The following is a 118,865-nucleotide window of genomic DNA, read 5'->3' as shown; positions in this document are numbered from 1 at the left end:
TTATCACACAAGACACCTATAACCGATCTCCACGACTACGTACGACTTATTTTTAAACGATCTTCCGAAATCTCTTTCCCTCTTAAGTTTTTCAAATCACCAATTTGTGAACCTTTTCTATGCTCTATTAAATGAAAATATCCATCACCTTTTATTATATAATTAGGGAATACCTACGAATTACAAAACAAAAAAAAATATTTAAAATTTTTAAATTTGGCTTCATTTCAATTAATTTAAATTCCTTCAACATTAAAAACAAAAAATCTCATTCAATTTAATTCAAAACTTAAATTCCATAAAAATTTGTTATCTGAATAAATCTATATACAAATAATAATCGATCTCATGCTATGTAAAATTTTCTATATTCTATAATTTTGAGATTTCTATATTAATTTTAGTTCAAATATACAATGTACATAACGTAAACCCATACGTATACATGATTTATAATTTATGTATATTGTATATTCGTGATTTTTCAAAAAAATTCTAAAGGGTATTATATTTATTTATGTTGAAATATTGAAATTTTACTAGTATTATTAAATCTAAAATTAACTTTAATATTCATGAAATTCTTTTTCCGCATATACGTTACACAGTAGTAGTATACTTAATGCCTCCCTTGTTTCTATTATACAATTTTGAATTGAAATGAAGAATAATACAAAAAAATAACATTTAATTATTAATGGAAATGAATTCAAAATATATAAACGTGATCAGAGTACATAAATTGTAATCAAATTGACTAACTAAGTCAATTCAATTATATAGATTTTTGTAAACCTACATTTATAGATTATGTACCTACACATGTATACACAAAACACACAATGTTATATTTTTGTAATGTAGCATTGAAAGAGTTATTCACTTAATATACAAAACAAAAATTAATTTTAAAAATATTAAAATTATATAATAATTAAAATTTGTATAACCATAAACAAAAGTAATAAAACCAATTAAATTAAAAACTAATTATAAATTTTTATGACAATATCAAAATTATTGTAAAACAATTCACAATATAAAAAATTTATATTTATATTAAAACTATATACATACAGTAAAACATTTATATTATTGCATTATTCGACTATAATTGTATAATGTCAATTTATTTTAAAATTATTTAACATTAATGAGTGATGATTTTGTCCTTGAACTCTTTTTTTTTTTATATAATTATTTCAATTGTATAGAGTTTAATTATTAATAAAAAAAAATGTTATAATTAGAACATCATTATAAAATTATATAACTATTTTCAACTCTATAAACGATTAAATAAATGAATATTATTGGTTATTAATATTTAATGGTGGATTTAAAAGAATTTTGTTGGAGGGGGGGACCAGTTCTCCGGTTACAATATAATTTGTTAATTATTAACGCAAATTTGCTTATTACCAAGTTATGAGCATAAATAAGTATATGTGAAATATAGCATTTCAAATAGATATAAACATCCAAATTCATTTCATCAAAACCATATTTTTCGCATAACTCCTTTAACAAGAATGAATCCGACTTCACTATTAAAGCTCTCAATATTTCCTTCAATACGTTTTTTTGATTTACAATTCGAAGTAGTTATTTTCGTATATCATGAAAGCGCTTTTATCTCAAATATAATATTATCGTCTGCCTTAGTATCCTAAAAATAAAAATGTTTAAAGATTAATAAAACTATTTTAAATGAAAGCAACTGATTTTCCAAAAAAAAAATTTAATATTAACTTTGCAAATATTTATAAAAAGTAATTGTTTTTTCATGTTAAAGCTTCAATTTTTTTTTAATAACCTTAAACTGTCGACTGTTTTTATTGTCAATTTGTTCCTTTCCATTGACAGCACTTTTCCCTTAGTTGTAAGTTGACGTGAAGTTACAAATTTATACATGATTTTTTTTTAATATTATTTACCTTCGATATGTCCTTCGTTTATGGTATGTACATATACACGTGCTTGTGTAAATGCATTAATAAATATTTCATCTCAATAATGTAGAACGTTGACATATTTAAACATACAAACAATTTAAGCTTAAATATTTTTTTACTGAAAAAATTTAGAAGGGAAAAAACAAATTGCAGCCTAATTCCCGAAAAATAAAATTTCTATTATTTTTTTTTCTTTATTTTTTTTATTATTCACTGGTTATTATTATTTCCACGATGAATTTTAAAATATATTTAAAAAAAGACAAAATAAAAGTAAGCCAGTAATGCAAAAATTGGTAAATACAGTAAAAAATCTACTTCATAAATGTTGACTGCCAATGCACTTGTCAAATATTTATTTCTCTTCCTTTTTTTATTCGCTATCCTTCTCTCCTTCTCTCTCTCTGTCTCTCTATTTTAATTCTTTTAAAATGAATTTCTTCTTAATGCCTTTTACCTACTAACTGTTCAAATAATCATCTACCGTGTACAATAAATCACAACAGAACACATTTTTACTTTTAAAACTTTACTATTACTTACCTACCAAAACTTTTATAATATTTTCCTTTCTCTTTTGCACTATGTAGTTACGACAGTATATGAGAACATAAAACACATTATAACTTCTATAAAAATTTTGGTGACTTAACCATTTTTTAAACAGAAAGTCTATTATATTGTGTAGGTATTAAAAAAAAATTCTATATATACATACAATATAGATTAAATAAAATAAAAATAAAATTTTATATTTATAGTTGGCAATATTATACCACAGAATCTCGTATATAATAGAACCTAGACAAAAATGAAAATAAGAAAAATTACAATAAAAAAAATTATTAAAGTTTTTCATCATTTTTTGTACAAAAATGGAGCCAACATTAGAGAAATAGAGAAAAACACAAAAAAAATTATGCATAGACGCGCACTTTAACAACAACAAATTATAAATATGTATAGAGTTTCAATTCCCTCGATTGTACATACACCTATATGAATACATTGCGGAATTTTAGACTATTTATGTACCCACATATACGTATACATCCACACATTACTGATAAAATTTATGTACTATGCGATAAAAAAATTGCAATTTATACTTGAAAAATTCCATAAACTTTGATAATTCGTTTGAAATACTCGTATCACCCTCATATCGGAAAAAGTAGTCAGTATAATAAAGGCACTATACAAAGGAAATGAAACAAGAAATGGTGGTGAACCAATCAAGATAAACACCTGAGTAAAACGATGTTGTTTACCTTTCCCAATGCTCTTTAATAATGTTCTAAATGAAATAATGAAAGAAGTCACGCGCACATCCAAGAGTTTGAGATGGCCAGGAAGATCTAGATTAAGCGGATGACATTGCCCAGCTTTCCCATACATCAGCCCTGCATAAAAGATCAGGACTCCGGATAAACACACATAAGACTCTGCCATCAGAATAAATAACCGAAGCACAAACCAATTCAAGATAAATGATCCTTATATAGAGGAAGTAACAAAATTCAATTACCTCGATAGTATGATTAGTACACAGGGGAGTACAGAGGAAAATATCTTGAATCAGGCTGGCTATAGCATCATTTGGAAGAATGTAGGGTGCGTAGAGGTCGTCTGGAGGTAAATAAATTCTTCAGAAAAATATGTGGGATCTTTTTTTCGAACTAAGAAGAGTCTTCAGTGTAGAACTGTGAGAGCAGGCTGATGATTAAGTTTATTACTTGTTAAAATTAGGGACAAGAGCACACCCCATCTATATTGTATGTTGAATATCATGCACTCAAACATAATCTGATCGGAACTCTTCACGCTCCTAGGCTTAGTAAACACCATTACATAGCCGATCTGCTAATCATTTATAGAAATCTATTTAGGCGCTTATAAAGGATTAATGAAACAAGTCTGCTTTAAAGGTAACTCAAATATCTAGTTAAATGTCTTATGGTGTATTGGGACCGTTTTCATGTTACCCCCTTTAATTTCCATTATACTTACTTTATTTTGATGTTAAAAAAAAAAAAACAAAAAAAAAATAAAGTAAGATTTAACTGCCATTCTTTTTTGACTAACTTTTTATAATCATCTTTACTGTAAAATGGAACACATGTTGGAAATTAACAAAAAAACAACACAAAAAACCACGACAAAAATTAATTTTTTTTCCATCTTTCGTAATTAACAGTTTTCGTTTTTAGAAACAATTTTTGTTTAAAAGTGATTATTTAAATTGCATAACGAAACCAAAATTATTTAAAACTTTGAAAATACAAAATAAAGAAAAAAAACTGTAGATATTTTGGTAATAACAAGTGCGTGGTTTAGATGTGCTTAATTAGAATTTAATTTTTCTCTTTCGATATCCTTGCATATTACTATGACAAAACATTCTTGTAAGCCCTCTTGAAATTTATATAAGCAAGCAATAAATTTCAATTGTTTTAAACGCTATTGGACATAAATTCACAACAAAATAAATTTCATTTTACTTAAAATTAGAATGAATGCAAATATTATCCTGGCCTCGTCAAAAGTAGAAAAAATTTTTCTCCATTAAAATTTCCATTAAATGAAATTGAGCTGTAGATAGGACATCTATATTTTGAGATACTTTCAGCAATTTATGGAAAAATGGCGGTATTTATGAGACTTCAGATTATGTACCTTCTATATGAGCATACGACTTGTAGTATGTTTTCTAGCAAGATTGTAAAGAACAGCGACGAAAGCGGACAACCCTGTTTGACTCCTGATTGGGTGGTGAATGGTTCGCTTAGTTTCCTTTGTGTTACTCCAAGTTCGGCTTCTTCGTAGAACATTTGAATCATGCGGGCTATTTTGTCTGGGCTTCCGTTTTCAAGTATTTTTCATATGCATCGCGCTTAACGGGGTCGAAAGCCTTTACTTTTAGTCGATGAAGAGCATGTATTGTTCTATACTCTATTGGCTGTTCGACTATTATTTGAAATGTGTTCGCTTGCTAACACAACTCCGACGAGGGCGAAATTCAGCCTATTCTTCACGCATTGTATCTTGTAATTTTTCCCTTAGACAATTCTGGATAATTACTGTTGCCAAGACCTTGTATGTTATATTAAGTAAAGTGATACCTCTCAAATTATTTAAATGAATCAAACTTCCGTTTTTTGGTATTTTGATGATTAGGCCTCTTTTCCAAGACTGCGCAACCCCTTCTTTACTTCAAGTCAAAAAATCATTCAGAAAATCAATAGATTAGAAAAGTGTAAAATACAAACAATTCCTTTCTTTTTCCCATTTTTTTCACTCTTAAAAATTAAAATCTACTCATTTTATTCATCATTTATGCTCTTATTCACAACTCAATTACCACTATATACCATAAACATAAGTTTATTCAGAAAGTTTAATGCCATACCTAACACAATACATTTCACACATTCGCACACATTTTTGTATACGCAAATATTATGTGTGTGTGTGTTTGCATATGTGTTTTTTTTTATTTATTGATGTAAATGAATATTGATGCTCTTTTTGATGCTCTATTTTTATCATTTTCATCATCATCACACTTATATGGAGCTCCTTCAACTTTCAACAATCAAAATTCATTTATAAAAATTATACTCACTTTGTTTTTTTTTGCTGTTTTTTTCATATTTTTTGTTTGCCACTTTTCAATTTTATATATAAAAGGATATGAGGACCACTTTATGACAAACTCAGTTAGTCCTTTTTTTTGTTTTCCTTTTCTCTTCTCAATCCCTTTAGTATTTTGCATTATTATTTTGTGCTATAATGGTCTAAATTTTATTTATTTATATGTATTTTTTGCTGAACAAAATGAAAACAGAAACAACTCTTTAATTCCATAAGGGTTCCTTTAAATAAAACAAAAAAAGAAAAATGACAATCAAAAATTTATCTTCTATTCTATAGTGCGCATACATGGTGGAGCTTTAACATAATAACCATACTACTCATTTAATAGATCATTGGATATGTTAGGACTGCAAGCACACATATTCAAATGGCATATTCAAATTATTCAGTTTTTTTCGTTGCTTTGGTCTTAAGAATTCTTAATAAAGGACATAGTTTGAAAATTTATGTTAAGAACAAGATGAGAAAAAGTAAAAAAATTATAAACTATGAATTTTATTGAGCATAAACTGAGGAGTATGGGGCTGAATAACCTACCAGAGTTTTCGGAAATAAAGTGATTAGAAATGGAAACTGATTGAACGAAAAACTCTTTAAAACAATTTAAATTTGATGGTAATTCCAAATTAATTTCGAGTACTTTATAAAAGGACTTCTAGTGCACTTTTTAATTTCTACGAGTAGCACAATTGGTTCTATAAAATTAAAATATATATTTATCATCCTTGAATTTTAAATTGAAATATGTTAAAAAGTTCTCAAAGTATATCATAATTTCAACATAAAAATAATTTTTACTCGATCCTCCTCCCTTCGCTTCACCATAAGACGTACACACATATTATCGGGAAATTTAACGGGAATCACCATAGTTAAATTATGAAAAATTTCTTTCATCACACACAATATTCACTAATTTTCAAAATAACAAGCATAAAATATAAAGTGAAGGAATTCTTCTCCATGTATAATTTTTTATATAATCTCAGATATTTTCAAGAAAAAATCACAAAATACAAAAGCAGCACATTCTTGTGATGTACTTAAAACACGAGTTATCACGTTTCCTTGAGATCAAAGTAAAAAAAAAGAGCATTAAAAGAGAAAATTTTTTACGTTTCTATGAGAAATTTAAATTGAAACTTCAGAGTCGTTATATGAAATGAGAGTTCATTACACGAGAATATGAGAATTTAAATCGAGAATTTGAGAATTTAAAAAAAAATCATTGTTAAAAAAATTTACAGATTCATTGGTATTATTCTATTTTTAAATTTAAAAGGCGCGTGTTGCGACCTGTTTGTTTAAAAAAAATTTATTTGAAGGTGAAAAATTTTACCTTTTTACTTTTTATTTATTAAATTTAAAGTAATTATCTTTTAAGGCTATTTCATTGCAAGCACATCTTTAGTAAGTTGAACACTTTAAATATAGTTTACGGTAAAAAATGGCGATAAATACTCACATGTGGCTTTCCAAATTATATACATATATATACATGGACAGCATATATTCTAATGCATATTAAACAACCTCGAAGCACTTTCTAAAACGTCTGTAAATAAATAACAAATTATTGCTTAGAACGCTAATATTTTTGTAAATAGAAAGTATGCATTGGAGGTACATATTTCTGGAAACAAAAAATATTGATGTATGTATGTCTTTTGTCGATGATGTATGATGATGTATGTATGGCAATTCATTCGAGTAAATATTCGAGAGGAGTGTGCAGATTTAATATAAAGAGAGATACTTTTAGAGATCTCCTATGTTCTGGTGGAAATCGATTCTATGTAGGAGGTGACTATAATGTCAAACATGTGGATTGGGGTTCTACAATAATCCCAACCAGGTGTAGAGAATTAAGAAAAGCTATTCTGAAACTGGGATACGGCTATCATTCTACTGGTAATTCAACTTATTGGCCATCAGATATACACAAAAACCTCGAATCTTATTGACTTTTTATATTCAAATATTAAATTTTCGGTATAATGCATAGAATTGCCCCAACAATGAATCTATAAGTTATTTATTTTCATATTTTCATAAAATATTTAAATATATTTTTTTTCAGATCTATACCAATTAGCAATTCATCTTGCTTATTTTCACCAAAATTATTTCATCAAAAAAAAAAATTTGAAAGTATAAATTTTTAATTTAAATATAACGATGCGTCGTTTTGTCAGTATAAATGTATGTAAATAAAAATGATTTTCATAAATCAAATTTTTCATCATCTTTTTAATTATAAAGTGCATTGTGAACATCAAAAATGCATAATTCCTTGCATAATTTTCGTTTATCTTTGCATCCTTTTTTGAAAGTGTAAAAAGTTTTAAAGAGTTCCTGTGTTTTTTTCTTTTTTCGTTTATCCTTCTTCCTTGTTCTTTCTATTTTTTATTTCGCTTACTAATAAATAAGGAAGAAAATTTTTTGTTAATAAAACTGAATTTCGCTCTTTTTTTGTAAAGTTTTCTCTTTTTTTCTATTTATTTAGTTTAATTTATATTAATTTTTTAGCTTCTATGTGTGCTCACGCACTCACTACTCTTTTTAATCTTTTATTTTATTATTAACTTAATTTTTTTTAATGCTTTATATACAAAGTGTATACGAATGATGAATTTTAATGCAAGTAGATATTATTAAATAACCTATAGTGGTTTGTATATGTGTATGTATGATAATGCAATATTATCCTTTTAACACTTTATAATATTTTTATAAGTAATATGGGACTAGAATATTGTAAATGGTTTACCACAAATCACTTGCATAATAATGAGTTTATTGTTTTGTGAAATAAAGGATGATTGGTTGAAGTGGCAAAAGCGCATCTCAACTGTAGTCGACATTCTAATTAGTACTGTAATATTTTGTTATCGTATTTAATACTGCAGAAATTTTCTAATATCAATGAGAGAATATTTGAATAATCTCATTCAGAGAGTATTTCACTTCGAAAATATTTGTTGAAAATTTGACATTTTTCTGAAATTGTTAAAATTTTTTAATTTATTCGAGAAAAAAATTCCCTTTTATTCGGAATCGAAAATTTATTTCCGCTAGTATATATTTCGTTCGCTATTAATGTTTTCCGATATTTATTTCCGATATCATTGAATCGAAATTCTTTTGGTTCCTAGTTTCTTTGCACGGCTTACCTGATGTAAAGGTTCCTTTCGCCTTGTTATAACTGGTCTCCTCGTTATCCTATGAAAAAAATCGTTACAATCATTGCATTTAATTTTATATACACCGCATTACGCATGTATTTTCAATTTATCTGAACTTAACAATGAGCTCCTTAGTTAATATTTATTGGTTATTTCAGATATCCGAATATTATGTTTTTTTAATCTGCTTACTTATCAAATTCGAAGATAAGCCAAAGATGCCCATGTTGTTCCTTGATATTCTGTTCAATTTTTCGTTTTTATTGCTAGTGAATTTATTATTAAGTGACTTCAATCAAATAACTATTCACGACTGTTGTTTCTGGTAGTTTTCTTCTGCATTTAAATCATGTGTTTTCATCGGTGTAATTAGCATTCTGTGGATCATAGAGTTAAACGCTGCCATCTTCTGCTTTATTAAATGGTGCGAATCTTTGGAATGCATTTTGTGTAGTTGTTTTCTTCCTGAAGAAAATTTTAATCCTATTTTGTCCGATTTTCTTTTCGCGAGTGTTTTATTTGTCTCTTTTTTTACTACTTATACTAACATTTGGTATTTATATTAGTGCATCGATCATGCATTCTTAAACTGACACATTTTTTATGAATTTGTTCTCTACAATGGCAGCACTCCTTTTATTATAAATTAATTTCGAAATTCAAATAAAACATTAATTTTTATTTTCAAATTTAAAAACTGGCCAAGAATATTCAATTATAAATTATTATTTTTTTTTTATTTCAACATAATAACAAATTGAATAACCTTTAAATAAATTTTTCCAACTAATATTTTTTAATATACTTTTTCTTTTTAATTTTACAAATCCATTTCAAAATGCCTGATTACGAAAGCAATTATAAAATTAAGGATTATTCAACTATTATAGAACAACGCATTTTTATTTTTTCTTTTTTTTTTGTATTTTATAATTGGTTTCCACCGTATTTGGTTTATACTGTATTTCATTTTCGACTCTATTTATTTCAAATAAAGTTCATTCTTTTTCAATAATTATACAAATTCTTTCTACCTTGAAAGTATACATACATTTTTTAATCTATATATAAATATGTATACTATATTGTAAGTAAACAAGTGTTCTTCCATTTAATTTACTTCTATGATAAAAAACTATTCATGTATAACAAGAATCAATTAAAAGATTTTAGACAAATGTTTTTTTATTAGTATATATGCGATCTGAGAAAATTTATGCGTATTGCACTTAAAAAAAGATTTTCAATGAAATTACCTAATATAAAAGGGAATGTGTTGTAAGGTCCAAAAACATGTTTTTAATAATAATCGAGAATTGATTTCTACTCTTCAGCTGACTCATCAAATATTTTAAGGATGCCAATATAATATCAAATTAAAATATCAATTTTTTTTATAAATTGAAAATGTTACCAAAATTTTACAATAATCGCAGCCTAAACTGGCTATTTAACATAAAAAAATATAGAGGGAGGCAAAAATTTATCACAAATTATTCACTCGCTTATGTTCTTCGAATCGAACCAAAATTGAATGTCAGATTTCGTATAACGAAATGTCACATTTAATTTCTTCACTTTTATACAGATTTTTAACACTCTTAATCCACGAGTATACTTATAATAATTCATTGTATACTATGCACATACAAAAGTTTTAACATAGTCGTTTTGACCGAAAAAAGAATCAGACTTTTCTTATTGATTCAATTTGGTGCTAAAAACTATGACTCTGGAATATTTAATTAGTTTTTATTTTGTATTTTATTCTATGTTGGAAGGTGACTAAAATCAATGCCGGTCATATACTTCATATACATATACAAATTTATATTTACCTAAAATATTATATGTATATATGCACATGTTCACAATTCAATATTATTAACGAATTTATTCACATTCAAATCAAAATACCAATACAGCATACTTAGATATAATTGTAGATCTATGTTAAGGTAAAGGCAAATATCTAAAGAAGAAGATATCAAAATGAATTTATTTTTTTAATTTTTTAAATCAAATTATCGATGCAATTCATGTACAACATTGAATTTAATAAAACAAAAAGAGTAAAAAATGTTTGAATGTAATATGAGTGCAGAGAATTCTTTTGACACTGACAGAAAATATATGAAAACTACGTTTATATAAAAAAAAGTCTGTAAAATAGCTTAGCTCATGTATTGACAATAAGCTTAATCGAAAGCAAATAAAGTTATTCTGATTTCCTAAACACGCTGTAATGGCAGAAGAACATGACTTCAAAAATGCTATAATACTTTTTTAATACAAAAGTTAAATCAGCGTATGAACCTTATAGCCCCTGACTTGTATAGTAATATAATGTTACTGGAGTTTTGAAGTCATGAAGAGTGTCATTTAGAATCACTTCAATTTTAATATAAAAAAAAGCGATTTTTTCAGTGTAAAACTACAATACATTCAATGCATTTTGTATAACACAAATTGGAATCTCTTTTTTTGGAAAGCGCTTATAAATCCTCGTTTTATCTATAAAAGTAATATTAGCACCCGCATATTAATTGTATTTTGATTCCTATATTAATACACAAATAATATTGAAAAAGATTACTTTTAATAGAGTTATATGATGTGAGTTTAACAAAAAAAAAATAACAATACCAATTAAATTTTATTATAAAGCAATTGACGTTGAAACCCTTTTTTACAGCTTGTGACGCATTCAGTTGTATTTACTAAGCCAAACGAGACTATAAAGATTGTCCAAATTTGCATAACTTTATTACATATATGTCAAATTTTTATTTTCAAATTACATAACTTAAGATGTCAATACTTTCAACGTCAATATCTCGAATAAGTAATAATAATGACACATTAACTGCGAAACAGAAAACCATAGTTACTTATTCTTAATTGCAAAAATTAACGAAAATTTAGAAATTGAAATTTTTGGAAAATTTTCCATGTACCAAGGTACATTCTTGGCATCTGTGAAGGAAAATATATTGGAAAATAAAAATTTCAATTAAAATGATCATTACTAGAATAGTGTTCCGTGATTTTTACTAGTGGAAACATGTGTTATTATAAACAAAAATGAAGTGATTAGAGTTTTGGAACATGGTTTCATTTTCATTCGCATATGTATGTGGTTGATAATGACTACCCACAAGAAGTTCTTAACGTAAATAAAATATTCATTTTATTCACCTGGTTATTTTTATTTTACATATTATTTTAGTTGTGTCAAAAAAAAGAATATAACAACAAAAAAAAAACGAAGTGAGTATTTTTTATTTTTAAATTGAAAAATGAATTAATTTTAATTGAAAATTTTTCATTTTTAGTCGAAAGCGAAATTTCTGATCGTGAATACAAAAATAAAATAAGAACTATGCAAAAAAAAAATAAAATAGTAAAATAACTTTAATTGACAGTTAAATACAATTAAAATTGAATAACACAACCTCTAAAAAAATAAAACGAGGGAAAAAAACCCAGAGGAATAACAGGAAAATAAAACTGTGTGTTTGTGTTATTATTTTAGCTGTTCTTGTTATTTAATCCCGTTTTTTTTTACATTATCCTTATATCCTTTTACCTATAATAATATTTTATAATATTTTTTATTTTTGAAAATAAGGCAATAAAGTAACTTTTAATTTTTTAATTTAAATTTATAAAAAAAATAAAATAAAATATAAGTAAAAATAACGGTAAAAAAAGTATACAACATTTACCACGCACAGAACGTTCTGAACACGAAAAGTGGAAACACAAATAACCAAAAAATTAAAAGTGGCATCGATTATATTGAAATTTATTTCATTTTATTATAAAATTAGTGTAAAATGTTAACCACAAAATTTCAAACACTTTACATTGGATTGGTATTTTTTGTGGTAAGAATGTAAAAAAATAACAATTTTATTTTTTACTTTTATTTTGTTTACTTAACTTAAAACACTCACTACAAAAAAAAACAGAAAAAGCAGGGATTTTTTCGGAAAATCGTATACTATAACTAATTTTAAAAACATTAAGGCGAAGAAGTTATTGTTGATTTTTGTAAAAAATTAAAATTTATAATTACAATTCTTAGTAACTTTTTACAATAACAATAAAAGTTACAGTTGAGAGTGTGGACGCACTTCCAAAAAGTACTTTTTAATTTTAAAATTACAATTTCATAATTTATTTCAAGGTAGTAATGACATTTCATAAGACAGTCCAAGCACAACATTATGCCAAAAAAAAATCCAATTTAGCATACGCCATACACAAACATACTTGAAAAAGTAAGAGCCAAAAATTGCTTTTATTTATCAATTAAAAATTATAATTTTGTGCACTTTGAAAATTTACGTTCTAAAGATGACCTTGCTAATTTAACAAGAATTTTATTTAACATTTACCATTAAATATTTTTCTTTTAAAATTTTTATTAAATTTGATTTACATATAATAAATTTCAAGTTCAAATTGATAATTCACAATATAATGTTTTTATAAAATATGTTTAGCTTCTACTAAAATTATCAATTTCAAATTCATTGCCAACAACATCTGAAACAAAAACAAGAACAACAACGAAAGAATCATCATCATCACCAACTACATCATCAGAAGAATCAAATATTATTAGCTTTTTAAATCAACCAGGTCATGGTAAAACTCATTTAAGTACAAATGATAATAAAAATCAAGATGAAAATGATGAAGATGATAATTTATTTATAAAACCATTAGATGATATTCTTGGTTTAAATTTCGATTTATTTGATACATGGGCTAAAAATTCTAATAATAATTCAAAAGGATCATCATCATCACCATCAGATAATAATAATAATACAGATTCATTTAATATATCAAGTACAACCACTTTTATACCAACAGATAATAATAACAATAATAGTTATAATAATAATCATAATAATAATGAAAATACAAGTACAGAATATAGTTTATTTCCTCGTCGTCCTTTACAACGTTTTCATAATACATTACATAGAATATTTTCAAGTATTTCAAATCGTATTTCATCAAATGGAATTGAACAGAGAGATTATGATGACAGAATACTGCAACATCAACGGGAGCAGTATAAGAAACAGCAAGAACAGAAACTACAAAAACATCGACAACATTTTAATCAAACAAACAATAACAGCAACAGTTCAGAAAAAATAAATACAACTAATATTTTTGAGATAGTAGATGACAAAAATAGTGCAAATAATTTAAGTGACAATAATAATGGCAATAGTAAAGAAAAATCTCAATTTGAAAATGTAGTAAAATCTACTTCATCATTAAATTTCAGCGGAAAAAATCATAATTATAGATCATTACGTTTAATTGATGATAGTACATCAAAAGAATCATCAACAGCAACAACAACAACATTAAGTAATAATTTATTTATGAGATCATCATCAAACAGTCAAACAAATTATGATCAAAATACAATAATAGATCCAAATCATATTATTGTATCGATGAAAAATATAACTATTGATGCTAATAATTTATATACAAGTGAATCAACATTATCCGATGATGATTTATTTAATTTAGATGAAAATAATGATAATATGAATAATATACATAAAAATAATAATAATAGTAATAATTTATTTATAACAACGACAGGATTTAGAAATAAAACAAGAGCATTTATAACATTCATTTTTACACCATTATCAAATCTATGGTCGATTGCACAACGAAATTTACCAATATGGCCATTAAATGTTATAAGAAATAATAATGATAATAATAATATGATGGAAGATGAGACATTTACAATAACTTCAAATCAAAATAATATTGAAGATAAGGATCCAAGCAATAAAAATGGTAAGAATTTCAATCGCTTAACCATACACACACTTAACATACACACGAGAATAAAATAAGAAATATAAAATATGACTTTTTACACTATAATACAAGTATGTGGCGCTTATCAAAATGCATATGTGCACATTAAAATTTTAGGTACGTTATATAAAATAAATTCAATTTTAAATTCCATTCCAAATATGTATGTGCGCTATATGTATAGCTTAAACTGTAATAGTCAATGTCTTACCTTTTATCTTAAACTCTATTGCGTTAGAAAAATATATATGTATGTACATATGTGTGCAGTTGACTGCCTTTTCTAATAGATTTTCTTTCTAAAGATGATTCTAAAGATGATATTGGTTAATCGTATTAAGACGATATAATTTTCAAGACGCTACTCTTTTCTCTCAAGAACCTTGCCCGTCTGAAAGCGTTGAACATATTTTTTTTTTTGATGTTACTTCATTCCATTGCATAGTTTTGAGAGTCATAAAATGACATTTTAAAAAACCTCTGTACTAATTTTGGCTTTTTCCTTTCCTAATGTTATAATTATAGGATTTAGTTAACTGATTTAAACTCAAGTTCATTGGTTGTGCGGCGATCTAATATTTTTATATTTTTATATAAAATTGACATAAATTTTACAGGAAATATTCCGTTTATTGTCAGAGCACATGTATGAAGTTTTCTCTGTCGATTTTTAAACGCTACAAATTGTTTCATTGAATTTTCATTGAATCTCCCCAGTGACTGAAAATATTTTAAATTTCAACATCTTATAATACATTTCGAAATTATTTCGAAATTCTTATATTTTATATCTTAAGCTGCAATTCTTTTTAACATTTTTAGAAGAAACAAATCTACGTTATTTTCTTGTGAAAACATTTTATGCTTAAGGTGAGAACAAAACTGGTATGAAATAAGTAAAATTTACAATTTGTTTTTTTTCTCTCTCTCTCTCTCTCTCTCTTTCTTCCTCTCTTTCCCACCTTCTCTTAGGTTATGTTGTTTTGATAAAAGGATACGAAAAATGTTACAATTTTTAAAATTAAATAATCAATACGTGATCCAATTGTATTTTTTTATCGAAAATAAATAATAAAAACACAAACACAAATAAAAAAAATAAAAAGAGATTTAATTTAAAAAAATATTTTTAATAAAACCAAATAACATAGATGAGAAATTTCAATTAAAGAAATCTTTTAATTCAAATTCAAAATTAAAAACAATAAAAAAAGAGAACAAAATCAAAGTGGAAAAGGGACGACTACTTATATGTTTATTATGTAGGTCAGATAAAAAGAAAAAATAAATTTATTTTTAATTCAATAATGAAAACCAAACACTTTCCACATACACTCACACAATATCTTCCGCCTTGTCCTGCGATTATCATTTTCTTAACACTTGCTTTAATTTTTTTTTTTTATTTTTGTTTTTCAAAAATTTTTATTGAATATCGTGACATCTGTCCCAATTTTCACTATCCTTAATACTCAATACATACAAAGAATCTTATTTAAAATTAATATCATAAAATTAATATCGAAAAGTGTCGTCCTTCAACCATTTTGCGGATTAACACATATCAGATTGAGATTGTTTTTTTTTTTGAATTGAATTTCATTTAATACTGTGGGTGTTCATATTAGTCTAGATCTACTTATAAATTCAAAATTTTTTTTGGTTTTGATAATTTTTTCAAAAATTTTTAATTCAAATATTTTAAATGTAAAATTAAAATTTGTTTACACAAATTTAAATTGAAAAATTTAAAAGCAGCATTTTCACTACGGTAGATGGTACTTGAAGTAGTAGTTTAATTTGATATGTGTGGTATAAAATATCCAAATAGGTATATTGACAAACAATCGAAAATCGAATGGAGTGACGTTTATATATATTTTTAATTTGACATGCTAATAAATTTTTTTTCAATTAATCTACATTTTTATATTTTAGATACCGGCGTTGAAACAACAAATAACCGAAATAACAGCACTCTATTGCAAATAGATCTTTTTAAAAATAATCATTTACAAAATATATCACAGACATTTCTTAATAATTTTCGTCCTGGTGGTAGTATACCATCTGTATTATCAAGAATAAGACAGAGTGTATCGTTACCATTTTATCAAAATCCAAATAATTCAATTAAAAATGTTTACCGACGAATTAATGAAAGAATGCCATTTCGAAAAGAATTTCGCAAATATGTAACACCAGCAGATGATTTAATTGTCAATGAAAGTTTTGAATCAACTACTTCAACTTCATTAGGTAATCAAAATCATCGAATAAAAGATTTAATGCAAAAACAGCGGTTGATTGATCAAAGTTCAAAAGAAGAACAAAACGGTTTAGAGAATAAAACTAACAAAACTCAAAATATGAATTATAATGGTCACCGTAACAGGAATAATGATGATGATGACGATGATGATGATGATGATAGAAATATTGTTATACTTAATTCAAAAGAAGATGATGATGAAATTCAACATAAGCCACCGGTATCAGCATCACCACGTGTTTATTCAGAAAATTTAGGAATTTATATTTTAGAAATATTTGGTACAATTATTGGTTTAACTTGGGGTGCTCTAAGTACAATACAGAATTTATTTACAAAAAGTAGTTGATTAAAAAAATTATTAAGATATTTTTTAAATAAACATATGCAATTATTATTAAAAGTTTTCAATTTCAATATCTAAGTATTTGAAACTAATTAATTGGTTAAACAAGAATTATTAAATTATTTGGTTAATAATCTCTCTAGTCTAAAACAGGACAAATACCAAGTTTTATTTGCAAATGGTGCTAAATTAATTTTAAAGAAATTGATGTAATAAGCTAATTTAATTAGAAAATCATTTTTTTTTACTTCCTCAAAAAGATAAGATAGCCAAATGTCTTGAATTACGGGAGCTGCGAATATGTAAGACTTGTAGGCCGAGTTCTGATTCTAGCCCACATTTTGAGAAATCAGACTACAATTCCAATGTATTTGTGGAGTATAGATATCCTCGCTTATTTATACCTGTTTCCGTGGTGTTGCCATTATTGTTTCAGGTGTGTTAAAAGAACAAACTAGAAAATTTATTTTTGGTCATTTATCAAACCATCTGATATCTTTTGCTTTTAATTTTGCAAGGAGATTGTGGTATAAACTTGGTATTAACTTAATATATTGTTATACTTAATTTATAAAATCTGCATAGTTTTTATTATTCCCGTTACTAGATAAATATTAAATTTAATTCAAATCTAACTGATTTTTGTATTCGTCATGGATATCCTATGTTATAATAGATTTTAAACTAAAATTTCTTGCAATGGCAGCCCTTAATTAAGATTCAAGCTGTCAAATTCTTAAAATGACATAACCTTAAAATAAGCAAGCAGTGTTTGTTTGTTGTGGATTTTAATGGAGATTTTTTTAAGATTTGATTTAGTTTAAAATAGGCCAACATTCAAGTTAATAATGAATTTGCCTCCGGTAACAAGTCGTGCATTTATAGCGATGCAAAATCTAAATATATCTGAGTTGGCTGCTATAAACGATGAAAGAGAAATTAGACCATTTTTACCATCACTTGTTCGAATGAGCCTCCTCTCACCGCTCGACACAACACAATCATCAATGGAATCGCGTAAACAAATTCTGGCTTTATTAGTTGGAATAGAAGTTGTTAATAATATCGTAGCACTTTTACAAGTTAATTATCACGAATTAGAAGTTGATGTTAAAAAGGAGCAGCAATTAAGACAGAAAATTGGTACTGGTCAACCGCAAGATAGTGCACAGTTTCATGGTTTGCAAAACGGAATTGCACTAGGATTTGAACGAGCAGATGTAACAAGAAAAGTTCGTGTCGTCTTATCCGAATTATTTTATATTCAAACTTTAGTTAATGAAATGAACGCTTTGAATGGAAACAATTTGAACAGTGGAACTGGTAGTTCACAATCTCGTCAAAATGAAAACTTGATAAAACAGTCAGAATTGTTTGATAATGAAATATATTTAGAAGAAATAACTGATATAATTTGTATAGCCTTAGCTGAATTGCCGTCATTATTGAATGTGCAGGAATTAGTAGAAACATTACTTTATGTTAATAATGGACCATCAATTATATGTTGGGTAGTTGCTAATGTTCCCGATAGCTATAAAGATGTTGTTTATTCTTTGGTATCAACCGCTGATGAAGATACACCTGACGGAAAATTAAAATTATCCGTATTGTATGCTCTTAGCGAAATTAATCCCGGGCAAGCATTAGCTACAAGATCATTGTGTGTAGATCTGATGAAAATGCCCTCATTAATGATAAAATTAAGTTTAAAAGATTCACAAGATTTGGTAATTTTACTACATCTCTAATATAAACATTTTTTAATGAATTATTTTTATTCTAGATTGCTTTTACTTCTGGTCTGCTATTAGGTAATGATCAAAATGTGCGTTCATGGTTTGCACTTTTTATACGAACCAACCAAAAACGTAAAGGGGATGCACTTCAACAATTTCGTGAAGAATTACTTAAACAATTGCAAAGTCTTGTACAACAATCCCATAACTCTAAAATTCCCGAACAATCGACAGTACAAGCTGTAGCAATATTAAGACTTTATTGTGCACTAAAAGGAATAGCGGGAATCAAGTAAGTTTTTGTCAATTTTTTTTCAATTTTCATTGTTATAAAAAGTTTACAAAAATTTAAAAAATTACTTAAGATAATTTGTAATTTGTACAATAACATTTAAATTAAAAATTTAGAATTTATTAGAAATTTTTGTTGCCATTTTTCTTATCGTCGTCACTGATATAAGAGGAATCTTCTTCTTTTGTTGTAGTCATGGGAAAATCAAACATAACTTTTTTACGTGGTGTAGGAATTGGCATTTTAGACGCAGATTCAAGAGTTACAGATGTTTTATTCAATTTTTGCATAGGTGAGCTTAGGATTTTTTCCAATTTTGATTTGAATTCGTCTCTATTTTGCATAGAGCTTGAAGTTTCTTGCTTTTCAATTTTTTCTGCATTATTGGAAATTGATTTTGGTGATGACGAGCTCTCAGTTTCCGATTCACTAGTAACTACATTCAATTTACCAGAAGGAGTATTCTCCGAAATTGCTAAGTTCGATTGTTTTTTCGATTTTGTTATTTTTACCTTTAACGTTTTTTCTTGGTTGGCAGTTTTTGACTGAACCATTTTATCAACAATTGATTTTAAATGATTTCTTGTTGCGGTAAATTTTGGAAATAGTCGTTTTTGAGTTTTTCTAATATTTGCAAGATTTTTATCAATTTGAACCATTGATGATGTTGCTATTGATTTTGCGTTAGGGGAAACACCAATAGATCTTAGACGAGTTTCCTGCATTTTTCTTACAATTTTGGGAATATTATGTGTAGGTTGTTTTAAATTTAGTGCAGGTACAACTATAGTTGGGCTTTCCTTCAATTTTGCTGGTTCAGTTTTCAATGAACTTTCGCTTCCTACTCTAGTAGTAACGTTATTATTTTTTGATGGTAATTTTAAAGCGTCAACGCTTCTTGTTCTATATACGCGATTCGTTTTATCATCTATTCCTTTATCGTCGTACGAAGTTGAATCGGAACCTTCTGTTTCACTACCATCTGATGTAGATTCAGAAGAACGACTTGATACACTTGAAATCGTGTCTTCTTCTTTGGAAATAAATTTTGTTTTGGCGATTATTGGTTTTTGAACTTTTTGTCCTACCTTAACTATTTCTGGCTGGCTTTTTGAAGTACTGGGTTCATTTTTTGCAATACTTCTTTCTGTTTCACTCCTGTTAGTTAATCGTTGAGCAATTTCTTTACTTTTATTAATGATATCCTTTAAATCAGTCGCAGGGTCTTTTTTTTCTATAGTACTTACTTTATCTACATTAGCTTTTAAAGAATTTAGTTTGTCTAAGTAAGTCTGATCGAATTTCTCTGCTAACTGATGTAATTGTCTTTTATTTTCGTTTTGAATTTTTTCCATTGCATCATTTAAGAAAGTTTTTAATTCATCTAAATTAATCTCTGGATTTAATGAAGTTTGCGAAGACGACATTTTATCTGAAAATTTGTTTAAAATTTCTAAGTTATGCTGCTGTTTTTCTTCAATAGCTTCAGTAACACTTTGTAATTTATTCTCAAATTCCAATAATGTAGCTTCCCTAAAGAATATTGAAAGAAAAATTCGATTTCAAATTTAACTGAATTCTTAAACTACTTACCGAAGTTTCAAATCGTCATCTCTGAACTTTTCAATTTGATTGATTTTTTCATTAATTTTTTTGAATATTTCCAAAATTTGATTCTTTTCCATGGTATCAATGTCATCTTTTTCTTTATCTTCAACCAAATTACTTTGGATCCCAATATTTTTAACTGATATTACCTCATTCTGGGTAGCAACTGTTATTTTAGTAGCAATTTTCTCTTTATCCTCTGCGGCTGGTGATGATTGTACAATTCTTGGTGTTCCTTTGATTTCTTCGATTTGCTTAGTGATTTCAAATGTTTGATTTCGAATTATTTTTTCAGCATCATTCAAACGTTCTTTTAAATGTTTTATTTCCAATTCTAATTTAATAGTGCTAATCAATTGTTTATCGTTTTGTTTTTCTGCTCGTTTTTCCGTAGAATTTGCACTGGAACGTTGTAGCTCATTAGAATGTTTTCTCAAAATATGAACGTTAAGCATTTCGTTACTGACAAAATTTTTAGTGCACATAGAACATGGAAATATGACTTCACTTATATTTCTTAATTTTTGAAGTTCTTTATGTAACTGTAGAACGTCATCTGCATGTTCTTGTTCCAACTTTCTGAAACGCATATTCTCTGATTGTAAATCTCTTACTGTACTTCTCATCGATGTAACAGTTTCATCAAGAAAACGCTTACAAAAAATTAAATATTGTATTGCTAATTGTGATAATAAAAAATATTTAGCTACACCACTCTCAAGCACATTACTGTTTAATAGTGGACATAAAGGTACTTCAGCCAAATGAATTATTACGCTATCTAGTTTTTCAATATTTTGGTTTTGGAGAATTTTTTCAACGTCTATTCCACCTATTTGCCTCCAATCTATGTTTCCATCATTATATTGATGAAATTTAAAGCCCGAGTCTCTAGCAATTTTAGGGTAATCAAAATTCCAATCATCATCTGACATTTCTTCTTTATTTCTAGTTTTAATTTATAAGAAATTTTACTGTTAATATTGCAATATTTGTAATGAACTTCTTTTACCATACGAAATTTAAAACGTCAACAAGAAATTTTTGTGTTGTGCATTGAATTTTTGTTTCCACGGAAACGAAAATTTGATTAATGCAGAAAAATTCAACAAGTGGTTTTCTTTTCCTTAAAAATAAAAAACGCATGCGCCTCAGATTATTTCCTTCCGATTATAATTAAAAAAAATAAACGTTGTAAGTGCATAACTAGTACAAAAGTTATTAAAGTTTTCAATTTCTGTTAAAGATTTACAGATGAAGAATTGCATTTGATCATGCAATTGATTGCTACAAAACCTGCACCTACTCCAGCTGGAATTCGTTTTGTTTCACTTGGGCTCTGTATGTTAATTGCCTGTCCATCATTAATACTTAATTCACAGTTAGAATCAAAAGCAATAGAATGGATGCAATGGTTAGTAAAAGAGGAAGCATATTTCGAAAGTAAATCTGGTGTTTCAGCGTCATTTGGTGAAATGCTACTTTTAATGGCAATTCACTTTCATAGTAATCAAATATCTGCCATTGCAGAATTAGTATGCTCAACACTTGTTATGAAAATCCCAATAAGACAAAATAATACAACCAGAATGAAACAAATATTTACACAGGATTTATTTACTGAACAAACTGTTGCAGCTCATGCTGTAAAAGTTCCTGTAACATTAAACTTAAATGCAAATATCCCAGGTTATTTACCTGTACACTGTATACACCAGTTATTAAAATCACGAGCATTTTCAAAACATAAAGTTACAATTAAATCATGGATTTTAAAACAAATAACAAATTGCACAATACCATTGCATCCAGTGATGCCGGCTTTGATAGAGGTGTATGTGAATTCGTTGATTATGCCACATTCACAAAATACAACATTACCAAGTGTTGGCAATCCTGCAGGAGTAGCTGCTGCCGCAGCCGCTGCAGCGGCTGCTGCTGCTACTTCTGGAACGACAAAAACAAGTAATGCTGAACACCTACACAAACCATTATCAGAAAATGAAATTCTAAGAGTTTTCCGGAATTCAGTTGTCGGAATACATTTAGATTCAAGAAAGCGTATATATTCAATTGATTCATTGCATGATTCGAGTATGACTGACGTCGCTTTAGCTGCAACAAGTATTGACATAAAAAATGAACCAGGAAACGCGCAAACAACAGGGAATGTCGGAACACCTCATGAGCATAGTGAAAATACGGGAACTGAAACCATATCTAGTATCACATCACAATTGCTAATATTATATTACTTAGTTTTATATGAAGATGTTAGATTGGCTAACATGCCAAACATTATTATGAATGGTAGAAAAGTAAAGGCATATTCGACGGAATTTTTATCAGGTTTTAAATTGATTTTTTTAATAATTCAAAAATCTTAAATATTTTTTTTTTATTTTTTAGAGTTACCTATTAAATATTTACTTCAACAAGCTCAAAAGCATCAACACGAATATGCAGGTCTATTTCATCCTCTGTTACGACTTCTGATTACACATTTTCCTCATTTAAGTTTAGTCGATGATTGGATCGAAGAAGATAGTGTATTAATTTCTTTAGCAAATGTATCCAAATTTTCTAAGATACACGAACAGCAATTAGCGGAAGCATTTGATGAAATGCATCTATGTCCTTCAAAAATTATTAAATTATTACGATTAATGTTGAGAAAACCACCAACAGATATTTGGGGATTAGCCCAAACATTTGTGGCAAATATTAAAAAAGTTTTAGAAATTCAAGTACCACGTTTGATACAAGAACTTTATAGAAGGGTGTGGATGCGTCTAAATACAGTATTACCCCGCCGCTTATGGACGATGACCATAAATGCTTTGATGCCTGCCGACGCAATTTTTTCCAAGTTTTCTTTGACCCATGAAAATTTATTACTTGATCCGTTACACATTCTAAGATGTGATGAACGCGTATTCCGCTGTCCAGATGCTCTTATAATTGTATTACGTATTTTACAAGCAAGTTTGGCAGCTTCAAAAAGTCAATTAACACGTCATACGCAAGATAAACCGATTTTAGATAAAAACGGTCAATTACAAAATGAAATTGAACGTGACGAATTAAAAACGGCATTAGTGGCATGTCAAGAAAGTGCTGCAGTCCAAATTTTATTAGAAGCTTGTTTAGAAAGCGATGATGATAAAATGAGACCGGGACGCGAGTGGGCATTGAGAGAAATTCGCGGCATTGTGTGCTCATATATTCATCAAGTATTTATTTCTGAACCATCACTTGCTAAATTAGTACATTTTCAAACATATCCAAGACAACTTTTAAGTACTACAGTACGTGGAATACCATCAATGCATATTTGTTTAGATTTTTTAATAGAAATTTTAGCAACACCAGAAATGGAAAAACAAATTTTTATAATAGATTTGACTTCACATTTATCATTACAATATGCATTACCAAAAAGTTTAGGTATTGCTAAATTTTGTATAAATACCCTTTCAACATTATTAGGTTTATTAACATCAGATGCTAGAATTGAAATGTTTCGTACAACATTACCGTGTATAATTAGATTTGCTGAGGCTTTTCCATTAATTTTGGACGATTGTGTTACATTTTTAGTACAGCTTGGTCGTATAGCTCATTCACAAGCAACACTTCATGTTGATGCAATTACAGCTCCAGTTGTTTCACTTCAGCCTGGCTCTAAAGTAAGAACGAAAGCAACTAGAATTTTATATGCATCAAATTTATTAGAGGAAGTAAGAGAAACTTTTTCAAAAATGGTAGAAGAAGCAGTTTTAAAACCGAAAATTTATTAAATTTTTTTTTTTAATTTTTATTTTAAATAAAATTAATGTAATAAAAATTAACAAAAAAAAAAATTATATATTTTTTAAGGAAATTTGTAAATCTACTTGTATATTATAAATGTAGTTAGGATTAATGAGTTTGTAATTAAAGAAAAAGACAACTTTAAAATATAATTCTTAGTTTTTATTATGGATATATTAAAAATATATGAAAAAAGGTGCAATAATTATTTTGAAATGCATTATACTGAATATTAATGCAAAAATTTAGGAAGTTAAAATTAATTATGCTCTGTTGAATAAAGATTACCACAATCTTTAAAAGTTAGTGGCCTGCTAAGGGAACTCGCAACATCACTGATTACCAAAGTTATTTTGGAAAATATAGAATACTTTTTTTTTTTATAAAAGGATCACTAAATTTAAATATATAAAAATTAAGTACATTAATAATTTATAAAACCTATATGGTGGCTTCTGGCCAGGAAATCTAGTAAATGTTGGAGTTTAGTATTATATATTGCGAGTCGAATAGATTTCTTTTATTCATTCAAATATTCGATAGTAATATTTGAGACTCAATAAAACTTAAAATAAGTTATACAAAATTTAGAAAAAAAAATATTACTTTTAATCTTTTTTATTAACTTTTCTTTCATTTTTTTATTTTTGTTTTTCATATATATATATAACCATGTATTTTGTCTAATACAATATATTTTGTTTTTATTCCTTTTTTTTTTGTTTTGTATTGAATTATTAAAATTTTACTTTTTGTCTTGATTTAATTATGAAATATTTTTCGTTTATTTTTTCTTTATTTTAATTATTACATAATTATTATTCAAATTCTTTATTTTTTTATATTTAAACTTAATTACAAATCAACAATAACTAAAGTGGCATTTCTTTTATTTTTCATTTTACAAATTATATTTTATATAATATTTTTGTTTTTGTTCATTTTCCGATTACATACACATATTATGTTTCAAATGTTGGTTTTTTTGTTTTATTTAATTCATTTATTTTTATTATTATTTTATATAAATATATTATTCACATTAATTTAAATAATTATTATAGCTAACAACTACTGACTTTAATTGATTTATTTTTTTATTTATTTTTTATTTGCTTTATATAATTTTATTTTTTCAGAAAGCGACAATTAAAATTTTACAAATATTTTATCATTTTTGGTATTATTTTTTTCTTTTTCTAAATAATTATCAAATTTAATTTTTTTTTTTTTTTGTAAAAAGTTTTCTTTTCTATTTCATCAGCTCTCTTTGTTTTCTTGTTTTATTTAAACATTTTGCTTATTATAAATTATTTTATTAATTTTTGTTTTTCATTTTAAAACATTTCAAAATGTTTTGTGTATGTTTATTGTATTAAAGTAAATTTTGTTTTAATTCCTTCTGTTTTGTTGTTTAATTTTGCTACTGCTATTGATTTTTTTTCATAATTAATTATTCAATTTGATTAATTATTAATGATACTTAAAAAAAAAATTTTTTTTGCTTTACTTCAATTTATTTATAGAAAAATACAATGCTCCCAAAATAGAAAAATTGTGGATTTTATACTAATTTTTTTTCGATTTTAATGTTTTTTTTTTATTATTTTCCTGTTTTTTATTTATTAAACCTTTAATGCCTCTTAAATTATAAAATTGGATGGCTTTATTAAAAAATAATTTTTTATTTTTTACATTGTTTTTTTTTTTGGAGAAAATTAATCTTTTTAATATTAATTTCCTTTTATATTTGAATAATTTTTAATATATTTTATTCATTAAGAAACTACTACATTTATTTAAAAAAAAGCGTTAATTAAACAATAAATTTTATTTGATTCGTAATTCTTAGTCAATATTTTAATAACGAATAAAATCTATTTTTAAAACAATAATAAATTTGACTTAGAATTACAAAAAAAAATTATAGCTATTTTTGAATAATTAAATAACTTTTTCTTTATATTTTAATCGAATTCATTATTAAATAATCTGTACTTTCAAGTTATAAAGAAAATTTATAAATTAAAAATGACCAACAAACAAGAACTGAATTCAATAGAAAAGCAGGAGGGGGGGGGGGGGGTTGGGGATTGGAGATAGCAAAAAATTTCTTAATTTTTTTTGTTTAGCACAATTTCTCACTTTGTTATCACATAAATTACATAAGTAAATATTATATGGTAATATACTAATGATAATGAATCACATCATTAGTTTATAAAGAAAAAACGAGAATGTTATTGTATAATATAAAATTTTCAATTTTTTACAGTATGAACGAAAGCGGCAACTCTGAAATTAAATGTCAAATATTCTTACTGAAAGTACACTTAAGAAAACAAAAATTAATAATGCGTAATATTTTATAATAATGAATTTTTATCTGCAATGCATTCCAAAATAAAAGTGGCACGAAGTTTTTCTCAAGTGGTACGAAGTTTTCCAATAAGAAAACCTAACAATCATCTAACATTAAGAATGTACCAATAGCAACAGTTTATTATTGAATCAAGGATGACGACTACAAAAACAAAAAACCAGTGTAAATCGAAAATTTCAGTGCTAAATATTATTCCAATTTTATACTTATGCGAATATTAAAGAATAATTAATCAGAATGCAATTGGAACTCGAATTTTTCTGAATCAAAATTATGGTAATTATTATTTTATAAATTATTTAAATTAAAAAAAAAATACTTAATCTAAAACAATTCTATGATTTTATTTACAAAACTTTAATGTAAAATGAAAAAAAAAATTATATTGCAAAATGATTTACTCTGAATATAGTTATTTTTTTTTAAATCTTACAAAAATATTCAATAATTAAAATTGAGTAGTTAAAAAATTATGAAATTTTATCCAAAATTTACACAAGCATTTCAAATTCAAAATACAAATGTACATTTTTGAAATGTTTTTTTAAATGATTTCCGCCACAATTTTTTTAAAAAACTATTGAGAAATTCAAATATTAGTAAAATTAATGTTGGTTTCAAAAAATTTTCGGATATTAAAATTTACATATGCATCTGTAATTACAAATATAACTATTATAACTAGTAATTTTAATTTCAGTTTTTATACAAAAAAAAAACATATTTTACAACAAAATATACAATACAAACAAAAACAGAAAATTTTATTAATTAATTCGCAGATTTCAAATCTTTTGGAAAGCGAAATTATTATTTTTTTTTTGTTTTTTAAATTTTATTTTTTTCTTTTGATTTATATGTAAATATTTTAGGAAGAAATAATTTAATAGTAGCCTACAATGATTTTATAATTTAATTTTAATAATTAAGGAATTTAAATCAGCATTTTTATTAATTTTGAATTATTCTTATTTTTCTTTTTATTATTTTATGTAGTTATAATGTAGTTTATTTTCATATTTCACAGTTTTTGCCTTTTATATATTTTGGTATTCATAAAAAAAAAATACAACATATTTAATTAATTCTTAAAAAAAATTGAACTGTTCTTTTTCTAGTTCTTGACAAAAAAAAAATTTTAACAAAAAAATTTACACTTTTTTTTTAATTTATTTTCAAAATTATAAAAATTAAAAAAAAAATTATATAATAACTATAGTAGTTTACATATTTTATTAATAATTAATTTGAAGCAACGAAAAAAAAAAATCAAAAATTTAAGAAACAAAAAGACTTATTCAAAATTTTTAGTTTTTTTCTTTTTTATACAATGTTTTCTTAAAACAGATCTGGACAATCTGACCAGTCATGTTTCATTTTCCTTTCCCAATATGTTCCCTTAAATACATGTATAAGATTATCGGTACCTTCTTCTTTTTCTTTTTTAAACCAAACTGGTTCATAAGGAGGATATGGTCGACCTTGTGCTGCGGCTGCTTCTGCTTCAGCCTCTCTTGCTCTTCTTTTCGCTCGTTGCTTTTCTTCTAACCTAAAAAAACAACATAAATTAAACAAAATCAAAAACAGAAAAATAGCAAAAAAATCTTGAACAATATCGCAAAAAATAGCAATAAATTTTTAGATTACTTTACCTTACTTTCTCCGTATTACTTTCATCCCATCTACCATCTTCCATAAGTCTTTGATCAGGTCTTAATCTAGAATCCGTTGGAGCAACATTTTCTTCGGGTTCATTTAATTGGCTGGCCAAAACCGTAAAATTATAATATCTGTACGAAAAAAAAGAAAAAAACAAATTAATTTCAAATTATTTAAAAATCAACAACAAAAAAAAAAAGAGACTTCTCATTATCTTACTTATCACTTTCTGGATCAGGTAATTTCCTTGTCCAAATTGTTTTATAATTTCCTGTTTTATAAACTGGATTATCTTGAGTTCCTGATGTTGATATGACTGGAGCTATTTCAATTTTATTATCCCATGCACCATTAATAACCCATTTAACTTCACCGGAACTATTCATAACAACACCTTTGACACGCCTTTGAGTATCTCTAGTAAAATATGAATATGGTATATATTTAAGATGGCATTGTATTCCTCTTGAATTGTTATTCCCAATAATTTCCATATCACCAGTATGATCTACCCATAATTTACCAACAATAATATTATGAACAGTTGTTGTAACCTTAAAAATATAAAATTATATTATAATTAATAATGAAAAAAACAAAAATTAATTTAAATATACCTTTCGCCATGTATAACGATTACCACTAGCTGAAAATTCAACATGAGCATTTCCTAATGGAACAATTTGTAAATATTTTCCACGAAATTTACTAGTCATTGTAAATTCTTGCCAACATGTCCAACCTCTACCCTCACAATGTATTGCTGCCATCGGTGGATGATGTGATACTTGTTCTGATATATACCTCCAACCATGATCATCAGTGCGATCGCATTCATATGTTTCACCTAATAATGGATTAAATGGTTTTCCTGTGCGATTTGCTGTCGTTGAATAACTTGAAATTGTAAATGCTGCTACATATGCTAATTGTTCACATGGATCTGTGCATTTTGCTGCTATATCAAGTAAATCAGAATATTCATAATCTTCCGCTAATCTAAAATAAATAAATTTTAAAATTTCATATAAATATTAATATAAATTAATTTTAAATCGAAAAATTAATTATATACCTTTGTAACATTGATAAAGGTTCGTTGAAATTAACTGGCATTGGAATTTTCGATAATTCTTTACCAATACAATTTTTCATTATTGACCATAAATTTAATGGATAGTTTGGTTTATCAGGTACACGTGTTCGACGTATTCTAGCCGGTCTTATTGATTGAATACTATTATGACCAAATGTTCCCGACGGTAAATTATTAACCCGATCTAAAACGTCTTTACTATTCGACATATCTTCCTCTCGTGATACAACTAATACCTAAAATAAATTTCATGTAAAACAAAATTAATTATAATAGCAATTTTATGGTTATTAAAAAAATTAAGTTAAAGTTAATTATTGGTTAATATTTCTGTAAACCCCCAAACTTAAAAAATTTTTTTAATTATTCGTTAATTAAAAATAATTTAAAAAATTAAAAGAAAAAGGAAATTAATGTTTAAAGTACTCAAAATTTATGATTTTCCATTTAAGTATTTCGGGTTGAATAAAAACTCACACTTACATATTTTTACCTTTTATAATCACAGAACCTCTTACAAACATAAACCTGTGTGTACAATCCTCAGAAACATTTTCCCTTTCAAATCGCGACATTGGTCACCTATTGTCGAATATTATACATAAAGACAACCCTAAGTAACTATCAAATTATTGACAATGAAATAAAAAAATTGATTTATTTTAGGTAAAAATTGTGTGTTAAGGTTTTCAACTCTGGGTAAACTGGACAAAATTATACAAAATTCTTAAGCTCGTTTGTTCAATTTTGAATTTGCTTAACACTAGTCTACCTTATCAGCTTAGTTAATTTAATTAGAAGGAAAGAAAAGTAAAATAAAAATAAAATATAAACTTCTATTTTAGGACCTAATGTTAAAAATAATTAATATCAATATACACTTAAAGATGAAGAACCAAAAAATAAAAAATAAAGGGAATATAAAAGAAATTTGCGATACAAATTCTTGGTTCTACAAAATTACAGTAAAACCTCGCTTTCAAAAAATAATTTTCGAACGAAGAAACGGAGAAAATCATGTCAAAAAGAAAAATTCATTCTCCAAAACATTTACTTGCAGTTCCATGTACCCGTTCTAGATGATTGGAACACAAGATTTTTATATTATGTATACAAATCCTGAAAATTTATTTATGCTTCTTAATAAATTGAATTCACAAAATTCTAATGTAAATGTGAGATATCTTAGCCGGTTTCTGAAGAGTTCGAACTGGTTCAAATGAGGAACGGAAAAGGAGAGATCCGCTAGTACATCAACGAGCCTAAAATGACCTAGATGTACCCTTCCGGGGACCTCATCAACCTTACCTAATCCACTTTTGTAATAAAATTTAACTTTAATTCAATATAAGAAAATTCGACTGTAACTTATAAAGAGAGAGCAAGAGATAGAGAGAAAGAAGCTCATAAAATTAACCCTTATGCATAACGATGATTTTTTCTCCTAGATATTCTGATAAAAAAAAAAGAAAATAGAATTATCCTTGAAAAAAAAATTTTTCTTTTTTTTTTTCTTAAGTAGATTTTGAAGGAATTATTTTTATACTTTTAAGATGTACGATAACATCTAAATAGAAGGTAAAAAAAAATTAATATTAATAAATAAATAAAAAACAAAATTAAAATACTTTTACAAGTTTAGAGCTCCCCCAATGCATGTTATGTACCTATGTACATAATATAAGATTTTTTATTCGATCATTTTATAGAAGACGAACTAAAATAAAATTTTACACTACCTACACATCAAAAATATTTCTACTCGTTTACACTGCAATTGAATGAAATTTTAACAACTTTTTTTTGTATGACGACATTTCTTTCGTCATAAGCTCTAAAGAAATTTTAATATTTAAATATACTTATTTGGATACAAAGTCATCTACTCGAATGACTATTCCTCCCAAATACTTTTTGACAGATTCAATGCAAAAAAAACTGTTGCAACAGTGTTATACAAAATTTCCATTTAAAGTGCAAAGTGCATTGAAACTCTGGAGGTAATTATGGGATTATATATTTAGCAAAAGCCATTATTTTGATATTTAAGATTTAAATATGTCAAAAAATTATTTTATTATCGATTTTTCATAAATTGTGAAAAAGCAAACTAAATATATTTTTGGCATAAAAACTTCATTTTTAACTAAATCCTACCTATTTTAAAAATAAAAAACATACACGACCTTTGTATTCATCTTTCTAACTACAATAATATTACAATAAACTTACATAAGAACTTTTGTTATAACAAGCATCAAGAAGAAAAAGTTTTGTAATAAAATCATGTATTCAACATGTTTTTTGTCACCTGTAAAATAAATGTATACAATAATCTAGTTAGAATATTCCTCACCCACCTCTCCCCCCTCCCTCCCATTCTAAAATTTAACTTTTGTTGAAACAATAATTTATAACAGTCAGACTTTTTGCCTAATATACCTGTTTCATACATTTTGATATGTTTACATTGGGGTGAAAAAGGTAAATTGTGAAAGAATAAGAATAAAAAAGTTATGATAAAAATTTTTGTTACCGATAACATATTACAAGAAATATAATAATACAACAAAAACAAAAATACGCGAATACAAAGAACATACTCTCAAATTCATAACACAACACAAACACACAACAACAAAAAAATATTAAAAAAGTTTTTAATAATTTTTTTTTGAATGAAAAGTAAAACGTTTCATATCCACCTTTTCTTTTTCAGGTATATTTTACCCACGGGTTAATATAGCAGCCCATCACAACAAAAAAAAAAAAACCCCACCAATTCAATAAATAAATAAATGAGTGGGAAATGAGGAGAACCTTTTAAATTTTATAGAGACATAGAAGTTTTATATACAATAAAAGGAACATCAATGTGTGTAGAGTATATACAGAGAGAAGAGGAACGACGACGAGAGCTCTAATTTTCAAAGGAAATATTTAATATTTACTCATAAAATAAAAATTTCTACGCTTTTATAGCTCTCATTTAGACCAACCTATATTTTTATACTCGTTAATATGTTGTAACGTTTAAGAAAATAAAAATTAAAAAATTACAACATTATAATAAAAAGTATATATTGGACTATGTAAGTATGTAAATTAAGTATATGTATGTATAGTCATATAATCTATTAAATATGCTTATGGTGGAATATTTTCTCAATGTACGTAAAAAGGAAATTTTTTCCTAAAAAAAAAAAACAAACATGCCAACACGACACGCGATATTTATTTATTGCAAAAACAGAATGTATACACACATACACATTTTTGAGAATTTAAATACTCTTTACCTCACATACGCCTATACGCAAAATAAACTATATAGATCTTAAATATGCTAATTTAAAGGATTAAAATGAAGAAAATTCCGCTGTTTTTTCTCGTATTTCATACAAAGGATAAGAAAAAAATTTTGTTTTTTTTTTGAAGAAATATGAGAAAACCTTAAATCCTCATCATTTCTTTTGCCATTTTCTTAAATTTTTAATTTTAAATTGTTAAATAATAATTTTAATAATAAAATAGAAGTAACGAAGCAAGTATCTAATTGATATTTGATTTTAAAAGTAAATTTGGAATAAAAAACCGATTTAAAGTAAGATTGCTTTCATAATGTTTAACTAAACTCAAAATTTAAAAAAAAGATAAAAATAAAAATATTTGTGTTTGAATAATTTGAAACAGCAAATATTGAATAGAGCAAAACATCAATCACTTTATATCAATGTGACAATGCCCTTCTTAATTTGAAATTGCATGACGTGCCATTAACGTTTTCCGATGATGAGAAAGCAATTGCTCCTGCCTACAAAATCTTATAAACACCGATATGGGAACAATTTATAAAATTTATTGAATATCTAAACATAAATTAACAATCAATGCTAACTAAACTATACACATACTATTTCAGGTCAAACCTTCCAGTAATCAGGCAATCGGGTACAATGGTATTAAAATTTAGAAAGTTAAAGTGTACAAATATCTCGGTATTGTTATCGACAGTGGTTTACCCTAGAATAAAAAATATAAAATAACAAATGTAAAAGGCGAAAAAATAGCATGGATTTCCAAAATTATTAACAAAAGAGTACTGCTCTGCATAAAAGTGCCACTTCAACAATATGTTTCATGCTTTGACAACATATTCAATTCAAATGTAATCCTGTATGCAATCAATAATTTACACAAAAATCACAAACAATAATGACACAATAATGTCATGAAAATAGAGCTGTTAACAAAATGTTACAGACAACTAAAATGGCAACTTGAAATATTAAAATTTAAAAATCAATAAATTTTTAATGTAATAACAATGGCCTAACATATTGCCTGTTTTTACCATATAATAAATTTATAAAGATTCAATTAACAACAAAGAAAAATGAATCCATTAAAAATTTATCGAAATCCTGTGTAAAATCACATAAAAACTTGTTGAAAACCAGTATGTAGAAACATCATTAATTATTTAATGAACAAGGTCACTAAAATAAACACAAATCTCATATATTGTAAAATTTAAATTCGATCCATCAATAAATATTTCAAATGGATTATCCTTAATCAATTCTTGTTGCTTTTGATATATTTTTGGTAGAAATTTTTTTGTTTTTGGGTTTGCAAATTTTTTTATTTATTTAACCTTCAGCTATGTGTTGAATGTAGGTGAATGCTAAAATAGAAAATTATTTTTTTTTTATTTTAAAAATAAAGTTTCGACAAATTTCTAAAGTTATCGAATATCATAGATAATTTATGTCTTTTAGACAAGCTTAAGTTTTCACATTAAATATAAGAAAAGATTTTACCATACTGAAAAGTACATTAAAAATATTGACGTAATGCAACATAACCTAAAAAGAAAAGTCAAAATTTATTATTCTAAAAAAAGTCAAAGTGTTAAATCAAAGTCAAAATTATAGTTTATTTGTTGTGGTGAATTCCTTTTAATAACATCATTATTCGAAAATTCTTAGACGAAAAACGTTTATTGAGGTCGAAATTAATTAAAGTTCGTGAACATAATTCAATACCAAAATTACTAACCAAAAATTCTACTACACTAGAGACCTCTGCCACTAAGTTTCCTAACATTCGAATTACAGTACTGTTATCACAACACAATTAGGCGATATGGTGAATAATACACAACAATTCAGTATATAAGTACCACTTGCTGAATAGTTTTGCGATACGACCTTACCGATATATTCGATAGTAACATTTAAGTACAATAATAATACAAAAGACTCATAGATACGAAAAAAATAATCTGAATTTTATACGTATACGATATACCCAAATTTCTGAGATTTGTCGTTAAATAGTATGTTTGACCTATTGTTTGAAATATATTAGATTGTTGATTCCTAATATTATATCTGTAAATAACATTATTTTCCTTTAATAAAACCATGTCAAAAGATATAAAAAGCCTCTCATTCTTAAAAAAAAAAACAGAAAAAGTTAATAAACACATTCTAATATCCTTTTGTGCATTAAAACACACACATAAATGTACTAGAAATTTTTCGCATACATATATTTTAATGACTCTACTTTAATGACCCTGTGCTATTTAATGACCCTATTTTATTTAATGACTCTTAAAGTAATACATAAAAAGAGAACAATTTTTATATTTAATATAAGTAGTACACTCTTAAAAGTAGAATGTATTTTTAGTACATGATCGTATATTGAATAAAACAATCTTGTAAAATGGTTAAAACAAGATTTGTTTGTAATTTTATGAATTAACACAGAACCACAACCAAAAAAAGAGAAAAAAAAATAAAAATAATTGAAAATAATAACAGTTAACACCCCGTCACACTCTATAAGTTAATACTCTATGAACTATGGGGGATTACGGATCAGAAGCATAAATTTAAAACATTTAGTTAGAAAACTGTAAGCTTAACAGATAGTGGTTGTTCATAAAATAAGAAAAATACTATTACCCCTACAATTATGCAATCATGTTAAAAAATGAGAACAAAACACACTGAAATAAGCTTGTCACATTTAACTAAACTTGTGTTACAATGACCACACTAAAACTGAAAATGTGAAATAAGATTATTACAACCATCTCAAACAACATGTAAAATAAAATAAAATTATTGAAAAATTGCAAGTGGCATCCTTATAATGCATAGGGGTTAAATTTAAGAGTTAAATTATAGGTCATTTATTTTCAACCCCTCCTTACAGAGAAAAAAAAAATTTGGAGAAGGTTACAAAACTTTTTTTTTTTGTTTCCCATCAAAAAAAAACATTCTTTTTTATTATTCTGTCGTTTTAGGGCTTTTATTAAAGTGAAAAAATTTGAAGCAAAAAGCATTCTTATTCTTCTCATATATTCGTTACATAACTATCATATCGTAATAATAACAGTCAGTTTTGTAATAACTTTTTCTTTTTATTTATTTTGCATACATGAATACAACAACAGAACAAAAGAGATGGGAAAGAGCCAAATAGGAAAGAGAATGTGACAAGAAAGGAGCAAAATGTTATGTTGATTTCATATGAATAACATGAAAACTTAAAATATAAAGAAAAGAGAGAACAAAGAGAGGAGCAAGAGGAGAAATGAAGCATAAAAGAAATTTGGTATCTAAAAATAAAATTTATCTAGGTTGAATTGAAAGGTTTTTTTTCTCTTTTCTCTCTACGATAAACGCATCATCAGCAAACAACAAAGAAAATAAAGTTAAAACGGCGGAAAATACAACAGGTAAAAAAAATAATGGAAATAATGTGTAAAAAATTTTTATATTTTAATTTCAAAAAAATTAAATTTGTGAGAAATTTATTAATTAATAAAAATTAAAATGTATTTATTACATAACCGAAGTGAAGGTACTCTCAGAAAAGAAGTCTTGAAAATAATTTTATCGTGCCAATCGTAATTATACTAAAACAAATTTCTGATTTTACAAAAATTATGGACGCCTGCCTAAATAAAGACTGAATATCAAATTTTCTAATTCAGCTATTCAGCAATATAATTTTAATTGCTGTATAAATAAAACCATGTCAGATTTATATTCCAAGATTTCAATAATCAACAGAAGATGCAATTTCAAAACTCAAAAAATGCAATAATACTGCATTGATACACAATTCAGCAACTGCAATTCATAAGCTGAATTCAATAATTGCAACTCTTACAGCAAAATTGTGCATTAACATTGCATAACTGCAAATCTGAGGGCAGCGATTTTAGAACATTACATTATATTGAAATTAAAATAAAAAACAACTTTAATCAAATAATAATTGAAAAAATAATTATAAAATTAAAACTTAAAATAACAAAAGAAAAACATAAAAATAAAATAAATAAAAATTTCTTTGAATATTTACCCGCGAATTTACCTGCTTCGTTTCACTTTTTTCTTCACCTTCTGATGAGCTACCACCGTCTCTAGAACGTCGTCTTGTTTGAAATTTTAATATAAATGAATTTTCATCTGGTGTTTCGGCTTTTAGATTTTCTTCTTGAGCGTCATAAAATTCATTATCTTCATCATCTGATGTTGTATTTGCAGTATCTACAAGCAACAAACATCAATATTGTTTGAATTATTTTCTTTAAGAATTTGATTTTATATTTTTAAGTTGAGAATATTTTTTTATTTTAATTTTTGAATATATTTGCTTTTTTTTATTCAATTTTATTGTTATATATTATATATCAATATTTACATGAAATTTATGCACTAATTTATTTTTTTAGGAAAGCATGTTAAGTTCGGTATTGTAGCGATACGGATATAATTTTATGGATACTGGAGAATGTTGTTTTTGGAGACTTTTTGGAATATTTTCGGAGACTTTTTTTTAAATTTGGACTCACTTTTAAATTTAAGTTTTCAAATAATTAAATTAATAATTTTAAGTAATTTTAATTGTTTTGCATTAAAATATTGTACGAAATTGTTGTATTACTATTACTTTCACTATATTTAACATTTTAATATGAATTTGAATTATGTATGTGTGTGTATATAATGAAAAATTCGTTGCATTTTAATGTAATCGAAATGTATTCTGGTATACTGTTATATATGTATTTTTTTTTTTAATTGTACAAAATAATTTTATTTTAGCGTTGATTTTAATAATGTAAGTACAGCTATAATATTTTTGTATTGTTAATTATATAATAATGCATATGTTATGTATGTAGAGTTTTGAATACACTGCGCGGAAAAAAATTTATATAACATTTGAAATGAAAAATTCACTTCTGTTATATACTATATACTTGCTTTTTTTTTGAATTTATATACAATATTATAAAATGTATGTATTGCTCGTCGTTTTTAATAATACAAAATTGTTATATGTATGTTAGATTTATCAAATAATAAGATATATAATATTATACAAATATTATTTATTAAATAAAATCATTAAGAATGTGGTGTAATTTTAATTTCGTATAGTTGATTATTCAGTTAATTCGTTATATTTCATTAAGAAATTTTTGTTCAGTTGTTCTTTTTGTATTTTTTAATTATTTTAGTTTATAAATTATTATTTTTATTAATACATACTATTAAATTGTTTTATATTATTTTCTATTTACAAATACAATAATTGACATTTTATTCCCAAAATACTTATTTATATATATATAGCAGATAAAATATATACATACATATAAATGTTCGTTTAATTTTTTCAAAAAAAAAAAAGAGACTTTTATATATTATAAGACTTTGTTTCATATATTTAATTTAATATATAATAAGTTTATATAATACTTTTGTTTCATTTCAATATTTATAATTTTAGTTTTTTTTGCTGTTATTTTGCATATGGTGTAATTGCTAATTATTATAAAAAATTATAATTATTTAAATTATGTATAACAATATAATTCGTTTTTGTATGTAACATACTAGATAACATTCTTTATAAATAATTTTTAAGAATAAATTAAGTATTTATAGTAAAGAAATATTAATCGGTACTTAGAAGTACCGTAAATCTACTTGTAAATTCTAACGAAGTCGTAACAAAGGTAATACAATAAGTGAAATTGTAAGAATAAATAATAGGTTTAACACTAATTGATTAATATAGTGATAAGAATATTAATACTAGAATTGCCAATATTGTTATTGTAAATTTATTACTGCGGGAAACATTAGAATTAGGGGATTTAATTTTAAGTAGCAAATAAATTCAAGAAAATATTTCAAGAAATTTTTAAGAATAATTGTTACAAACTGTAATTTTAACTGCGTTTTGATAATTTAAGAGGTTAATTAATACCCTTTAATGGGCAGTTCAGTATTAAATTCTACAATTACTTCTTGACAAATAAAATTAAAATGTAATTACATTACTCAATTCTCTTTTAATTTTGAAATTTTCACAAAATCAGGATTAATTTCACATTATTGATGAATATTTCATAGTACTCATAATGTCTTATGCATATTTTTTTAGCCTATTTCGTATTTTTAGTAGATTTCGACAAAGTTTAAGCTTTATAATTTATTTTAATTGATGTAATCATACAAAAACGAATTCCAAAAATTTTCATAATTTTCTGTTTATGTGTAAAAGTATTTTTGAAAATGCTTTTGTAATAAATTTTCGCATTTTCAAAAATACCTGTTTTAAGTAGTCCAAGTAGTATTCAATTGTCAAATTTACTGCAAATTTACTGCATATAAAATACCCTAATTTTCTTTTCACATTTTTAATTTATTTACTTACTTTATTACGAATATATAAAAATATTTTATATATATTAAATTATAATTTATATTTTGTAAAAAAAAATGTAAGCTTATAGAAATATTTTTTTTTGTAAATCCTTGTTAATTTTTTTTTTAATTTTTTTAAAAATAAGCAATAAGCAATATTATGAAATATAATTTGTATATTGTGAATATTTTTATGATTCACTATTTTTGTATATTATATTATATATTATGTATATATATAATATTAATATCCTTTTTGTAAGGACATAAAATATTCTATTATGTCTGTATATATGCACTTTTAAATGTGCATAACAATAAAAGATTTAGTTCTCCTAGTTTTCAATAATTTTTCGTTTTTTTATTTTTTATAAGCATTTATACACAAATTTATATATACATACAATGTTTGTATACTATGTATAGTCTATAATAATTATTAATAATTATGTATGCACAATTTTACACAATAAAAAAAAAAATGAAAATTATGTATTTTTCTCTCTCTTTTTGTATAGCGTAGAATAAGAAAACAAAAAATTGCCTTACAATTTTCACTTATTTGTAATAAGTTTTTTGATATAAGATTTATAATTATAAGGATATATATACAAATTATGCATATATATATATAGAATTTCTTGTATGAAAAATTGTTATATTAATACTTCTCTAGTTGAACATAAATTATTTTATATTAAGTATATTGTATATTTTGTAGCTGTTAATTGTTGTTACTTATATTTGTTGCAATTTACTTTTATTATTACTATTAAATATTGTTATAAAATTTTTATTTTTCTCAATATTTGAATACGTTTATTATGTACATTTAATATTTTAAGTAAATATTTCTTTTATATACATATACTGTTATACTGACACATATACGTTGTTATATTAATTCATTATTCCTCATTTAATTTAATTTTAATATATAAGCTTTTTCTAAATGTACTTTTATATATTGTTACTTTAAATATAAGTATTAATGTAGACTAATTTTTTTGATTTATAAATTTTATATAAAATAAATATGCACTTAATTTATTTATATATACTATACACATACTATATATGTATTGCACACCAAAAAACTAAAAACATAGAAAATAACTTGTGTACAAAAAGCAATTTAAGAAAAATATAAGTTTATTTTATATTTTTATAATAAAACAAAAAACCAATAAAATTTATATATATATATATATATAAATTATATATATATAATTAATGTTTATATTAATAATATATATTATTAATATAGAAAAAAGATTGTATAGAATTCTGTGGGCTTGTTTTTTTTTTTTTTATATAACACTATTTAAAAATTTTCTTTTGAAGCTCTATATATTAAAAAAACACTATTTAATATATGTATAACAAATTTATATAGGTATAATATTATTTTTGTTGTATATAATATGCGTGTATAGAGAGAATGCAATTTATAATATACTATTCTTTCTTTTCTTTTTTTCTTATTTATTTATATATTTTTTATATAGTTAGCTATATACACAATAATAACATTAATGTATAGAATATTTTATAGGTATATATAGTAAATAATATGCATGAATCTACCATAAATATGTTTTCACTAAATTTAAAAGCGTATATATTATGTATTAGATGTATTGTATATATTATACTATGTGTGTATAATTATGTATAATATAAGAATTTTAAATTTTTATTTAATATTTGTTGCATATTCATATACGAAAGTTAATATGAAGAAATGCTGCTCTCTTGTTTTTCAAAATTATTTTCAAATTAAGTGAAGGATTTCAAAATAAAAATCGAAAATTGTTAATTTAAATTTTTTTTTTTTTAATTTTTTTATATTTTCACTTTGAATAAATTAACTTCATTAATTTCTTTTAATTTTTTTTTTTAAATTTAAAAATTTTTCTAAAATTATTTGGGTTTTTGGGGAAAATATTATTGGTGTATTAAATGGTATGTATGTATATGTGCTTGTATAATTATTTTTGATTAAAATTTCAATTAAATTCACGGAATCCACGTCTTCTTTTTTTTCGCTTTAACAACTGAAGTTGAAAATAATTTTCAATATTTGATAAAAAAATTTTCACATTTTAAAAGAAATGCTAGGAGAATTTCCACGAATTTTCAATATTTTCCCGAAAAAATAAGGATAAAAATAGTCGTACAAAAATTTTTCAAAATCAGAGCAAATAACAAAAAAAAAAAACTATACGCAGAAGAACCAGAAAAAAAATTAGATTTTATTTTTATTTTTGATTTTCAAAATTCCCTAAAATTTTCACGTTTATTGATTTATTTTTTTAAACTCTCGTTTGTTGTTGTCTTTCACTCTTATTTTTTTTTTTTTTTGATTAAATTTTCACATTGTTTATTGTTTTTTTTTTTATTTTTTTTTATCAGATTTATTAAGGGTTTTTTATTTCTTTCCTTTAAAATTTTAAAGTTTTTTTGTTTGCTTTTTTTTTTGTTTTTTTTTTTTTGTGTATGAATGGTTAAAAAACTTAAATTGAATATAAAGAATTAAAATGAAAAATGCTTGATTTTTTAATGGTTATGTGATGAATGTGGAATAAACTAGACTAAAAATATTTTTTGGTTTAACTGAAATTGAAATATTTCTGTCAGGATTTTTTCTATACACCATAGTAGAAAAAAGGAGGAAAAAACAAAATATTTTATATTAATTTTCTTCTCTCTTCTTTTCAATTCTTATTTCAGTTCAGTTATTTTATTACTAGATAAACACTCTCTCTCTCTCCTTTTTGCTTGTTCTCTGAGAGAACCTGCCATGTCAATGATTTTTTCATTTAACAGTTACATAAATGGAATTCCTTGCCAGGTTTCAAGTTTATATTCTATACTTGTTTCCATTTTTTTCAATTAATAATTGTTTTTAACTGAATTTTTCAGTCAGTTCCTTCCCTTATTAATTAAAGAAGCAATATAAACCATTTTATTCTAGAAATTTAAATCCTTATACATCAATTTTTTCCCTCTCTCCTTCTCTATCTCTATCTCTCTTCAAAGTTATTCAATTATTCATTAATACTTTTTATAAAGTTATGAAATCAAAGTAAAATTTTATAAATTTATGCACATTTAAAATTTTTTTTTTTGGCAACACTTTATAATTATTTTCCTTTTCGCACATCAACCCTATGTCGTCAAGATTTTACGGTTCAATCTCCAAAAAAAAAAAAAAACAAAAACATTATCAAAATTATAAAAAAAGGACGAATTGAGAGTATTCTTAAAAAACAAAAAGGAAATAAAAAAAAATAAAAGAAAGAGAGAGAAAAATTCTAAAATAAAGAGAAAGAAAAAAAAATTTATACACAGAAACTAAAAGAGAAAAAGGACAAAATCAAAGAGAGTTGTAAATTTCCTAAAAACATAACATTTATGCATGTATGCACAAACACATGCTTTTATGTTTAAGGGATTTTTTTTCTCCGGTTATTTTTTGTTTCTCTGATATTGTTCGTAAATCATTACTGATTATATACATATTTAAACATTGTATTTTCGAGGGTCATACGGTATACCCATATATTCGTATGTACATATTTTTATGAAAGTGCATAAAGTGTGATATTAAATTGCCAATAATAATCATAAAAAGAAAAAAAGTACAATATTATTTGTAAAAAAAAACCAGAGTTGCCCAGCTTTTAAGAATTATACATGGACGACTAGAATTTAGAAAAGGCAAAGGGGAAGAAAATTCTTAGACAAGTTACTTATGAATTCCAGATGTACGAAGAAATTTCTTAGAAAAGTTTTGCTACTTTTAAAATTTTCTAAGCCGATTGAGAAATTTCGGTAAGTTAAAAGTAAGCTTATATTGAACAGCGGTTAAGCGATTGCGTTAAGCTTTGTGCGTAACTACTTAAATTATAAACAAGATTGGTTTGGTTACATATGTTATATGATTAAAATGCTAGTAAATGATAAGTATAAAAAATTATGGCAACACTATATTTCGTTAATATTAATGCAAAATCATTATTTTATATGATAACGTTTTAAATAAAGCGTATAGCAACATTTTGTAAGTTCTCCTTTTTTTACTTAAATGATTGTGATTTTTTTAAAAAAAAAAAAACGTAACTTATACAATCAAAAAACGAAAACATTTTCTTTTTCTCACTCTCTTTTACTTTTTTCCCCTCTCTTTCTATCGCTGTAATAGTTTTTTTGTGGCTTAAATCTACAAATCAAATATTAAAATTTATTCCATATATACATTATTGGTTTGGATTATTACTAGCACAATTCCTTTTCATAAGAACATAAAAATATACGCACACATACATAGTACATATGTTAGTATGTATGTGGCAGAAATGTTTGTATGTATGTATCTATATACGTATAATTACTCAATCGTTTGAAATGCATATAAGAATTAATATAAGAAGGAGATAGAAAAAAAGAAAAAAATTTTTTTCTGCTTTTGCTTTTATTTTTTTGCGCTTATTTGCGAATTTGCCAACAATATTTATATTGAGTTTTCCTCTTATTCTTTGCGGTGTGACGTCATTAGGCATTTTCATTTTATTTATATTTTTATATATTTTTGTTATTTTTAGCTTCTTTTCCTTTTTGTTGGTTTCCATTTGGTTTCGTTTATCTGCAATGTCAGATTATTATGTTAATTATATGTTATTATTATCGCGTCATGTGGTATAGAAAAAACATTAAACGATTTTTCCCTCTTTATATGTTCTTTTGTTCTTTTATTTTCTGATAAAAGTTTTTTAGTTTCCTTTTATTTCTTATATACTTTTAGCTATTTTGTTATACTTTTATATTATACAAGGTACTAAACCTTTATCAAAAGAATAAGTTAAAAAAAAATTTCAAAATTCAGGTATTAAGTATAACATTTCGGGTATCGATTTTTTATATTTGCGGTAACTACTGTAACACTATTAGGTATAAGTAAACACACCATGTACAACAACATCGTAAGTAAAAATACCCTGAGATCGGAACTGTAATAATAAATACTGTATTAGTGCACGATTCAGCTTACAAATGCTAATTGCTGAATTGTGTATCGATACGGTATTACTAAAATTTCGATATCAGGGAGACTCCACATGAAGTAATTTTGGAATATACGGCACAAAAATATTGAATTTATTGAATAACTATAAAAATTCAATTTGTATGATAAATAAATAAAAACTGATGTTCAATAACTTCAAAAAAAAATTTGACCTGTAATGTTGTAATCAAAGGCAATAACCTTGTAACACGATTTTATGTTTATTTTACCTTGAGTATAATTCAAAATATTTATATATATATACGTATGCACAGGTATACTATAAAATTTCTTCTTGAAATAAAAAATTCAAATGAATAAACAATAAAATACAAAATGAATTGGAAAATAACAGAACTTTGATGATATTATAGCGTGATATATTTAAAATAAGGATATTTACACATTTGTGTACATATGTAAAGTGTTCAATTTATTATATTTGTTTTAACACAACCAAAAATACTTTTATTAAAAACTATATGCATACATATATGTATATTACAGAAAAGTTACCAAATGGAATGAAATTCTTAAATGTTATGATTATCTACTATCAAAGATGATAATCTTACAGTTTCTATGAACAGGTTACATTCAAATTAAGCGAAATCGTGTGACAACTATGAACAAAAAATTTCGTTTTTCTTACTTGCTTTCATTTTTTACAAAAAAAAAAAATTAGTCATTCGTAACAATTAGTTTTTTGTAAATGCAAAATAAAGTCAAGATTACATTTATAAATAAATGACAACCAATTGCATTAGTAACAAAAACTAGAATTGTATTGGAATTCATGACCTTTGCAAATTGTGTGGAAGCGACGTTCTTGGAAAGTACCATTTACTCATGTAATAACAAAACTAATTCACCCGCATTATTTAAAAAAAAAAAAAACGCCTAATCATATGCAAAAATATCAAAATGGACCATCGCCTAAGTGTATGCAAAATGTATATTTTTTTTTAAATAGAAACTCTCGTTCATTTTAATAGATTACCACCTTATAAATTTTTCATTTTAACAATTTAAAAAAAAAGATCATATTTTCTTTCCATAAAATTCCTCAAAATTCTTAATCTTTCATTTAATGTACATCTGTAATTCATTTTTAATGTTAAAGAAATTGATGGTTATATAAAAAAAAATTTGTATTATTAAATTATGTTTGATATCAAACAAATGAAAAATACATTATGATAATTATAATTGATTGCCACATCTATAATACAAAAATAACAAATGTTTCCGAATATTTGATTATTTGGCCGGTAACTAGGTCGTTAAAGACTATAAGTATATATAACAGTATAAATATTAAGCAATAGTCACAATATACATTGGTACATAATATTCGTACATAAATGGTTAAACATTAATAATAAAAAGAGAAAATGTTAACTTAACAAATTCTTATCATCAAAATTCATGTAATTTTAACAAAAATTTAGAAAAGTTTTTATTAAAAGTCAAACAACATTTCATTAATATTTAACCTCAAACTGTAATCACATTTATTATAATATAAAACGTGCATATATACACTTACGTAAATTCCCATAAACCTACATACATACATTAGAAGTATATGCTTCTTTACACGTACATATATATTCTTTAAGAAAGAGAAAATATACCCGTCAACAAAAATTAACTTGACGTTTTGTTAAAATATTGCATGTAAATCCAAAAGAAAATGTGTATATAAGCGGATATCCTTAAAAAGAAACTGTTTATAAACAGCACATATACGACATAGAAAAAAATAAGTAAAATATATATACATATATAAATTATATTACATTTCTCATACTAGTATGACATATTATATAAAATATGTATACACATAATATAAAAGATGTGTGGCAATAATTCATATTAATTTTCTTTATAAAAAAAAACTTAACATACTTTTAGGCAGAATGTATCAAAATAAAAGGTTAAACTGTAAGTAAAGAGCAAATGTAAGGAGATAAAGTTGTGAGCATGTGAAACCGTAATGTAGTGAAAATCAAAGAGTCGGGAAGTAAGTACCGAAGAATCAGAACAATAGGAATGCAAAACAAGAATATTGCTTGATTAACTCATAATTTTTGATTCGCCTTTCGGAAACATCGTTGGACACATTATTATTATTTTTTCTTTTTTTTATATTTTGTCAAGTTCATTTTTTCAAATTTATATCAAACTCTAAATTTAAATTTTTATAAACTTGGTTTTTAGAAAGAGAAGTAAAATCAGCTGAAATTAGGGTTTGATGTTTAAGTATGCAATTTCGAACATTTTCGAAATCGATAATGATCGTAGAACATTAAATATGAAATCGAATAAAATTGAAACCGAATCCGAAACAACTTTCTTCAGATTTTAGATTAATAATTCGTGTACAGGATTAACACATTACGTTCAACTTTGATTTTCTCTATTATAAATAGGCAAAATTATATACATACTTTACAGTTAGATACATACCCAACAAAAAGTAAACAAATGTACATATACTACTATCGTATTCTTTTCTTATATATTTTTGTTCTCGTTTTCAAGTGAATTAATAATTTTGTTTTATAAATTATTCTAATAATGTAAAAAAAGAGAATTTTTAAAAAAGGATACATTTTTTTAAAGTACTTTTTTAGGATCATTCATTAAAATTTCCCCAGGTTGCCGAGTATTATAATTCTTACATATTTCGCTAACGCTATTGTTCAAAATGTTTACATAAGGAGAAAACGTTACACAATCATAAAATTTTCATTGCATTTATATTACTTCTCAAATCTCAACATTACAATAATGCACTGTTATGTTATTTAGTTTAGGTAAATTTTTCATTTTAATGCTCTCATTTTTATTTCTTCTCTCATTTCTTAATCAACTTTGCTATACTTTTTTTTATATCAAAATTTAAAATTGGTTTTTTTCTCAGCTCTAATATTTTCCGTTTCTTTTTTCTTCTCATATAGAGACCAATCTCTCCTAATATCAAGGTCTGTACTGGGTTATTCGAACATGTTGTGTATGTATGTGCAGTACATTTTTTATATTAATTTAATATTTTAGTAAATTACTTAGAAGAATAAATATTTATCCTCTTACCTCTGTAGAGTTGTATCAGAGTGGTTTGATAGTCACGTGGCACATTCAGCTATACTTCAAACCGAGGGCCTTTCATTTAAATAGTACTTTGTGGCCTTTCATTTAATTAGTACTTACTTGATTTCGCTGAGGCAAATCTTGTGGGAATAAGGAAACACATGGCGTAAAGCTTTTCATTTCTACAATGATGAATTTAAACTGAATGACAGTTGGGGCAGAAGTCTAATCTGAGCAACTCGACGTGCAGATCTTTTTCTACCTCCCGGACCATTAGAATGTCTTTCAGTTGAAGGTAGTTTTAATAAACAAGGTTATGCGCTGGCTGGCCGGTAACGTGGTATCTTGCAGGGAAATCAGCATCTTCACCGGCAGCCTCCTTCCTCCTCCCAAACCATTGCAATGTTTTTCCGTTGGAGGTAGTTTTAATAAACAAGGTTATGCGCTGGCTGACCGGTAACGTGGTATTCTGCAGGGAAATCAGCTTTTTAGCAGGCAGCCAGACAGCAACAAGGTCGTTGGGTTTAGAGACGTTTACTACTAGAACGGTCCAGGACTGCAAGTTACTTCTCAACGAAATCACAAATCAGTTTGAAATTTGCTTAATTTGAATTCCGGGGCATAGTGGAATCCAAGGAAATTGCAGAGCGGATAAGCTGAGGAACGGGCGGAGATGCCTTGGATCATTTCTCTTTTCACGAAGTACGAACCTGGCAAGGTAAATTTGAACCTCCCATCATGTTGCAAAATAAACATAAATATTATTCAATTAACAAAAAAAAAAATATTTTTAGACTTACTTTCTCTCTTAATATTCTTAACATTTTTGTTATTTTCCTTTTCAATAATTGATTTCTTTCCTGAGGGTTTATTTAAAATTTGATCTGAATTTGAGGTTTTCCCAAGATTCTCTTTATAATCAAAATAAGTTGTTATTGTTGTGTCGATTCGAACTTTTTTCTTTCTACTCGGATGTTTAATTGGTCTGAATTCTTTTGAATTAATAACTAGTAGGCTTTCTACTGACACACACGCACAATTGAGTGTGCAAAATGGGAATGGAAATATTAAAATATAATATTATTATTATTTTATTCCAAAACGTATCAAATTTACCTTGAGAATCTTCATCTAATCCTAAGCAATTATTATTAATATTTGTGTTCAACGCATATGTGATAATTAATTTCATTATTATCCATAAAAGAATACAAAAGGAATAATAAATTATTTCCAAAATCATATTAAATAGTAGAATTGAAGGTATGAAAATAAAATTTTTGACATTACTTTTTAAATTTTCAAAAATTGGGAGAAAATTTTTTTTTTGATTTGTGACATAAATTTGTTCTTCCATTATTTTTTATTAAATATTTTTTATTTAAATAAATTTATAATTTTTTCTTTCTCCCTCCCAGAAAGCAATTGTACTAAAAATGAATGGCATTTGGAATAAACTGGAACCGTTATATACATATATAATTATGTTTAATACAGATAACTAATTTTTAGCGCAAATTTTTTCTAAGTCAGTTCAAGGTTGCCATTGCAATTTGATAATAGAAGCAATGGGTTGATAAAGAAAATACTCTTTGTTAATCTCAAAATATAAAGTTTTACGGTATAGTAAAAAATCGATATTCTGAGTTCAACAAGTTCAGTCACACGCTTTTAAAAATAAACAAAAACACTTTAAATTAATTAAACAAAAATTTCTTTCTTCTTTGAATTTCTAGTACACATAATTAAAAGAGTATTAAACTGGACCCTCTTTGTATTCAAAATATTTCCAATTTTAATGGAGATTAGATAAGAAAGCATAGTATTATGATTCATTGCTCTGTTTTTATGAAGTATGAATAATAAAAGGGCTTAGCAAACACAAATATTTGATAATTAAATTTTATATGCGATATTAAATTGTCAACCTGTTTTTGATACGACACACCTGGTATTATTACTTAACATTTTGGCGATAAAAATAAATTTAAATTTATTAAAAATAATTCTTTCGAACTTTGACTTCAATAATTGTTACACGGAAATTGAAAATTCGCTAAAAATGAGAATATGAAAATTCGCTAAAAATGAATATGCCATAGCTGATCATGAACTATGACTTTAATTGCGCTGGTTTGATATTACAAACGTATTACCATATTCATATACGCAACATTTAAATGTCGTAGCTTCAACCATTTCTAAGTTATGACTATATAACTTTTGAAGTTGTAGGACAGTCATGCAAACCACTGCCTCGATAACATCTATTTTAAATAGGATAACCCTATCTAAAGTTATAAATCATTTGTGACTCTAGCTCAATTACTTTTTGTGTTATCGTTGAGAAGGTCTACAGTTTACGCTAATCAAAAACATACACTTATATCTATATCTTAGACCATTATTTCTTAGCGTTACAAACGGCAAGACTAATTTATAACATGCGGTCGTAAGATCAGCTAGGTTTTTTACTAATATGAGAAACATTCACAATAATTTTTAGAGTAACTAAATACGATTCAGTTGAATGATTTATTAATATAATTCACGAGTTTAAATTTAGCATTGATTTTTAAATAAATATCAATCAATGGTATAATAAAAATTAAAAATTAATAATCAAATAAATTTTTCTATTTCCATTTTTTGCGCTAAATATGCACAAAAAAAAAATATACTTATACAATAATGTTAAAATTGGCATATAAAGCGGCAATCAATATTAAATAACATTAAATTATCAGAATATTTTGAATTTCAAAATAAATAAGAGAGAAAAAATGAATTTTTATTTATGTAGAAAAGCTTTTATTTTAAGAAAACAAATTATTTATGTAGAAATTGCTAAATACCCTTGATATTTCTGTTTCTATACTAATGACTAAGTAAATATTATGTGTCACAATATCATATTTATTCACAATATCATTTATATACAGTTGAATTCGGATTAAAATAAGCTTTAATTTTTTTATTTTTGAAATTTTGAATGAAAAAAAATAAAATGTCTTCGATATTAGCGTCAAATAAATCTTATCGCAGAAATTTTAAAACTCAACAAAAAGTAATAATTAGTCAAGAAAGAAAATTATTAAAATTATCAATCATTTGTCTTTATTTTAGAAGAAATTAATTAATCATTTAGTAATTGTGAATGAATAACCGAATTAACAGTTTGTTTACTAAAAGATAACGATGATAACAGGTGTAACCCGAAATTTAGAAAACTTTTATATAATTAAAAAGAACCGCGATCCAAAATTAATTATAAAGTTACCCAAAATTTGACAGAAATGAATGAAATATGTGCGTATGAGTGCGTCGGCGAAGTCGATACTCAGGAATGAGGCACTCTAAGTTTACGAAATCCCTCAAAGAGTGAGAAGGTAACTGATCTCGTTGGTTCCTTGAGTTCGAGTACCCATTGAACATTGTCTCTATAAGGTTCACTTGAAAAGAATGGGCAGCAAAAAGTTCAATTTTTTTAAACTCAAAAAATTGGATGAACAAATTCTTCAGTCATTTTAGTTTTTTGTTTCGAGTAAAATTTATAATAATTTTTACCGGACTTTGAGTGGAAATCCATCTTAAATGACTATTAATAACAATAATATTTTACTTTTCAAATGTCACTTTTTAAAACTGTCATATGTTAAATATCAAAAGTCATGTATGCAGTCAGATTTCATTAATTCAAAATATTTTGGTTTTATTGTATAATCTTTTTTTATTGTCAGAAATAAAAAATTCATTCTTGTTTAATTTTTAGCGGAAATGTAAAACAAAAACCATAATTTAAGTATAATTTAAGTATATACGTAACCTTAAATTTTAAATAATATCGGAAAGTTGTACACTTATTAAATTCCTATTAAAACTTTTTTTTGAAAAGTCCATTAAAAATTTATTTATTTTATTATGATAATTTTATTATTTTTAATATATTTATTTAGTTCAGAATAAAATATTATAAACATATAGACAAATTCTTATTAAAACATTATTTTTTTTATACAAAAATCACGTTTTCATATTCTGTAATATTCAAAGTAATTATAAATTAAAATAAATTAATGTGCAATAGACTAATTGACAGCCCGTATAGTCTGGACAGTCAATTTGTAAAAAAATATTTTATTTTAATTTATTTTAAATTATTTAATAACTTTTACACATACACATAAGCATATGTATGCATTTATGAATTTATTTTCACTGCTTTTAGTAGAATTTTTGAAATTTCTCATATATAATTATTCAATATGAAACAAAGCTCTTGTGTGCATATGTGCAAATGTAGAAATAAACCGTTATAGTCAAAATTACTATGTATTATTATTTAAAATGTGAAATGTATAACAACTGACATTTCAAAGGTTAGAATAAATTATTTAATTTAAAATTATAAATTTTTGCACTTTTTTAAGTTGGGAAATTTTTCATTTAAGTATCTATTCATTGAAATTTTGGTTAATTAATAAATATTTTAATTTAATTTAAAAAAATTTAGAAAAAATGTTTGACCTCCCTAATAGGCCTATTATATTTCTAAACTTAAATTAAATTTTTTTTATTTCAAAAATTACATGCACTATGTGTACGAAAAAAATTATAAATCGAATTTTAAATTAAATTTATTTTAAAAATTAAAGATTGCATGTAAATAAATAATAAAAAAAATGCCATAATATTACAAAAAATAAAACCTAAAATCGAATAAAATAAAAAATAAAACCTTACACACTAAACGGCCGTGAAACTTTTATAATCACATCACAATAACATTACAAAACAAAATGCATACAAAGAGAAAAAAACGGAAGTGTATACACGATTTGTACAGCAACTTTTCATTTCAGCAACATTTCATGGTATATGCAGATATACATAACTGTAGATTGTTTATAATAGTTGTTTTAATTTGGAATGCAACAATTGCATATAAAATTTAATTGTGACCATATTATGTTGATTTTTTAAGAAGGTACACGGAATGCTTTACACATATTTGAATATTCCTGCAAAAACGAGCTGATTGTGATATTTTTAACAATAATATATTTTTCATTTACAATTATAAAAATATATATATAGATATATTTATTTTAATTTTATCCCGTAACTAGTGACATGCATCTGTGAAACAACACAAAATTTTTGATGACAAGCCGATATTATTTTCACTTTTCGTATCTTCTTGCTAGTTGCATAGCAGTACTAAACCTATTATGCCACAACAGAGTGAATACCAATAATTTTCAAATTGTATTTTTCTCAGAAAATTTTAAAATGTTCTGAGACGCGGTGCGGTGTCAGTATTTATGTATGAATTTTTTTTATTCAAATTTCAATTTTTTTTTAATGTATATTAATAATAACTAATTAGTAGTCATTTTATAATTATTATTTATTATTCATCATTAAGTATTAGAATAATTATTAATTATATAAAATTATTATTTAATAAATTAATACTTCTAAATTTTCAGTCCGAACCGGCAAAACCACCACAATACGATTCTTATTTGTATTCGCTTCTAAAGATGTAAGGCCAGCCACCTGTTCTCATCATTTCAAAAGCTACTCATAATTAACATTTCAAAATTTATTATTTAAAAATAAATAATCTTACAATTAATATACAAGCTACCATTTAAATTAAAAATTAATTTACCATAAAAATTTTTTTTAAATATTATCAATTGATTTCACTCACTCTTTTAATTTATTTATATTAACAGGAATTTAAATTATTCTCTTCTAGCATACATATGTATATATTTTGTATAAAATAACTAAGAACTTCCGGATTATTTAATTTTTGTTAAGTACCTTGGGGTTATTTCAATTTTTTTTGTTCATTAAATATTTTTTTTTTAATAAATCTTTCTCTAATTCTAAATATTTACTTTAAAAAAAATAATTAAAATTTCTATATAACTATATGTAGGTACGTATATTTGCTCGAATAAATATTATTTCTTAAATTTTTAACGTGTACACGACTGTTTTCATATATTTATTGCAAATTAATTTGTGACTAAAAAAAGCTTTCAAAAAATATTAGCGAGTAAGCGAACAAACTAACAAAAATTATTATTTATTTGTTCTAAAAATTTGTAATATAAGAGAAATTGTTCTCTTTTTTACTCGTATAATTATTTTTATTAATATAAAAGAGGCGCAATGTGTTATATCAAAAATTACACATATATACATACCTATGTTTTTATATATTATATTATGCCTAGAATCTAGATAGATAGGTGAGAGTTTGTTAGAGAAAATTTATTTTATGTGCTTCTATATAAAACTCCGATAATAATATAATATAAATATATACACTAGTATAAAATTTACGAAATTATATACTACATCTCTACAATAATATTAATAGACATTACAAAAATAAAAGAGGGTAAAAATAGAGAATTTTAGCAAAAACATTTAATTCTATACTGTCTGCATCCGCATTAATGTTATAATCATATAGTGTTACCATTTAATTAACATTCATCTGTCACAGCAATTATATTCACTATAGATAATTGAACTAATTTTAACAAGTTGTCACAAATAATTATAAAAATAGCAAAGATCAGAAGTCAATTCAATGCGATTCAATGATTATACTATCTGTCATATCACCTCAAAAGCAATTTGGTTATACCTAACGTAAGAGACCAGCGAAGCTACGCATATAAAATATTGAATATATTAATACTGCCACCACTGACTGTCATACAATTTCAAAAAAAAAATTCGCGATAACTCATAAAATCAATAACTTTATACCAGTATCATAGAAATTTAAACTATTCTGGCAATACTGCTAAAATATGAAATTGTGCTAAATAAGCAAAAAATGAAAAAAAAATGAAAGAAAGATATTGTAAAACAGTAGAAGAGGTGAGAATGAGAGAATAAATAAAGTAATAAATGAGAAATTATATAGAGAAAGAGAGTATATATGATAGAAAAAGAGAGAATACTAAAAATATTGTCTGAAAACAAAGGAAATATAAGTACTAAAGAACTAACATAACATGTGATTCAAAAAGAAATCACATTTATTAATTCTATACACAAATAAATTTAATGTGCTTTGTTTTTTTTGTTTTTTTTATAATAATAATATTATAATATATAAGTTATAAAAACAAAAAAAATAACGCTTAACAATATTGAAAATTAAGATTATTCTTTGTATATTTTGTATTCTAACAGGTAGTGTTACCATATCATTTGAATTACACCATACTTTAAAGAATAATTATCAATTTTCTCACAAATTTTTTGGTATAATCTGGTAATATCCTCATTTTATTTTTTGTTCTTGTTCTCTCTTTTATAATCAATTACATCATTTTAACATTCCATTTATTTTATATTAAATATTGAGCACGTACCTATGTGTGCATGTATGTATGTATATAAAATATATAATCTGGTAATATCCTCATTTTATTTTTTGTTCTTGTTCTCTCTTTTATAATCAATTACATCATTTTAACATTCCATTTATTTTATATTAAATATTGAGCACGTACCTATGTGTGCATGTATGTATGTATATAAAATATTTAATGATTCATAATTTTACTAATGAAGATTATTTTATACGGTAACGTGACGTGATATTTACTTTTTGAAGTAAATACAAGCTTGCCATATAATTATTAAATTTATATTATTTTAATAATTATATGGCAAGCTTTTTAATATTTCTATGCATGTAGTTGCACACTAAAAGTTTTTGATAAATACAAAAACTAATGAAATATTACAATACGAAGTTATAAATAGGAATGTCAATAGCTGCTGCTTACTTTTCATATTTATAACGAATATTATATAATATTTATAACAATCAATATAATTAAGGTTTTTATTAAACAAATAATTGCGGATTGACAACAGATTGCAATAGTTAAAGAACAGTTTAAAGACGTTTGAATCGGTCAAGGTGTTTGAGTTCCAAGTATCCAAGTTTCGCCAGACATTTGTCAATTTAAAATTACTAATTATTTGCAATTAATTTAATAATTGCTTTCTAAAATTAATATAAGAAAATTTTAAGAGTTTTTAGAATTGAGCGAAAACAACTCGGTCGGAAAAAATTTTAAGATTTGTCAATGTTTGTAAATTTACTTAAACAATTTTATATACTCGTATGTAGAAATGAATTCACAATAGTAATTTATTTTTATTTTACATTTTGTTTGTGTAGTAGTTTTTTTCTTCTTTTCGTGTCTGTTTTTACCTTTACACAATTTCGTACACGTGTTATATGTGCTTTTATTTTCGCTATAAATGTAAACGTATTAACGAAAATTATATTATTATGTATATTTATATAAATTTGGATATTTAATAAAAGCCAAAAAAATAATATAAAATACAGTATAAAAAGTAAATGACACAATAAATGGAACAAAGAACTCGCAATCATTAACTATATAGAAAATTTTTGTTATCCTTTATTATTTATGTATGCTCTTATAAGTATAATCTTTTATATAAGTGTTTCGATATAAATGTGAATGTTATTCAACTCATCATAATTTCTTAATACACACACCTTTTTATATATACACCTATTCGGTGTAAGTGTACTTAATATTAATGTCATATGTAATCGTATACGGTAAAACTTTTCAAAGCTGAAAATGCAAGAAATCGAAATTTTTTCCAGCTCAGACAGTTTTTCGGGATGTGTTGAAAAATACAAATCGAAAAATATTTTTGTTTAATGATTAAGTTTCTAATCCTTTTTTCATTATTATATTTAAAATTATAAATTATAATTAAGATTTTCGCCGACCAAAAATAATTATGTAAATTACTATTATACGTGTGCCCTTCTTAATTTGATCAATAAAATATAATACGTAATATTTGCCAAATTATTGTAATGAAACAATCAGTAATAAAATTTATGACAACAATTTCGCAATTTTCCGACATTGACAAATCGCAAATATATGAAAAATTTCAAAATTTACAAATATTTAGTCCAGGTATCGTATTTGACAAATTTTCTAGTTTTTTCATATAAAAATTTTGACAGTGTTCAATTATGATAAGTTTCACTGTATACAGCAATTCTTATCAATGTCATTATTTAATCTAATAATACAAAAAATTAATAGTAAATACAAAATATTCTAACTAATAATGTTTATTAGAATTCAATTGTAAAAAATTTTATGAATCATCTGTCATTTCAATAATAACTGTAGTTATATAAGTTATTAATATAAATTTTAATAAAATATATTTATTGATTTTTTTTTTCAAGTTTTAATTATAAAACAATTATTAAAATAAATCTCCGCTTTTCTAGCCTAAATAAATTATTTGTTTACACACAAACTTTAATATTAAGAAATTTTTTAATTCGCTTGAAAAAAAGGACCCTGAAATTATGCAATGAAAATTAATTTTATAATTTAATTTAAAAACTTTATAAAACTACTTTGGCACTATTAATTTTTAATTATTTTTTTAAAAGATTTAACAAATTATCAAATATATCAAATAATTTAACAAAAATTATTTAATTTTCACCTTCCATTGCATCGAAATAAGGAAATGCTTCCATTATTGTTATTTTTTTTTTTGTTTAAAACGAAAACGACAAAAAAAAAATATTATGTTGGTTTTTTTAAATGACCACACGATACTACAATTTATTAATAATTTGTACGTTATTAGTGGAATACGAACTAGTAGAAACTATTAGTAATATAAAAAATAAATTTTTTAAATAGCTCAAAGTACTTTTGCTTTTTTTTTTAGAATAAACGCGACAACAGAAAAATTTCATACTTTTGAATAATCATAATAATCTACAAAGCTGAAAAAATAAAATTTTAAACAACTAAGTGCAACACAGTACACTATAGTATGCACTTTTATACTGTAATATTCAAGAATTCAAAATAATTATACGCGAAACAGAATGCTAATGCACGTATACAGCTATAAATATCGTGTGGAACTAAAAACGGAAAACTTATTTTTTTAAATACACTTATAAAGTAAAAAGTAAATTTTTCCATATGTTTTTTTTAACGAGGATTATTTTAATATTTACAAAAAAGAAAATTAGAAGGAACAGTTAAAGAAATTTTTAATAAAATATTGAAATTTAATAATTTTTTTCGAAAAAATCGAAGGAAACAAATCCTAGAACTTTACCCCTTGTAGTAAGCAAATACCGTAATTTGAAATACACAAAAGGGAACAATTAATCGTGCTCTTTTTAGATTTAAAGTACATGATTGACGCCATATATCTACAGATCTGTAACTGAAAATATACTTTATTTCTTATAAGACTTTTTAAGTTTAAAAATAATTCAATTTATATACAATTTTTTCCCCGTCAGGGACCTAGACTTTAGTTATTCCCATCCCCACTCACATTAGCACTATATCTAGGCCCCTGAAAAATTGCAGTATAACAATCACCTCAAGCCACGAGGCTTCCATCAGGGTCGCAAAGCTCCTTCCGAGGCTTTGGTCCGGCAGATCTGGTCTTCCGTTTTGTCCATCCTTTTCAAATGGATAATCGAAAGGCAATGTGCAATACATCCACCAATAACCTCAAATCTGGAAGATCAGGTGTGACCAGAGCCCGTCTCCAGGTCCCAAAGGAGATATAAATTTTTAGAAGTGGGACAGGCCCAGATAATTGTTCTAATGATCAACTCTAGTCCGTTCCACTCAACCATTCAGAGTGCGCAGAACCATTGTCCTCAGTATCACAAAAGTATAACTTCTGCCCAGTGAAAGTTGCCGCTCCACATCGGGCGAAATCATCAGCGTTCTCATTTCCATCTATACAGTAATGTAATGTTCAATATATTAGAAACCGCAATGAATTCGAAATACGCAAAATAAAATGAAAACCAAGATTATTAACCTATTTATTATAAAAATTTTTCATATATATAGATATATGTATGTATATAAGTTGATGTTTTTCACATATTCATCATGTATTTCTATCACATTCTATCATAAATTGTGTTATAATATTGTATACCACACGTACGGATACAATACAATGAAGAAAGAAATGCATAAAACATAATAAAACTCACTTAATTGAATAAAAAACAATGTCTGCACGTATATACACATCTGTACTATGTATAGTATAACAAAACAACTAATAAAATAAAACAACTACTTAAAAAAGTAAGATTTTCATATATGTACGTATAAATATATGAACTGATGCGGTACACCACTAGCAGCGGTATGCTATAAAATAAATACCAAATAACATTGATAATGAAAAATTAAAGATAATTTACAGTCAATTTACTCTTATATAATACAATATAAATAATTAAAAATCAATATAAAAAATATTTGATCATAAAGTTTATAACTGAAACTTTGAATTTTATATATTTGTATATGGTACAGATATTGTTAAATTAAGACTTACTAGTAAATTATAATTATCAATTAAAATTAAAAGTAGTAGGGCAAAATGAATTTTTTTCTCTTGATTTCAATCAATCGATAAATTATATAGAATTTGAAATTTATATTGTATTATGTAATGTCAAGCTCATAAAATCGAAATTTCTTAGATAACTTAGATAAAATTAAATTGACAACATATTTAGTAAACTAATCTCAAATATCCACACTGTAATTTAATATTACTATTAAATATTCGTATTGTTAATACGGATCGGCAGAATCAGCTGTTCAGGATTTTGCATAAAAAATGAGACACACATATAGGAACAGATGATGACAACAAAAATCGCCAGCTTCAAAATAGGCTATTTTAGCTTCATTGGTAGAAACGTTGCAAAAACGAGAGATCTGCTGCCACTGAGCATGGGGGATTTCATTATTGCGGTTGACATGTCGACGGGACACTGTTTACTACTGGTAAAGATGATAACGAGGCTGGGCGTTTCCTCTGGGCTGGGGATGTCAGGATAGTGGAAGACGTTCAATACGTGTTCTGCTAGTGCCTCGCTCTGATGCAAGGCACTAGCATAGATGCTTTCTAGGTGGATGTCGGTTTGATGGTATAGAGAAGCTCTCGGGGTTGCCTGTGACCTGCTGAATTTGTTTAGGGATTTCGATGGATTTAACGTGGAAAAGTGTGTCGTGGATATGAATTTCACATTTCGCTGTACAAAATCGCCATATATCAGTTTTCTCAGTTAGAGTTTTCTTTTATTATGTTTAGAATGGAAAGCTTCAAATTCATACATGAAGCTACATACCTATATCTTCTATTTGACGATAGATGTCTCTGTAGACGTTTAAAACCGACTTTAATTTTATTGACGATAGGTAGTCTCAAGTTCACTCATGCAATATTATGCCATTTGTACCTCAAAATTATTATATGAAACAAGAATAACGTGATTTTTTCTGAAAACACAACTATAATAAAACTATACACAAAATGCAACCACTTATTAGTATTATTTATATGAACATATAATGCATATTAATTGTTTGTATAACCAATTTAGAAAATTTCAAGGAAATATTCTATGCGTCATGTACATGTATGTATTTACTTGTCGTAAAAAAAGTTTCTTATTTATTATGCTTTAAATATTAAGACATAATAAAATAAATTATAAATAAGGTAACCAACTATATTCAAATTTTTCTTGAAATTTTATTTAACCGTCCATGCTTTCTTAATATTCGTATATTGATAAAAGCTTGTTATATTGATAGAACTTCCTCTTCTGATTTCAATATTGTTAAACAGATAAAAAATAGATTAAAAAATTAAATTTATTCGAATATGTTTTGACATTTGAAAATTTGAATCATTGTGATAAATAACAAAAGAGTGGTAAGTGACAAAGAGATTTTTTGACAGATAGGTCCGACAATCAACTTATACGGTATTACGAAAGATTTCCCGAATTTTAATTTCAAAATGAGTTATAAGTTGAGTTCAACTATTATAATTTAAATTACGATGGCAACTCGTTTATATGAAAAAAAAATATCGTCGATATTTTATAATTGATATCGAAAATTTTTCTTTTCGGTAAATTTTTTGTCTTTAAATTAATTAATAACGTAACGACAAGTATAATCACATTAAACAATTAAATTAAAATAATTTATTGAATCAAATTGATTGATTTAAATTGCTGAAGATAAAAAAAAACATAAAATATAAAAGTAATATCGATTTTTTTTACCCCTGCTGAAATTTTCTTTTCGGCAACTTAAAAATTAATTCTTAATAAAATTACACACGAACGTGTAAGCGTGCATTCATGCAAAATTTTAAAATATTTTGATTTTATTAAAAAGTTTAAATTTATTAATTTTAGTTTTTAAGTTTATAAATTTTGTTTAATTTTTGTTATATGTAGTTGCCGTTTGAAGAAACAAATTTTAACAAAAATTTTACTTTTTCGTATTCGTATTTAAAATTAAACAATTTTCTATGAGTGAGTCTGAGAGTGTTATTGATTTAAAATTGAAACGAGAATAATTTGATTGAATTTTGCTCATAACATTTTGATTGACATTTGAGCTATATGCCGTCTCTATCTATAATTATGCAGTTCTTACGTCAAATTAATTTCTTCGGTAGTACAATTTTAACTGTTGAATAAAATAGACTGTGAATTAATTGGTGTGAACACCTTTAGTAACTTTTGACAGTATGCTTCCAAAATATTTAAATAAGGGATATTTTTTTTTAAATATATAATTCAATTGATTTATCACTTATTAAATTGTTTAATGAGTACAAGTGACATTATACGAGAAACACATAATTAAACGTAACACAAATAATATACAAAGAGAAAAAATTTTACATAAACTGACAATTGTATTTTGTAAAATATTATTTGTCATGCATAATACCCGTAACTTTGCAAAATTAAAAATTTATTAACTTCTCACTAATGTTAAATTCTCAAATTATTATTACCTGTACTTTAAAACTTTCCATTTACTACACACACTATATATATATATATATATATATATATATAAATTATAAAAAGACAACACCTAATAAGTCCGAAAATCTTTTTCTTTCACTATAAAATCTAATAAAATTTCTTCTTAAAAGTCAGCAAACTTAATGAAATTTCAAGGTTATTTTTATTTATTATTATTAATATACGAATACAATTTATTTGAGTGTGTATATCAGATCTTAAAATATATCTATGTATAAACATGTGCAGAATATAAAATACCAAGTGTTTCGGTGCCGAAGTACTGTTAATACTTCTGTTATACTTCATCTTAGCAAATTAGAAAAAAAAGGATTAATACTAAAATTTAACGCTTAAATAAGAGTCTTGTTAAAAATTTTCCAATCATGACTTCCAATTAAATTTTTTCTGACATTTCTATCCTTGACAGATAAATGTCATTATTACATGTTGGCGAATTTGTTAACTATCCAATTGTTAACAGTACTTTTTGTGTATAACCATCGAAGTAATATATTATATTATTTTGACGATGAAAATTTTAAACCTAAAATTCACTGTATGCGCCTTAGAAGAATTTGTAAATGACTGACATTTCTTATACTACTTTTATGTGCCATATACAAAATACGACTACAATGAAAATACTAAATGATTTTTATTAGAGATCTAAAAAATATTATTTAAATAATGTGAATTTTCTTATTTTTTTTTCGTTTTTGTATTAATTCAATAAAAAGTTAGAAACGGTTAAATATTTTTATAAAATAATTTTCAATAAAATAAACTTTTATTTCCTGCTTTATTTAAACAGTAAAAATTAAAAAAAAAATCGTTTACTAGTCGCTAATGCTTTGCTCTTAACAAATATTTTTAATGTGAAAGTGCATTGATTTATAAAACAAAAAAAAGCAAGGTATTTATTTAATATTAATTTTCAGGCCGAAATAGCAAAATTCATGAGTTTTTGATCTTTCCAACACTTTTAAATAGTTTTTTGCAATTAATCTCTTCAAAACACTCTTTCACTTTGAAGTTTAATTGGAAATAAGGCAAATGATTAAATTAGGCTTGACATGTGTATATTCTCTGTTTGAAATTAAATTTTAAAAGTTTTCACAATTTTAAAGACATTTTAACTTTTCAGTTTTTATAATTAAAATTTTAGTAAACAAATAAATTACTTACTCGTAACAATTCAACTATACTAAACAATACAAAATTATAATAATTACGAAATAGTTTTTGAACACTTGCCAAAAAGTAAAAATGCTATTACGATAGTTATTGATCACAAAAATAAAATAATAATTAAAGAAAAGAATAACAACAAAGAGTCTAGTTTAAGCACTTAAGAAACAAATACAAATCTACAGTCATAGTGAACGAGTAAATTTTTGTGGTCATTCAAAATTCAAACAAAAAGAAGAAAAAAATCGATTAAATATACATACATACATATAAAAAAAATATATACAAAGGCGCATAAAAAAAGAAACAAGAGAATAGAAAAAAATTTGAAGAGTTGTAATTATTAAAATTGTTTTTCTTCTTTTTGTTTTTATTATTATTTTATTCTTTCTATTTAATTATAATAGTATATAGGTATATATATGTATGACATTATTTGACAGGAATTTGATTGAACGATTTAACAGCAGCGCCTTTATTGGAATAAAAGAAAATTTGAAAAATTTTTGACTAGAACTAAAAATGTATGTAAATTTTGTATAAAATTACGTCAACTCATACACCTTTAATACGCAGTAAATTATTAAAAATCAATGTATTTAAGTAGAATAATAAAGTTTGAAAAATTTTTTGATAATGCATTGAGGATGAGAATATTTCAAAATATGCAAAGAGAAGGTCATCAAATTTCAATTAAATTTCTAAACACATGTAAATTAAATTAAACTGCGTACAAGTATATAAGTGGTATGTATATTTTATTAATAACCGTAAATTAATCGTATATTGTGTGATACAAATGTTTGAATGTAAATTACAGTATGATTTCTAATTCATACTGTATGAAACTATATAAAAAAACATTTGTTTTTATATAATTTAGGCATTTTGGAATAAGTTTGATAATTAAACTTCCGAAATAACAAATTTTGCTGTATACTTTATTAAAAATTATAGAAACATAGTAATTAAACATAAATCAGCTCATGAATTGTAATTGCTGAATGGTAGATCACTACAATATTACTGCGATTTTAAGGTCGAAAAAAATATTTCGTAGCAAGAACCGAATGGATTCGGAAATTTTAATATTTAATGCAGAACTTAAAGAAATAACTTATTCTAACTGATCTAAAATGAACATTTAATTTACTTTTTATTTTGCAACTAAAAGTGATGATTTAATTTAAAAAAATCATACGTAATTCGTTCGAAACATGTTATAGCACATTAAACTCATACAAAACTATTTCTATCATCTGAAAAAAATCACAAAAGGAAAAACATTTTAAATCTCTCGTAAAAAAAAACTACATTTCATAAACCTCACGAGCAAAAAAAACAAAATAAAAAGGTCAAAATGTTCACCTTTGTTCTGCAAAAATATTCAAACTAGATTTTTTTAAACTGCTCAACACAAAGAATACTATTGAGATAAAAAAAAATATCAAGTTATAAATTTGAAAATCTTAACAAAGTTTAAGTTGATTGTGACTCCTGCAACTGCATACACAATCAAACATTTTGTGTTTAAACAAAGTTCAAATGTGATTTTTTGCTCTTTAAGAAAGTTTTCTCTGCGGTTGTGCATTTTAATTGTGAAAAATAACCTAAAAATTTATAGTTTTTTTTGAGAAAATTCTCAGAAGTTTTTGCTTTACTTTGTTTGTTTGCTTAGTACAAATTTATAATTTTAATATAAATGTCAAGTTTTTTTTTTTTGGCAATTTTATAAAATTTTATAATTAAGTACATTTAAAAATTTTCTATAATTACTCATTTTCAAGAAAATAAATAATTTTTTTTTTTGATATTTTATTTTACAATAATAGCAGCGCACTTGACCTTGATCTTAAACTAGAAAAAAATTAATAGTTTTTAAAATAAAATAATTTTTTTATTTTTTATTTTTTTTTTGTGACAGTTTCGGTGTATAACATAATTTTTTGTGTTTACATATGTGTTTTTTTTTAGATAGTGAAGAGAAGACACAACAAGAAATATTTTTTCAATGGAAATGGTAGCATAAATTAAGGAGCCTGTATATTTCAAGTACCGGATAAATACCTATGCAGTCTCCCCTTAGGATCCAGGAGACAGGAACTAACCACGTTGACTTGGTCGTTCACATTTGAGGTAATTAATGGATGTGCTCACAGGACATTGTCTCTCGATGTTCCATTTGAAGAAGATGGGCAACGCGAAGAGCGACGTCTACCGTCTCTGTCTGAAAGTGTCCTACGACTATCCTACGACTGAGATGCTTCGGAAGGGGTTTTATGACCCCAATGGAAGTACAGCGACTTAAGGTGGCTGTTGTACTGCAATTTGTCATTGACCTAAACATAGTGTTAATGTCGCTGCCGATGGGAATTGCAAAAGATTCTGTGGGTTAACGTGAGAAGAACCTAGGCACCTCGATCCTTTACGGGGGAAAAAGGTGGTACCGTGTTTATATGGGTAGGCATAGCTATACTTTTCTTAATAGCATAGTTATAATTGTTTTGTATAATATTCAATTGGAATTTGCTATTAAATATCTATACAGTAATATTAATTAGTATATAACAACCTATATAATGTAATTGTTATCGATTTACTAAGTTCAAAAATTATAATTACGTATAATTACAATGACGCGTACTTGTATTTCATTCCCAATGGTTATTTTTTTAGTAATTAACATACATAGATATATCAAATATACAAATTTATACAAAAATAATAATAATTATGTTTAATAATTTATGAGTAAAAATATTTGAGGGCGAATTACGTTACGTAATAAAAATTTAATACACTTTAAAATCATTCCAAACAATATTCCAAAATCCAACATAACGCAAATAATATTTCAAACGTGATAGGGTCATTTCAGTAAAAACAAAAACAATAATATCAAGAGCAAATATTTGAAACTAATATGTTAAATTGAAAATCATTTATTTAAATTTAATAAAAATGATAAATCATACGTTATAATTATATAATTAATTCTATGGTCTATTTATTGTAAGATAACAATAAAATATTTTAAATATAGAAAACTTTAGAACACAAAAGCATCTTGTATATAGTTGAATGATCACACATATAAAAATTGCGCTTACGTCAATTTTATTATCTATACAACAAGATAATGTGTGCTCGAGTACAATATTATGCAAAATTTTCTACAACAAATAACACGCTAAATAAATAAATAATCTTATGCATATATAAGTCATTAAAATAAAATTTAAATATTTACACTTCGTTTATTAAGAAATTTGCTAAAAGAATCGCTAATATTAAGTAACTGCTTTTCGTTTTTATTACTTGGTTACCAACTTAAGAATAAGTCATATAGAATCATGTACATATTTGCATTTCATTTTGATTTTAATTTTGTTAAAATTGAGCATTGTAAATTGATGGTGCAGTGCAAAGGTATGGTAAGTAATCAATTTTTAAAAATGCGTATTGTTTTACACCAAAGCTAATTTCGAACAGTTTGGTATATATTTGAGTGCCGTACGTGTATTCATTTGCGAGATCGGTGTGGTTAGAATAGGTTAAGTGCAAAGTCGAAGTGGCAAAAAAAAGGCTAATTGCTTTCTTAGAATGTTTATATTACAAAAACTGATACAGTGATGAAACACAAATATTCTATATATCACACATCAATTGGTACTAGGAATTTTAACACTGTTACCCATTTTATACCAATTTTATCACCTTTTGGGTAAAAATTTATTTGAAGTAAAAAACTAATTTAAATAGTTTAATTACAAAAAAAAATTAAATTATAAATGTAATTCCAATTAATTGGCTTCTTTTCGCAAATTTGCCTACTTTCAAAACGCTTCCCTTTAAAATTTTAAATTTGCTACTTAGCATATCTTTCCGCTTCACCATCGATATGTCCCGTACAATCTTGGTATTTTTACTCTTTTCAAATTTAAATTTATTGTACTCGTGTATATATTGTATAACAACTTTAATTTTTTTTTGTTAATATAATTAAAACTAATATAAATAATAATGACAATAGAAAATGTTATAAATACTAACGTGTTTCAGGTGATACTGCTGTAAACATGTTTGTTAAATTACCAACAAACCGTAACATTTTTTTTTAAATTATAATAATTTAAATTACAAAAAAAGAATTAAATGAAATTAAATTTCTTTTTGTTTTAAATTAGAATTTTATTATTATTTATTTTTGACACAAATATTTTAAAATAGTATTTTCTAAGAAATTTTAATTTTTACTATAATTCTTAATTCAATAATTTTTATCACATTCCATAATTATTTTAAAATTAATTCACTATATAAAAAATAATTCCTATAATTAATCCATTTTTAAATTAATTTAATTTTAGAATTATAAATCACACACGATATATAAAAAATTAATTGACTAAATTCACTGGCTACCAAATTACACACTTATTGCGATTTATAAATGAAATTTCACTTTTTTTCATTAAAATTATAATAAAATTATGTACAATATTTATAATTATTTTACTATTTTATTATTTTACAATAAAAAAAAAATTCTCATTAATTTTCATAATTTTTTTTTATTGAAATTTGGAATGATAAAAATCCGTTCACTTTAATTTGTGAATTTTGTGTTGGTGACAAACGATCGCGCTACCATATGTGATTAATTATTAACTGTTATATTTAAAATATAAAAATAAAATTATGATTTTTTGCCAATCAATATACATGCATGCACACATACTTATTCACAATTTGTCATTATATAATACTCAAAACTAAAAAAAAAATATTTTTTTAATATTGCTTATATACACATGTTCGTACCCTATAATGGTAAATATACTTACATATATACGTATGTAAAAGAATGAATTCAATTCACGGTATGAAATAAATTAAAGCCAAAAAAATAAATAAATTAATTATACAGTAAAATCCAACGGAGAAAACAATTTATAATTTAATAAAAAATTATTGATAATCAATGCGAAGACCCTACTGAAGTGTTTTCAAATATTTTTAATTGAAGAAAGAAATTAAAAATATCAGAAATGATTTAACGTACTGTTTGATCCAATGGCTGGCTAAACTAAATGACCATACATGCACTTGCATATGCATAGTCATTACGCTTTGCAAATTATGCGTTTGCATGTATAGCCATTTATATTTGACATTCCAGTTTTAAAAAAGTAATAACAGTAAAAAAAATATATTTGCATTTCAATCGAAATTGTAAATATTTTCGAATCTTCTTGTAATTTTTGGGGAACTTTTGCACAATAACATATAATATCTTACAATACATATAAATTTAATTTATATACAGAAAAAATACTATTAAAAAGTATATAAAAAAAATAATTATAATTTAAATACAATATAAAAAAAAAAACAAAACAAAATATTTTTTGCAAATTTTTGATTTTTTTTTAATTTTAATTTTTGGCTTTATTCCCAAACTTAGTTAAAACAATTCACAATAGGTGCTTGTATACATAAACAAAAAATATTTTTTTCGTAAAAGAACAATAATAGATAGTAAACAATTACTACATACATATATATAAATGTGTGTATAATATACTTAGTCAGTATAATAATAGTATAATAATAGATAAAAAAAATTTCGATATAAATAAAATAATTCCTTCTAATTGTCAAAATATTTGAAAACACGTTGACGTTCTTTCTTATGTGTGCATGTATTTTGATTGTTTATGTGTAATTATACGCAAAATTAATAATTATAATTAAAAATTCGGAGTTTTTGCGTTTTTTTCTTAATTTTTTATTTAATAAACTTTAATTATTTATTTATTTAAAATTTTATTTCTTTTAAATTATTAAACTAAAACACATACAATACAAAAATTTTTTCAATTCTTTACTGTACATTTTTGTTAAGTTATTAAATTTAATTTAATAAAAATTTCATAAAATTAATATTAAAAATATATAAAATTACTAATTTTTTATTTTTAATATTTTATGGTATTTTGTCTACGATTTTCTCTTTTTTTTAATTTATTTTTGACGTGAAGTTCATTAAACGTTACAGAGACGACTACTATAACGATATTTTAAACGACACTAGAGCGAGAATAAAATAAAATATGATAGCAAAAAAAAAAAAAAACAACCAAAATATGGAAGCGAAAACAAAAATAAAAATTAAACTTAAAAAGAATTGTGCTTATAATTTTTGTTGTTTTCATTTTTCTTCATAATAAAAACACAAAGGACACCACTAAGAACAAGAAAAACACAATAACAAAATAATAAAAAACTGATTAACAGACAGAATTGAAAAAGAAAAAACGATATAAGCAAAACAAAATTTCAAAAGTTCTTAATATCGAGAGAAAATTTAAAACAATAGCTAGTGATTGCAAATGAAACTTTCAAAATTTCCTAATACTTGTACACTAATGTGTACATGTGTATTTAATTTTGTTTTTGTTTTCTTTTGTATTTCTCTATTTAATGTCATAAATTTTTTATTTTATTCTCGCCGCTTTTCTTTTCATAAAATGTTTTTTTTTTAGAAAATTATTCTTTGTTGTCTTCTATTTAAACTTTATACAATAGTACAATTAAAATTTAATTCACAGTTGAATGAAAACCGTTTTATGTATAACAGTTTTAATTTGTGTATAACAATAAAAGTTATTTATATATAAATTTTACGATATTGGATAAAATGAATTTCAAAACAAAAACATGAAAATTGAAAAAAAGCTTTTTAACGATTATTCTGATTTTTTTTTGCATACGTTTAGTTCTGTTATACAAGTTGTTATGCATCTTGAAAGACTATTATTGCCTCCAATAAAAATTTTTAAATAATTAGAATAAAATTTTGATCTCGTAAAACCAATTTGAATACATTAGCAAGGTACGATTAAATTTTTATTATTTTCGGTATTTAAAATTGCCGATTTCCATGCGTTCAAAATTGCAGTAGGCCTTTATGGAGCTATACAGCTCTTAAGCTACATTACGTATTATGACATTACTGTAATTTTGAAGTCAGGATATCTTTTATAAAATTTCCCAAAATAATACAAGAAAATTGTGATGAATTATGAATTATGTGAATTATAGAATATATAAATATATAAATAAATAAACCTCCTAGACATATGCAAAATTATTGAATTCAATGACGCAAAAGTTTTCATTTAAAAAAAATTATTTTTAACTGTCACAAAAGTTAATTTTTTGCGAAAACTAATACGAAATTGAAGTAATCTTAAATTCTCTATAGTTTATAAAATATTCAACTTTTTAACTATTAGTTTTTGAACAAGTTTTTTTTTACACTTATACCTACACATATATATTCATATATGGGGTTTTTTTTGTTTAAAAAGATTTTTTACGAAGCAAACCAGAATTCAATGTAAATAGACAAAAAGAGCTTTTTTCAAGAAAAACAAAAAAAAAATTCTTATGGAATTTTTAGGTGCAGATGTACTCAATTTAGAATTCGGATATAAAACTTTTTAAATTATGCATATTTATATGTATATAGAAAATTATAATATGTAAATACATACATATATACACTGACATCATCCATACATGACATGTATAAGTACAGTTATGATAAGGGTTGGATAGCTTAATAGTAGTCTGTTTTTAGTTGACTATTGAAAGTGAAATATTGAAAAAGTTTTTCTGTTTTAAAAATATTTACAAAAAAAAAAAGTACATCTAAAGCTATTTTCATAATTTCTTTGGAATTAATTCATTAATATTTAGTACATACTCGTATACATTAATATTTACATAAATATTTTGATAATTTACATGCAAATGTACTAGAATTATGTTTTAAGAACTTCATACGAAATTCAAATTAAAGTGAAGGACATTTAAAATTTTTGACATATATCGGTCATTACTACTTGTTAAATACTATTTACTGTTATACTAGTGAAAAATTTGAAAAAAAAAAACAAATATTGACTTTTATCATTCAACAACCTTAATTAAAATCAAGAATTGAGTTCACTTTTCACAATTTCTACAACTTTCAAATTCAATATTATTATAACAATATCAACAATTAATCTTTTAATCGAAGTCTAGTGTAAGTTCGGAATTGAAACTAAAAAGTATAATTACTAAATTTGAATACAATGTTGTAAGTTGCAATATTATGACACTCTTAAATGACTTAATTTAAAATATTAAAACGATAAATGTAAATTAGTTCGAGGTCATAGTGGTTTTTTTGTTTTCAAATGAATATTTTTTAATTACTATTTATATTTTTTTAATTTACATATAAGAACTTATAAAATTTTTGCAATATAGGTTCGTTTGTATATTGAAAAAAAAAATGAATATTCATGAATAATAATTAAAGAAAATAAAATAAATTGCAAATAGATTTCAAGTTTGTTGAAATGTATAGCAATATTTTTGTGTGCAACATTCATGACTTACAATTGTTGCTTTGATTATTTTAATAATATGCAACTTCCCGTTTCTAAAATAACTTCATCTCATTTTTATTTTTGTTTACTATTTTGTTATTCCCCTTGGGAACATAGGGCTTTAACATGGTATCTCCAATTTTCTCTGTTTTGGCCAATCTCTCGGCCCCAACACATTTTTTCCTTGGGGACCACACTTAAGATGGCACCTTAGAATGCGGCCAATTCATTTCCATTCTCTTCTTCTTATTTGAGTATCTATTGTTTCGTCATCAACTACAGGTTTCGGTTCATGATTCTTCTTGACCAGAATATTCCACATATTATTTTGAGGCATTTGTTTACGAAGACCTGTAACTTCTGCATATTAGATTTAGACATGGTTATTGTCTTCCGTAAAGCAATTATTAATTCTCATCAGATTGGTCTTTGTTGTGTTTATTTTGAGACCGATTTTCTCTGCTTTTTCAGCCAAGTTATTTATCATGACCTGTATGTCTTCGGTTTTGTATTTATGTGCGTGCAAGCTTTGTTATTTATATACGAGCTTCCAGCTTATTCCCTTGCAAATTGATGCTGTCTCCCTCATACATTTGTCCAGCACTGTGATGAAAAGCAACGGAGACAGAGGACGTCCTTGTCTGACTCCTACTGTTGTCTTGATGAGGGAACTGTGCTTGCCATAGTATAACACCACTGATTCGGAAACCTTTTTTTGGGTTAACTTGTTTTTTGTATTTTTATTTTTTACAATTCTATCATGATTTGTTGTGAATTCGGACATGAGATGCCAATTACCTTTACGTCCAACTTTTGACTTGTAATTTTCAAACTGGCAACAAAAATTTGAAACAAAAACAAAAGCCAATTTTAAATTGATTTAGTTGATCAGTTTTGTTTACCATTTCACTATGACAGATGAACGTCCAAAACACAACGTCAAATGACCGCTGGCACACAGATTCACGAGATTTGACATCTCTAGAGGATTTTTTTCACCCAAACTCAATTTACCGTAAACAAAATTAATTTTTCCAACATTCTTGCCACAAAAATTATGCCGGCCTATTTATTTTTGAGAAATATCTTAAATATCGAATGAATTTCACCCATTTTTCGCTTTTTCTTCAATTATAAGTACCTATATATTGAATTTCCGTTCTAAATATTCTTCAAGTTTTAGTCAAGCTATTAAAAATATCGTTAATGTTGTTGGGTTATGCTTAATTATAAATTTCATTTTTGTGTATTTTTAATATTCCATATATTCTTTTTTAATTATTATTGAATGAATAAAAACAGACAAAAAAAAAATTGAATACTAAAATATTTTTTCATATTTATTCTTGGAAATTTTCTATTTAAGTAAATTTTCGTTTTTCTTTGCAAATTTCATATTTCTTCTGTCTTTCATCTTCAATTGCAATGTAAACAGTTAAAAAGGTAAATGTGGAAATGTTTATAAATACTTATATGAAATTTTACATTTTATTTATAGTAAAATCTGGTCATGCAAAACCGAAATTTTGACTAATCTAGAAATGCAAGGAATCAAAATTTGTTTTCGGCTCAGATAGTTTCTCCGGGATATTCAAGTTGAAAAATAATTATATATTTTTGTTTAATGGTTAAGCTTCTAATTATTTTTATTGTTGTATCTAAAATAGAATTAAGATTAAGAATTTTGTCGTACAAAACCAATTGAATTATGATTTATTCATATGCCCCCCTTAATTTGATTAATAAAAAATGTGTAATAGCCACCAAAATATTATAATAAAACAATCAATAACGACATTTATGACAGCAATTTCACAATTTCCGGCTAATTCATGAAAATTTCCAAAATTTACAGATATTTCCTTCAGGTGTCGCGTTTTACAAGTTTTTTTTTTCGTTTTTTAATATCAAATCATTTTTAGGTACAGCAGAATTGCAATTTTTCTGTCCCAGTGTTCATCTCTGACAAGATTTACTGTATATAGAAAATTGTTTGTAAAATCGACTAAATGAAAGTTTTTGTGTTTAATATTTAATGAGAACTCAAAACAAAAATAAATATTCAACATTTTCCACTTCAAAATTTTTTTTTTTTGCTTTTTCATTGTCAAAATCATATTTTTGCTTTTATTTTTGATTATTATAAAATGTAATAAGTTGGTATATGCCAGCCACCAAAAATATTTTCTTAAGAAGAATATAAAAAAAGCGAAATTAAGAAAACAAAAATGAAATTGGCCCTAAATTTTAATGAATGTCAAGGTCGAAATTTGGCCGAGTGGAAAATAATTTCTAAATCTAATTCACAATATGATTTCGTTTATTTGTTTTCATATTTTTATTTTTGATCTATGTATAGCTCGTGTGTATTTCCCATGTAATACGGAGATCTTTTTATAAAATTAAATACATGCTCACATGTATTGTAGGTATGTAATATGTGTTTTTCAGCATAATGATATACTCGGAAAAAGTATAATAAAAATTTAATGTGATTTTTTTTTCTTTTTTTTATTATTAAAAAAAATATTTTGGCTTCTGCTACAGAAAAAAAAATTCTATCTTTATTCTAATTTTTATTAGCCATATTAAAATTTGTTTAATTTCTACTTGATGGCGTTACAAAATTGATATTTCGCTCATGAGATTGCTACTACATCGAAGGATTGATTTAATTCTTAATCCATTGCAAAATTTATCCTCAAATGTGAAGGAAGCAATTTAAAAAAAATGAAATGAAGAGAAACGGAAAATATCTAATATTTTTCTCTCTCAATTAAGTTTCTTAAAGTTTTTTCTAAATGTGCCGCCTTTTTACTATAGGGCGGCTAGTTTTAAATGTATATACATATGAACATATATTTTCACTCGGTTTTACAATTTCTCAGTTATACGACATAAATACATATCATTCTCTCATTTTTCTTTCACCTGATACCTCGTGACTAAAACGGAGAGAAACATAATTGAGAAACATAATTTAATTAATAAAATGGAAATTATTGGGATATATTTCAGGTATTTTTTTATGAATCATGTTAAATCAACTCTCTATATTGCTCTCTTTTTTTTCCTCACTGTCAATAACTGTCAAGCATAGAGCACTTATTGGAGTTGTTATTATCTTCATATATAAATTAAATTTAAAAATTAATTTCCCATATTACTTTTAGATTTATTGTGAATTTGAAATAAATGTGTTTATAATTTTAATTTCTTAATAAAATTGCAATTAAAAGTCATAACTTTCAAAATTTTCACAATTTCAAACTAAGTTTTATAATTTAACACAAATGTTACACTTTTTACTTGACAACATCTTAAATATACTTATATGAAATATTAGAATACATTACGTACGTAGCATTAATTCCTTATAAACATGAGGGTAGAGGTTAATAACTTTTATATCTTTCCGTTGACGGCGCCATTGTTCACAGTATAATAATATGAAGTTTAAAAGCATGAAGGTCATGTGTCATGTAAAATCAAAATTATATTATTGATAGCAAAATTTCACCCACACGTTGGTTTGCTTTTTTTTTGTTTTATTTTTATTTAGCAAAATTGCCGCCGTGGAGTTGCCATATGTAACTATATTATTACTTTATTTCTATACTAATGGATAGATAATTTAAACGTAAATTATTTATGAAAATCAAAAAAAAAATTTTGAATGACTTTGTGGAATGCCTGTCTGTGCCTTTGTTTCTGTTAATTTTTGTTTTTGTTAGCAAAATATCTAAATTATTGAAATGAAGGAAAACAGGTGCAAATTCTTTCAAAATTAGATATAGATTTCAATTTTGATGGAAATTGAGAAAATATAGCTGTTTTTTTGTATTCTTTTTATTATTTATATTTTTGGTTTTTTGAATTTCTCCTCTGCTCATGTATACGTTAAAGATTTGAGGAACTGAAAATATTTTTCAGTTTTTCAAAACAAGTCATCATTCTTATAAATTTCATTGTCAAAATTATAAATTTAATTATATTTTATTAAAAACAAAAATTTATGATGAAAATTTTTTTAAGATTTCAAAGTGAAGAAGAAATTGCTTTTGGTTTTCTGTTTTATTTTTGCTCCTATTTATATCCTCTTTTGATTATCGTTGGACTAAACTTAAGGAATTTTAAAGAATAAACATTGTTGTAGAAAATAAATTTATTTTTATTTTTGGTATGCTGCCGGTATTCTTGCCACACTATCGAAAATTATTATTGGAATTATAAAAACAATAAATTGTGCTCTCTTAATAGAAATATTTTTGAATATAAATGGAAAATTTTTAGAAAAAAATAAAAATGTAGAAAAATTTTAATATCTCATTATTATTAAAAAATTACTAGAAATTTAATCTTATTGAATCAAATAAGCAAATAAGTCTATTGCCCTTTAAAAATTTATTTCTTTAACAGTATTAATAGCGAGTCTGCTGCAAAAAATTCTAATTTATTGGAATTTATTAAAATAAATCATTTATTTCACAAAATTGTCACTCAAATTTATTTCATAATTTTTGGAAAAAATTTAATGAAAGCAAGCAGAAAAATTATTATTTAAAGTTAAGAGAAAAGTTAAACAGACTAAAAATAATATATGTATAAGATCACGCATCGCATGAAAAATTTTACTGCTTCTGTACCGAATGTGAGAAAGTCATAGAATTCCTCAAGTAGGTGTGAATGATTTAGTGCTTTTTTTAAGAAAATTACCAAAAACAAAATGAATTTTTACTGCTTGTGTTCGGAAGTTGCCATCATGTTTTTTAACAAAGAATTTATTTTCATGCGATTTAAGACGAAGTTATTTTCCAAAAATTTTCAAAAGTATTAAGTATAAAAACAAACAGTTGAAAAAGAAAATTCGGAACTCTGTGGTATTTACTTTCATATCTGATAGTAAACTCCTCCACTCAAATCATCACATCACAAATACGAGCACAAGAAATACGAATATAGCTTAATACTTCGGTTAGGAGAACATTTTATACGAATATCAGACCAAAACAACGGATGTATCACACTCACACTACTCATGGCAACACTGTTTCTAACACATCTTAACTTCATTCTAGTACCAGCAGGGCTAAAATGAATGACACAAGTCTAATTGTTGCAGTATATATAAAAAACAAAGCATAAATGTATGAAAAGATACAACATATAAATAAATAAAAGTTAGGTTATGTTAGATTTCACATAAGACATATTTAATATAGAGATTAGATTTCAATATGTGGTACAAATGTATAACAGAAAAATGTCATGTTTGTGACAGAAACAAAAGGAATTGCTTACTACTTTAAAAATATTAATAGGGTTAATGACTACAATAAATAGTAATTTAAAAAACTGTGGAGCTTGTTAGATCTGGGAAACTATATTACAATATTTTTTGAATTGGCTTTCAAATTTCGTACAAACAAATTTATTTTTTTTATGGTTAAAACTATCTGTACAATACCATTTTGCTACAGCCAAATATTTATTAAACAAACAATACCAACGAAAAATTGTAAACTATTTTTAGAAATTCCGAAAATCAGCCGGACAGAAAGTGGTCACAAACACAAAAAAAATAAAAATAAAAATTTTAATGAATTGTCACATAAATTTTCACTATAAAAAAAAAAATTTTTTTTAATAAAAACCCAAATAAAATTTAATTTAATACATTGTAGCCTAAGCTTATGCTTTTCTAAAAATAATTTGCAATTTGTGCCTCCCCTGGGACTGGGGGGACGGGGTCTGGCCATGGTCAGTCGTCCCGATTTGAGGCTTTTGTTGGGAGTTCTCACTGGGCACTGCCTCTCGGGGGTCCATCTGAAAAGGATGAAAGGGTGGGGAAGGCAGCGCTTGTGCCTGTAGGAGGACAAAACCATGGAGCACTTATTGTGTGAGTGCGAGGCGGTTACTCGTCTGCGACTGAGATGCTTCGAGGGACTTTGTGACCTCAGGCAGGATCTCGCAGCTTGATGTGGCTGCCCATACTGCGGTTTGTCAGGGGCCTAAGTGTAGGGCTAATATAGGTGGGAATGGAAATCACAAAAGATCCTTTGGATCGACGTAAGAAGGACTTAAGAGCCTCTGTCCCCGGAGAAAAAAAAAAAAAGCTTATACATTTAAAAAAAATACACAAATCAAAAAAATTTATTGATTAAGTTCCAAGTTAATCGAAATTAAGAAAATAAAGAAAAATTAGCCACTCATAATAAGAATATACAAAAAGAAAAGAAAGATAAATTCATAAATGAATTTTTGAAAATTATATTAAAATAATTGCGTTTTTTTCGTTTAAAAAAGTATAAAAGACGCTGTACAAGAAATTTAAAAAATTTTTCTAACTAAACTGTAAATCACAGACAGCCTTGGAATATCCGTTTAGTTCGTGCCAAAATAAATGCAGAAACTTTCTACAATTTGTTATATTTTCGCATTCCAATTAGTAGAGGTTGTAGGAGTAGCAAGAGAAAAAAAACCCTGCCCGATAACCCATGCACTAGGCCAACAAGAAGGTCCCACATAAAACAAATTCCTGAACCACTACCTCAACCAATTTACCTGAAAACCACCTACTTGAACCAATCAACCTGTTTTGCGAATATTAAAAACCGCCCGAAAAAAACCCCCTACAAATCCCCGTAATTATACATTCCTATTAACTAATTTTCTTGGGACCTAACTATGTAATAATTCCAAAAAACTGTAAGGTAGTACAAATCAATTTGTATGGTACTACATTCCATTTCTGCAATTACGAAAATAGTTTCGCGAAAATCGAATTACATAGTAAGGTCCCTGATTTAATTTTTTCTTTAATCGCATCGAAATTTTTAATCAAACAGTTGATAATTAAAGCTGTACATTCGAATTTTAAATAAAAGTTCTTGAAAATTTTTAGAAATTAAATTAGTATCTTTGTGTTTTTTTTTTTTTTTTGACTTTATTATTTTTAGTTTAGGATGAATAATTTTATTGTTATAATTAATTTTTTATTTTACGTGTTATTATTTTTTTGCATGTCAATCAAACCACACCATTTCTTTATTTCAAATAATTATGTAATTATATGAAATTTTTTTTATTTTCATATAAAAATATTAAAAATCTTCATGACCATTAGATGACTAATGTAGCGCCTCACTATATGCAATTATCTTTAAATTATACTTAAACACGTAAATAATTTTGAATATTAAAATTTTTAAAATTATATTTTTTGTGAACAAGTTTTAATATTCTCAACTTTTTTAAAATATTTTAATTAGAAATTTGATAAAATTTAAAGAAATTCGAGAAATTTTAATTTTTTTTTTCCACTTACTTGGTATAATACGATGTGCGGCTTGTTCTAATTGGGTATGTTGTCTGGCTAATTGTTCGACCATTTCTTCTAATCGTTGTCTTTGTTCACGCTCGTGTTGTAACATTTTAGACCATTTTGAACCTTGACTTTGTGCTGTTTGTAAATAATCATTGCATGCCTACAAAAACAAGCGTAATTTTAATATTAGAAGAAAAAAAAATTTAATTGAAAATTTTAACACTTTGCCGTCTATTGATTTTATTGATAGTGCGAGGCACAATAAACTGCACAAAGTGAGTATATTTTCACTATTATAATAAAATTTATTCAAATTTTATAATTACATTTATCATAGCATTTGAGGTTATCCTAAATAATGTTGCACGTTCATTAACAATTTTACTTCTATTGGCGAAATCATCTCCAGATTCTAAATCTGTTAAGGCTATTTGAAGTGCTTTTCCATGTTTTGATATTAAATCATAACAGGTTTTGAGGTTTTCCAATCTAAATCCGCCCATTTTGTTAGCAAAATTAAAAATGTTTTACAATGTAGAAAAAATTGTTTAAAAAAAAATTTCATATTTTTTTTTAATTTTGTTTTTAATTTTTTTAATCCAATTCGAAGAGTTCAATATGAAATGAGAAAAAAAAAGGACGAAAAGAAAATAAAAACAAAAAAAAAGAAATAAAATCAATTAAACTAACAATTAAACCCAATGAACATGATGTGATGTAAGAATATTTTAAACATTTACAGTTAAAACAAAAATGATATCTGAAAAATTTAATGATTTTTTTTAATTAAATACTAATTACGAAATTTTATTATTGTAAATATTGCAACACAATGGTAGTTTTATAGCACAATTACTAACAGTGTTAAAATTTAAAAATTATATGGTTGGTTATTAAAATCAAAGCCTTCTTTAGAGCTTCATAAATAATACAAAACTAATTTATTAACACTAATGATTTGCCATGTATAATTCACCATGAAATCAGCTGTTTTGTGTATTTTCACCAACACTTGATTTAATTTACCGAATATGGTAAATTTGCTATAAAACATCAATATTTTAAAATTCAACAAAAACATTATATGTTATAATATTGACAATACAATTATAAATAATTAAAATTTAATTTATGATTTAGTTGGTATATATATATATCATATTTGAAATTATTTTAAGCTAATTTGCAGTCAAAGTGTTAATGAAATTATTTTATGAACTTGATGGTATATGAATTAAAAAAAAATACCGACGTAATTTTTGTGAATATTTCCACCACATAACCATTAAAATTACATTAAAATGGGGGGCCCAAAACCGCACTGTCACCTCCTAGTGGTGGGCCCCGGTAATGGCGGAGGATAAAGGGGTGATTGAAACGATCAAAGTTACGTTCGTGTCGTGGTCATGTCTCGCGGCGAGCCTCTTACTTTGTAAGTTTCAGCCCTATATCTATACGTCAGCTGACGACAGGCGTCCCAAGTCAAGGTGAAACGACATATGCCGATGACTGCGTGGCTAAGGGGGAGCTTAGTCGTGAGTATGCGGACTCTGGATACCAGGCACCTTCCAGTTTAAACGAGTCTTCCCATGTTATGCCGGGCTCTGCCATGGGTGACTTTACTTTCCCGCGCTATTCGTGGGACCAGAAATGGAAAACATAAACAATAACAGCAAAAACAGCAACAACAAGAACAACAACTGTGGCAAACACAACAACTGCAAAAAGAACAACATCAACAACAACAAAAACAATAACAACAGTGACAAAGGCAGCGCCTCCGATGGAGACGGATAATCAGGATCCTCTTGGACCTATTATCCAACAAACTGAGGAGGCCCTGCAAAGGTTGGACATCAGGGGAAAAAAACAATATTTCTTTGGTGCAATTAAGCGGCGTATCGCGGCTTATATCAGGGATGGCATGTCCCCAGAGGAAGCTCGCAGATATGAGAAGGAAAGGCTGGAAAAGCTGAAGGGTGTTGTGGTCGACCATCCCCAGAAGATAGAAAGGTCGGAAAGCAACACCCCTGATGCAGGGCCCTCAAAAAAGAGGTCGATGAAGGGCAATGTTGAGGAAAAGGTCTCTGGGAACATTCCTCAACAAAACCCGAAAATGACTTCTTATCGGGATGCAGTAGGGATGTATCGGGATGCATCCAGAGGAAAGGCTATCCTCAGTTCAGATGGGGAAAATCAAAGTAGCCATCATGGATGAAATGGATAAAGTTGTGGACTCTCATCCACAATTCACTGCAGCGTTGCAAAGGAACGGATGAATATCCGTAACATGCAACAACCAAAACACCAGGGAGTGGATAACCAGTGTCTACAGGAAGATAAAGCCTTGGGACGGTTGCGACGTCGTGGTACTGGATGGCGACGACATGCCCAAACAGCATGTCTGCGTCACCTACGTACCAAAGGACGAGACAACCGTCAGTCTCTCCAGGGACAAATTTCTAAGTAGGATAGGGAAGCAAAATCCCGGCCTCAAGATAAGTTCCTGGAGGGTGCTGAGGATGGATAAGGAAAAGGACGGGGGCTGCTCCATCACCTCTTTCGGATTCCGGATTGGAAGATCTACGGAAAGCGAAGTTCTGACTTTTCCTGAATTTCTTCCGTGTTACCGTTCGGGTTAAACGAAGAAAATCCTCTCAAGGTGCTGGCGGCAGGGCAGGACAAATTAAAAACCAATGCCTACCTCGGCAACGACGAGCACTTCAGGCCAACCAAAAGAGCCAAAACTCATTGGAAAGTCTGAAGTCGCTCCGAAAATGGCGTTAAGGGAAACGGAAGAACCATCGACCAGCACGCCAAATACAAGCGTCCCGGGTGAATCAAAAGGGCTCAAGCCCATTGGGAATCCCGGAACTGCTTCGGTATTTGCTGTTGGAGGGGCTAGCGTGGCAACTTGGACGGCAAAAGAGGCTGTGGCAGTGCAGGCGCCCACCAAAATGTGTAAAAAGGCGGCAATGGAAGGTAAGGCTCATGTAAAGCCTTTGTCTAAAGGGCCAAAGCCCATAGACAAGAGCTGGAGGAAATGATATGGCTGTGAGGTGCATCCAAATGAATCTACAGCATGCTAGGGCATCTACTGATGTTCTAGCTCATAGATTTATGAAGGATCACCTCGATATTGCCCTTATCCAAGAGCCTTACATAGTGAAGGATCAGGTTAAGGACCTAACAGGTAAGCTATTGTATGATAATACAATTGGGGATTTTGTTTAGTAAAAGGCTAACGTATTTTCCCATTCCAGATTACTGTTCTAAGGATCAAGTAACTGCGTTGGTGAAGGTGAAGTCCCTCGGGGGCTGGACAGAGTTCATTCTGTGCTCATCCTACCTCCCGGGGGACTGTGCCCACCCGGACGAGCAACTAAAGGATCTAGTGGACTTTTGTGGAAGAAGGAACTTCCAACTTATAATAGGAAGTGATGCCAATGCCCACCACACCGTCTGGGGAAGCAGCAATGTAAACAAAAGAGGTGAGTGCTTACTTCAATTTATATATAGCAATAAATCAATGGTTATGAATGAGGGCAATAGACCGACATTGATAAATGCAATTAGGGAAGAGGTCCTTGACATCACCCTTTGCACTGAATTTGTCGGCAGTAGGGTTGGTGGATGGCATGTCTCAAATGAGACATCCATGTCCGATCATAGGCAGATTAGGTTTGATATCATGGTCTCTGGGGGCCTTGCAGAAGAAATATATCGGGTACCCCAATCCACAGATTGGAGTCAATTTGAAACGCTCCTCATGGATGGGATTGGATCCGTTCCTGCTTCTGTCAGAACGGTGATGGATATCGAACTGGCCAGCGAGGCCCTGACGGCGGCTATTACTAATGCCTACCACGGGAGCGGCCGCGCTAAGCCGAGGCGGAGCAATAGGAAGTGCCCGTGGTGGAATGAAGAGCTTTCGAGGCTTAGACTAAAGACCAGAAAGCTATTCAATAAAGCCAAGGCGTCGGGTTCGTGGGAAGAGTATAAAGGCTCCCTCACAAAATACAATAAAGAAATTAGGAAAGCGAAGAGAATCTCGTGGAGGACGTGCTGCAAGGGCATTGATGACCTCTCCAGCAGTGCGCGTCTTCACAGCTTGCTTTCCAAAAAGTACGCTAGCGGGTTGGGCCTAATGGAACGTCCTGATGGCTCCATGACAGAACGGAAAGCAGACGTTGGAGCTTATGGCGTCAACGCACTTTCCTGACTCGGAGATTCTTCGGAATCACTCAAATGCGGTCATTGAACCGAGGGCATCCTGGCCCAGGAGGGATGACTGGCAACGATCCCGTCTAGTCTTCACGATGGGCAGGATTAGATGGGCTGTTTTCTCTTTCAGGCCCTTCAAATCTCCAGGTGATGACGGGATATATCCTGCATTTTTGCAGAGGGGTTTCCAACATATCGCCAGAGCAATGTTGGAAATTTTTCGTGCCAGCTATGCGTGGAGTTACATCCCTCAGGCATGGAGGGTGGCTAAAGTGACGTATATTCCGAAGGTGGGTAAGCGAGCAAGCAACTACCCAAGGTCTTTCCGTCCAATCAGCCTTACTTCTTTTCTATTGAAAGCAATGGAAAAAGTGATTGATAGATTTATATGGGACGATGCACTGGGAAGCAATCCCTTGCATGAATCTCAGTACGCCTATCAGTCGGGAAGGTCTACTGTACTCGCTCTGCAGAGTCTGGTCGGGGTCCTCGAAAAGTCACGAGGTGCGGGAGGTGATCTGTGGATGTCATCTGTGAGTCGTTGCACAAACGAGGGATTGATGCGACGACTAGCAGATGGGTTAATCGGATGCTACAGGATAGGATTATTAAGTCCACCATAGCTGACGATATACTCTTCATCTCCGCTGTAAAAGGATGTCCGCAGGGCGGGGTTCTTTCGCCCCTCCTGTGGTCCATTGTAGTGGATGATCTAATCGCTGCTCTCAGGGGCTCCGGGGCGCGTGTCTTGGGATACGCCGACGATGTGGCCTTCGTCGTGCGGGGAAAATTTGAGAGCACTATTTCTGATCTTCTACAGCAAAATTTACGTGTTGTGGAAAGGTGGTGCAAAGGCGTTGAGTTAAATATAAATCCAAGCAACAGCACTTTAGTCGCCTTCACCAGACGCAGAAGCAGGGACAGATTAACAAGCCCAATTCTGATTGGTGAACGTATTAGTTACTCGAGGGAGGTGAAGTGTCTGAGGGTAACCCTCGATGATCGTCTCTCTTGAAATACCCATATAGATAGAGTTATCGAGAGAGCTACGGCGGCCTTGTGGACGTGTAGGAGCTTCATCGGGGGACCTGGGGAATTAGTCCCAGAATAGCACTGTGGCTATATACGGCCCTTGCTAGGCCCATCGTCACCTATGCGTCGATTGTATGGTGCCGCAAGGCTCAGCAGGCAGGTTGAAAGGCTACAGAGGCTGGCCTGCCTGGGAGTGACCGGGGCAATGCATTGGAGGTGATGATCGGATTGCCGCCACTGCACCTCCATATATTGAAGGAAGCTTGGCTAGTGACTTACCGACTTCTCTCAGGCAAGGACGGGGCAAGGCTAAAGTTGGCCCACAGAACTCACAGAGATTTCATTGAGAGCGATCCGATTCTAAGAATAACCATGTCGGATACCTGTCTACCGCGGTACAACTTCGACCACAGGTACAGGGTTCTGTTTCCCGATCGATGGACGTGGGATCGGGGTGGTCCGGTACTTAGGTCGGGTTCGAGCGTGTGGTATGCGGACGGGTCCAAAACGGAGTCGGGTGTGGGTTCGGGCGTATACGGTGTCCGCCCGGATACGTGTGTATATGCAACCCTTGACCCGTATTGCACAGTGTTCCAGGCCAAAATACATGCAATAGAGATCTGTCTGAGAATCAATTTGGAAAGGGGGTATAGAAACCGCACCATCTATGTGTTCTCAGACAGCAGGGGTGCACTGCTGGCGCTTCGTTCAGCTCAGGTTACATCCAAGATGGTCTGGAGCTGCCTTACTGCACTTACTGGAATTGGTATCGGAGAACAGAGTGACGCTCATTTGGGTGCCAGGCCATAGTGGCCATGCGGACAACGAAGTTGTCGATTAGCTGGCGCGGAGGGGATCTGGGGCTGACTTTGTGCAGCCGCTGCCTTTCTGCGGTCTGCCTTCTTCCGTCGTGGGGGTCAGGCTTGCCTGCCTGCTCGCGGCGGAATGCGGACGTCACTGGCGGGACACGAAAGGGTGCCGTCATGCGAAAGTGTTTCGGCGTGCTCCAGCGGATTCACCGCAGAGTTGCTGGGGATGAGCAGGAACCGGGTTCGCACTATTGCGAATTTCTTCACGGGGCACTGCTCAGTGAAGTACCACATGCATAGGCTGGGGAAGTCGGGCTCCCCCTGTGCAGATTTTGTGGGGATGGCGATGAGACCGCCGTGCACATTCTCTGCGACTGTCCGGCACTGGCTGTTCGGCGCCGCAATTGTCTTGGACGTGGGTCCCTAAGTGTTCCGGAACTGTTTTCCAACTCCCTTAGGGATATCTCCGGCTTTGTAATTGGGACGGGGATATTATAGACTGGAGAGTGGGGGGGCTACAATAAGTCAAAAATAGCTGCGGTGGCTTGGGGGGTTACTCCTGTCCCACTCGGTTCCCTTAGAATCTACATTAAAATGGTTCTGAATTCCATAATTTTTAATACAAAATGTATTCAATGATTTAAAATGCTATAAAAATCTAAAATCCAGAGTTAATAAAGCTAATATGTGACAAGATGACAATGGCATTATAATATTTTGGAATTTCTCTAAATTTCTCAATACTTGTGAACACAATAGTATGAAGTTAATCAGCGAAACGGTAGAAAACTTATTGTGGTGATTCCGAGGTGGTAGCTCACCTACGACTGGGATGTTTCAGAAGAAATTTGTGACCCCGATAGAAGGCTCTCGGCTTTTGCAATTGAGGGGTCTAGATGTATTGCTAATGGGAATCACAAAAGATCTTATGGATTGATGTGAAAAGGGCCTGAGGGACACGGTCTCGTACGAGGAATAGGGAGTGAAAAAATTAATTGACATGGTACTTCATCCAATTCTTATATCTAACGTCGGTATGCGGGATCCAATTATAATGGATTTTAACACACCTTAAAGTGTACAATACTCGTATTAAATTGGGATAATTAATCACACCAGAGATTACATATGGGTATATATTATACTACTGAGCATGTGTGAGCATAATAAGAGTAGTGAGCATAGAGAGTAGCTCCACTTATCACACCCAGCAGTCAGCACACCCCATTGGGATACAAATTCGAGTATCATGCGCAGATCGATTTTCCGCAGTTCTCTTGCTGCAAAGATGCGTTGAAATTTCCTCTATTTTCCGACAGAACCTGAAAGTGACCTCGCCTTTCATTAAGAGGTAATAAAAAAGATTTAATAAGGATTTCTCTAGACAATCATAAATTTAAGTTTGTTTTTTTTTTTTATTAGTTGCCACTTAGCAAGTTTTCTTTCAAAATGGCTGCGTATTTTTCTTTCTCAGAAATATTTTATTTAATGTGATCATCATCAACATTTCAATTTATTATTAAAAAGAATAAAAAAGGAAATATTGAATAACGTATATTCTATGATAATCATGAATAAAAAATTTAAATAAAAATTATGGAAAATATAAAATCCTGGTAACTGAACTCTATGTATGATAATCCATAAAAAAATATGATATAAGAACATAAGAAAGTAACAAAAATACACGTGTACATAGTTTACAGCACAATACCGATAATATTAAGTATGTCGCCAAATTCGATTACCCCGTTTTTGGCCAATTTTTAGTTCTATAATGAAAATTAATTGAAAACTATTGAATTTTTATTACAACAAGATCTGTTGTCATAAACTGATTAAAGGAATTTCTATTAGTATTGTTTCTAATATGGTGGTCATACTTCAAGTTCGCCGTTCAATTTTCTAATTATTTAAAATTAACGCGCAAGCAATACTAAAATCCACGGTGTGTTTTCATCATTTGGAGCATTGCCAAGTTTTTAAAGTTCTGCAAAGTTTTTTTTTTCGAAATTCTACTGTATATATCCATTAAATCTACATTTATATATTTGATTTGTATTTGATGTTATAATAATGATTACATACATAAACAAACATATTATATTTGTAAAAATAAAAAATGAGAAAAAAAAAACAATAGCATGTCACCATGTAAACATATTTTTCATGTTTTTTTCTTTTTACTGTTTTTCCCCCGTTTTTCAAGGACATCACAATAATTCCTTTTATGTTTACACATGGCATTTGTTTGTTTATTTTAATGCATGAAATTGTATTAATTTAAATAAATATATAATATTTTTTATAACACAACATATACATACGTACTAATAAGCAAATAAAATATTTTACCTTCCAGTTAATTCCCTAATAACAGCATTTAATTCTTCACTAGGAACTGCTGCCGCTGTTGTTTCCTCTTCTTCTTCTTCACTTTCCATGAGACGGCTGAATTTAAATAAAAAAAACCAAAAAGAAATAAAAAGTTTATAATAAATTGTAAGTAAATTCATAATTAGACTGTAGAATAATATCGAGATTCACGTTTATAAGGAGACGTAACCAATTGTATTGTCTGAGGAGATCGATTCATTACTAATAATAATATTTTAAGTCTATTGATAGATTGGGCGGTTTACACGAGTGATTGCTACTTATACTCGACCGACTTTTCAATTTGCAAAAACGGTCACGATCTTTTATATCCCTGTTTTTCACTTGGACCATTTTACACAAACCCGTCAATAGAATTGAGTTCAACTCATATAGTTGATCGTTACGAACATCGCTTCCTTGCCATGAAGTTTGTAGCCGAAGCTATTGTCCACAACATGACAATATTACCTATTGTTTTGGTCATCATATAGACCTATACTGACACGTTTTGTTTTCCGAAATATGAAAAATACATACTTACATTGCTTTTGCTTTTGCTAATTCCAGTGCAGTTACCCATGATTGGCGTTCTCTTTCATTTGCCGCTTTTATATGAAATGTTTGTGTACCGCCATTTGATATAACAAATGTGCATGAATCAACTGTGTGTATTAGAGCACCATGTAATGATATCGTTCCACGGCAAGTATGTGACATTTCTGCTTGATTTCTAATATTGTTTGAAATATTATTTTTTAGTTTTCAACGCAAAAAAAAAAATATAAATAAATATTAATTAAATTTGATCAAAAATGTTGGAAATTATAGTTAAAATTTCTACTATGGTCAAATAGGGAAAATCCCAAAATAAAAATTAAACAAAATTAACTACCATCTAGTGGTTAATAAGAGAAATATAATATAGACGTCACACATTCGGATTTCAAAGTAGATTTTCGATTGACGTAAAATTTTTTTCAATAACTGACCAAATCTTATTCCATACTTAAAAGTATCTAAATACTAAACGAAAGAAAAATGATTATCGGCGAAAATAATTTCGAAAAATTTCGAAAATTTTCGAAAAACTAGAATGTGTGATTTCCATATTTTTTCATAATAATATGATTAGTCTGCTTAAATAATTCAGTATTATTAATAAATTAAAATAAAAAATTAAAACAAACTAAAAAAAAAAAGCTTGCACGAAATTTAAATTAAAAAAAAATTAAAATAAAAAAGAAAATTATTAAAGAGATTCAAATATTTTTAAAATGAATTAAGTAGTGTCAAAAGATGTGGGCTATTTTTTGTTTTTAAAGAAGTTATGATAATATCAAAAAATCAAAAAGCACACTATACGCCTTCTCAAGTTTCCCCGAATGTGACCTAATTGGAGAACTTATTCGACTTCATACTTAAGCCCCTATCTCTATTGCCAAAACTGCAGAGAATTTAACGAATTCATACTCTAGTATTTTGTTTATAATCATAAAAAAAGAATTCTTCTGAATTTACTGACATAAACTCATAGTCGAGCTATGTAACACTTGTGCTATTCTATACCAATCTGTTAATTAGAAGAGTATGATGCTCTCTTCTTTTAAAAAAATTTTAACTTTGTGAACTAATTATAAATTATAAAACATAACAGAAAAACCTTTCAAGTCAAATAATTGTTAATTTTCAATCAAAAGAAAATAATTTCAAATCAAAGAAACATTAAAAACAAAATCCTACAATCAACTACGGAAAGACTCTATAATATTGTTTTATTTCCTTTTATTGGAAATTACTTCAAACATACAGTCTTTAAAGACTTCATTCTAGTAGAATGAAGTCTTAAAATTTAATTTGAATTAAATTTTAAATTATTAAAACCGGAAAATATTCAATAAGTTTTAGCACAAATTTCTTTTGAATTTTATTTTTATTATAAATATGGAAAAGAATCTCATACCCTTACTATATTGTATTATGTAGTTGTTTTGCCTTAATTTTAATCAAAAATTCAAATTATATAAAATTCTAGAATTTCGATTATAAATATAGTATATGTATATTCATATTTAATTTATACAATAGAATATAATTGTATAGGCATACGTACTTATTTATAACTATATAAAAAAAACTTATATAATAGTGCAAGCTTAAAAACATAAAGCCTAGTATATACATATTGTCGGTCTGTTTAGAGAAGTTTGCAAGTTAAAACCATTTTTGTTCTCTAAAAAGCTCTAGAAAGCCAATCTTGTTCAATTTAAATATTAATTAGCGTGCGGTAAAAACATATGTATCTCTGCAAAATTTGCGTCTTCAAATTACCGCTTTAACAACACACGGGCGAAAAGATGGGCGGTCGGACCGACGAATGAACGAATGCACTGGGAATTAACGGACGAACGGATGGACGCGATCGACGGGTTAATGTACGAGCAGACGCATGATGTTTAAAATTTGTATTTTTGACGATATTTTAGAAGATAACACAAGCTTATAGGGATAAATCCATCAGTTTTATAATACCTTTTGCTCAGAAAAGTTGGAAAGTTTCACAATTTTCAATATTTAATTTGCTTGAACAAATTTTTAAAACTGGTGTAAACTAGGCTTTATATTTAATAACTTATTCAATAAATAATAAAATTTAAAATTTTACAATCAAATTTCATTTATTTATTTCGAAATTTGTAGAAAAAGTTTTAAATATTAAAATACATATAAATATGAAAATATTATTAAGGAATTTTATTAATTAAAGGACAAGAGTATAAAAACAATAATAAACATTAAATATTTTCAAAAATAAAAAATAAAAAAGAATTATAAAAATGGCAAAGGGTTAATAAAAATTTAATTTTTATTGCATTTTTTTTTTCAAGCAAAACATTTCAATGTAAATTAGTTACAGTGCTGTGCAATATTTTATAACTACCATTTCTATTTTATTATCATGTTAGAAAAATACACAAGGAATAAGTATTTATAAAAAAACAAAAAAAAAGTATTAATAAGAAAATTAAATGTGGATTAAGTTATTTGTTAGTACGTATGTATTGGAATGAAAAAAAAATCAAATTAATTGTTTGAACAGTAATGTAGGAAAAACAAACACAAAATGTTTATGTTCAAAATGGATTTTAAACACAAAACTTAAATGTAATATTATAATGGGACTATATATATATATACATATATATATGTAGTACAGGTTTCTGAAATATAAAAGTAGTATAATACAATTGCATTTTATATGTAACCCCTTGCGCTTCTTCTGCATCTCAAAAATTCCACGCTATAGAATGTGTAGTGAGTTAAATTCATAATCCGATAAATTTTTAATCAAAAAATCGGATGACATCGTGTGGGTCACACAATTTTCGAGATATTAAATTGCCACTTGAGAATATGACTCTTATATATTACGTTAACTCATATATTCGGAAGTCATATATTTAGACTATATATTTTCAATAAAATAGTCTCTCTTCTACTTCTCCCTTCAGAGAGAATATATTTTTTTCTCTAACTTTCACTTTGTTCGCTTTTGTACTTGAAACAAATGAATTATTTAATATTTTCTCATTTGATACTCCAACTACTTATGTATTTATTGTTCGAAGAAACCTATTCGGATCTACATTAATGCGCAAAGGGTTAAATCAACAAAACGTTTATATAAAAATGCACGTATACAGAAATATTTTAAAAGTTAGAGTAAAGTGTGCAGTGTTAAAGTTAATTGAACATTCTTGTTTTTGATTTAAAAAAAAGGGTTCTTTTCAATATCAGGACAATATTAAAATAAAAGATACATTTATGTAAATATCATTATTTCGCCCAAACAAAGAAAAAAACTAATTTCGAATTTTTAAAAATTTTTTTGCACATCACTGTGTTTCAACTTAAAAAAAAAAAGAAATTATCATTCAATATCAAAAATAATTTTTTTTTACAATTTGTATTACAAAACGTAAACAAGGGGTGGGGATAAAAATTTATTTTTAAAACAATAATTTTCAATACCTTGGTATTATATGGTTAAGTTGATGAGAATAAAACCTAGATATTTTTATAATTTTGAGCATAATTTAAAAAAAAAAACGGTAAAAAAAGAGTAGAAAAAAATTTGAAAAATTATTTTTTATTTAATTTTTAAAAATTTTTTAATTTTTTTTTTTAATTCGATTTCCAAAGTGTTTATACCAAAAAATATAAGCATACACTGGTTTAAGTAAAAAATAAGCCCTAATACGCCGTTCGAAAATAATCACACATAATACCTTAATGGGTGAAAAATTATCCACTAACTTTTTACTTATAAATAACATAAAAATACTTTGCCAGCACATCATCAATCTGATTATCGTGTCAACCATTTTCATTTAAGTGCAATCTCACGTCAATCATTTTTATTAAAAAACCAAAAAATGGCAACCCCTTGCGTTAGCAATAAAAACTGGAATCCATAACGCTAGCGACAAAAGGTATTGCAATGCATGACATTTGTAAGTTGTACGTAAAATTACCATGTATTGAGTGTAATAAGTTTCACCCGAACGACGGATTAGGGTTAATTTTTCTGTTTTAATTTAAAACTATTCAAATTTCATTTAACCTAATATTTTCTACTCTATTCAAATTGTAAATGTACCAATAAAAAAAAATCTAATTTAAATTTCTTCATCACAATCAAAATAAAGTATTTATATAAACAAAATGAACAAAAACTTAAAAAAAAAAAAGTTATTAAAAAAACTCTATAACTGTGAATAATTTGACAAATTCAATTATTTTCTAAGTCAATATTGAATACCTTAAATAATTTAAAACATAAATTCAATATTTCTGAATAGTACCAAAGAAAAAATTACATGTATAATTTTAATATTGACCACATGCAAATTCTATGGTAGAGAGAAAAACATTTCTAATTTAAGATCAATGCAAAACTATAAACTAAATTAAAATGATATCAAAAATTTAATTTTATTCGAATAAGAAATCGAATTACTGGGATGACTTAAACCTTCTAGTTCCTGTATGTAGTTTAAAAGTTGCTTCAGAACTAATATTTTGGTAGTGAGGTTAAGAAAACTTTTGAAAACTTCAAACATATTTCAAGGTTGAATCAGAAACAATTTTACTTGAAATACTAGATCACTGATATAGAGAACAATCAGCAATATGGAGAACAATTTCGAGATAATTTCTTAATACCTCTGTAGCTAAGTTGTCAGAGCGCCCGCCTAGAAAAAGTTAAGATACTGATTCGACTCTTTAAGGAAAAAAATTGTTTTAATTTTCTGCCTTGACTCGTTGTTTTGGAGCGTCACCCATCTGTTTTGCAGTTGTATAAAGGAAGTTTCATTGTTTATAAAAAATTAATAAGAAAAAAATATAAACAACTACAAGTGTTATTGTTCATTGGTATATAGATATTATTAAGTTACAGTAACTGTAACAATGTTTTGGAAAATTTGTTTTGCAATGTTATCCACATTCGGGCTTCAGCATTATAATAATCTCCCAAATTAGATTACTAAAGGCCATTTTACCTGAAAATAATTTTCTTAAATTTTTAAATTCCCTACCATCAAAAACTGTAAACTTAAAAAGTGCTTAATTTAAACTCGAAACAATAACAAGGTTCGCCACAAATAAATAAAAGTCGGCAGTTTATTTTATTTTTCCCTTTGTTTCTGTTGTGTTTTAAGTAAATATTTAAAGAGAACACAATAGACGTGTGATATTTGAAAGTATAAGTGAGCACGTCTGACATATGTTTACTTACCCCCTCCCCCCCCCTCCCCCCTTCCCCCTTCCCAATCCATGTTTCCATGTTTCACGATTGCAATTACAAAAAAAAAATTTTTTTTTTGCCTTTTATGATTGACTTGTTGAAATATTGCTTTTAATACCGAAACACACAAATGTTTAAGCAATTCAAAATTGACATAAAACATTTTTATTAAATTATATAGAAAAAAATCAAAACAAAAACTTTAATTTTACCTTTCATTTTCCTCATACATTCACACATACTCGTATATCCTTTCAAACATACATTTATTTATTTATTTATTTTAGAATGATTTCATTGTGTGTGTAAATACATATGTGTGATTATAATCTAACCATTATACATAGTTGATAAATATGTATACGAGTATCAGAACAGAATTGCTACACGACAGTAGCAACAAGAATATTTCAAAAAATTTTCACATAAGCACTTATTTTTGTAACAAAGAAGAATATTTCAATACAAATGAGAGAGTCTCAATATTTAAATTCATACTACACACTACACAGCAAAATTCTCCCCGCTTTCCATTTTCTGTTTTATGTAATATTGATTTTATCTCAAAAATAAATGAATTACAAGTACGAAAATTATATTATTTCGAGTAATATTATTTAGCACCTTAAATGTATGCAAATTTTTAATAATTTCATGAAAATTCAAAATACCAAACTAATTTAAATTTCCCAATACATAATATAATAATTTTATCGTAAATAAGAAAAAAATTATTAAATTTTCGAGTTCGCGGGTATACATACGTACGTACAAAATCGCAAAATATTAAAAATTCAAAATGAAAGGAGCACAAGAAAATTTTAATAAATAATTTTTCTAAGACGTTTTAAAATATTATAAGGCAAAAATTTAGAGTGTTTCAGAAAAAAATTTATTTGTGAAACAAAACGTCAGCAGTAAATCTGCACCAAACTCTAATAATATATCCAATCGCCTTTTAACAATTAAAAATGTAACACGCACGTAATACAATTTATTTTTAACTAAATATAGACGGTATACAATTAAATACAATTCCGTTAAATTCAAGTCGTGTTTGAATTTGAATTTTTAATTTGTAAATTGCATACATCAAGGCAAATGGTAATAATTGCATAGACATAGGCGTTTGTAAATGTTAGAATTGTAAATTTCGAGAATTTTTATAATAAAATTCAATTAATATTTAATTTTAAACATTTGCTAATAAATTACATTCTGCATTTTAGTTTAAAAGAGAAAATACACTAAATTTCCAAAAGCAAACCATATATATACGCTCTTTTAAAAAATAAAATCCGAAAACAATAAACGAAAAGGCAACCAAATTTTTCGTTCATCTTTCGTATCCTCTTACTTTCAAACTTTTTTCAATAAAATAAGAATTTCTTCTAAAAAAACAAAATTATAAAAAAAAAAATTTATGAAAATAATTTGGAAAAATGGAAGTGTGGTGACAGGTGCTTGTCAAAAAAGGAAACTTTTCTTTTTGATTTCTTCATTTTCTGTTTAATAAATGAAACTTTATCAAATTTTTTTCGGTACATTTAAAAGTCAAAAACGAAATCACTTTATTAAAAAAAATATGAGAAAAAATTGAATAGAATTCATCGAAAATTAATACAGAAAAATTCTCGGGAAAAAATAAAATTTTTAAAATTAATACTCAAAAAAAAACTTCGAAAATACTTTGAAAATAAAAGTTATTAAATATTATTTCCGAAAATTTTATTCGAAGAGGTTGATATCTCTGGAGAAAACTTCATAGAGCGAGATGGAAGGAACAATTTCGCCAAACTTCGTGAAACACATTCGAACTATTTAAATTAGTTAATTTAATGTATAGAGTTACAATCGAGTTTCTTGTTCAGATATAGATGAAAAAAAAATTCTCAAACGAATGTAGTACACCATATCCGTTTTCTTAATGATGTAACCAACAATTTTTATATAGAATCTTACAGGTCAATATGAAAACACAACCTTTATTACTTTATGAAATGAGCTTTGAATTTTTCACTAATGCTAACATAATAACATCGATAATTGTTTAATAGCAACCCCTTGTCGAAGTGGTATTCAAGTCCGGGAACGTATAATAAACTATAAAAGAGCGTAATAATAAAATAAATTTAAATAAAATTTGTAAACATTTTAATTAACAATAATAAAAGAAGAGGAAGGACCGAAAAATAGAATAATACGGAGAAAATAAAATATAAGAAACCTTAAAACTAAATTAAAATACATTTTAAATAATAAAACAATATAGAAAAATTCTTTCCTCACCCTTCAATCTTGAACCATTAAACAAAGAACTCCTCAGTCGAAAGTGCTAATTTTTTAATGAAAAAAATGTTCATGATAAATTGCACACAAGTATAGAAACATACCTACATATTTTCTTATCACTACATCTATTAATAATCTATATAGAGAACCGACAATATTGCGATCGAATGGACGCCTTTTGAAAAATGTATCTGGTGTAAGAAAAATCAAGTGTTTTCCAATATTAAAGTCAAAGGATTACAAACAATTGTGTCATCTTATACCTATGACCAAATTTGTGAAGTAACAGATTCGTCGTTGTAAAAATAATACGCGGTAAAATCTAATTTTGACATACGATCATTTGTTTGCGGGGCGACTCATCTTCCTGGCATGTTCGCCAATCAGACAGTGCTCATATTCTCTCGTGTAAAAGATACCGGGTCTCTTAAGCGACGAGCCTAGCTTTGACCACAACTTCCTTGTCGCATTGCATCTTGTTCCATTTACTCATCTGAGGTTAGTTCAGTTGCGTTACGCAGCAGCAGCATTTGTTCATTTAGAGGCTACCTTACGTCCAAGCTCTCAACTTTAGAAGTTCCATGTGTCGCAAATTCGTCCGCCTTATAGTTCGCCAGTTCTCCACTATATCCGAGAATTCAAACCAAATTTAAACTCGAACTGACCAGCCATTTCGTTAAGAGATAGAGTAAAAATTCACGCTTATAGCTGTATATGAAGATATTAACACTGCTCGCAGGTATCACATTATCACAAAACCCACGCTGTGCCTCCCTAATCTCGATTTCCTTAGTTTGAAAGACACATGGTAAAATTAAAAGCCTTTCCAAAGCAACACACAAAAATACACAAGTCCAAACAAGTCCAAACAAATCTGGGATATTCCAGTGATTTTTTGTGTGCTAAGCGTGATTTGTAACTTTTAGACGTACAACCAAATCCTTAATTTTTTTGGACAATTTTCAAAAGACTTGCCACGAAAGCCTAAAGCAAATATGATCAACAACCATACTATTAACTTATTTTGCGTAAAAGTAACATTCATCAATCCGGGAACACAACTTTAAAATCTACCATCATATGACTTTAGTTAAAATAGATTGACAATCACTATAACTTAACATTCAATTACTTAGATTCAAATCAATTCAACGTTTCGACTTTCTACCATATAATAAAATTTTATTAGTGCACGCGACATTTTCAAATCGATAAAAATGTAACTACGAGTATAAAAAGTGTTCTTCTCTCTTCATCATCTTTCCATTTGAAACTTTTATAACCGTATTTGAAACAATTTTTATTTTTATTTTATGCTTTTTGCTTTGTTCTCTGTAATTTCCTTTTCTTTTGTTTTCCATTTTCCAAACCATAAATGAATTCCGCACTAACTAAGTAAAATTTTACATTATAGAACCTATGGGGGAATTTAAAATGTTTTAAGCAAGTATAACAATGTAACAATGTAAGTAATTTTTAAAAGGAGATGAAAATATTTTATTAAGTATATAGAATTCTGATTGGTTTATAAATCATATATTTACAAAAGTAAACAAAGGATATCGCATAAAAGGAAAATTTGAAAAATTTTAAAATAAATTTACTTTAAATTAGGTTGAACAATTTCTAAAAAAGTGCAATAAATAAACAAATCATGTCATATTTTATACCCAGAATTTATTAGATCTTGCTTATTGTGTTATACGACAAAGCAAGTAATTTAAATTTAAATGAAAGATTGAATATTCTAATATCATTGAAATAGTTCTAATAAAATTGGTGACATATAGAGCAAACCAGAATTTATTAGTCAATAAATACACTTTGCATGAAAATTACTCCAATTACTTATTCGTGTATAAATTATTTTTAAGTTTAGAAAGAAATTTTAATTTTATTTCATACTTCTTTCCAACATGTTTGACAAGACTAAATTAAATTTCAATGTGAGTAAAAAATAATATTACGTCCTCTTGCATATTTTAAGGCGCTTCATACTTATTCGCAATTCCATCCAATTGTATTTGATATAATTTCTAGGCTCAATACAAAAACCAACATGCTTATACTTATATTGCAGGAATTTCGGATTGACGCAGTTTTACAAAACAAAAAACAATGGTTAAAGTACAAATAAGCTAAGACAAACATATTGTAACATAAGTAAGTGTAATAAATAAATAATTTTTTAAATCAGTAATTTTCTGTTAATTAATGTGTTTTTCAGCTTTGGGTGAAATATTTTAATATTATTATTGAATTTAAACTTTTTCCAATATTTATTCCGATATCCATCCAATTACAACGTTCTTGAATCCAACATCAAGCACAAAATATAGATTTAACAATATAAAATTTTATAATAAACGCTGTAATTAAGTAAAATAATTATTCAATAAATCGGTTATTCAAATAAAAAAAGAGAAAAAATTCAATAAATTATCAACATCTGGAAGAATATGAAAAAGGATACAAACCGCATATTTCAATCGACTACAGTTGAGGGCACAATATAAAATTTTTGGGAGCGAAAACGAAAAAAAAAAACCAAAATTCATGGTACATTAATTATATTACATTAATAAATTATTTTAATGGTGTGTAATTCATTCGTAAAATTATCAATACACACAAGATATTGATAGTCGTAAAGTTCTGTAATCTGATATTAAATTTATTACTTAAATTATATGCTTGCAATATAATATTTAAACTGTAAGGACTGAAAGAAAATTTTTAATAACATATTTTGTAAGTTGATTATATATTTATTTACCCTATTAACAAGAAATCGAGTTTCGAATGGAAAAATTCTGTAATCTTCATCTTTAGAAACGTCAATCGCCAATATTTAATCCCACTTGAAAAGTTTATTAAAAAAAAGCCAATTCTAAAATTTTCGAATCCGCATTTTCGGAGATATCCGGGTTTGAAAAATTCATACAAAATTGTACTTGAAATTCAAAAATTCTAATTAATTTACGCCTCTTTACAAAAATCTTTCAAGATAATTTCATTTATTTTGATAATTTCAAAATTTTCTATAAAATTTTCCATTACATATTAGATTACCATGTAATGACTAGTTCTTAAAACATACATAAAATTAAATCAAAGTAAAAATTAACTTGATATTTACGAAAAACAAAAATAAATTGAATTTAGGTTCCTTTTTCTTTAAATTAAATCAAATATGTTTCAAAAATTTATTAAATTCCGAAAATTTTTCATCTTTTCGAATTATAGGTATTTGTAAATATAAATCTATATGTTTATGTAGTTAAAAAATTAATATAGAGTTACTGAAATGTGTATTGCACGTATACATTACATAGATACACATAGAGAGACATACTTCTAAGGTATATAAACATTGGAATTCTTTAGAGTACCTTTGCTTACATATGGTTTTTTTACTTTAACAACTATAATAATTATAAAAATTATATTAAGTCAACTATGCATCGTATTTGAAATTTTATTTATATACTTAGTGACCTGGTGAAAATGTCAAGCCTCTCAGGAGGTGATTCGCTTGAGTTTTTTAGGAAAAAAAAAGTCGTATGTTTGGGGAACTCGGACATCTAGAAGTAGTTTTAATAACTTGGGAGTAGTAAACAAATTCTGTCTGACGAATATCCAATATAAATTTCAAGCGATTGAGCAAAGTTGTGTTCGAAAATTTTTTAATCAATTGATAGACGTTCTCAACAGTATGTCGATGATTGGTGTTAGACGTCCGTTTTCATGCAATAGCTGCTCAAATATAAAATTTTCAATTGAAAAACTAAAAATTTTTCAAAAGAACGCTAATTACCTCAAAAAAGTCCACCATTTTTTCCACCCATGACCTTCTTCAATTTTGCTACACATAACTTTCATGGCACGCGTGTCCCAGGAAAAGTGATAATTTATGTTATCCCACCCTTCACCCCATACGATTTTTTTCCTAAAAAAAACAACTTCCGAGAGCTTTAAAACTTCAACCGCACCAACCTGTACATATACAAAGTTTATTAAATGGTTCTAATATGAAATAATAAAACCAAGTAGCTGTGTATACTCGAAAACAAATTTATTTACATTTTTTTCATGAATTGTTAATGAAAATTTTTCTCTTTTACATACACATAAAATTGAATTTGCTAAATTGTAATATTAAAAGGGAAATTATAATTGTATATGTAAGTAAGTATTTTAATTTAATTTGTTAAGAGGGAATATAAGTACAAACGCATATGTACATACTTTTATGAAAGTATGTATTTTATGTATATAGGTTTACATAATATTTATATAAAAATATTGATTTTTATTTTCAGATTATATCCGAGGATTAGGTCATTCTTTAGTAATAAAACTATTTTTGTATATTTGTATTTGTATTTTATTATTTTGTTTTTTGCTATTCTTAATCTATTTCATATAAGAAAATTAAATAATAGGATTTTAAAGCTGTACGACTATATTTGAGTTCTAAAAAAATTAAATTTGATTTGTTAAAAATTATTCAAGAAAATCGGAAACTTTTTCAAAAAAAAAAAAAATGTAACACATAATTTACAAATGTAATAAAATTGCATACTTTAAGGCAATTATTTACTGAAATTTAGATTGAGCGCAAATTTAAAGGCTAAATTGCGAGCAGAACAAAAAATCATTCTTTTTTATCAATTCAGCCTTCATAATTGTCATTTTTTCTCTAAAATGCTAATTTCAATGTTAGCGACACTCTTTAACTCTTTCGGTAATTCAGAACGTATTTATTAAATCAGATAATTAGAAAAACCAAATTTATTTATATTTTTTACGATAATAATCAAATATTAAGGATCAAAACCAATTTAGCAAATATGTGAAAAAAACACAAAAAAATAATTTTATAAAAATGCGCTTTATCACACATTTTTGTACATTCTAGCGAATTACTAATAAAACACAACTATAGCTATAACACAATTCACTCGGAAATCTAAAAACACAAAACTAAGCGAAAATAAAAATAAAAGTATTTCTTTTATTTTACTGACATTAAATTTTTTACGCAAAAACATAATCGGCGGCATTTCCATGCACTATAAGATAAAAAAAATCCAACAGAATTTGAGAGAAAAAAAAGAAAAGCAATTTATTAGTTGATTTACCTTTGACAGAAAAAAAAAAATTATTAAAAAAACTTTTATTTTCTCTTAAAATATTTTCAATTACAACTCATTTACATAATTTACACATTATTTATTTTTAAATTTTTAAACAGAACCACTACACAGCTATTGTTTAAAATCAATAGTACTATTATATACATAGAGCGAATTCTCAAAGAAATGCGGCGAATTAAAATGTGATATGACATAAGTAAGCGAAATCGCCAGAAGTATAAAAAATTTCTTTTTACATAGGTAATTTCAAAACATACTCCCGATACTATACAATGTTGTCATTAACTAAAATGTTAGCGAATTCGCCAGCTTGATAAGTTAGCGATTTTATCATATACATATGTATAATAACTAATAATACATATTATAATCGCCATAATTAAGATTTGCAGATAAAAATTTTATAAAAATTAAGTTTTGATACTAATTTCATATTCAAACAAAAATTTCAAATGTTTCCGCCCTCAGATGTGCGATTTTTATTTTTTCACATATACGCATCTGTACATATACAATGTTAAAAGTTTATTTTATCTTACAACCTATTAATTTCTGCAACATCAAACTTAAAAAACCAAATTTTTGTGAAAATAACCCAAATATAAGATTTTAAATTAAATCTCTACGTGTACGAAATAAAATCTACGTAATAAATAAAATTTAATAAAGTCTCTACTCATAATGAGAACTTAAAAGAAAGAAAAAATTAAAATTAAATCATCATGCAAATTTATTAAAAATAATTTCCTTTTTTGGCAAATTTCCCAAAAATAAAATTCCCATAATAAATGATTAAGAAAATATAATCATGGCAATTTTCTTTTCACTGATAATTGAAAAAAAATTATGTAAATGAGTCGCAAAATAATTTAATTTTTTGCAAAGAATCTAGAAAAGAAAAAGAAGAACTAAAGAAATTCAAAATTCCTTAAAAATTTAAATTCCGTTTATAATAGCTACTAAAAAATCATGACCAAAATTATGAATTCATTTATTGAGTATATTTTAAAATATCTGTAAACGACTAATATTTTCAATTTAAATAAGAAATTTTGTATATTTTTAATATTTTGTTTATTTTTACATAATTGCATTTTATTGAATCCTATACTATTCTTATAATTACTTTAATTTTACAGAAATTTAGGAAAATTTTATAATTTTTTATTTGCCATCAATTACATCATTCTTGGAGAATTAGTACTCATATTTCAGAGATTGGAGGATAAATACTCATATATTAGAGTTATACAAATTATTTGGCAAATCACCAAAAAATACCAAAAATCAAGAACAAAATATTAAAGAAAAATTGGCCGTTTACAGAAATTTTAGTTTTTTTGTTAAATTGCATTAAATTAAAGTATAAAACTTATAGAAATTAAATTTTATTTTCAACTTTGTTGCAACGTTATCCTTAATTACATATATGACTAAATTTTGTTATTATAATTAAATATTTGAAAAAATATTTTTAGTTATTTGTATATATACATAGTATACATAAAAAATTATGTTTATTATAAAAGAAATATTTTGCTACTCATACAATTTAGTGGATTTGTTTAATTATTCTTAAATATACTTAAAAAGTTCGAATTGTAAAATTGGCTATAACTACATAGTTACGTGCAAAATAATTTTGTTTATTCTATTTTGCAAAATTATAGAATATTGTAAAAGAACTAGTCTAAATAACTTAAAATGTAAAAAACTAAAGAAAATCAAGTAATTTCTTTTACTAAGTAATAACGAGTACATATTTAAGTAATTACTTAATATTCACAGCGAATATATTTGTTTAATTACGCATTTTTTGATTATTTTGTGCTAAACCTATACAATGTACAAAAATTTATAAGTAAAGAAAAATTAAAAAGTAATCAAAACTTTAATTACAAATGTACTTGTTTTTATTTCAGCTCCGAATACAAGTAACGTATTATATATTTCCTCACTAAAATTTTAAAAAATATATCACCAATTTGTATCACAGTTCATATCACAAAAAAAAAACCTGTTTCATATTAAATGTTTGAATAAGTATTAAAAAAATATACTGCAATGAAATTATTTTTGCAAGAACATTAACGAGAATATGAGTGTCAGACACACTGCTGGCAACTGGAAATCTAAATATTTTTAGCTCACTAATTTGCATTTGATATTAAAAAACTCAAAGAGTCATCAGACCCTTTTAAAACTTTTAATTTAAAATTCCGAAATTTTTTATCTACATTTAGACATTTATAATATTATAACGGTTTACGATAATTTTTAATAATTAGGTGAGGTGAGTTTTTTAATGTTTTTTTTATTCCAAAATTTTAATATTTTTTAATTTATGAAAAATATAAATATATATGTATATGTAAATAAGAATATTCTTTGGTTGTTTGTTGATTTTTAAGAATTTTTGTTTAAGTAAGTACTCGTATAAGTATATACAACTAGAAAAATTTAAATTAGCCTTCAAATTTTAAAAAATCAGATGAAAATATTTTTAAAATAAAATTTTTTAATATTTGAATTTATACTTACAAAAACATAATTTAACTCAACTCATATATCAAGTACAGAGTTAAGACATCTTAAATGACCAAAATTTTATTAGATGACTAACAAATTTAGTTACAAAAATTTTTAAAATAATTCTAATAACTCAAATAATTTAAAATAAAATTCCAATAGTTTAATCAACATGTTATTTCCGAAAAAAATTTAATAGTTATATATTTATCTATTTTATTTAATAAATTTATAAAATAATTAAAATTGTACTCAAATCCATTTGAATTCATTTCAAGCACAATTCATTTGAATATCAGCAAGAGTATGAGAGAAGACATTTTATTCTCTGTCTGTAACTCTTTGTAACAAAACCTATACATGCTTATGTAAAACCTACGTAAATATTTAACAATGATCAAAAATAACTTAAATAGCTTAAATTTATGAGAAATATTCAAAATAATCAGTTAATGCTTTAATATAAATAAGATTAAGGCATAAAAATTTTTCTAATTTCCTATCCAGATAAACTTTTTTAATATATAAGGTATTACCAAAAAAACACAATTTTTCATCATTAACTTCATTATTTTTAATAATTAATCTTGACAAAATTTGAAACCAAAAAAAATACTCTAATAAATTTGTTAAAATCCAAACAGAAATTTTTTTATCCCATTTTATGTCATCCTGAATTATTGCAAAAAGAAAAAACCCAACAGCAATAATTTCCTAAAAAAATTTTCTAAGAAATTGAAATCTTCCTTAAATAAATTTATTAGTCCCACTTTTAATTTAAGGGACAGAGAAAAAAATCCTAAATAAATAAAACCAAGAAAAAAAATTATATTTTTTCCTTTTTTATTTTGATTTTGCAAATTAAAAAAAAAAATTTCCATTATTTTTTAAAACAAATACAAAATGAAATTAACAAAGAATTGTTGAGGCTAAGAAAGTACACCTAAAAACTTCAGTCCGCCGTTGAAAATATTAAGCCTTAATTCTGAGTATAGAATCACTAAGTGATATATATCGTAAAAGTTTCAAAAACTTTATTATAGACACGAATCATTTGTTTGAATTGGGTTGTGTTTAGAATAATAATAAGTATCGCACTTTTTACGATAATTATCTTTATCGTTATACTCAGAATAAGCCCCATGATTTCGTTTAAATATTAACAATCTAATCGTGTATCCCACTATTTAATCTCGCGTTTTTATTCACTTTAAATCAGAATTCTCATTTTTCCTAATTGATATTTTCCCAATAGGATTTTTTCAACTGGATTTTTGTGAAAAAAATTATGATTAAATTTGTGTATTCCATTTACAAAGAACAAGATATTATGCAATACAAAAAAGTTCTCATACTCGAAGATTACATTGAACTAATGCTTAAGCGATATTCATCCCCTTTTTTCCCTCTTGACGAGTACAATAATAAGATACACGAATCAGGACTAAATTTTGATTTATATTTTTAAAAGTACTTGTAAAAAGGAATTTCGTTACTTTACAAATATTATTAATCACTCGTATTATGAAACAAAAATCGAAATTTTCAAAATTCAAGTTATATACAATATAATTGGGCTTAAAAAATAATTAAAATCGGAAATAACATGTTTTAAGAAAAGTAGTTACACAATTAGATAACAACATAAAATTGAGCACTTTAATATTTAGTAATCAATATAAGTAATCAAATCTACAAAAACAGCAAAATAAAAAGTAACAAATCCACTAAAAATCGTTATTTAAAATATTTAAAATTGCACCAAGAAAATTTAATTTATTTAAAAAAATTCGCCGCTGCATTAAAGTTTATTATTGGGTTAAAAAAAATCAAAAAAAAAGTACAAAACAAAAGTTAGAATAATTTTTCAATTTTTTGTTTGTTTTTTTTTTTTGTTTTTTTGTTAAGTTACAAAACAAAAGAAAGAGTAAGAAATATCAAAAACAATTTTGTTTGTTTGTTTTATTTTTAATATTTTTTTTAATTTTTTTTAGACAATATCTACTCACTCCTGTCTAGGGCCCTTCCTTCTTCTACGTATAGACAGTTTAACCGCGGTATTTCCGCTTCCATGTTCAGCTCTGTGCATAAAAAAAATTTATAATTGTAGAAAAAAAAAAACAAAAAATACACACAACCCCATTTATATAAGAATAAAATAAAATAATTTTTTTTGTTTTTCTTAAGAGAAGTAGGTGTTTTAGGTGGTGGAGAATTAAAGGAGAAAAAAAAAACCAAATAAATTAATAGAATAATTTTTGTTTTTTTCTCTTTTCCGAGATGAGTATAAAAAATGTGAAGTAATTATGAGTTTTTTTTTAGTTTCTTTAAAGATGGGCAAAAAAACAATATTAAAAATATTAAAAAAATTATTAGAATAAATAAAAGAAAATTTATTTGAAAATTTTAATTAACTAAAAAATTTGCTCAGAATTTATTCTCAAAAAAATTGAGAAAGTAAAGAGAAATTGAGATAAAATTAATAACAAAAAAAAAATTTTTGCGAAAAGGTGATTTTTATTTTGAAAGCAAATATATTTTTCTATTTACTTATTTGTTTGTAAAATTGTATTCTAAAAGTAGAGTGATAACTGATATGTGTAAATGAGTATGTAATGGAATCATTTTAAATGTGAAATAGTAGAATGAGTAATTTATGAGAAATAAAGTACATTATGTTGTATGCACTTAAAGAATAATTAATGAGATTATGAGTAATATCAAAATGCGATATTAAATGAGTAATAATCACTCATTATAAAATTAATAGTGAGTGAAATGCAATGAGAAAAACAAAAAGAAAAGTAAATTTTGGAAAATTAAGTAAAATTTCACCTACACTATGCATATAATAAAATATTTAATTTACATATTGTAAGCAGGTATACAATAAATTCGATAAATTTTTATTATTTTTCATACGAACACATACATATACATATATACGAACACAAACCATAGCCTTTGTTTTACCGGCATATTTTTTTGTTTAAGTAGTATACGATATTCATCGCTTTATTGTATAAATATATCTTTGCCTTAATAATAATGAAAAATTATTATCATATTGCCTTATAACAAATTATTCGCAAACTATTCACAGCAATTTCGAACTAAATTGCACACATATGTAAGTATAGGTTTACACATACTATAGAAGCGAATTTCAGGGCATAATGGTCTATATATAAATTTATATATATATATGTAAATTTAATATACATATGTATGTATTTACTTTGCATATATAATGTGCGCCTATATAATTTTGTTATACATATTATAGATTTTATATAAATTTTTTCATTGACTTTTGAATTTATGTTTTTTTCTTCTTGTTCTAGTGAATTTTCTTTTGAAACTATTATTGTTATACATTATGTAGATAAATATTAGTAAGTATACGCACGAATTTAATTATTAGTTCGTAATGTAACATTAATCATATATATGAAGAGAAACATTTTATTATTGTTATGAAAATATAAGTAATTAAATAATATATTGAGTACTTAATTGTTACTTAAATAAATTTTGGGTAAAAAAGTTTTATTAATTTTAATATTTTTTTAAAATATTAATAAAATAACACTTAATATGAAATTATTTATGAAAATACAATTAATTCATATATAATTAGTGAAGTTAAATAACAATACAATTACAAAGTATAGAGTAAAAAAAGTTTAAATTTTTTAAAGCATTGCCATATGCATGTAGTCAAAAAAATTTATTATAAATCTTTTTAATTTATTTAATTAATTACATTTTTTTAATTACTTATTTTATTATTTTTTAGTTAAAGCACGCATACAAAACCGATGTTTGTGAATGACTTAATATATGGATTAATTATTACGATGCGCAAATAAAGACATATTTCTGTCAAAATTGTACAAATTGATTGAGAAAACATAATTATATGACTTGATTGAGAAAACATAATCATACAAAAAAAACCGTCAGATGGCAGAAAGTTATTGCATACAATAAAAGAATGTTTGATAATGACTGATAAAGAAATTAAGAAAGGCAATTACAAATCACAACTTTTATTCTAACATTAAGCGTTAAATGCGATTTAAAATATAGAATTATAATATTAAAAATGTTTAATTGTATTAAATATACAATTATGTTATTTTAAATTTGCTTTTTCATGTTACAATTTCAACAAATACAACAAAATATATTAAACAATTTGAATTAAAACTTGAAAATATATTTATAGAACTTAAATAATGTTAAATTTTATTGTCAATCTTGAGTTCCATGTTGCAACAATACGGATTTTTAAACTCAACTCAGTTAAGATATAAATCTTTGATGTTGCTACATTTGAAGTTTTACGAGTATAATTTTGATTTATAAAACATGCCATATATTAAGATCTAAATTAGAACAGAATTTTTTAAAATCCTCATAAAAACCGTATTGTTAGAATATGGAGTCTCGGGAATTTTAGAAAATTATTAAAAAAATAAATTTAAGTATATATTTAAGTAGCCATTAAGTTTTTTTCATTAAATATTGATAATATTTTCAAAATTTTAGTTATTTAATAAACAAAACACGTTTGATTTTATAATATATGTATGAAGAATTATTAGAAAGAATAAAATTATTAAATATTTACTAATAATATACTTAATCCAAAAAAAAAAATTAATAAAAAATCCCTGAGAAAATTTTTTTATTAAATAACGACCTTCACATAACCTTAAACCTCATCAAACCATAAATCAATGTAAAAAAAATACTTTACTGTTAAAATGAGAAACTAAAATGAGGAAAAATAAAAAAATATAAAAATAAGTACAAAAAATAATAAAAGAGGAAATTTGGTTTTTATGATTTTTTCTTCTTTCTCATTTTTTTGTTTGATGATTTTTGTAATTACTGTAGGAATTACAAGGTCAAAAAAATTGTAATGTTACCGATTTTTTTTTATTATTATAAGAAAACAATAAGATTTATGAATTATAATAAAAATAAGTAAATAATTAATTTGCGAAACAGTTAAGTAAGTAGATAAAGTATGAATCGAATAAAAATTTATCGAATATTCATTGTATTTAAAAGCATTTTTTTGGAATATTTTCGTGAAATATGTATGTATGTTCTAGAATGCATGATAAATGAGCAAATGAGTGTAAAGATATAAGTATTGAAAAAGTTTAAAGCTTTTAAACCAGAAAGCGACGCTTTTCTTTTAAACGAATAAAATTGTCAAATTTAAAACATGAAAAAAAATACAAAACATAGAAAAAGCATTATAACAATATAATTTGTCCGTTACAGTTATTAATTTTGTCAATTGTAATTGTCAATCAGATTTGACATTGTCATACTGACATTTGTACATTTTAGCATAATATGTAATTAGTTAATTATCTAGTTAGTTATTTTGTGCTAAATGAAACTCTTTTTAATATTTATTTTGAGTTGTGTGTGTTTTTTTTATGAGTTTTCTTCGGTTTTTAATTTAATTCAAATAAAAAAATTATTAAATATTCATATACACATATACATATATATATGATCGCATTTAATTTTTTATATTTTTTTTTGTTGCAAGCTAAACTTAAAGTTTTTAAAAATTTATTCTTTTTTTGTATGTTTTAATATTTTAAATTTTAATTTTCGTTCCTTCATTTTATGTCTTTGTTTATTACAAATCCCATTAAATATAGGCACAGAGAGTGAATAAATATATATTTATATTTATATATATATATATATATTAAAGTAAGTAAATATATAAATATATATATATATATACTGAGTATTAACAATGTACAATAAAAATAAGTACATATTTTGATTTTTAAGATAAAAAATAAATGTTCAAATATAAATTTGAAATTATTAAAATCAAATAAGTAATCAAAAATAAAACAGAGTGTTTTAACTAATTTCATTTGGTTCATTGGTACTCTATAATATTTATTTTTCCTTTTGTTTAGGTACTACAAAATATATAACAAAATAATAATTAAGCAAATTCAAACTAACTAAAAAACTATTTAAAATAAGGCAATAATTTTTTGATTTTAGTAATTAAAATTTTAAGTTAAAAAAAGTAAAAAGAATTGAAAGAATAGATGATGAAAGCGAAATTATTAAAATTAAGTCAACACTTTTTTTGACACTTTTCATGTTTTGTAAAAATTTTAAATACACTTGGTAACACTTTACTTTTTCTATTATTTTTTCATGTTCTCATGTAAAGAATGCTTAAAACTGTAATTGAGATGGCACTTGTACTACTAATTACTTTTATTTAATTGAGTAATAATTTTCCTAGTAGATTACTAATTACTTTTAAATAAATAAATTATTAATATTTAAATTAATTTTTTAAATACTACTTTGGAGCTAGTTTTTATAGGGTATAACAGTTTTTAAGACAATTAGTTATTAAGAATCATAAAACTATATAAGTATTTTACTTTTTTTATTTTTGATCCGATTTTCCTTCATTTCCTCTGACTACAATTTAATCTGAATGCAAATTAAATATTTAAGATCCCGTTCGAAAACTTCAAAATAAAACTTGAACTTTAGTTTTATCGCGTTATTTATATGAAACGAAGACAAAAAACTAATACTTTAATATTATTACAATAAAATTAAGAATTTTCTTAAAAACAAATTCTAAAAATTAAAAAATATATATGTATACTTACTTACTTAATCATATATAGAGTTTTTTATAAAAATTTTTCAAAAAAAATTTTAAAATATCTATACAACTAAGTAATTAACTATTTACTAAATTTATTTTATTTATTTTTGCTACAGTGAAAACAACATATGCTAATAGTTTTCAAAAATCCAAAAAAAAAAAATAATGTGATTGCCAAATAAGTAATTTGTGACTTATAGTAATTATTTAAATTATTTAATTTTAAAATAGCATGCTAAAAATTTAAAATTAAGTATTCGTACATACACGAATACAACTTTCATTACACAGCTACTTAAATAGAATTATTTAAATAAATTCATGCATTCAAAATATTTTGAGAATAGATTTTCCTACGCGTATATACATACATAACTACCTAAATGACAAATTTAAAACAAGGATAATCGACGGATCAAACATGTTGCAACATGCTTCTAAGTTTATTTGTCGAAGTCCATTCGATATGACTTAAAAAATTATTCGAGTTAAGTACTTACTTGAGAAAAAATAAAATCAATGACAATCAGAACTCATATCAAAAAAATCAATGTATGTAAAAGTAATTAAATTGCCGTTCTTTCTAAAAATGATTACTTAAAAATACTCATTAAGAAATTCTTATAAAAAAAAAGTGAATAAGATTAATGAACTTCTTACATGCTAATATTAAAATTGAATAAAATTTACTAAAATTTGAATATTATTTTGATTCATTATTAATACTCGTATATTCAGTTTTTCAAGTACTCATTTTTATTTTTAAAAAAGTAATTACATATTTGCTTGTAATATTTTATTACTATTAAGTACATACTTAAATTACATCTGAAAATTTTATAATAAAGAAAATAGCCAAGATTTCTATTATGCAACAGATAAGGTTCGATTAAACTAACAAACTGAATTGCATTGCAATACAATTCAGATGTATTTATCTTAAATTTTAGGGTATTTAGAGTAATCACAGTACAAAGAAAAGGTTTTAATTATAGAAAATTTTCTACTTTCCAAAAATCGAATTTATAAGAACTGAAACTTGAAAGTCAAAACTTATATTTTTTGTATTCTTTTTACAATAATGAAAATAGCAACTTTTAATACATCAGTCGTTGTTCACTACCAAAAGGCAATCTAATATTCAAATAATAAAAATTAATAAAAAATATTTTTTAAAAATAGGAGTTAGGTTAATTAAATACATATGTATGTATGTATATAATATTATATTTTATATTCCTAAATCTCTTAAACCATATTTATTCTAGCCTTTATTTTCTTACTATACAAGAACTACTTACTTTTCAAAAGGCTATAAATTTATGTAACGAATATGTAAAAACAAAGGAATTAAAGAAAATAATAAAAGATTTTTTTTTTTGCTTTTTAAGGACATTGCCAATGTCACGAAATTTTCACGATATGTCGTCATATTGTTGTATTATACTTACTCTATTACTCATATTTTATTTAAATTTCTTTGAAAATAAATAGTACATCAGTGATTACTCAACTTTTCAAAAATTTACGGGCCATTCTCATTGCTATAGACTTGTTTTATTGATTCATGTGTCTGGTGCAGCAGCTCCGCGCAGCTCAATCCGTACACAATTTGTGCCACCACCCTGTGACATCTAGGCCGTCATTGAGCACAATATTATACGTGGCCGTACCATAATTTAACATTTTTTGTGAACCAAAAGTTTTTATTAAACATTTTGAAAGGATCAATCCGATTATTTTCCCATTAAACAATAAATCTAATGTATATAAAGGCCCGCAAAATTCTTAATTGTTTTTGAATTTATTTTATTGAAATTCATTTTAACAAGGACTTTTTTCTTTTTTGTATTTTCTTTTATTTAAGTAAAACTTGCTATTAAGTATGCTTTAGTCACACTTATATATGTAGGTAGTTTTATGCCTTGTAATTGATTTTAACTTGGCTTGAAAAAATTTTACCACGAATCGGGTCAAGGAATATAAAATAATCAATTTTACTAAATTGTAAATGAAACTTACAATATATGTACATACATGCAAGTATATACATACATATATACATTTATATTTACATATTTAATGCAGAGTCGAAAACACAACAAACATACATAAAAACGAAAGAAAAACATAGAAGCAAAAATTTAAACCCTCAATATAAAATAAAGGACATGGTAAGGAAAAAATTAATTCAAATAATGAAAATGAAAAAAGAAATGTACAGGAAAACTGAATCCAAAAATTTACAATTAAATTGTTAATATTTTTTTTTTAGACTTATTCATAAATTTTAAGAACAACAAACACAAATAATACTCGGATGGTCGACTTCCAAAACTAATTGGGAAGAATAAATTAAAAGAGAAAATCCATGTTAATCATATCAGAAACAACAGTCTTGAAATCTTAGAAATATGACTAAGTTCTTGGCAATAAGTCAAGAATGAAAATTAAGCTACAGGTTCTGAAATCTAGAGTCCCCCTAGAAGACTCTAAAAACTGAGATTTTCAAAATTGAAAATTTTCAACTTGACATTCCTACTTCAATTGATTATTGTCATAAAAAAATATGAGAAAAACACTTTCCATACTTAAGAACATACTTTAACAAAGATTAGTCTACACATATCTACAAAAATATAAAATAGACTCTTATACAAACTATAAATAATTAATTCACAACAAATTTTCTTTATAGATCAGGTCAAAAGAAATATTAATTACATTGTTTTCATACTTAAGTATTGCTTTAATTTCAAAATTCCAAAAACATTAAACATAGGAGAATAAAAATTATTTCTTATCACAAAATGTCGGAATATAAAAAAATTTTAATGACTAATTTTAAGAGTATTTGAAATCATAGTTTATTGTTTTGATGATTTTCTATAATAAAAAAAAAATAAATAAGTAAATAAAAGCAAAAGATTCATTAAAAATTCTATACCAGACTCTTTTCAAACTCTCGTGACACAAAAATCAAAACGATAAGAAAAAATAATTGATAATTTTTTAAAAATTATTAAAAGAAATTACGTAATTATATTTTTTGTTTTGTTTTTCTATTTTCTTATTATATTTTTCACCCCTTAAAATCACACACATTTAAAAAATATAAATTTTTAAAACAAAATAAAAAAATTGTGAAAATCTGGAATTTTTATTCATGCTACTTTATCATAGATAATAAATATAAGTGTATAACAAATCCAAAGTGTATAACTATTTTAACGGTATAACACTTTGGATTATAACGAATAAGAACCGGAAATATACGAGTCTATATATGACGTTTTCTTTTTTAGCTCAGAAAATTAATCTGATCCGATACAGAATTGTCAGATAACGTTTCATTATTTTCTTTTGAAAATCGTACTACCAACGACTTCTGACTTGAAAGAGTTTAGGGTATAATGTATTTATTAATTCGCATTTAAGAATTTTACTCTTAATCCATTTCATTTATGTGTCTTTCACAAAAATTATTCAGAAATATACCTACCCGAATTTAAAAAAAAATTCATAATAAAATTTTAAATATAAAATAGTTTAAAAATTTCCCGATAGATTTCAAATCGCAATCAATTCTATGAAAATTGACTTCCTTTGAATTGATTGCGATTTTTAGCAATAATAAAAATTACATGTTGGAACAAAAAAATTCCCTTAATTTTTTTCACTTGGAAAAGCTCCAAAAAGTTTACACTTTGATAAGCATTTATGACTGCCGTTGTCTGGCTTGCTAAAAATACAAACACACCACATATTGTACATACATTTATAAATACATATACTTATATATATATATGTATACATTTATAATTATATGAACTTTTAATTTAGATTACGATAAAAAATAATGCTGAAAGAAAAGTTAATATGAGTAACAATGATACTTAATTATAATTATAATTTTTTTTTAGTCAGTATTGGTAAATTTTGTTAGTAAGAATTAAGAAATCGCTCAAATATGAAATCAAGTAGGAGTAAGTAGGTAACGAATACTAAAAAAAATTTATTTTAGTACAAGGGAAAATTTAAATTTAGATTAAAAAAATAAAATAATCGAAGAAGAAACAAAAAAGAGTTAAAAATTAATAAAGCAAAAACAAAATAAAACAAAAAGCAGACTAAAAATATAACAACAATATTTTTTTTTACTCAAATCTCCATGAATTATTTTTAGTTTTTCTACCAACAGAAACGTACTTAATCATTATAAATTCATGTCATGAATTTTAAATAAAAAATTAAAGTAAACAAAAATTTCATAACTATTAAACAACATGTTTTGTTCATTGCTTTCAATGATGGATAAACCATAGAATACAGTAAAACCGGTTTCTAATAAAGTTATAAAAATAATATTGAAAACAATTATAAAAACAATATGTACTAAATATGTTAACTATAAGAGAACAAATAAATTGCAATGTTAATTTGTATAATTGAAAATTTTTTTATTTAAAGTGATATTCCGTTGCTCACCGAATAATAAATGATATGGGATGGGTTCATATTCTAAAATCGTTTTGTATCATTTTAAAATTGACCGTCAAAAAACTTATCAATTGACATTCATCACAACTTCAAAATTTCTATAATTTGAAAGATGCTACCATTCAAATTGTGCAACAATCATTTCGAAATAAATTTTACGTTTAAACTACAAAATAAAAACCCTAAAATGAATGTAACATTAACACAATAACGATATAGAAACAATAATTATAAAATCATTAAAATCATTTTAAAATGTTGCCAACATTCACAAAAATCCACTGTCAATTTTTCTTCCTTGGCGATACTAAATGTCGAATCTCCATCAACTCAATCAACTTGCATAATATAAAAGCAAGCTGAATGCAAAGGAGATGTAGGTTGTATTTATCGAACAGACCAAATATTTTCTTGTAAGCCATAGACATATTGATTTAACCTTTTAATATCCCACAATTAGCAACATTAAATTTCACCATGTGGAATTTCAAGGCACATAATATGTATGTATGTTTTTGTTTTTCATAACTTCATTATACTGTAGTATAATTAAGAAAAAAAACGCCCCTTAAATTTTATGTTTTTCAACTTGCACTTTATGCATAATTAATTTCTTGTTTTACTTTTTAATATCAAAAGTTAAGTAACATTTTATAATAAGTAGAACTACTTAAACGTAATATCATTTTGACATAGGAGCTTCAAATAAGGGAAGTGAAAATAAAACTGTTGAATTGTTAAAAAAAAAGAAATGAAACTGCAATTAAAGTAACAAAATAATTTGTTAATTATGCAAATTAAAAAAAAAAATATTAAAAATATTTGATTGAAATGTGTGTGTGTGTGAAATGTTCAGAATTTTCTAAAAAATATTAAATGTTTTTACAATTTAATTACTTTTATATTTTCTTATCTTAATTAATGATTTCTTATAAAATTACTTATTATACAAATTTGATTATTAAATCTTAAATAGTTTAGTGAATTTTGCATATTTTATAATTGTAAGTATATTATGTGATAGGTAAGAATGCAATAAGTGAATTTGAAAGCGACGAATTTAATCAGCATTTTTTGTTATACTTATTTCAGAAAGCTACATAACTTAGTTGCATACGCTTTATAGGATTTTGACTAGTTAGGCGGAAGATGTATTCAAAATTTTATATTTATATTTTGACAGCTTAGGCGAAAGATGTAAGTAATTACTGATCATTATTCTAATTTTATACATAAATATATGAATGTAATTCAAATTATGATCCCTTACATACATAAAGTAATCAGATACAAAATGCATAAGTTACTTATCAATTAATAAAGAAATTAAGTACAAAAGCGAATAAGCGGGGACTTCATTTGTACTCTTATTCTTATATTGTATTCGTAGTACATACAAAACAATGCTATAGAATTTACAAATTTCTCAATAGAATTTTAAATTAAAGAAAAATTTCATATTGTCTAAAATTAATAAAACTTTAAAGTAACTATTATTACTGAATTTACTAATTAAGTACTTATTATACAAAAAATACCCTATTGGCCTATAAGATCACAAAATACTATAAATTGTATAGAAATATGATAAAATAATTATACTTTTGTTAAATTTATATCAATAATTACTTAGGAAATTTATTCAATTCTTAATACTTATTATACTTAACTCATATATTTTTTCCTAATTATTTATTAAAGGCGAGACTTAAGTAGGATTTTTAACCGTATTGTGAATTATGTGAACAAGCGTGTAATTTTTTTAATTTATAGTATATATATATATATATATATATATATAAGTGTAGTACATTTGAATAGTTACAAACTTTTTTGATATCTATAAGTAAGTAAGTAGTTAAGCATAATTCTGTGTAATAAATTTTAAATAAATAAGTAATTGCAAATTATAAATTGAATAAAATAAGTTTTAATTAAAGATTTGGTTTTTAAACAAGATACAAAGCATTGATATTTTTACTTATGTAAATATATAAATATATATAATATGTATATATAATTATATAGATAAGTAAATATAATTAAATATTATTGATAAGATAAAAAATTAATAATTTTAAACAACCATTTTATAATCACGTTTTTTTTTCAATATAAATTTTATGTTTGATTTTAATAAATTAATATTACTAAGTGATACCTGGTTATATTTATCGCAAAAGATGAATTGGTTTGTGTTTACAATAACAATCATTCCCACTTAGTAATTCGATACTCAGAGTAAATCCTATTAATTATGATTGCCTAAAATACAAGCTAAGAGAAACATTATATTTCATTTTTTAAGACATAACTACAACTTAAGTTAGAGGTATGTCCGATCTCCTATTTTAACAACCTATTCATATAATTATTAATATATCATATTAATATATTATAATTGCGCTTCTATAAACAAGCCAATTTCCTACTAGTACCTGCTAACTATATATAAAATTGATAATCAATAATTAAATATTGTCTTTTCCGTTGATGATAAGAAAATTACTTTATTTTTAATTAAATCTATATTAAATATCATTTAAAGAATTTCAATGAATCGATCATTTAATATTTTAAAATTTTCTTTATGAATTTCATTCTTATCATTTTGATTATATCTGACTTGTAAAGAATGCTAAAATTTTAGATTATTTTAGGAATGTAAAAATTGTCATTCTGATTAAATTAGGTACGTAGCCATAAATCAAATTAGAATAATTTCAAAAAATAGTAACGAAATTACAAAACTCATTCCAAATAAGTAAGTTGTAAAAAAGTACGGTAATTTGCCATGATTAAAGTCATTTATTCATTTAATTATGTCAAATGATTTTTTAATCCTATTACTAATCAAGCATATTTCTTATTCCTGAAATTAATAACAATCTATATTATCATAAATTCTTAATTATTTTAGAATGTAAATGTAATTCCTACATATCTAAGCAATTTATATTATTTTGTTTCGATATTTTCATACCAAAAATTTCGTTTTATCTTATCAATTTTTTGCATTTTTTTTTATTTTATAATTAAAAAACGTAAAAAATATTATTAAGAAATAAATTAATTTACTAAGCAAAAAAATAATGGCAAGTTAAATTAAAAATTTTAAATGATTAATAATTTACAAAATAATTAATAAAATAAAAAATGTATCTTCTCTCTCTCTCTCTCTCTCTCTCTTGTGCTTATTATAGGGAAATGTAAAAAATATTTTATTTAAATAAAAAACCCTATAATTTTTAAAAATTTATTATTTAATATCGTATATATATGCATATATATATAATTTATACAAGTATACACTAATCAAACAACAAACAAATATTATTAAGTATGCATTAGAGCTCTGGCAGACATGAAGTTTTTAGTCTTGCAACTGTTTGATTGCTTAATTGTATTCCATAGATTTATACTCAAGTGCGCACGTATTCAAAAGTATCATTACATGCAATTAAGCAACGAAAAAGTTTGTAATTTTTTACGGTTTAGTGTGCACAAACTGTAAATGCAAAACTAAGAATTGCATATCTGTCAAAGTCCTATTTTAAAAATGTACTGAAAGCCAAAAACAAAAAAATATATCTTTAACCAACAAAATAAAAAAAATTTAAATGAAAAATTAAAATTATATTTTGTTAAATAAAACAGAAATGAACGTTTAACAAAAAAAATTAAATAACAATACTCTAATGAATGATTTCTAAAATTTAGAATATTTGTTAGGCTCTTAAGAAAATAGTAACTATGAAAAATTATTAATTTAAACGTAAGTAATCGATTTTAGTTATAAAGGGGGTTTTTCTTTTTAAAAATATTCTTATTACTAAATTACATATTTATATTTATATGATAATATTTAAGTACATAATGTAAATTATATTCGACTGATTAACTATTATATTATACTCAACAAAATATTTAATTTAAATATATGAATCAAAAAATAAAAATACTAGATAACAAACAAACCACATTACTAAATTAATATTAAATATTTATAGGTAGATAAATACTACCTAGGGGTATAGGTTAGGAATATTTTCATAAATTAAAAAAAAATATATAATTATATTAAATAAAATTTTAACTTACCTATAATAAGATAATACTCCATTTGATAAAACAAACCAGCGACGTTGATATCCTTTTAAATAATTTGTCCATTTTAATAGCCAGCCTTTCATTTCAACTTCTGTTGAGACTGGAAGTGTTTTTGCTGTTTCAGCCATTTGAATTTAATTCTATTCTATTATTATTTTAATTTTTAATTTTTTAATATTACTAGATTATATAGATAGATTAATTTTTTTTTAGAACTCTTTTTTGATTTAATGAATAAAGCATAGGGTAAACTTCTATACTTCTTTAGTTATTTTTAATAAATTAGTTTGATTTAGTAATAAAGGTTATAAATTTTACAATTTTTTTTATTAATTATTAAATTATTTGTTTGATTTTTTTAAATTTTTATAAAAAGATTATTTATTTTTGTTTTTTTTTTTTTATACTTAGCAAGTGCAGATATTTTAATTATACATATGTATTGTATATAAGTATGAAAAGCTATATTTAAACAAAAATTTATCTATTATAACAAAATGGTAAGTATTAGGAAAGCATATGTAGGTAAGTATATAATTATATTTGTAAGGTAAATTTCCAGTAACAAATTACAATATTGCGGTTTTTTGTTTTTTAAAATTATG

The 118,865-nt window shown here is 25.7% G+C and overlaps 3 protein-coding genes across 7 annotated transcripts; 2 read left to right on the top strand and 1 right to left on the bottom strand.

Moving 5' to 3' along the window:
• Window positions 1–12,147: 12,147 nt before the first annotated feature.
• Window positions 12,148–17,334, top strand: LOC129607696 (putative uncharacterized protein DDB_G0285119). The gene is made up of 3 exons (XM_055518855.1): window positions 12,148–12,687; window positions 13,309–14,647; window positions 16,610–17,334. The coding sequence occupies exons 1-3, from the start codon at window positions 12,637–12,639 to the stop codon at window positions 17,290–17,292; spliced, it is 2,073 nt and encodes a 690-aa protein (XP_055374830.1). The 5' UTR covers window positions 12,148–12,636; the 3' UTR covers window positions 17,293–17,334.
• Window positions 17,335–18,046: 712 nt separating this feature from the next.
• LOC129607727 (integrator complex subunit 2) lies at window positions 18,047–24,893 on the top strand. The gene is made up of 4 exons (XM_055518889.1): window positions 18,047–19,019; window positions 19,076–19,320; window positions 22,175–23,277; window positions 23,338–24,893. The coding sequence occupies exons 1-4, from the start codon at window positions 18,138–18,140 to the stop codon at window positions 24,726–24,728; spliced, it is 3,621 nt and encodes a 1,206-aa protein (XP_055374864.1). The 5' UTR covers window positions 18,047–18,137; the 3' UTR covers window positions 24,729–24,893.
• A 775-nt stretch (window positions 24,894–25,668) lies between these two features.
• On the bottom strand, window positions 25,669–118,624 carry LOC129607728 (oxysterol-binding protein 1). Of its 5 annotated transcripts, none has more exons than XM_055518891.1 (14): window positions 118,252–118,624; window positions 104,972–105,043; window positions 100,305–100,349; window positions 91,206–91,241; window positions 87,718–87,906; window positions 87,153–87,248; window positions 79,059–79,221; window positions 78,733–78,892; window positions 37,269–37,456; window positions 29,859–30,115; window positions 29,401–29,782; window positions 29,003–29,337; window positions 28,777–28,914; window positions 25,669–28,673 (listed from the first exon to the last, which is right to left on the bottom strand). In XM_055518891.1, exons 1-14 carry the CDS (start codon window positions 118,386–118,388, stop codon window positions 28,463–28,465), a joined length of 2,409 nt encoding a protein of 802 aa, XP_055374866.1. In that variant the 5' UTR covers window positions 118,389–118,624; the 3' UTR covers window positions 25,669–28,462. The 5 variants fall into 5 exon arrangements, with proteins under 5 accessions (XP_055374866.1, XP_055374867.1, XP_055374868.1 ...); XM_055518892.1 differs by having other exon boundaries at window positions 37,281–37,456; window positions 118,252–118,623; XM_055518893.1 differs by lacking the exon at window positions 100,305–100,349 and having other exon boundaries at window positions 118,252–118,623.
• Between the last annotated feature and the right edge of the window lie 241 nt (window positions 118,625–118,865).

Source organism: Condylostylus longicornis, unplaced genomic scaffold (genome assembly GCF_029603195.1).
Source record: "Condylostylus longicornis isolate FDR11 unplaced genomic scaffold, ASM2960319v2 ptg000028l, whole genome shotgun sequence".
Taxonomy (NCBI): Eukaryota; Metazoa; Arthropoda; class Insecta; order Diptera; family Dolichopodidae; genus Condylostylus; species Condylostylus longicornis.
Note: the sequence above shows the minus strand (reverse complement) of the source record. Positions and strands in the feature narration are given on the sequence as shown.

What these genes read in the sequence shown, in the direction of transcription:
- LOC129607696 (XM_055518855.1), top strand. Translation starts at nt 12,637, where the DNA reads ATGTTAACCACAAAATTTCAAACACTTTACATTGGATTGGTATTTTTT. An exon ending in TTGGATTGGTATTTTTTGTG is followed by an intron (nt 12,688 to 13,308) that starts GTAAGAATGTAA and finishes AAATATGTTTAG; the next exon opens with CTTCTACTAAAATTATCAAT. An exon ending in GGATCCAAGCAATAAAAATG is followed by an intron (nt 14,648 to 16,609) that starts GTAAGAATTTCA and finishes TTTATATTTTAG; the next exon opens with ATACCGGCGTTGAAACAACA.
- LOC129607727 (XM_055518889.1), top strand. Translation starts at nt 18,138, where the DNA reads ATGAATTTGCCTCCGGTAACAAGTCGTGCATTTATAGCGATGCAAAAT. An exon ending in TAAAAGATTCACAAGATTTG is followed by an intron (nt 19,020 to 19,075) that starts GTAATTTTACTA and finishes TTTTTATTCTAG; the next exon opens with ATTGCTTTTACTTCTGGTCT. An exon ending in AAAGGAATAGCGGGAATCAA is followed by an intron (nt 19,321 to 22,174) that starts GTAAGTTTTTGT and finishes TTTCTGTTAAAG; the next exon opens with ATTTACAGATGAAGAATTGC.
- LOC129607728 (XM_055518891.1), bottom strand. Translation starts at nt 118,388, where the DNA reads ATGGCTGAAACAGCAAAAACACTTCCAGTCTCAACAGAAGTTGAAATG. An exon ending in GGAGTATTATCTTATTATAG is followed by an intron (nt 105,044 to 118,251) that starts GTAAGTTAAAAT and finishes TTTTATGCACAG; the next exon opens with AGCTGAACATGGAAGCGGAA. An exon ending in CCTGATCCAGAAAGTGATAA is followed by an intron (nt 28,915 to 29,002) that starts GTAAGATAATGA and finishes TTTTTCGTACAG; the next exon opens with ATATTATAATTTTACGGTTT.